Here is a 144,179-nt window from a genome sequence, read left to right on the forward strand (position 1 = left end):
GAAACTGAATTATAGCATAAACACCTTGGACATGTTCACTACCACAACTTGTATAGATTGAACAAAAGAGAGTTAGTAAGAGGCTTACCCAAAATACAGTAAATAGATAAAATATGTGGTCAATGCCAGATCAGCAAACAAACCAAGAGTACTCATAAAAAGGTGAACTTCAATGCCACATCTAAACCGCTCGAACTTCTCCACATGGATCTTATTGGACCAACCAGAACGGAGAGTCGAGGAGGCAAGAAGTACATACTGGTAATTGTTGATAACTTTACCAAATATACTTGGGTTGTCTTCTTAAGGGACAAATCAGAAACTCTCGATGAAGTAAAAAAGGGTACTTAAACGTATCCAAACGGAAAAATGATCTCAAGTCTATAAGATCCGTAGTGATCATGGATCAGAATTTGAGAATAGCAGTTTTGAGAAGTTTTGCAGTGATCATGGAATATCACATAAATTCTATGCGCCCAAAACACCACAACAAAATGGTATAGTAAAAAGAAAAAATAGAGTGCTTCAAGAAATGGCAAATGTAATGTTAAATAGTATGAAGCTCCTTAAAAATCTTTGGGCCGAAGCCATAAATACTGCTTGTTATATAATTAACCGTGTTTATACTAGAAAATTAAATGGTAAAAGGGCTTATGAAATATGGTTTGATAAGAAGCCTATTGTCAAATACTTTCGAGTTTTTAGCAGCAAGTGCTACATTTTACATGACCGAAAAAATCTGGGTAAGTTTGACACCAAAAGTGATGAAGGGATATTTTTAGGGTATGCTCTGAATAGTTGAGCGTATCGAGTTCTTAACAAGAGAACTAGTATAATTCAAGAGTCTATTAATGTGGTTATTGACGATCACTTAAATACACCTATCTCAAGTTCAGAAATTGATGAAGTTCTTTTAATTGATAAACCAGATACTTCATCAAGTCAAAATAACTCTGAACTGAGGACTATTAAAGACCATCCAACTAATTAGATTCTTGAAAACCCTCTCACTAGTGTGCGTACTCATAAACAACTAGAAGATATGTGTAATTATGTGTGCTTTACATCTCAGATAGAACCGGCTAACGTAAAAGAAGCTCTTACTGACAAAAACTGGATAGTTGCGATGCAAGAAGAGTTCAATCAATTTGTTAGAAATGATGTTTGGTACTTGGTTCCTAGACCTAAAGATAAACACATTATCGGAACAAAATGGATTTTCAAAAATAAGTCTGATGAACTTAGTAATATTATTAGAAACAAGGCTAGGCTAGTTGTACAGGGGTACACTCAAATTGAAGGCATCGATTATGATAATATCTTTGTCCCAGTAGCTCGTCTTGAATCAATCAGACTATTTATATCCATTACTTGCTTTAGAAAGTTCAAAATATACCAAATGGATGTAAAGTGTGCATTCTTAAATGGCGATTTGCATGAAGATGTGTATGTTGAACAACCAACGGGTTTTGAAGACCCTAAAAATGCTGATAATGTATACCGCCTAAAAAAGTCCCTTTACGGTTTAAAACAAGCTCCTAGGGCATGGTACGAAAAGTTGACTAAGTTTCTAATAAGTCAACTTTATAATAAGAAGTGTTGATAAGACATTGTTTGTAAAGAAACATAATGATTACATTTTAATAGTGCAAATTTATGTTGATGATATTATTTATGGATCTACTTGTGCTAACATGACTGTTGAGTTTGCAGATCTTATGAAGTCTAAATTTGAAATGAGCATGGTTGGGGAATTGAATTATTTTTTAGGGTTGCAAGTTAAACAGCAACCTGATGGTTTCTTTATCTCTCAAACCAAATATGTTCTGAACTTAATTAAAAAGTTCGAATTTGAGAGTGGAAAAAATTTTGATACTCCTATGAGTACTACTTTAAAACTCTCAAAGGACTCTACAGGTAAGAATGTGGATCCAAGATTGTATCGTAGTATGATAGGTAGTTTTCTTTATTTAACTGCAAGGAGACCTGATATTGCATTTAGCATATGAATTTGTGCTAGATATCAATCTGACCCTAAAGAGTCACATTTAATTGTTGTTAAGCGCATTTTGCGATATGTCGCTAGTTCAGCTAATCTTGGTCTCTGGTATCCACATGATACTAGTGTGCAATTAGCTGGTTACACGGATGTTGATTGGGTTGGTAACATTGATGACCAAAAATCAACCAGTGGTGGTTGTTTCTATGTAGGGAACTATTTAGTTTCTTGGCAAAGTAAGAAACAAAGTTCCATATCGCTCTCAACTGCTGAGGCTGAATACATTGTGGCAGGTAATGCATGTACTCAGCTTGTATGGATGAAAAGAATGTTAAGAGACTACAAAATTGCATAAGATTTTATGGTTTTATATTATGATAATTCCAGTGCAATTAATATATCCAAAAATCCAATCCAACATTCACAAACCAAGCACATTGACATTACATATCACTACATTTATGAATTAGTGGAAGAAAAGACAATTTCTTTGGAATATATTCCTACCGAGAATCAACTAGCTGACATATTCACAAAACTGCTCGACAAAAGCAGGTTTGCTAAATTAAAATTTGATCTTGGTATGTGCAATTTGAATTGATTATTCATACATTTTTGTATCATAATGTACATATTTGTTATTTTAAATATTTCAAATTTCAAATTTTATGAAAATTGCATATTTTGGGTTATGCACAACCAGTCGAGTACATACTCGACCAGCCGTGGCACGACCGGTCGAGCATGTACTCGACCAGCCGTGTAGCGCGGGTTTGATACTTTATTTGGGGGAAAAAATCATTTTTTCCTCATATTAGGTGTCTTCTCCAACGGCTCCTAGGTCGAGCCCATCTCCTATTTCTTCAAGGTTAGTGCATGGTTTTCATTTTCCTTGTAGAATCAAGTTCTTTGTACTCCCTTTTCATCATTGGTGTGGTTTATTTCTTGATTCATAGTTATTTTTAGAGTTTTCTTCTCAAAAATCTGATCTATTAAAAACCCACTCTACCTCTCTTGTAATTTCTTTGTTTCTTAATATCTTTGATGCATATGGATGGTAGAGCCAAGAAGAAAGGATCTCATGGTCCTTCAACTTCTCGATCAACTCCTATAACAGTGCGCCACCTTTGGTCACCCGAAGATGATCCCTCTTATGTACGAGATATTAGGTTGTGTAATGTTATAGTTGAACAACCTGTTAATGTTAATCATCTAGCTTTGTTTGGTATCCTTCCTCTCCTTCAGTCTGTAGGATGGGATAACATACTGCATTGGGGTGGGCCAGCATACCGCTCCATTGCGCAAGCTATGTATGCTTGTATTGCTGATTTTTCTACTAAAAATTTCATATTCACTATTTCGACCAGAGAAGGTCCAATTAATGTGGACCGTCACCTTATCTCTGGCTTAATGGATTTACCTATCAATGATGATGGTATTCCCATTAGCACTCTAGTAGCAAAACCATCTGAAACTGAGAAACGTATGCTTATTAGAGATTTATGTAATATAGATGTGGAATGGAATACTGCTGGAAATGCACTTGCGTCAAAGTATTTGTTACCCAGATACAGAGTCCTTCATAGGATATTCATTTCAAATGTTTATCCTTGTTCTGGTAACAAAACTGAACTCACTACGTTCATGGTCTGTATTCTTCATTCCATTATCTTTGGTACATCTGTATGTCTTCCTTCTTTGATTTGTCATTGCGTCATTCAGTTCCGTCGCCATCCAGGATACAGTGACATTCTCTTCGCGTATCTTATGATTGTGTTGGCCACACATAGTTTAGTGGCTATGCATGTAGGAGAAGCTCCGATTCAATGACTCCAATATTAACAAAATGAATTTGAAGTTGGCCCTTGGTCAAGTCAATGTGGGTGTTGGAGGAGCTAATGCCGTAAATGAAGAAGAAGGTGATTTTCCTCCAAATGACATCAATATGGATGATATTTTTGATGAGATCAAATCCGATTCAGCAGATGATCCTGATTATCAGCCATCTGACTTTGATGCACTGTTGCGCTCACTTAAGGAGAAGGTAGAAAACATGAATGTATCCCATGATTTGCAATTCAAATATATGCGTAAATATCTTAGGCGCCTTAACAAGGGACTTCATCAACTTGATCCTACCATACCTGCTCCTTCTTCGGGTTCTGATTAGTCTTTGAATATCTGGTTTGTAATAACTTTTAAGATACTTGGATTTCTTTTGTTTTCTGGGTTGAACATGTTGGTCATGCTTGAATAATGCTTATTTATGGATTTACTATCTTGTCTATCTTGTTTATTTATTCCTCATTACTCTTCTTATTTATCTACTTCCTCTATCTTATATTGGTTCCTTCCTTTGTCATATTGTGACAAAAAGGGGGAGAATTTTATCATGCTTATTATATGTGGCATGTGGTTGAGGATTGTGGATTATGGATGGATTGTGTGGAAAGGTAGCCATTCGGTTTTTTTTATGGGGGAGTAAGTAAGGGGGAGTATTGTTGGGGGAGTAGATGTGAATTGTTTTGATCTGTTTATAATTGTTGCATGATTCTTTAACCAGGTTGTAACTGGTTTATATTGATAATTGATGCATGATTCTTTATTGTCATATTATGCTTATTTTACATGAAGTGTGTTTTGTCACAAATTTGACAAAGGGGGAGATTGTAAGTGCTATGTTTTCTAGCTCCTATTATTGTCAAATTTTGTAGTGCCAAAACCTCTTGGAATCTGTGTCTTGTGTAGCTCATCTACAAGTTCAAGACATTGCATCTCATGTACAAGATCAAAGGTCTTTACCTCAAGAACTTCAAATGTAAGATCAAGAGATATACAAGTTCAAGTACATAGTTCACTCCTTCAAACTTCAAAGTTTAAGGTTTCAAAGCTTTATCTAAAGGCAAGACAATAGTCTTCACTTTGGTACTCAAAACTCAAGTTGGAATACAAGACAAGTACTTCAATTTCAAGCTTCAAAAGGTCTCAAGATCAAACTTCATCATATGTCAAGATCTCAAGCTTCATGAACTTCAAAGAACGACTATCAACTGAAGCAAATGAAGATTTAATGTCCATATATTGCTTATAAGGTATGAATGACCCTAGATTGACCATAGGATGGGTCATTTTGAATACATAATTTAATTGGGTCATTTTATAAGTGCATAATTTGTTTTTCGACTAGTCTTACACTAAGTTCGACTAGTCCTAACACTGGCTCGACCAGTCCAAGAAATCGTCGACCAGTCCTAAGGTTGTTACTTATTTTCAGGATTTTTTGTTAAAGCCCCGACCAGTCCTAGAGACTACTCGACCGGTTGTGTGAACAATGCTCGACCAGTCCTGTAGGCTTAACTCAAAGTCCAGCAACTAATTTGAGTTCCACATGACCAGTCGTGGGCAAGACTCGACCGGTCGTGGAGGCTACTCGATCGGTTGAGTAGGTCCTTCGACCAGTTGTGGAACAGTCTGATCTTATCACGCCCAAATTTTTAAAAGTTTGTTGGTCCTTCAACGAGTCGAATTGACCTCAGGACCAGTCAAAGATACGATTTCTGCACTTATAAATAGAGCACAAATTTCAGAGTTTGGTATCCAATTCAAGCAAAATCAATACGTCACTCTGATAGATAAGTTAGTGATATATATTCTTAAGCTATTTAGTGTTTATTTCATATTCTCTTTAATTAGCTTTCTTTGTATTTGATTTTGAGTTTCTACATTCCAATCATATTTGAAGAAGGGATTGAATTTTTTTCATTTCTTGAAATCAAAATCAAATCAAGCTAGCCCAACTGATAGATAAGTTAGTGATATATATTCCTAAGCTATTTAGTGTTCATTTCATATTTTCTTTAATTAGCTTTCTTTGTATTTGATTTTGAGTTTCTACATTCCAATCATATTTGAAGAAGGGATTGAAAATTTTCCATTTCTTGGAATCAAAATCATATCGAGCTAGCCCAACTTGATTTAATTTAAAAATCATTTAGAACCTAGAACCATTTCACAAGTGAGTGTGAACATTGAACTTCTACGTTGAACTTCTACTCCGAATTCGTTCTTCAGGACTGCATCAAAAGGAGAATATCTAGATAAGTATTTTACAATTTTGTAAATTCATTATTTTGGTTTTATTGAGATTGTGCCTAAAAAATCTCTTTGTTTTGGTTTGTCTGAGGTGATCTAGAAAACTCAGAGTGTGAGGTTTTTGAATTGTGTAAGCCCACTTGAAAGACACAATTGTGAGGGTTTTAGGTGAACCTTAAAAAACCTATTTCATAGTGAACGCTAATATCTACTGTGTGAGGATATTAGGAGTGGAGTAATTGTGTGGCTATTTTTCTAAACAGTTGGTGCACACACAAGCGAATCACTATATCTTCTGGTCCTGTGGTGATTGATTGAATATTTCATTTTGTGGATGCTATAATTTCCCTTTATGCATTTGTTGAGAATGTTGTAATTTCTTTTATGCAAGTGTGGGAATGTTGTAATAGCTTAGTTATTTCCTTTGTTATTTATTTCTTTATTCCTCTGTATCAGTTTGAGTTTTTGATACATAGACTGTTCTAGGAATCAGGTTGTCCTACCATAAACCTTTGGTTTTTGGTGTATGGTTGTCCTTAGAACAACATTTGTATCAACCTCTCAATACTTGTACACTTGAGGTTGTTTTACATTTTTGCATGTGGGATTGTTTAATTGCTATCTTTATTTAAATTTGTTTAAATCCCCCCCCCCCCTAGGACTTTTAGCTCGGCCTTTTCAAATTTTCATTTCGGGTGTTATATCTGGGGCACTACTGTACATTCGAGATGATTTTCAGGTACTTATGGTCAGCGAATTTCTACAGGTACATGTTCAAGAATGCCATTGTATACTTTCATGGATGGTTAAGTGTTTTTATGTTTGGACACCAACTTCTCATTATGTTAATTAATGCTTAGGAAACAGTTGTTAGCATGGCGTTGCTAGTTGCAATTTTTGGAGCTGCCTCAGGGGGTTGGACTAATGATGTGTATGGGCATAAGAAAGCTACCCTTCTTGCTGATGTAGTTTCTTTTGTTGGATCGATTGTCATGTGTGCTGCACCAAATCCTTATGTTCTTATATTTGGAAGATTCCTGGTGGGCCTAGGTGTTGGTGTTGCATCTATGACTGCTCCCATTATAATGCCGAAGTATCCCCATCTGAGATAAGGGGAGGACTAGTGGCCATCTGATTATGTAGCCATTAAAGCTGGATTTTATGACATAGGTATGCATGCATCCTATTGAGAGGCTTGATGATCATGTTATGTTGTTTATGAACTCTCGATTTATCTTTATTATTATTATTATTTTTTTCTAAATCTTCTCAATACAGGGATTGGGGCTGGATAGGAGTCTATGACAGCATCCAATGGCTTGGGAAGGGTCAATAAAAACCAAGATATGGTCTCGCTGAACTCTACATCTTTTAAGTTTTGCATGTTTTTTGCTTTAAGAAAAGATGTTTCTTGCACTCAACAAAGATCTTTTATAATGTCATAGGTTTAGAGTTTCCAGCAAGCTCAAGACTGTCTTCTACCCATGGATGTTACTTCTGAAAATGTTGCTCATCGTTATGGTGTAACACGCCAGGAGCAAGATCAGGCTGCTGTGAGTTCTGTAGATGTAGAATGCATTCTTTGATGTTAGAATGCAGTTTCTATGTAATATCTAATGCCTTGAAATGCACCACCAGGTCCTCTCCCATAAGAAGGCAGCTACTGCGACTGCTTCTGGTAAATTCAAAGATGAAATCATCCCTGTGGCCACAAAGGTGAAATTCAAGGTACAAATCATCTAAGGGTGTCTTCGAATTTGAATGGCCAATTTACTTTATACATTGTGACCCACGTGAGTGAAACTGCCAATTTTCAAGGTACAAATCATCTAAGGGTGTCTTGGAATTTTTCCAAAATTCTCTTTAGAATTATTTTTCAGTTTTGTTTTGGATGAATTGTTGAAAAGAAAACAGCCCATCATACTCCTCTGAGGGTCCTTACTCATGTCTCGGTGATTGACTCACAAGAGTCTCAACATCAGTGAAAGTTTGTATTCTGTATTGTTTTGGTAGATGTTATCATTCAGAAGAACATAATTTAGTTCTATCAATTGTATTATGAAGTTTTATAACCTCAGGATGACTTTGAATTGTTGCTTTCAATGGCCAAGAGGAATCTTTGGTTGGAGTTTAGTTTCATGTAGTTCAAAAGGAAACTGACATCCGCAGGCCTGTTGAAGCTTGGTACTGATTGAAGCCTCAACTTGAATTTCATGCACTAGACTAGTTCTCCCGAATTTCACGATGTCATGTAGACGAATTAATAAGTTTCCATATAACTGTTGCGCTTGAAGTTTTAGGCAATTCTCCTCCATCTTTATCTTTCATGCTACTCTAGAACAAAACACGTTAAAGTCGACTGTACTTTGCAAGATAAAAAATGTTTTTGAATGGATTAATCATTCTAGTTATGTTCCTTTTGAAGAATGCTTATTGGAAAAGTATTACATTTAGAAAAGCACCTTGTTTGCAGCTTTTGCAGATTGTTTTATTAGAAAGAAAAATAGATTGGAGGGACCCTTTCTGCGCTCTGTGTAGATGGACTACTTTGCATCTCTCAAGTCTGTCGGATGGGATTACTGTTCCAGATCTTCACACTATCAGGTACAGGTTGGGATTTAGGTGGAATTTGCATACAACTAAGAGTGATGCCTCTCTAGGATTTGGTTTTGAGGTGAGGCTCATTGGAGGACATGGGGATAGCCATAATCTTCTGTACTGTCAAAGCTACAAAGTTGTTGGACGTGTGAAGATCGTCAGTTATATAAACTCATACTGGGATTAATATTCTCCAACAAGACAATGAAACCACTGAAGAATATTTTGCAAATCTTAACTGAAAATGGTTAGAGTTGGATAGCTCTCCAACACATCTCTTTGATATGGATGATATGAAAAAACAAACACAATAACTTCAACTCTTCAAATTCCTTTCTAGCCTTCACTCTACTTTGAACCGCAGCATGTACAGATTCTTGGGATGGAATCGTAACCCCTCCCTAGGAACTATCTACAGCTATATCAGAGGAGAGGCTCATCAGCAAACTTCAAGCAGTACTAAATTTTTTCTTTATGCAATCTGCTTTAACAACAGAATGCAAACCTGCTTGGATTCGAGGGAATGGGCATGGAAACGCTGACAAAGATAAACTCTGTTGTCATTGTGGATCCATTTGCAGCAGTGAAAGTTTCTTTATATCAGGTGATGCTGCATGTATCTAATCATTAACATGTCTCATATAGCTGAGTGAATTTTTGAAGCTATGCACCTTTGTGCTAACATCTTTATATATGAATATTAATCTCTCTAATAATTTGCATTTGATTCAAGCTTTGAAGTGTAGTACTTCTTGAAAATTGTTGTTAATAATGCACCTGAAATTTATTAAATATACTTGATTTGGTTTTATAGTCTGTACGGTTTGGCATGGTCCACCGTCCTACTATGGGCATCTAAACTGTCTGCAAGGGTCGTCCTACAGTCAAAGGTGGTTGCCCCAAAAAGCAGGTTAATCTAACTATCATGTGGGCCACCACCTTAATTTAGAGGTTTTTGGGTGGTTGTCAATTATTTTTACTGTGTGGTCCACCTAATAATTGTGATTGATTGTACTCAATCCATGGATTGGTTTGACTACATAACTCAGTGGGCCCCGCACAGGTACAAGATGAATGATGACCTGAATTAATATTCCCAGATATTATGATATTACTCTGTTATCTTACTCCCAAAGTAGGAGGCCACTAAATACTAGGAAATATATATTCAGTGTCAGTTGATGCATTAAAACATCTTGTTTCTCCAGCATGAGATAATTGTGAGCTTCTTGCAGATTGTGGCTTTTGCTTCCGGGATTCTATATTATGGATTTTTTTCATCCCAGGTGGTTCCTGAGAAGACCAACACATGGCACGTCATCAGAAGGTGCAGTTTTATACATATCCATGGTCCATAGTATAATTAAGCAAAATCAGACTTCTATAACTAGGGCATGTTAATTCTTTGAAACTGTCTGGTGTTGATCCATGTCCATATCCACTCCTCCACTCTCAAACATGATTCACATAAAAAAGCAAATATCTTTTTATCTTTTCAATAGCATCCACCAGGTGGGTCTGACCTAGAAGATGTTCTAGCCCATATATCAGGCTGGTCCACAATGTTAAAAGTAGGTAGGTGGGCGAAAACTTCAGCCAAGGTTTCTTCAGCTGTACATTTTTTTCACGAACTACAGCCCACCTGATTAATGAACTGACCTGGTTATTGGGCTAGGGCATCTTCATATGTTCTGATGGATGGATTGGAACTGGTAGCTATGTGCCGTGCTGACACATATGGTGGCATCTGCATGAGCTACCTTGTACATGCATGCAGGCGTAGCAAAGCTATCAGACTTAATTCTTACTTTATTATTTATTTTTCAGGATTTTTTACATATAAATAAGTGCAATACTCTATTCGAGTATAATACTTCATTATTTTAAATATTTTAATGGAAAATTTGGCAAATCCTACTTTTAAAGCCCACTACATCTAACACGTGTATTTATGTCTAAGTGTGGACCTTGTCCAAGTTGCATAGAACCAGAACCATGCAGGGAGTAGAAAACGGAAAAATGGTCAACCACTTATTTTTGAATATTTGAAAGGGGAGTTATTTGATACTCTGGCTGGGTATGACACTTCATACACAATCACATGTAAATGGCATATGTGACATGTATTTACATATAAATGGTATATGTGACATGTATTAACTCGAATAAACTGACTAGATTGTGGAACCCACTGTTTCTGACTTCTAATCCAACAATCAGATTGGTTGAACAAATCTGTCCTCTGATCTGTGGATGTTTGTCTTCTCTCTCTCTAACACCCACCCACACCACATTGGTACTCAATCTCAAAGATATGAGAGTTGAACAGAGTCTGTCTGCCATATGGATTCTTGCTTTTTGAAATAAAACAATGCAAAGTATTTCATTTTAATTGACCAATAAATGTCCACCAATCTCATGGTCAAATAATTAAAAAAGTGCAATTTTTTGTCATTAATACATCAAAATTGAGCCCACATTTTGGACAGCTTAATTTAAATTACTTGTGAGCCAGATATGCAATTTTTAGGTTTTATCTAAATGCCTACTACCATCCATCACACTCATGCCTTGTTTGTTTGTTTGTTTGTTTTTCAGGTGCAAGGAAACAAAGATGCCTTTATTAGTCAAGCTGAAGCTGAAGTCTCAAGACTCTCTGTAACATCTTGGAAAAATCAGTACAAAGACCCGAGTACCACCTCAGGCAGAAATCCCTAAGGACCGTACCTTGTAGAAATTAGACGAAATTTTAGTTAAGTACTAAACTAAATAATCAATGGATTTGGCTCGAACCACTATCTATACAAATGGCAAGACCCAAAATCGTCAGAATCACTAACTCAACACTACTTAAAAACCTAGGAGGAATCCTAAAAGCCGGTTGCTCTCAGGAGCACATTGAAACTCCATATCGGACCTAGACCGCGCGTCGAAAATCCGATGATCGTGATACTATAGGGTTATGACCGTCTTATTGGGCTTGACAGCCATTGCGGGAATCCAGCCTAGATAATACCCAGAACCGTACAACTTGAGCCCTAAGCAAAGTGTGTGAGAAACGCGAATACCCTTAAAAAATGCATTGAAACTTAAGTGAATTGGGCCTTTCACTTGTAGACGAAATTGAAGATTTCAGACCGTCATTTTCTAACCAAACTGCACCCATGGATCAGGGAAATTTCCCTGCACATATCTGTATACTTGTGGCCCTGATTGAGTGATAATGACCGTTAATCTAACCATGGTCCTCCGTAGTCGATCCGCTAATCCGATCAAACTGAAATCATAACCTGGCTTACATCCATGGCCAAGGAACTTTCTTTATGACGTATGTGAGAAATGGACCTTCCTAAGGGCCCTATTTGATAAAAACAGACATACTTTGGTTATACCTAAGTATACCATGGCCCTGGGGCCATTGACATCACTTTTGAACCTATATAAAGCCCTTATTCCACCCCATCTCTCCCTCATGCGAATTTTCTAAAAACCCTAAGGGAGAGAGAGAGAGAGAAGAAGAAGAAGAGAAAAGAGGAAGGAAGAAAGAGGGATTCAGGGAGATTGTTGCAGGAATCTTCCCACACGACTCTACGTGCTAGATCGCCACTTCCTTACACTATCCGACCTGTTTGGCTACGGATTTGGGTAAGAAACCCTAACCCTAATCTCGTTGTAGAGATCCAGGTTGGTAGTTTGTCGAGCTAGCTAACCTATTACATTGTGTAGGTGTTTAACATCTCATTTTTGGAAATGTACAGTTGGACTGAGTCCAAATCGGGGATTCCGGGGAAAGGTGCGGACTATAAACATTTAGGTTATGGTTTCTAAGGCTTTCAATGTCAATAATGATTTATGTCTGACTTGATTGCTGTCATATGATCTTAGTTACGACGTTTTCGATAAATTATACATGTGTAAACTATGTTGAATATAAAATGCATTCCATGTATTTGTTGAAATGTTTGAATGGGTATGAAATTCTGATTTGTGCTTGACTTGACTATAAATCTAGGATTCATGCTTATCGTATGTATCACGGTCTCCTTGTGAAATGAATCGTTCTAGTTCCTGTCGTAACTAATCTCGTCTATGTACTTAGTAATGCGTAGTCTAAGTGTTTGATAAAATGTCTAAATGAGAATTTGTTGATGGAATGTGTTTAATAAGAGTATTGAGTTAGGATTCTCAATTACCTTATCTATATGTCTAGCTTCCTTCATGTAGTCATAATTTCGATTATGCAATTTATGGATGAAATGCAAATATTTGGTAACGTGTTCAATGTGTTGACAAAATGCTCAAATGAGCGTTGTATTTGGATTGTTTGTTAAATGCTGTTATGATTATCACATGTGTTCTGCCTATACTTGAGTAAGATTGGGGCCATACCCTAGCCCAGGCAATCGGTAATAATTCTCGTTTGAGGGCGAAATTAGTCTTGCCACATTTGATACGTTCGGTGAATCCGAGTCGTACGATGATTGTCAACAGTGGTTAGGCCACGTGGAGTGCTTATGTACTCCATGTCGATTAATTCAGCGTGCGCTCGTACCAATCGAACTTATCCAACAAAACCGATTGGCCAATTGTGCGTTTACCATTTATGGACATCCCTGCTTGAATGTAAGGTACCACTTACCAATGTAAATGCCCATTTCAACCATGGTACCTTGATCCGCTAAGACTCATGAGCCGGGCATGGTGGTATGAGACACCGTGGTGGAGTTGTCAGCCTACGCTGGGGTGACGAGCCTCCCCGTAGTGACTAGTGGAGAACTCAAATTCATGAGCCGAGCATGGTGGTATGAGATACTGTGTTCGAGCTATCGGCCTATGCTAAGGTGACGAGCCTCCCCATAGTGACCTCGAGTATAAACTCTTGAATTTGCCTATCCACTATTTTCATTAGGGTGATGCCCTACAACTTGCCTATCATATATGGTTAACTAGGATTAATGACCCTAGATGGATCCTTTATTTGGGTAAATGATTTAAAAGGAGGTACCTTAGCTTCCCAAATCTACTGTATGAATAGCCTAATTAAGAACCCGGCTAACACGACCATGCACCGCATTGCATGTGCCTTTGTAGATGAAGGGCATGATTAGGGAGTTGCACATGTGCGAATGGCTGATGTTTTCACTTATGAGGGAGCTTTATACGAGTGCATGCGTCATTACTGCACTTCATTATTGCGTTAACCAGAAATTTAGGAAGTGATTATTGTATTGCTTTATCATTACTGCTTGATTGAATTAATAACATGTTAACCTTTGCCTTATAGTACCACTGAGTTGATCACTCACTCCCACTCTGGGACGGTGTCTTAAAACACCAACCAGACTCTATTATAGTTGTAGGTGATGAGGATGTATATGCAGCGGAGTTGGACTTCATAGATGAGGAGGAAGAGTTCTCCTATGTTCAGCTCTCTGGCAGGTCTATGTAGACCTCGTGCTGCTTCGATGGGATTACAGAGATATATGAATTAGTCAGACATTTACATTTTGACATTTTGTATATTTTTAAACAACACTTGTATATATTCAGCCTGGTACACATTCATACTCCGGTTTGTGAAACACTTTCATGTGTTAATACATGTACTTAAGTCTTCCACTTGCTTAATTTAATTGTACCTGGAGTATGATATGCTGATTTAGTATAATCCCTCTCATGTTTAATGCACTAATATAAACAACATTTAAACATCATTATTTATGTTGCATAAGTGATGCGTTGGATCTCAGGAGTTGAGCTTTGCGCGACCCTCGAAATCCGGGGCGTTACACTCTCCAATGCTGGTAATATTTTGATCCTCATCTGGCTTTCAGCTTGTTTCTTTTTTAATATTGCATACTGTAGTCTGTTTGGGATAACTGGAGGCTAGAAGTAGCTAGACTAGACCCTTATTTTGGGTAATAGAATTTCTCGAAGTTCAAACATAAAAGTTAAAAAGTGGCTGCTTCATAGTAGATGCACCTTTCGTTGATTGGTTGGAAATCACATTGCATGCTTAATACAATTTCAGTTCAAGAGTTTGATGTAGGTCCACCTCTATCCTATACAAACTGGTCCTCTATTTTTTGATCTCAATGAAAGAATCAAGTGTGAAATATATAAACCAATCATTAAAATTGTTGCAAGACAACTTCGTTAGGGTTTAAAATCATGTTGGATGCACATTTTTCTTTTGGTTCAAGAGTCTTTTTAACTAAAATGGAGCATGAAGTTGATTAGGAGTCAGTCCTTACTGAATCTTTGAAGGATTACAATCCCATCAGTCCGTAATTTTAGGTTGAACTTGCATTTACTAGAAGCAGGAGTTGGTGCAATTGCAGGAGTGGCCACAAAAAGTATAACATATTAACATGAATTCTTTCAACACCCAAAGTTTCTGAGGATCATGATATTTGAGATGGTGGGGGCAGGGCTATTTGGGATTGAATGATTCTGCTTTGCTCAAATTGAATCTTAAAATCCAAAACATAAATGACCTTCATTGTAATTGCAACTTTTATCTCTTTGTGCATTTTACACTGGCATTGAGTTTGTGCATGAAGTCATTTGTGGATTGTTTGCATTTAAAAGTGAATATGTTCTTACTGGTGGCATTTCTTGGAAAGTGTCCACTGGTTCTTGGCTGGCACATGCATCCATATGCTTGTGTTGTGTGCTGTAAGGGTGTAGGCTGTGTTTCCTAGCAACTTTTAGCTCGCAACCAGAACAAGCCTGGCTACCTCATTGACCAGGTTGCTTGTTTGTGATAATAGGTGATTAACTGGAATTCAAGCCATCAAATGGATGTGTTTGCAACATTTACGCTTCCAAAAGATTTTCTCGTGACTATTATGAAAGGTGATCTGTTTATCTTATCTACAATTAGAAACATAATTACTCATTATGTATTTGTCCAATGAAATGCATTTGGAATGGTTAGGATCATCTTTCTGTTGTGCCAAGTTTATATTTTGTTGCTATTAGTTCTATGTTTATGAATGTGCTTGGAATACATTTGGAATGGTTAGGATCATTTAGTTTTGGATATGTGCGTTGATTAGGCAATTAATTATTATTATTATTATTTTTAATTTATGAGAAATGCCAACGGCTATTCGCCGTTGACAATGCCGACGGTTTTTTCCGTCCTCCACAGCCATCGGAAATGCCGACGGCTAAAACTGTTGCCCTCAGCCGTTAGAAATGCTGATGGTTTTAGCTGTCATAGACGCCGACGGATAAAACCGTCGCCCTCGGCCATAAAAAACGCCGATAACTAAAATCCGTCGTCGAGCAACGCTCACTCCACTTTTCCCAACGGACTGTCCAACAGCTAAAAGCCGTCAGGGAAGGTCAATGCCGACGGTTTTTAGCCGTCGACGTTGCCTTGTTTTTTTGGTATTGGCTGTTGCGCAGACCCCCACAAACACTGTTGGTTGTGCGGGCATTAATAAATGGGCCAAAATGCTACCGAAATGTAATCTTTTTTGTAGTTCCAAGGTTTCTCCGAAAGGAAGACATGAGATCATTGTATTACTCTCAATGAAATGAGCGAATCACACGTCAAAATGCTGCCAGATTAAATATTTATATTTGATATTCAAACTCTTTCAATTCTTCTAAATATTCTATCTTAGAATCAAGGGAAATCAAAGGATATAAATGAACTCGGTATGAATAAATATGATGATTGTTCTCTTTCTACTTTCTCTCTATATGATTGAATAAGATAATCTTCCCAAATTGAATGCATTTGTTTCTTGTTGAAACACCCCCATCTATTAGGGAGTCCCATAAACAATCAGCCCAATGGCATATGTTATGCTCAATCACTCCTCATAACAAGCATGCAAATGATGCGTATGGGCATGTATCATGATATTGTACTAAGCATGAGTCTCAGATACAGCAGGTGATGATCGGCCTTAACTGGTATGTCGCCTACAAGAGTAGGGACTGAACGATATGCCCCACAAGACATAAAGGAGTCTGTATGGAATGATCCATGTTAGACTATCATATCATATATCCTAAGGCGAGGTCCACGTAAGGACGGTGGATCTAACCCATGTATTAAGGTAGTTTCCACACAATGGATATACCAGATCTTATACCACATTCTTCCATCTATAGGAAGTGGTGATGATGTACTCTCCTATATATATATATATATATATATATATATATATATATATATATATATAGTGGGCGGTCTAGATGTTATACTACATCAAGGACCTCATGGGGTGAATCATGCAACAATGGGAGTCAAGATGATAACCCTAAGTATATTAAGTGGGCTTCCTCACCCACTCTATCATGTAGAAAGTTGGGCTTTCTTATGGGGGACCGATATAAACAAGGTGAGTTTACAAGTCATGGTGATTCCTACAAGGGTGGTGGAAAGCACTAGCATGAATGGGAGCCCAATGGTTTGGGTTAGCCCACTAGGGTAAGATGGGTAACACTTGTAAGGGCCCAAAGATTTGGGATATCCCAATAAGGGAAGGATAGTAGTGGGCTTAACAACGGGCCCTAGGGAGGTTTACAATGTAGACATTTAACCACTATTGCTCTCAAGGTAATGGGCTTATCAACGGGCCTCTAGGGAGGTTCACAACGTGTGACATTTAACCATCATTGCACCTAAGATGTGGCCCATTAGAATCTATTCTATAATGGGCCCATGGCCCTATACTAGCTAGAAAAATGGATAGGCATCATAAACATTATCACATACATCATGGTGGACTCACAAATCACAATTGGGCCTCACATATATAATGCAATGGGTCATACATCACAATGGGCCTCATATACATCACAATGGCCTCATCACATGGCCTCATATACATCACAATGGGCCTCATCACATGGCCTCGTGTACATCATAATGGGCCTCGCATGAGGGCCTCATATGCATCACAATGGGCTCATCACATGAGGTGCACTACGTGAAAAATGGGAAAAAATGACGGATTTAGAGACGGTTCTGGACCGTCTCTAAAATTGCTTGGTTTAAAGACGCTTTAGAGACGGCTGTAAACCGTCTCTAAATTTTTAGATGGCCCTTGACCGTCCTTATTTTTGTCCTAAAAATTTGAACGTTGAAAAATCATTTAAGAGGGTCAAAAACCGTCGTTATCTGCAAATAAAAGACGGCCATTGACCGTCGGGAATAAGAGACGGTCCCTGACCGTCTTATATGGTGGAATTTGAGACGGTCAAAGACCGTCCCTATTAGAGACGGTTATTAACCGTCTCTTACTGGTAATTTGAGACTGTCAAGGACCGTCTCAATTAGAGACGGTCGTTGGCCGTCTTTTCCTGTAATATGGACTGTCAAAAAGGAGGAGAAAATAGGCTGGATTAGGGACGGTCCTTAGCAGTCTCTATTGGAGACTGTCAATGACCGTCTCTATTATAGTTATTTGAGACTGTTAACGACCGTCTGCATTAGAGACGGTCCTAAACCGTCTCGAAAAAAAAAAGTTTAAAAAACTTATAAAAATAACTAACAATGTTGAAGAAAAAAATTTAGATTTTGAAAAAAAATGTAATTTTATAAAAATCTAGATTTTGAAATAAAAGTTAAGAACTTTTAATAATGTTGATAATTTTGAAAAAAAAAAAATCGATAAGAAAATGATATTTGACAAAGAAAATTTAAAAAATTAAACAAAATTGTAAAAAAATTGTCAAATTGCAAAAAAATATATATTTTAAAAAAGAAAACTAGATTTTGTATTTTGAAAAGAAAAATTAAAAAGTTGTATAACAAAAGTGATATTTAAAAAATGATTTTTTGAAAAAGAAAATTTAAAAAATTAAACAAAATTGTAAAAAAATTGTCAAATTGCAAAAAAAAATATATTTTTTTAAAAAAAACTAGATTTTGTATTTTGAAAAGAAAATTTAAAAAGTTGTATAACAAAAGTGATATTTTGAAAAAGAAAATTTAAAAAATTAAACAAAATTGTGAAAAAATTGACAAATTGTAAAAAAATATATATTTTAAAAAAGAAAACTAGATTTTGTATTTTGAAAAGAATTAAAAAGTTATATAACAAAAATGATATTTAAAAAATGATATTTTGAAAAAGAAAATTTAATAAATTAAACAAAATTGTGAAAATTTGACAAAATGTAAAAAAATATATATATTTTTTAAAAAAGAAAACTAGATTTTGTATTTTGACAAGAAAAATTAAAAAGTTATATAACAAAAGTGATATTTAAAAAATGATATTTTGAAAAAAAAAATTTAAAAATAAACAAAATTGTGAAAAAATTGACAATTTGTAATTTGTAAATTTTATATATATATATATATATATATATATATATATATATATATATATATATATATTTATATAAATATATATATATATATATAAAAAGAAAACTAGATTTGTATTTTGAAAAGAAAAATTAAAAAGTTATATAACAAACATGATATTTTGAAAAAGAAAATTTAATAAATTAAACAAAATTGTGAAAAAATTGACAAATTGTAAAAAAATATATATTTTAAAAAAGAAAACTAGATTTTATATTTTGACAAGAAAAATTAAAAAATTATATAACAAAAGTGATATTTAAAAAACGATATTTTGAAAAAGAAAATTTAAAAAATTAAACAAAATTGTGAAAAAATTGACAAAGTGTAAATTGTAAATTGTAAATATATATATATATATATATATATATATATATATATATATATATATATATATATATGTGTGTGTGTGTGTGTGTATGTATGTATGCACGTATGTATGTATGTATGTATTAGAAAAGAAAACTAGATTTTGTATTTTGAAAAGAAAAATTAAAAAGTTATATAACAAGATTTCAATAAAAAATGATATTTTGAAAAAGAAAATTTTAAAAATTAAATGAAATTGTGAAAAAATTGACAAATTGTAAAAAAAAATATTTTTTTTTTAAAAAGAAAACTAGATTTTGTATTTTGACAACAAAAATTTAGAAGTTATATAACAAAAGTGAGATTAAAAAATGATATTTTGAAAAAAAAAAAAAGAAATTAAACAAAATTGTGAAAAAATTGAAAAAATGTAAAAAAATATATATTTTAAAAAAGAAAACTAGATTTTGTATTTTGACAAGAAAAATTGAAAAAAAAAAGAGATATATAACAAATTGAATGGATGTGGCCTACAATACACAAGGTGGGATTAAAAACATATAAACATGAAAGAAAAAAGAAAAAGAAAAAGAAGAAGTGTTAACTCGAGGTTAAAAAAAAATATACACGTTGAAGAAAGAGGAGTGCAAATCAAAGTTCCTCAATACCTTGGTAAAAAAGAAAATGGTTTAAATTCAACGGTAATATCAGATGGTTGAGATTATCCAATCATTGTGTATTCAAATAAGTGTTCTACCCAACAGAATAGATGTGCCCTTCAACACAAGTACAGACCAAAGGAGAGGGTTAAGATCCAGCGACACAAGTGAAGCATATAGATGTTTAAAAAGAATAGTACAAGTCAATGTTCCTCAGGATAGTTAAAAAGAAAATGGTCCAAATTAATCCAGCGGCAATTTCAGATAGTTAAGATCATCCAATCAGTGTGACCTTTGGAGAGGGTACAGGTATGCCAGGTGTTGCCAACATTAAGAATTGGTACCAAATGCATACACTAGTATAGACCATTCTCATGTTATTATTTTTCGGCTATTAACTCGTCTCCAAAGCAATGAGATGTAAACTTGCATAGCTTAGATATAATTTAAGCTGCTTGTTAATTAAAAAGGAACTGGAATATAGTTAATTAAGCCAAATGGAATCTCAAAAAAAGAAAAAAAAAAGACGACCGACATCCATCTAATCGTACTAAGTCCACCAATCAGGTGGCAGAGATTGTTCCATGAAATGCATTTCCAGCTCTCCACTCATCTACAGTCGGCCCCTACATATTAGCTCTAAGGACTCAAAAACAGTAAAACACAACACATAAGTCTCACTAGAAACCTTAGAACTTGCAGAAACACAAGACATTAACACAGACAGAATTTTTCCCAAATGGAATCAAATTAATATCAGAGGTTAGTTTCCAAACACCACTAGTAGAATCGAACAATCTTTAATAAGAAAACAAAATCAAGCCCTACAACCCCTAAAATTTCAACATACAGCCTCATCAAAACAGCAAAATCCAAAGGTGAAAAAATCACCATAAGAGCGATTTCATGACCCACCTGAGATTATTGAGTTCTTATGATTCGAAATCACATCCTAAATATATGATGGAAAAATATATGGACGATATCGATATACATAAAATATATCAAGGTGGGCCATACACGGTTAGAGTAACACCCATGAAGGAGTTATCTAAATAGTGAAATGGTACTATAAGGTTACCTCTTGGGAACTTCCCATGTGAGGTTAATCTGTGTGCGCCCCTCCATGATGTATGTAGAACATCAACACCATACATTTGATGTATCCCATTTAAGTCCAAAAATCAGTCGTATACAAAAATTAGGTGAGCCATAGCATCTAAAACTATGTGAAGACATCCCTAAAACATATAAAAGCATTCAATTGGTGGGGCCCACATGAGTTTTGGATGTGTGTGAAACTTGGGCTAACTCCTCATCCAAGTAGGACACACGTATATAATGAATGGGCTGGATCTATGAACCACATCTAGGTGGGCCCAATAAATGATTATGAATGTTTTAATGGGAGGGTAACCCTCTCAACTATAGTATGTGGTGTGGCCCACCCAAGTGATGGATTGACTTTATTTTTAAGCTCGTGGCCACCATGGAATGGTGCATCTAACTGACAGGGCAAATCCAAAGTTCAAGTGGACCCACCATAGAAAAGAGTGAGATAGTGACACCCACTATTGAAACCTTCTTAGGGCCCGCCGCGGTGTTTATTTGAGATCCAACCTGTTTATAAATTAATACAGACATGGACGCAGTTGAAAATTGGTCTGACCCCTCATCTAAGTGGGACACACATAATGAGTGGGTTGGATATGTGAATCACATTTAGGCAGGCCCAATATATGATTATGAATGTTATAAGGAAACCCCTCCATTATATTATGTGGTGTGGCCTACATTTAGACTAATGTTTGTGTTTTCCCTTCATTCATATTTTTTTTTAATATTATGAACATGTTGGATGACAAATAAACATTACTGTGGGCCAAGGAAGGTATCAACGGTGGAAGTCATTATTCCACACCGTTTTGTGTGGCATGGTCCACTTGAATTATGGATTTACCAAAAATTTGGGATCAACCCACACCATTCATCTATTTTTCGATATCATTTTATAGAATTATCCAAAATATGAATCATATCCAAAGATTAAATGGACCACACCACAAATAAGGGGAACAAATTGGCTCCTCCCCTACATCATCCAATGGCTTGTGGTTGGTACTGTGTGGGCCCAACCATGATGTATTTTTACAAATACATGGATGAAGGGAAAAACTAAAATATCAACTTGATCCAAAACTTTAGTGGCCTCCCAAAAATTTTCAATGGTAGACATTTAGTTTATATTATTTCCTATAATGTGGTCTACTTCAGATTTTTATAGGCCTCAATTTTGAGCTTATGTAATAAAATTATATGTTAAAATGGATGGATGGAGTGGATAAAATGAATAAATCATGGTGGGCCTTACAGGATTTACTTAGTACGCTTGGGAACAGATTGACTGTTCGCCCAACACCTACCAATGGCTGGTGGTCGGTGCTCTGTGGCCCCACCATGATGTATGTGTTTCATCCATGCCGTCCATATATTTTTTCCGATAATTTTACATTATGAGACCAAAAATGAGATATATCCAAATCTCAAGTGGACCACATTATAGGAAACAATGTTGAATGAGCGTCGACCATTAAAAACATTTTGGTAGCCATAAAAGTTTTGGATCAAGCTGATTTTTGTTTTTTTCTCTTCATCTGATCTTGTATGACCAAATCAACAGATTGGATGTCAAATAAACAGTACAGTGGGCCTTTGGAGGAATTTAATGGTGGATATCCAATCACTATTGTTCTCATGTGGTGTAAACCACCTGAGATTTATATCCCTCTAAATTTTGGCATAAACCTCTAAAATGATCTTTAAAAATGGATGAACGGAATGGATGAAACACATGCATCATGGTAGGGCCCACGGAGCACCAACCAGCGGCCAGCCCAAACTTGGGCGCGCGCTCAAAACAGACCGCGCGCGCCCACTTTCAGTCGGCACCCCACCTTCCCTCTCTCTCTCTCACCGCCGCCCTCCCTCGCCGCCCTCTCTCTCTCTCTCTCTCTCTCTCTCTCTCTCTCTCTCTCTCTCTCGGTCCTCTCTTCACCGCGCCGTCTCTCTGTTTCTCTGTCTCTCTCGGTGCTCTCTCTCACGCATCCACACGAGGTATCTCTCTCTCTCTCTCTCTCACTCTCTCTCTCTCTCTCAATCTCAATACCGATTGAAACGATTTGGGGATTTGGGGATTTGGGGATTTAGGGATTTGGGGATTTAGGGATTTAGGGATTTGGGGATTTAGGGATTTAGGGATTAAGGTGGGCCCTACTGAGTTTACTCAGTACAATAAGAGCGTACTGAGTAACTCAGTATGCCATCCGATTTCCTCTGCAGCATCACATGGTCTATGGCCCCACCATGATGTATATATTTTATCCATGCCATTCATCTATTTTTACAAATCATTTTAGGGCTTTATCTCACTCAGAAAGCCTTTTGGAGGACATGTGTGAGATGGCCATGCATGCTTAGGAGAGTATCAAAGTTTCTCTTTTGCAGGCCTGTTCCACGAAAGGGGTTTGATACTCTGGCAGAGTTTAGTGAATGATACACATGTACACAAACATCTTTCAAGTAGCAGATTTTTTCTGAAATTAAAAATTCTTAGAACTCTGTTGATGTGGCCACTGGCTTTAAGATGGAATGTAAAGATCAGAGATTTGGACATCAGCAGTATTTATGCATTGAATTAGTCGTAATCTTTGATGTAATATTGACGTGTGGATTCTCTGGTATTAGTTCATAATATAGATGCCAGACAGGCAAAGCTTGTTCTACACTGACAGCTGCAAATATTTAAACTTATCTAATGTGTTTTGTGATGTGTTCTTATGCAAAACCAAAAGAAAATGTCATCTAGAAAGTTTCAGATATGTACTGATCAGGTAAAATATTTATCTTCCTTTAGAGAGATTGTGATACTTTAGCTGATTGGAAATGAAATTTCATGAAACATGATGAAGCAATTGCATCATAAGAATTCCAAAGTGCTGTATTTCATTTAAAATAAAATATAATAATTCGTTGGGGTTAGGAACATATAAGGTGTGTTTAGATGCATTATTGAACTGAATTGCAGCTATTAGTCTAATAGAGTGGAAATTAGACAAGTTGTGATTTCCTCAGCAACTGTTTGGGCTCCAAATTGTGGTTATGTTGCTTCCAAGTTGGACTTGAATAAAAAATAACTACCAATTTTGTGGGTTGCTTCCTCATCATGAATTCTAGAAAATGTCGATTACTTTTGCCCATTCCTATAGATTAATAAAGTGAAATTTCACAATTAACTTTGTGCATGATTTTTGTGTTTTAACCCATCATAGAGGTAACCCATTGATTGGACAATTGGAGTCAATGGGGATGTTGATTGGATGGTATACGGGGCTTCATACCAAATCTTAGTATATTGCTAATGAACAGGATCATTTCTATTTCCTACACATTTACACTTTGATTTTCAAATAGCCGATGAGTTAGAAAGGCCCATTGCTTGGTGATCTAGACTGTTGAGATGGGTTTTCATCGTGGATGGACCATGCTTCCAAAATTTTCCCTACCAAAGATCCTACCTCTTAAAAGTTTCTACTCCTTTTCCTATTTGCTTTGAATTGTGTTGGAACTAAGAGATTCTTTAGATACATCTATTTAACCTTATTTTCATATGTTCTATTTGACTGCAGGAGATGATATCCAAGCCTGAAATTGGACAATCACAAAGGTTTTATGCATGAAACAAAGCTAATTTTTCCCTTCCTATGTTGCTTTACTATTGATTCCAAGTAGCTTTTTCTTTCTTCTTTATTTAGTTTTATAATGATTTTTATTTTTTAAAAAGGTTTCTGGGATATCAAGCTGATAAATATGGGTGGACCAGCATGATTTTTTTGAGGTTCTATATTTTTCTTAGCTCCCTATTGATCTAGCATATACGGAAACATGGCCACTTTGATTGCAGTAATTTCAGCCTAAGGAGTATTATGTCGGTTTTTTCTATTATATGTAACAGAATCTCATTTGAGTGCTTTTGCATTTATCAGTGTGGGCTGTTTTCAATTGTTTTGGGATGAAAAACCAATGAAATTTGGGATGTTCCTAAGCAGTTTGATGCATATTGGTTGAAAAATGAAGTGTTGTGCAGATTTATTATAATTTTTTGTGGTTTAGATGATGGAATCTTGTGTGGGTGCTTTTGCATTTATCAATTCTTAAAATTTGTGGGATTACTTGATGTGAATCAATGGGAGTTTTTGATGATTAGTAGTTGCTTTTGGGTGTTCTTGGACTGAAACTAATGGAATTTGGGGCACTTTCAAGTTATTTGGACTTGGCATAATTAATGGAGTGTTGTACACATCATTTATGTTACATGTAAGCGAAGCTCATGTGGGTACTTTTGCATTTGGTAGTTTTTGAAGTTTATGTGATCATGTTATATTAATTGATGGGAATTTAGGATGATGGGTACTTGTTTCCGGGATTTTTTTTTTGGGACCAAAATAAAGGGAACTTGGGATGTTCTCAAGCAATTTGATGCATATGTATTGACCCAGATGTTCTTCATACTTGGATTATCTAAAAAATGGAGTGGTCATGTAGATACTCTTTTGTTTATTAGTTTTTGAAGTTTGTGTTTATTTGATGAAAATCAATGGGAGTTGAGGATGCCGGGTACTTGTTTTCAGGTGTTTTGATTGGAACTAAGGTAATTAGAGGCTTTTTCTAGTTATCTGATGCACATTGATTGATTTTAATATTTTTCAGATTTTAATGATTGTATTTATATGCATGTGGTGTCCTCAGGTCTTACATGAACTAATTTATATGCATGTGGTGTCCGCGAATCTTACATGAACTAATACGACGCCCCAACTAGATTATGTGGAGCAAGAAAGAAGTTAGTTTTCTTCCCTTTACCATTGTTCTTTGATTGTTAATCCATGCAACGATTATTTTTTTATGCCATAGTTCTTGGCACTTGCTATTTTTCTTAGAATTTATTAGTTTAATAACCTAGCTATGTAAACTATTAGACTTTGTTTCATAAGCATAAATATGAATCACCTTCTTTCTTCTTTTTGCTAGGTGGCATCAAATCTAGATGTCGTAACAGATGTGTATGATTTCCTCCATTTGCTAAGCACCATTTCTAATGAAAAAGAAATAAGCAATGAATGTCTAGGTGCAGATGCTGATGAAAAAGAAGTAAGCAATGAAGCAGGCCATTCAATATGATCAATCTACTCCCTGGGGAGGTTGGAAATCAAATGATGTGTACAACAATTCAGGTATGGTTTGCACCAATTCAAGAGACTGCACATTAAAGGGTACAATTAGCCTAGCATACAAGTTGAGACATTTCCATGTATGCTGATAGTTGCTTTGTTTCTTCAGGATACATTCCGTGGAAGGGTGTGTGAGTGTCCGTTGGTTCAGGAAGTGGAGTTTAAGGGAGATGTTTATAGCAGTTGTCAAGGTAAACCTCTCTCTCGCTCTCTAAGGTATATCCTATCTTTGTATCTCACACACACTTTCTTATAAAAGAAAGTGAGTTTTTAGGTTGTAGAAGGGTGTCCTATTTCATGGGATTGCTACTTACTAGTTTTACTTCTTTTCCATTACTCTTACCACTATGTTATATGCAGGTACCTATGGTCTCCTATACATTTGTTGTATATGATTACTTGGAACTGAATGTGCAAGCCTTCATTGCTAGCTATAGTTGCTAGATCCATCTATATGATGGATGAATGGAATGGTTTATTTGAATGTAAAATTGTCATGATATGTTCATGTGATGTCTGGACAGTCTCTGTAGGTATTTCACACCCTTTTATCATACTTATCTGCAAAATGCACTTATCCACAATGCCTTCAAATTGATTTTGATATATTCTTTGGTGACATCAAGATCTTATATATATGGCTTTTATCATTTATGCAAAACACGCTTATATATAGTGTTTTCAAATTGATTTTGAAACCCAGCATTGTTTCAAGAAGAACCTTCATTTTGTTTCATGAACAGAGGATGGACAAGTGATGAGCTTTTTTGTTGTATTAGAAAGAAAATTTGTTAGGAGATGTCTGAGTGAGGCACATGGCATAACTGTGAGTCCATCTCTCTATATGTCACATTGGTTATATATGAAAAGATCATCAACTATCTACCCTGTTTCAATCTAGAAAAAAAGAAGCAGTATTTGGTCTAGCTGGATGTATCTGACTAATAAATTGAACCTTACTGATAAATTGGATTTAATGATGTGTACAGGTAAATTCATTTTTTCTTATTCCTTATATTGTTTCCCAGTTATATTTGTGTTGGTTTCAGAGTACAGGTAGCAATAGAAAGTGTTGGTCGATTGTAGCTTATAGACAAAGGGATGAGTAACCAACAATACGAATATGGGAGGCCTTCTCCAGGTATCCAGATGCTTTTAGATATAATTATATTGTTTTTAAATGTATTAGGTCGAAATTGATGGAGTAGACCCGGATGTGCGTCGGAGCTATCCGGATGTTGAACGGGGGTCCCTAGAAGGTGGGAACCGCTGTTATGACCATGATGAAGCTGTCCATTTCCTATGGACAGCATTGGAGTGGCTTGGCCATTTGGACAGGCCATGTTTATGTATTTAATACAAATTGATCGAGCAGACCCGGATGTGCGTCGGAGCTATCCGGATGTTGAGCGGGGGTCCCTGGAAGGTGGGAACCGCTGTTATGACCATGATGAAGCTGTCCATTTCCTATGGACAGCATTGGAGTGGCCTGACCATTTGGACAGGCCATGTTTATATATTAACTCGAAATTGATGGAGCAGACCCGGATGTGCGTCGGAGCTATCCGGAAGAGCAGGGTTCCCTGGAAAGAGGGAACCGCTATTATGACCATGATGAAGCTGCCCATTTTTTATGGACAGCATTGGAAGGGCCTGACAATTTGTGTCGGATGGCCGTGTTTATATCTGTATTTGCAGGGACCATACCCTTAACCTAAACCAAAACCTATGACCTAAAACCTTAACCTATAACCTAAACCTCAACCTTAACCTAAACCTAAACTTAAACCTAAACCTATAACCTAAACTCAAATCCCTAAACCTTAACCTATAACCTAACCCGATCCCAAACCTGAACCCGATTTCCTAAACCTAAACCTATAACCTAAACTCAAATCCCTAAACCTTAACCTATAACCTAACCCGATCCCAAACCTGAACCCGATTTCCTAAACCTAAACCATGACCCATTCTCAAATCCAAAAACCTATAACTTAAACCTAAACCAAAACCAAAACTTATAACCTAAACCCGAACTCATTCTCAAATCCCAAAACCTATAACCTAAACCAAAACCAAAACCTATAACCTAAACCCGAACCCATTCTCAAATCCCAAAACCTATAACCTAAACATAAACATTAACCTAAACCTATAACCTATAACCTATAACCAAAACCTATAACCTAAACCCGAACCCATTCTTAAATCCCAAAACCTATAACCTAAACCTAAACCTTAACCTAAACCTATAACTTATAACATAAATCAAAACCTAAACCTAAACCTAAAACCTAAACCTATAACCTATAACCTAAATCAAAACCACATTTCCCTAAACCTTAACCTAAACCTATAACTTATAACCTAAATCAAAACCAAACCTAAACCTAAACCTAAAACCTAATGTATTCTCAAATCCCTAAACCTAAACCTACACCTAATCCTAATCTAAACTACCTAACCTAAACCTAAACCTAAACTTGATAACCCAAACCTAAACCCGATCCTGAACCGAAACCCGATTTCCTAAACCTAAACCTTAACTTATTCTCAATTCTCTAAACCTATAGCTTATAACCTAAACCGAAACTAGAACCTATACCTAAACTTAAACCTAAACCTAAACCTATAACCTATAACCTAAACATAAACCTAAAACCTAAATGTATTCTCAAATCCTTAAACCTAAATCTAAACCTTAACCTAAACCTTAACCTAAACCTATAACCTATAGCCTTAACCTAAACCTGTAACCTATAGCCTTAACCTAAACCTAAAACCTAAATGTATTCTCAAATCCCTAAACCTGAACCTACACCTAATCCTAATCTCAACTCCCTAACCTAAACCTAAACTTGAAAACCCAAACCTAAACCTGATCCTGAACCCGAACCCGATTTCTTAAACCTAAACCTCAACCTATTCTCAATTCCCTAAACCTTAACCCATAACCTAACCTAAACCTAAATCTATAACCTAAACCTAAACTTATAACCTAAGTGTATTATCAAATCCTTAAACCTAAACCTACACCTAATCTTAATCTCAACTCCTTAACCTAAACCTAAACCCGATCCCGAACGGGATACCGATTTCCTAAACCTAAACATTAATCTATTCTCAATTCCCTAAACCTATATCTTATAACCTAAACCTAAACCTGAACTTCAAAATCCAAACCTAAACCCGATCCCAAACCCGAACCCGATTTCCTAAACCTAAACCTTAACCTATTCTCAATTCCCTAAATTAATTGCTTATAACCTAAACCAAAACCTAAACCTATACCTTAACCTAAACCTAAACTTATAACCTATAACCTATAACCTAAACCTAAACCTAAAACCTAAATGTATTCTCAAATCCCTAAACCTAAACCTACACCTAATCCTAATCTTAACTTCCTAACCTAAACCTAAACCTAAACTTGAAAACTCAAACCTAAACCCGATCCCAAACCCGAACCCGATTTCCTAAACCTAAACCTTAACCTATTCTGAATTCCCTAAACCTATAGCTTATAACCTAAACTTAAACCTAAACCTTAACCTAAACCTATAACCTATAGCATAAACCTAAACCTAAACCTAAACCTGTAACCTATAACCTAAACCTAAACCCAAAACCTAAATGTATTCTCAAATCCTTAAACCTTAACCTAAACCTATAACCTATAGCCTTAACCTAAACCTGTAACCTATAACCTAAATATAAACCTAAAACCTAAATGTATTCTCAAATCCCTAAACCTAAACCTACACCTAATCCTAATCTCAACTCCCTAACCTAAACCTAAACCTAAACTTTAAAACCAAAACCTAAACCCGATCCCGAACCCGAACCCGATTTCCTAAACCTAAACCTTAACTTATTCTCAATTCCCTAAACCTATAGCTTATAACCTAAACTTAAATCTTAACCTAAACCTTAACCTAAACCTATAACCTATAGCATAAACCTAAACCTAAACCTAAACCTATAACCTATAACCTAAACCTAAACCTAAACCTAAAACCTAAATGTATTCTCAAATCCTTAAACCTAAACGTAAACCTTAACCTAAACCTATAGCCTATAGCCTTAACCTAAACATGTAACCTATAACCTAAACCTAAACCTAAAACCTAAATATATTCTCAAATCCCTAAACCTAAACCTATACCTAATCCTAATCTCAACTCCCTAACCTAAACCTAAACCTAAACTTGAAAATCCAAACCTAAACCCGATCCCGAACCCGAACCCGATTTCCTAAACCTAAACCTTAACCTATTCTCAATTCCCTAAACCTATTGCTTATAACCTAAACCGAAACCTAAACATATACCTAAACCTAAACCTGTAACTTATAACCTAAACATAAACCTAAAACCTAAATGTATTCTCAAATCCCTAAACTTAAACCTACACCTAATCCTAATCTAAACTCCCTAACCTAAACCTAAACCTAAACTTGATAACCCAAACCTAAACCCGATCCCGAACTCGAACCCGATCTCCTAAACCTAAACCTTAACCTATTCTCAATTCCCTAAACCTATTGCTTATAACCTAAACCGAAACCTAAACCTAAACCTAAACCTAAACCTAAACCTATAACCTATAACCTAAATATAAACCTAAAACCTAAATGTATTCTTAAATCCCTAAACCCAAACCTACACCTAATCCTAATCTCAACTCTCTAACCTAAACCTAAACCTAAACTTGAAAACTCAAACCTAAACCCGATCCCGAACCCAAACCCGACTTCCTAAACCTAAACATTAATGTATTCTCAAATCCCTAAACCTAAACCTACACCTAATCCTAATCTCAACTCCCTAACCTAAACCTAAACCTGAACTTCAAAATCCAAACCTAAACCCGATCCCAAACCCGAACCCGATTTCCTAAACCGAAACCTTAACCTATTCTCAATTCCCTAAACTTATTGCTTATAACCTAAACCGAAACCTAAACCTATACCTTAACCTAAACCTAAACTTATAACCTATAACCTATAACCTAAACCTAAACCTAAAACCTAAATGTATTCTCAAATCCCTAAACCTAAACCTACACCTAATCCTAATCTTAACTTCCTAACCTAAACCTAAACCTAAACTTGAAAACTCAAACCTAAACCCGATCCCGAACCCGAACCCGATTTCCTAAACCTAAAACCTTAACCTATTCTCAATTCCCTAAACCTATAGCTTATAACCTAAACTTAAACCTAAACCTTAACCTAAACCTATAACCTATAGCATAAACCTAAACCTAAACCTAAACCTAAACCTGTAACCTATAACCTAAACCTAAACCCAAAACCTAAATGTATTCTCAAATCCTTAAACCTAAATCTAAACCTTAACCTAAAACTTAACCTAAACCTATAACCTATAGCCTTAACCTAAACCTGTAACCTGTAACCTATAACCTAAATATAAACCTAAAACCTAAATGTATTCTCAAATTCCTAAACCTAAACCTACACCTAATCCTAATCTCAACTCCCTAACCTAAACCTAAACTTAAACTTCAAAACCAAAACCTAAACCCGATCCCGAACCCGAACCGGATTTCCTAAACCTAAACCTTAACCTATTCTCAATTCCCTAAACCTATAGCTTATAACCTAAACTTAAACCTAAACCTAAACCTTAACCTAAACCTATAACCTATAGCATAAACCTAAACCTAAACCTAAACCTGTAACCTATAACCTAAACCTAAACCTAAAACCTAAATGTAATCTCAAATCCTTGAACCTAAACCTAAACCTATAACCTATAGCCTTAACCTAAACCTATAACCTATAACCTAAACATAAACTTAAAACCTAAATGTATTCTCAAATCCCTAAACCTAAACCTACACCTAATCCTAATCTAAACTCCCTAACCTAAACCTAAACCTAAACTTGATAACCCAAACCTAAACCCGAACCCGAACCCGATTTCCTAAACCTAAACTTTAACCTATTCTCAATTCCCTAAACCTTTATCTTGTAACCTAAACCTAAGCCTAAAGCTATACCTAAACCTGTAACCTATAACTTAAAACTAAACCTAAAACCTATTGCTTATAGGCTAAACCTAAACCTAAACCTTAACCTAAACCTAAATGTATTCTCAAATCCCTAAACCTAAACCTACACCTAATCCTAATCTCAACTCCCTAATCCAAACCTAAACCCGATCCCGAACCCGAACCCAATTTCCTAAACCTAAGCCTTAACCTATAACCTAACATAAACCTAAACCTATTACTTGCACTTATAACCTAAACCTATAACCTAAACATAAGCCTAAAATCTAAACCTAAACCTATTTTAATGATCAGTTTTATTTTTAAAAAGTGCTCACTTTTTTAGAAGAAGTTTATGCAATTCTTCATGATTCTGAATTATAATGTTTTGTTGGTTAAAAATTTTTTTTTTCAGGTGAAAGACACAAAAAGAAAATTGTTGCTGATTTTTTTTCTTTTTTTATTTATGATGTTAAACTTAGATGTATTTATATGTGGATGAATTTAATGTGGATAAGATTGCTTGTGTTTGGATGGATGTAGTTTATGTTTGGATGAATGTAGTTTATGTTGGATTTACGTAGTTTGGGTTTAGATGGATGTAGTTTATGTTGGATTTACGTAGTTTAGGTTTAATGGATGTGAATGTGAATATGATGAAATATATTATATAACAGGTGTATATCAGGAAGAATATGATGATTTAACAGGTGTATATTGAGCCTCTTATAAGGGACGGTTCATGACAGTCCTTTTTAAGGACGGTCCATGACCGTCCTTTGAAGGCCCATAAGAGACGGTCCATGACAGTCCTTTTTAAGGACGGTCTGTGGCCGTCCTTTAAAGGCTTATAAGAGACGGACCATGACAGTCCTTTTTAAGGACGGTCCATGACCGTCCTTTTAAAGGACGGTCTATGGCCGTCCTTTGAAGGCTCATCAGAGACGGTCTACGACAGTCTTTTTTAAGGACGATCCATAACCGTCCTTTTAAAGGACGGTCGATGGCCGTCCTTTAAAGGCTCATAAGAGACTGTCCAAGACCGTCCTTTTTAAGGACGGTTCACGACCGTCCTTTTTTAAGACGGTCCATGACCGTCCTTTTTTCCGTCAATAAAAATGACGGTTTTCGACCGTCCTTTAAGTAATACGACACGTCAAAATTTGACGGCCCTTGCGACGGTCCATGACCGTCCTTTTTGGTCATTTGAGACGGTTTTGGACCGTCCTTTTTTCACAGTTTTGGCGTAGTGGTGGATAGTATGTGTAACACATACATCATTGTGGGCCTATGGGACAACCCATGATCCAACAAAACGAATGGGCAGCATATGTACAACAAGGTGGCCTTGCACATGCAACAGGTGGGCCTTGCACATGACAAATGGTTCCTGCACATGCTAGATGGGCCCCGCCAGATGGACAACATGGATATACAATGCATACATCTTGGTGGGCTGTCTGCCCTGAACAGCGTGGATAAAATACATCAAGGTGGGCCGCTGCCTTGGACAGTGCATATCAAATACATCATGGTGGATCCCACCATCCCAAACAGCTGGACGGTGTGGATGATACACATACATCACGTGGGCCCTACAGCCACTGGACGGCGTGGGTGCAACACATACATCACATGGGGTCTCACTATCCTGCCTACCTAGACGGTGTGGATAAAACACTTACATCACGTGGGTCCCACATCCAAGGTCTGGATGGAGTGGATGCCACTCATACATCAAGGTGGTCCCATGTCTAGCCTATCTAAATGGTGGGGATAAAACACTTACATCATGTGGGTCCCACGTCCACGTGGCTAGACGGTGTGGATGTAATACATAAATCATGGTGGGGTCCACGTCCTAGACCTGGACGGCGTGGACAGAACACTTGCATCAGGTGGGGTCCAGTCCACGTCCAGGGACTGGATGGTATGGGTAAAACACTTACATCTGGTGGGTCCATGTGGGGGCCCACCAGCATTTGGATCAGGCCGATATTTGTGTTTTCTCTCCCGTCCAGGCCTATCCAAGCAGATAGGCAGGTGGGCCTGCCGCTGGACATCAGCAAGGTGGGCCCCCATAAGCGGACGGCGTGGATATACTACATAAATCATGGTGGGCTATCATACAAGGAAAGGAGAGAGAGAGAGAGAAATAGATAGAGAGAGAGAGAGACGGCGTGATGGAGGGGCTTCGCCACTATAAGTCCCTCAATGCATGCATCAATACATACATCATATGGGTCCCATCCATGTATGGGCCCTCAAATAAGCAATTCAATGTGGGGATGCCATCCTCACCATGAAATCAAGGGTCTAGATGACCTCTCAATGTTATGGATTCAAGCAAAACATCATAATGGGGTCCATGGAGAATGGACACATCATGGCATGTGCATGCAACAAAGGTAAGTCATTGGCCACACCTAGGGGTTAAAATATGATCATCACCATTGATTGGTGGGTCCTACTTGCCCCACGCTAGAAGAGTTAAGAATCTAAGCAAGAAAACAACAAATCTAATCCTAGGAAAGCACTCACCTCTCCTCTTCTTCTTCTTCTTCTTCCCTTAGGTTCTCAAGCTTCAATGGAGGTCTTTCAATGGTGGAGATAGGTTTCAGATGGTTGGATTAGGAGGGTTTGAAGGTGTCACGCCCTAAACTCGGAGATCGGATTCACAGGAATCCTGATCGCTGAACCCGATGCCGATAGCCTCCGTAGTACCCCATTCTCAGTTCCCAGCGTCTAAACGCTAGGTTCCGATCCTGAGATTCTACAAAGAGGATTTTCTAACGTACATTTGTCTCATAAAAAGCATAACCAAAAGTATACCCAAATCATAAAGGCAACATCATCATCACATATTTACTAATATGAACATTTGAATACAATGCTGAAAGAGAAGTACATGTGTTAAAAATCAAAGCTCCAAAAGTCTGCTGTATGCTCCAAGCTCAACATTGCTACAACCTGACGCCACCTGCACGCATCTATCGTGCATAAGCTTATAGAAAGCTTAGAGGGTGGTGAAAGTGTGTGCACAAGGTTAGTGCCAAGTATGCAATACAATGCCATAAATCATACAATGGAATAACTGGAAATATTGACAAGATACGATATCAGAGTAAGCGGAATTATACTAGTAAGTCCACGAGTCATACAATATCAGAGTACGCAATACAAATCAGCTATACAAATGAGGAGTCAAAGAGAGCCAAATAGCAGATGCCGAGAGTACAATGCAATATGTAAATTCTAATAAGTCCGTCTAGGCCATATAAGTGTAGAAGCATAGTAACCCAAAATGTTAAGTACTGCAGATGCAATGTCATATGCGGTGCGAATAAAATGACCATGCTGGAGTGTGAAGTCGGGATGATAGTACGTAGTATCACTAGCTACGGGGTCCACCATAAGAGACTTCTATCCAAACCATTCCCATACCTAAATTTGGATAGTCAGACTCAAGGTGGTAAACTCCCGATCTCAGGTTAGTCACGCGCCCAACCGAAATCCTGTCCATGCGAAGGTATACGTAACAAATAGTTACGCACCACCAGCCTGAGTGGATAGTGAATGAAATGAATGTATGAATATACAACTCTTACTCAATAAGTCTACATATCAGTACGGTTCCTCTCTGGGAAATCCCCGGGGTCTATTACACTTCAAACCAGATTGCCGCCCTATCGCGCACAACAAGGTAAGTGGAAGAGACCTCACTATCCGCCTGCCAATATCGGGCTCGGCTCGTCGATAGCAGACTCATTCCTTGAGCTGGTCAGACTCAGCCTAGCATTGCCCCCTCCTCTCGGGCAGGTAAGGCCGTACCCCCTTCCAACCGACCACGATACAGTGGGAGACATGGCCTAACGATATACAACCCTCATGCGCTCATGTATCCACTCGGTCTAGACGTTGGAGCAACCTCTGGAACCAAAAGGGTTTAGGGACTTTCACCTAGGGATATCTATAATAACCTATATAGAACAGATTTTCGGTGTCCCATCTGGCCATCCACATAATACCTGTGGAGGCTACGACCCTGATGTCGCTAGGGCGTACAATAATCACAACACATAATGCAAGATGCATGAATCATACAATCCAATCATGCATCAATCCTGCGCATACCGTATACTCATGTGAGACAATCTCCGCCTATCAGGGAGTCTCATAACAACATGCTCAATGTCATATGCAATGGTCAACCACATCTCATAACAAACATGCAAATGATGCGTATGGGCATGTATCGTTATGCTATGTTGTCACATACTCATAATCGGTATCAATAACTAGCACCGACAATCGGCATCGACAATCGGCCTCGATAATGTGGACATTTAACTAACATTATCCCCAAGGAGTGACCCACATAGAGCCTAACATATAGTGGACTCATGGCCTCATAAAGGGCCTAATATATAGCACCATGGGCCTTACTCAAGAACTTAATACACATCATGAAGGGCCTTTCACATGGGCCTAACATACATTACAATGGGCTCCATCACCTAGTCCTCAAATGCATCACAATGGGCTTTATCACATAGGCATTGACAATCGACCGTGGCAATCAAAATCGACCTCGATAAATGAAATCGGCCTCAATAACCGGAATCGACACTCGAAATCGGCCTTAACACTCGGTCTTGACAATCGGAATAGGCATATACAATCGACCTCAACAAATCAGAATTAGCCTCGATACTCAACCTCGACAATCGAAATCGGCCTATACAATCGGCCTCGACCAATCAGAATCAGCCTCGACAATCGGAATCGGCATCGACAATCAGAATTGGCCTCGATTATCGGAATCGATTGATAATCAGAATCGGCAAATCGGTCACGTCGATCAGAATCGGCAATCGGTCATGATAATCAAAATCAATCGATAATCAGAATCGGTAAATTGGTCACGTCAATCGGAATCGGCAATCGGTCACGACAATCGGAATCTATCGATATCAGAATCGGCAAATCGGTCATGCCAATCAGAATCGGTAATTGGTCACGACAATCAGAATTAATCCATAATCAGAATCGACAAATCGGTTACGTCAATCGAAATCGACAATCAGTCATGACAATCGGAATCGATTGATAATCAGAATCGATAAATCAGTCACGTCAATTGGAATTGGCAATCGGTCACGACAATCGGAATCAATCGATAATCGGAATCGACAAATCGGTCACATTGATCGGAATTGACAATCGGTCACGACAATCGAAATCAATCGATAATCAGAATCGGTAAATCGGTCACGTCGATCGGAAACGGCAATCGGTCATGATAATCGGAATCGATTGATAATCAAAATCGGTAAATCGGTCACCTCAATCGGAATCGGCAATCGGTCGTGATAATCGGAATCAATCGATAATCAGAATCGGCAAATCAGTCACGTTGATCGGAATCGACAATCGGTCATAACAATCAGAATCAATCGATAATCAGAATTGGCAAATCGGTCACGTCAATCGAAATCGGTAATCGGTCACAACAATCGAAATCAATCGATAATCAGAATCGGCAAATCGGTCACGTCAATCAGAATGGACAATCGTTCATGACAATTAAAATCAATCGATAATCAGAATCGGCAAATTGGTCACGTCAATCGAAATCGACAATCGGTCACGACAATCGGAATCGATCGATAATTATAATCGGTAAATCGGTCACGTCAATCGGAATCGGTAATCGGTCACGGCAATCGAAATCAATTGATAATCAGAATTAGCAAATCGATCACGTCAATCGAAATCGGCAATCGGTCATGACAATCGGAATCAATCGATAATCAAGATCGATAAATCGATTATGTTAATCGGAATCGGAAATCGATCTATAATCAGAATCGGCAAATCGGTCACGTCAATCAGAATCGGTAATTGGTCACGATAATCGAAATCAATTGATAATCAGAATCGACAAAACGATCACGTTGATCGGAATCGGCAATCGGTCATGACAATCAGAATCGGCCTCGATACTCGGCCTCGACAACCGGAATCGGCCTATATAATCGGCCTCGACAAATCGGAATCGGCCTATACAATCAACCTTGATAATCGAAATCAGTAAGAATGTGCTTAATAAGGCCTAAGGGAAGGTCACAATGAGGACATCTAACCATCATTGCCCATCAACGTGGACATCTAACCAACATTGCTCCCAAGGAGTGGCCCACGTAGAGCCAAACGTATAGTGGGCATATGGTCTGATACATAGGCCTAATATACATCGCAATGGGCCTCACTAAGGGCCATATATCCATAACATCGGGCCTCGCCATATGGGCCACAAATACATCATAGCGGGCCACGTACCTGGGCCTAATACACATCACAATGGGCCTCGCCTCATGGGCCAAATACATATCACAATGGGCCACACCAATGGGCCTCATAAACGTCAAGTGGACCGCATCAACAGGTCGCACCAATGGGCCTCATAAATTTTAAGTGGGCCGCACCACATAAGATGGACGGCAGTATAGATAAAACACATACATTAATGCGGGCCCCATGTGCTGGATACAGTACGCGTACACAGGGTGGGCGGCGTAGATAAAACACTTACATTATGGTGGGGTCATGAGCTGCCAGCATGAACGTTAGGTGGATCCCCACTGTCTGAAAATATTGGACGGTTTGGATGAAATCCATATGTCAAGTGGGTCCCACAGATATACTGTGCGGATAAGACCCATACATCACTGGTGGATCCACGTCAGCACTAGACGGCATGGATCAAAATACATCACAACAGCCCCACGTCCAGATGCTGGACTGGACGGGCGCCGTAGACACAGGATATATACATCCAAGGTGGGTCCCACCTGCCCACACGTGTGGGACAGGTCCCATGTCAAAAATAGATGGACGATGTGCTGTAACACATCACGGCGATCCCTCTCCACACCGTCCAGAAATGGACGGTGTGGATATAGAATATTTACATCAAGGTAGGGCCCCACACGTGTGGATGCAAGGCATCCACCAAGGTGGGCCCCATGGTCCAGATGGACGGCGTGGATTACAAAACATGCATCACGGTGGTTTCCACGGAACTTGCTGACATCATAAGCAGCAGGTGGGTCCTACAGTTGCTGAAGTAAGGTGCAACCGCTGATTGCTGCTGGGCTGCTGCCCAACAGCCCAACAGATGGACGGTTAGGATTTAACACATACATCAGATGGCCCCCACACAACTTGCTGTATCAGTCAGTAGGTGGGACCCACCGTCCCTATCAATGGACAGTATGGATCATGCAACACATACATCATAGAGGGCATCCACGTCCCACGTGGAAGGCCACACGTGTGGTTGTCCTCACGTCAGCCCTGGACGGATGGCCAGACACATACATCAATTGGGTCTCACCGTCCAGACCACTGGATGGTGTGGCTGGACGGTGTGGATTCTACACATGCAAGGACGGTCCACACGTGTGGCCCACCAGATATATAATAATAATAATAATACTAGTGCCCAAGCCTACGGCCTTCTCAATCCGGACGGACAGTCATGATGTGCTCCCACAGCACTCGCTGGTGGGGTCCACATATATGGACGGCTTTGATAAAATACATACCACATGTGGGCCCTCGCCCAGGTGGATGGACGGTGTGGATGTACCCCACATCTAGTGGGTCCCACGAATGGTGTGTATAATGCACATACGTCACAGCAGCCCACAGGCATGCTGACACAATCCAGCAGCTATACAGCTGGTTGAGGTATACCAGCCAACCCGCTTCTAAGAAAGTGGGTCCCACGTGTGGGGCCCACCAGCTTGAGATGGAGCTGATATTTGTGTTCTCTGCGTCCAGGGACGCTAGATGTCCAAGGACGGACGACCCTGGGTGGGGCGTGCCTTCAAAGAGGGTCCAGCGTCACTACGTGAAAAATGGAAAAAAAAAGACAGATTTCGAGACGGTTTTGGACCGTCTCTAAAATTGCTTGGTTTAAAGACGCTTTAGAGACGGCCACAAACTGTCTCTAAAATTTTAGACGGCTACTGACCGTCCTTAATATTGTCTTAAAAATTTAAACGTCCACAAATCATTTAGGACGGTCGTTGACCGTCTTATATGCGGTTATTTGAGACGGTCATTGGCCGTCCGTATTAGAGACGGTCTTAGACCGCCTTATATGCGATCATCTGAGATGGTCATTGGCCGTCTGAATTAGAGACAGTCATTGGCTGTCCTGTACTTGTAATTTGAGACTGTCAAAGACCGTCTCTATTAGAAACGATCCTTAGCCATCTCATAGCCCTGCCAAAGACCGTCTTTATTAGAAACTGCCAATGACCGTCTCTATTATAGACCGTCAATGACCGTCTCTATTGGAGACTGTCGAAGACCGTCTGTATTAGAGACGACCCTAAACCGTCTTATATCCCTGCCACGGACATTGCTAATGTCAAAAATTAAGAAACTCTAAAAATTAAAGAATTATGAAAAAAAATAGTTGAGAAACTTAGAAAAAGAATTAACAATGTTTATGAAAATTTTAAATTTGGAAAAAAAAAAAGCCTGTAATTTTATAAAAATCTTGATTTTGAAAAAAAAAAAAATTAGAACTTTGAATAATGTTGATAATTTTGAAAAAAAAAATTCGATAAAAAATGATATTTTGAAAAAGAAAATTTTAAAAATTAAACAAAATTGTGAAAAAATTGACAAATTGTAAAAAAATATATTTTTTAAAAAAGAAAACTAGATTTTGTTTTTTGACAAGAAAAATTAAAAAGTTCTATAACAAAAGTGAGATTTAAAAAATGATATTTTGAAAAAGAAAATTTAAAAAATTAAACAAAATTGTGAAAAAAATTGACAAATTGTAAAAAAATATATTTAAAAAAAAAAAAAGAAAACTAGATTTTGTATTTTGACAAGAAAAATTAAAAAGTTATATAACAAAAGTGAGATTAAAAAATGATATTTTGAAAAAAAAATTTAAAAAATTAAACAAAATTCTGAAAAAATTGACAAATTGTAAAAAAATATATATTTTTTAAAAAAGGGAACTAAATTTTGTATAAAAAATGTTAAATTTATTTATAATAAAAATGATATTTAGTTAAAAGAATAAAAAAAAGTATACATTTTGAAAAAAAATGTTAAATTTATTTGTGAAAAATAAAATTACTAAATTATTAGGCACATCCACTAATTGAACCTTTAATTGTTTTTGAACAATTTAATCAGTTCAAATTGAAGAGTAAATAATTTCAGATGTTTAGATCAAATTTCACTGATCAATCTTGTATGCTCAATATCTTTCTCATTTGTAGCCTGATTGAGGCGAGTAACTAGTCAAATTGAGAGTATTGATCAGTAAAATAGAGTGAATGGACCAGACATGTAAAATGGGTCAAATATTCTGGTCAAAATTGTGATCCAACTTACTGACCTCGTGAGAACCTAAGAATTGATGTTAGTAAGTTTTGTGGGTCCCATCATGATGTGTGTCGAACATTAACACTGTGGATTTGATGTGTCCCGTTTAGGTTATGAGATGTCTCAAAAATCATCTGTATGTGAAAATCAAGTGGGCCAACCATCTAAAACTATGTGAAGACATCCTAAAAATATAAAAGCACTTGGTGGGGCCCACATGAGTTTTAAATGCGGTTGAAACTTGGTCTGACCCCTCATCCAAGCGGGACACACAATGAGTGGGTTGGATATGTGAATCACATTTAGGTAGGCCCAATATATGATTATGAATGTTTTAAGAAAACCCTTCTCTACTACATTTAGGTGAGTTACTTGTTACCCTTACCAGAGTAAACTCTGTGGGGTCCACTGTTACTTATTTATTTTATCCACTCCATTCATCCATGTTAACAGATAATTTGAGGTCTAAAGAACAAAAATGAAGCATATCCAAAGCTCAAGTAGACCACACCACAAGAAATAGTGTGATTGAACCTCTACCATTTCAAATTTCTTGGAGGCCATAGAAGTTTTGGATCAAGCTGATGTTTGTGGTTTCTATTCATTCATATATTTTTGATATTATGAACAACATTTAACTATTTTTGGACAATCTAATCAGTTCAAATTGAAGAGTAAATAACTTCAGATGTTTAAAGTAAATTTCACTGAAATTGTTGATCAATCTTGGTATACCCAATATCTTTTCTCATATGTAGTCTGATTGAGGCGAGTAACTAGTCAAATTCGGGGTATTGACTAGTAAAATAGAGTGAATGGACCAGATATATAAAATGGGCTAAATATTCTGGTCAAAATTGTGACCCAACTTACTGACCTCGTGAGAACCTAAGAATTGATGTTAGTAAGTTTTGTGGGCCCCATCATGATGTGTGTTGAACATCAACACCGTGGATTTGATGTGTCCCCTTTAGGTTATGAGATATGTCAAAAATCATCTGTACACAAAGCTCAAGTGGGCCATACCATTTAAAACTATGTGAAGACATCCAAAAAAAATTTAAAAGTATGAGTTTTGGATGTGGCTGAAAATTGGTCTGACCCCTCATCCAAGTGGGACACACATAATGAGTGGGTTAGATATGTGAATCACATTTAGGCAGACCCAATATATGATTATGAATGTTTTAAGGAAACCCCTCTCCATTATATTATGTGGTGTGGCCCACCCAAGTCATGGATTGACTTTATTTTTAAGCTCTTGGCCCACCTAAGTCATGGATTGACTTTCTCCATACCGTTCAACGCTTTTTTCGGATCATTTTAAGATATTAACCAAAAAATAGGGCAGGTCCAAAGCTTAGGTGGACTACAAAGTAGGGACTAAACGTCCACCATTAAAAATAACATTCATAGAAGTTTTGGATCAAGTTGATGTTTATGTTTTCTCTTCATTTATGTCCTTTTGTTTTGGGATTTGATGGTTTTTTGTCCATCTGGATTTGGATGTTTCAGTATCACATTCCTTCTTCTTCTTTTTTTTTCCCAGCTTTGATGTTAAAATCTCTTTTATAATTCGGATTTCTCCCTTTGTTTGTGAAATTTTAAGGAATCCTATTCCTATAAAAAAATAATAATAAATAGAAATAGAAATATTTACTCATTCTTCATGATTATGAAGTATGTGCCCTTATTGTAGCAGTAGTTGAACTTGTTAAACATTGTCTTTTGAAGAAGAATTATAGTCTCCATGTAAAAAAAAAAAGTACAGTTGGCCTTACGATGATTTTAATGATGGATAACCAATCACTATTGTTTTCATGTGTAGTCCATCTAATATTTGAATATGATTCATTTTTGGGCTCATATCCTATAATGAGTTGGCAAAACAAATGGATCATATGGATATACAATATATAAATCAACGTAAGCCCACATCTACCCCATCAGTCAGATGCACCATTCCATGGTGGGCCTAGGGTTTAAAAATCAAGTCAATCCGTGACTTTTTTGGGCCACACCACATACAAAAGTTGAGAGGGGTTACCCTCCATTAAAATATTCATAATCATTTGTTAGGCCCACCAAGATGTGGTTCACAAATCTAGCCTATCCATTATGTGTGTCCCACTTGGATGAGGAGTCAGACCAAGTTTCAAATGCATAAAAATTTCAGGTGGGGCCCACCAAGTGCTTTTATATGTTTTAGGCATTTCTTCACATGATTTTAGATGGTATGGCCCACCTAAGTTCTGTATACGGCTAATTTTTGGGATATCAAATAATTTAAAGAGGACCCATCAAATGCACGGTGTTGATGTTTGACACATGTCATGGTGGGGCCCACACAGCTTGACATTTGTGTTTAATCCATGTCGTCCCCACGAGGTCAATCTGTGTGGGCCCCACCATGATATGTGTCAAACATCAAAACTGTGCATTTGATGGGTCCCCTTTAAATTATGGGATATCCCAAAAATCAGCTGTATACGGAACTCTGATGGGCCATACCATCTAAAATCATGTGAAGACATGCCTAAAACATATAAAAGCACTTGGTGGGCCCCACATGAAATTTGGATGCGTCTGAAACTTGGTATGACCCCTCATCCAAGTGGCACACACATAATGGATGGGTTGGATTTATGGACCACATCTCGGTGGGCCCAAAAAATAATTATGAATGTTTTAATGGAGGGTAACCCCTCTCAACATTTGTATGTGGTGTGGCTCACAAAAGTCATAAATTGATTTTATTTTTAATCCCTGGGCCCACTATGGGATGGTGCATCTGACTGATGGGTTAGATGTTTGACATGCATCATGGTGGGCCCACAGAGCCGTACTAGACCCAGCCTAAATTTGGGCGTGTGCTCAAAAACAGAGCCGCGCCCAAAAAACCCCAATTCCCAAATCTCTCTCTCTCGCTCTCGCTCTCGCTCTCTCCCTCCGTTCCCTAACCCAGATCTGGTCCGTCTTCTCCTCCTCTCAGCAGCTGTTAGAATCCATGGCAGCTTCAGTAGTTGGTTCTTCGTGCAACGATGAAGGCACTCATTCTCTCTCTCGCGGGGCATTCAAGAGAGAAGCTCAGATCCAAAAAACCGTAAGAAATACTTCCTACTTTCAATTTCTCGACGCAAAAGAGCTTCGAGATTGAATCATTTTGCGGTATTTTCACACAAATCCGTTGAAAATCACGTTAATCCATGTTCTTTCTTTGACTGAGTTGATTTCAGATTGAGAGGTTGATGTTAGGGTTTTGTTTTGTAGTGAGATTGATTGCTTGTTTGTATTGGAGACTGTAAATCTTTGATTTAATCTCTTGCGTTTTGGTTTTATTAAGAGAAAATGAAAATGTTTTGTTTTTGTTTATATTTTTTATTTTTTAATTTTAAAGAAATTGAGGATATTTGTTGGCATATTAGTGAAATTTTCGACGTTCGAAACTGTAGATCCTTGAATAATCCATCTTTCTTTCTTTTTCTTTTTTTTTTTTTTGAAAAAGAGGCTTTGTGAAGGTAATTTTAAAAAACTGGAGGATATTAATGAATTTCAGTGGGTTTTTATGTTTGGAACTGTAAATCTATGGGATTCTAGTGGATTTTGATGCTTGAAACTGTAACCCTTTTTTAAAGTGGATGGTGAAAGAGGACGTTGGAAGGTTTTTTTTTAAAAAAAAAAAATATATTTTTTACTGGCATTTTATCACACACACACACACACACACACATATTTATTTCAAATTAGAGGAATTAAGTGAATTGTAATTTTTGGGATGTTTAATTTACAACAAATTCCTCTTCCTTTTTTTTTGGTTGTCACTGATCAAATAGAAAGATATGGAATTTGTTTTTCCTATTTTTTTTCCCATGTCTTCTTGTCTGTCTGTCTCTGTTTTTTTTTTTTCTTTTTTGTGTGTGTGTGTGTGCGCGCGTGTAACTGAGCAAGTAAGAGGCGCTAATGCAATTTCTGCATGGGCAAATTGAAGAAGCAAGCAATTCCTGGCACATGCCAACTTGGCACTGTTGGAGATCACTGCCATTCAGCAGATGGGGCCTAGCATTGTAATGTTCTGGCCTGAAAATTACGCCAGTATTGCCCACCTACCTGTCCACATATGGTTGAGTAAAAAGGGTGCTTAGAAAAAAAAGATCGACATTTAATGTATATGTGCATGTGTTGCCTTCCTGATTAGTGGATCAACCTAATTTTTATGCTAGGGCATGTTCACAGTGGGACCCACCTGGTAAAAGATCAAGGAATGTTCACGTATTTGCTAGTAGACACGTGGACTGCAAATTGTTTCGACGGTCTTGCCTTGTGTGCATTGCCATAGCATTCCTCTCAGCATGTTATAGGGCTTCAATGAATTTAGCAGATTATCTGAAGTAGCAGTGCCGATATATTGTTGATGCAATTTTTTTTCTTCTTCATGTTTTGTTTTGAAGAAGCTTACTCTTTTTTTTTTTTTGTTTGGTCTCCAATATGTTTCTACACTTGTTTATTGGATGGATGGTCAACTGAAGTGGAATATCCAAATTTGGGTTGGTCACATGTGTTATTGGTTAAGTCACTAATGAATAAAATCTTTGGATCTAGGAGATATGGAGAAAACAATGGGTTTGGAGTGGGGTTAGACTTGAATTTTAGTTGAACCTTCAATGCTTTGGAAAGATAAAAACACCGACAAGCCCAAAAATTGGATTTTAGGTTCTGCTCAAGTTTCAAAGGAAGTTGCTCAAACCCAGGCAAGTGAAACCTTGATTAGATATGGGAAAACGTGCTGAGCTTCTCTAGTAATCAATCAATTTGTTTTTTGAAGCTTTTAAACAGGTGAGTTACACCCGTACTCAACCCAAACCTCGAATAGACCTATTCAATGCAATATCTAAATTATTTCAGATCTCTATTACCTGGTTAATTAAGAACGAGGGTACTGGTATCTTATCATTACAGAAAGACTAAAAGCAGAGCATCAGAATTGAAATGCTTCCTTTTTTACTAAATTGCTAAAAACAGAAGTACATCTTTTTTTCTTTTTTTTTAATAGATAACACAATAAACAGAAAACACAACCTTATTTATTTTAAATTTTTAAATCAACCCTTTTGAGTCAACTACAATGTCATGGAGTGTGTCATATGTTCAGTTGTACATGACAGACACATTATTATAATATTTATCAATTGTATCTGTTAGTGTAGACTCTTTCTTAACAAAATTTCTGAGCCAGTTATGACGATGAGGCAATATGGATGAGAAATTAATCAGTTACCCTCAAAGTTGTTAACAAGTACTTTATATGGTATGTATTTTAGAACCAACATTCTTGCAATTGAAGTAATAGGGATGGGAATTGCACATGCTTCAAGGTGTCTGGATAGGGGTGCGGTTGGGAATTCATGATATTTTATAGGGCTATGTATGATTTAGTGGTGTGACTGAGGATGAGATAACACATGATTGAGTTAATATTAGTATTTTTAATTACATGCCATGATATAGATGAGTTTAAAAAAGTCAGGGTCTGTTTGGTTTCCAGTAATGAATGAGTTGATTTCACTTCAAATCTTTCATATATTTCCATTTTTTTCTCATTTTGGCTATTATTCGCTTCAATTTGTCATAAGCGAGTTAAGTCTTCTTGTTGGTTCATCCATAGTTATATATTTTCCCTAGTATTTCATATTATTTTCTAATAAGAAGTTTCGTTCATGATGTATAATGTTAGGTAAGGGAGGGAATGCCAATAGATTGCCTAGAAGCATGGCGACTTTTTGTGTTGGTAGGCTCAGTAGAACTGCAGCAATGATACAGGATAGAATCTTGATTAAGGTAATATATGAGAATCTTGAGAATGTCTTATGTATTTGCTCAAAATTAATGGAGCATTCTCGGATGTGCGTCAGAGCTATTCGGATGAGCGGCGGTCCCTGGAAGGTGGGAACTACTGTTATGACCATGATGAAGCTGTCCATTTCCTATGGACAGCATTGGAGGGGCCTGGCTATTTGGACAGGCCGTGTTTATGTATTTGCTCGAAATTAATGGAGCAGACCCGGATGTGCGTCGGAGCTATCCGGATGAATGGGGGACCCTGGAAGGTGGGAACCGCTGTTATGACCATGATGAAGCTGTCCATTTCTTATGGACAACATTGGAGGGGCCTGGCCATTTGGACAGGCCGTGTTTATGTATTTGCTCGAAATTAATGGAGCAGACCCAGATGTGCGTCGGAGCTATTTGGAAGAGCGAGGTTCCCTGGAAAGAGGGAACCGCTATTATGACCATGATGAAGCTGTCCATTTTTTATGGACAGCATTGGAAGGGCCTGGCCATTTGTGCCGGATGGCCGTGTTTATATCTGTATTTGCAGGGACCATACCCTTAACCTAAACCAAAACCTATGACCTAAAACCTTAACCTATAACCTAAACCTCAACCTTAACTTAAACTTAAACCTTAACTTAAAACCTAAACCTAAACCTAAAACCGAAATGTATTCTCAAATCCCTAAACCTAAACCTACACTTAATCCTAATCTTAACTCCCTAACCTAAACCTATACCTAAACTTGAAAACCCAAACATAAACCCAATCCCGAACCCGAACCTAAACCTTAACCTTAACCTATTCTCAATTCCCTAAACCTATATCTTATAACCTAAACTTAAACCTAAACCTAAACCTTAACCTATACCTATAACCTTAACCTAAACCTAAACCTAAATCTTAACCTAAACCTATAACCTTAACCTAAAACCTAAACCTATAACCCAAACCTAAATCAAAACATATAACCAAAACCAAAACTAAAACCAAAACTAAAACCTATATCCTAAACCCAAATGCATTCTCAAATCCTATAACCCATAATCTAAACCTAAACCTAAACCTAAACCTATAACCTAAACCAAAGCCAAAACCTATAGCCTAAACCCGAACCCATTCTCAAATCCAAAAACCTATAACCTAAACCGTTAACCTATAACCTAAATCAAAACCTATAACCTAAACCAAACCTAAACCTAAAACCAAAACCTAAAACCTAAACCTATAATCTATAACCTAAATCAAAACATATAATCAAAACCAAATCCCAAAACCCAAACCTAAACCTAAACCTAAACCTAAAACCTAAACCTAAACCTATAACCTAAACTCAAATCCCTAAACCTAAACCTGAACCTAATCCTATAACCTAAACTCAAATCCCTAAACCTTAACTTATAACCTAACCTAAACCTATACTTATAACCTAAAACTATTCTCAAATCCCAAAACCTATAACCTAAACCTAACCTTTCCCTAAACCTATAACCTAAACTCAAATCCCTAAACCTAAACCTAGATCTAAACCTAAACCTATAGCCTAAACTCAAATCCCTAAACCTTAACCTATAACCTAACCTAAACCTATACTTATAACTTAAAACTATTTCCAAATCCCAAAACCTATAACCTAAACCTAAGCTTTTCCTAAACCTATATGCTAAACTCAATTCTCTAAAGCTAAACCTACACCTAATCCTAATCTCAACTCCCTAACCTAAACCTAAACATAAACTTGAAAACTCAAACTTAAACCCAATCCCGAACCTGAACCCGATTTCCTAAACCTAAACCATAACCCATTCTCAAATCCAAAAACCTATAACCTAAACCTAAACCAAAACCAAAACTTATAACCTAAACCCGAACCCATTCTCAAATTCCAAAACCTATAACCTAAACCAAAATCAAAACCTATAACCTAAACCCGAATCCATTCTCAAATCCCAAAACCTATAACCTAAACATAAACCTTAACCTAAACCTATAACCTATAACCAAAACGTATAACCTAAACCCGAACCCATCCTCAAATCCCAAAACCTATAACCTAAACCTAAACCTTAACCTAAACCTATAACCTATAACATAAATCAAAACCTAAACCTAAACTTAGAACCTAAACCTATAACCTATAACCTAAATCAAAACCTATTACCTTTCCCTAAACCTTAACCTAAACCTATAACCTTAACCTAAAAACTAAACCTATAACCTAAACCTAAATCAAAACATATAACCAAAACCAAAACCAAAACCAAAACCTATATCCTAAACCCAAATGCATTCTCAAATCCTATAACCCATAATCTAAACCTAAACCCAAACTTAAACCTATAACCTATAACCAAAACCAAAACCTATAACCTAAACCAAAGCCAACACCTATAGCCTAAACCCGAACCCATTCTCAAATCCAAAAACCTATAACCTAAACCGTTAACCTATAACCTAAATCAAAACCTATAACCTAAACCAAACCTAAACCTAAAATCAAAACCTAAAACCTAAACCTATAATCTATAACCTAAATTAAAACATATAATCAGAACCAAATCCCAAAACCCAAACCTAAACCTAAACCTAAACCTAAAACCTAAACCTAAACCTATAACCTAAACTCAAATTCCTAAACCTAAACCTAATCCTATAACCTAAACTCAAATCCCTAAACCTTAACTTATAACCTAACCTAAACCTAACTTATAACCTAAAACTATTCTCAAATCCCAAAACCTATAACTTAAACCTAACCTTTCCCTAAACCTATAACCTAAACTCAATTCCCTAAACCTAAACCTAGACCTAAACCTAAACCTATAGCCTAAACTCAAATCCCTAAACCTTAACCTATAACCTAACCTAAACCTATACTTATAACTTAAAACTATTCCCAAATCCCAAAACCTATAACCTAAACCTAAGCTTTCCCTAAACCTATAAGCTAAACTCAATTCCCTAAAGCTAAACCTACACCTAATCCTAATCTCAACTCCCTAACCTAAACCTAAACATAAACTTGAAAACTCAAACTTAAATCCAATCCCGAACCTGAACCCGATTTCCTAAACCTAAACCATAACCCATTCTCAAATCCAAAAACCTATAACCTAAACCTAAACCAAAACCAAAACTTATAACCTAAACCCGAACCCATTCTCAAATCCCAAAACCTATAACCTAAACCAAAACTAAAACATATAACCTAAACCCGAATCCATTCTCAAATCCCAAAACCTATAACCTAAACATAAACCTTAATCTAAACCTATAACCTATAACCTAAACCCGAACCCATTCTCAAATCCCAAAACCTATAACCTAAACCTAAACCTTAACCTAAACCTATAACCTATAACATAAATCAAAACCTAAACCTAAACCTATAACCTAAACCTATAACTTATAACCTAAATCAAAACCTAATTCCTTTCCCTAAACCTTAACCTAAACCTATAACCTTAACCTAAAACCTATACCTATAACATAAACCTAAATCAAAACATATAACCAAAACCAAAACCAAAACCAAAACCTATATCCTAAACCCAAATGCATTCTCAAATCCTATAATCCATAATCTAAACCTAAACCTAAACCTAAACCTAAACCTATAACCTATAACCTAAACCTAAACCTATAACCTAAACCAAAGCCAAAACCTATAGCCAAAACCCGAACCCATTCTCAAATCCAAAAACCTATAACCTAAACCGTTAACCTATAACCTAAATCAAAACTTATAACATAAACCAAACCTAAACATAAAACCAAAACCTAAAACCTAAACTTATAATCTATAACCTAAATCAAAACATATAATCAAAACCAAATCCCAAAACCCAAACCTAAACCTATAACCTAAACTCAAATCCCTAAACCTAAACCTAAACCTAATCCTATAACCTAAACTCAAATCCCTAAACCTTAACTTGTAACCTAACCTAAACCTATACTTATAACCCAAAACTATTCTCAAATCCCAAAACTTATAACCTAAACCTAACCTTTCCTTAAACCTATAACCTAAACTCAATTCCCTAACCCTAAACCTAGACCTAAACCTAAACCTATAGCCTAAACTCAAATCCCTAAACCTTAACCTATAACCTAACCTAAACCTATACTTATAACTTAAAGCTATTCCTAAATCCCAAAACCTATAACCTAAACCTAAGCTTTCCCTAAACCTATAAGCTAAACTCAATTCCCTAAAGATAAACCTACACCTAATCCTAATCTCAACTCCCTAACCTAAACCTAAACATAAACTTGAAAACTCAAACTTAAACCCAATCTCGAACCTGAACCCGATTTCCTAAACCTAAACCATAACCCATTCTCAAATCCAAAAACCTATAACCTAAACCTAAACCAAAACCAAAACTTATAACCTAAACCCGAACCCATTCTCAAATCCCAAAACCTATAACCTAAACCAAAACCAAAACCTATAACCTAAACCCCAACCCATTCTCAAATTCCAAAACCTATAACCTTAACCTAAACCTATAACCTATAACCTAAACCCGAACTCCTTCTCAAATCCCAAAACCTATAACCTAAACCTAAACCTTAACCTAAACCTATAACCTATAACATAAATCAAAACCTAAACCTAAACCTAGAACCTAAACCTATAACCTATAACCTAAATCAAAACCTATTACCTTTCCCTAAACCTTAACCTAAACCTATAACCTATAACCTAAACCAAAACCAAAACCAAACCTAAACCTAAACCTAAAACCTAATGTATTATCAAATCTCTAAACCTAAACCTATACCTAATCCTAATCTCAACTCCCTAACCTAAACTTAAACCTAAACTTGAAAACCCAAACCTAAACCCGATCCTCAACCCGAACCCAATTTCCTAAGCCTAAACCTTAACCTATAACCTAACCTAAACCTATACTTATAACCTAAACCTATTCTCAAATCCCAAAACCTATAACTATAACCTAAACCTTAACCAAAAACCTATAACCTAACCTAAACCTAAACATATAACCTTAACCTAAACCTAAACCTATAACCTTAACCTTAACATATAACTTTAACCAAAACCTATAGCCTAAACCTATTCTCAAATTCCGAACCCAATTTCCTAAACCTAAACCTTAGCCTATTCTCAATTCACTAAACCTATAGCTTATAACCTAAATCGAAACCTAAACCTATACCTTAACCTAAACCTATAACATATAACCTAAACATAAACCTCAAACCTAAATGTATTCTCAAATCCCTAAACCTAAACCTACACCTAATCCTAATCTCAACTCCCTAACCTAAACCTAAACCTAATCCTGAACCCGAACCCAATTTCCTAAGCCTAAACCTCAACCTATTCTCAATTCCCTAAACCTTAACCTATAACCTAACCTAAACCTAAGTCTATAACCTAAACCTAAACCTATACCCTAAGTGTATTCTCAAATCCTTAAACTTAAACCTACACCTAATCCTAATCTCAACTCCTTAACCTAAACCTAAACCCGATCGCATACTCGATCCCGATTTCCTAAACCTAAACATTAACCTATTCTCAATTCCCTAAACCTATATCTTATAACCTAAACCATAACCTAAACCTAAACCTAAACCTATAACCTATAACCTTAACCTAAACCTAAACTTAAACCTGTAACCTATAACCTAAACCTAAACCTAAAACCTAAATGTATTCTCAAATCCCTAAACCTAAACCTACACCTAATCCTAATCTCAACTCCCTAACCTAAACCTAAACCTAAACTTGAAAACCAAAACCTAAACCCGATCCCGAACCCGAACCCGATTTCCTAAACCTAAACCTTAACCTATTCTCAATTCCCTAAACCTATAGCTTATAACCTAAACCTATACCTAAACTTAAACCTATAACCTATAACCTAAACATAAACCTAAAACCTAAATGTATTCTCAAATCCCTAAACCTAAACCTACACCTAATCCTAATCTCAACTCCCTAACCTAAACCTAAACCTAAACTTGAAAACCCAAACCTAAACCTGATCCTGAACCCGAACCCGATTTCCTAAACCTAAACCTCAACCTATTCTCAATTCCCTAAACCTTAACCTATAACCTAACCTAAACCTAAATCGATAACCTAAACCTAAACCTATAACCTAAGTGTATTCTTAAATCCTTAAACCTAAACCTACACTTAATCCTAATCTCAACTCCTTAACCTAAACCTAAACCCGATCCCGAACCCGATCCCGATTTCCTAAACCTAAACATTAACCTATTCTCAATTCCCTAAACCTATATCTTATAACCATAACCTAAACCTAAACCTAAACCTATAACCTATAACCTTAACCTAAACCTAAACTTAAACCTGTAACCTATAACCTAAACCTAAACCTAAAACCTAAATGTATTCTCAAATCCCTAAACCTAAACCTACACCTAATCATAATCTCAACTCCCTAACCTAAACCTAAACCTAAACTTGAAAACCAAAACCTAAACCCGATCCCGAACCCGAACCCGATTTCCTAAACCTAAACCTTAACCTATTCTCAATTCCCTAAACCTATAGCTTATAACCTAAACCTATACCTAAACTTAAACCTATAACCTATAACCTAAACATAAACCTAAAACCTAAATGTATCTCAAATCCCTAAACCTAAACCTACACCTAATCCTAATCTCAACTCCCTAACCTAAACCTAAACCTAAACTTGAAAACCCAAACCTAAACCTGATCCTGAACCCGAACCCGATTTCCTAAACCTAAACCTCAACCTATTCTCAATTCCCTAAACCTTAACCAATAACCTAACCTAAACTTAAATCGATAACCTAAACCTAAACCTATAACCTAAGTGTATTCTTAAATCCTTAAACCTAAACCTACACTTAATCCTAATCTCAACTCCTTAACCTAAACCTAAACCCGATCCCGAACCCGATCCCGATTTCCTAAACCTAAACATTAACCTAATCTCAATTCCCTAAACCAATATCTTATAACCTAAACATAAACCTAAACCTAAACCTTAACCTAAACCTATAACCTTAACCTAAAGCTAAACCCGTAACCTATAACCTAAACCTAAACCTAAAACCTAAATCTATTCTCAAATCCCTAAACCTAAACCGACACCTAATCCTAATCTCAACTCCCTAACCTAAACCTAAACCTAAACTTGAAAACCCAAACCTAAACCCGATCCCGAACCCGAACCCGATTTCCTAAACCTAAACCTTAACCTATTCCCAATTCCCTAAACCTATAGCTTATAACCTAAACCAAAACCTAAACCTGTACCTAAACCTAAACCTAAACCTATAACCTATAACCTAAACATAAACCTAAAACCTAAATGTATTCTCAAATCCCTAAAGTTAAACCTACACCTAATCCTAATCTCAACTCCCTAACCTAAACCTAAACCTAAACTTGATAACCCAAACCTAAACCCGATCCTGAACCCGAACCCGATTTCCTAAACCTAAACCTTAACCTATTCTCAATTCTCTAAACCTTAACCTATAACCCAACCTCAACCTAAACCTAAAACCTAAGGGTATTCTTAAATCCTTAAACCTAAACCTACACCTAATCCTAATCTCAACTCCTTAACCTAAACTTAAACCTAAATTTGAAAACCCAAACCTAAACTCGATCCCGAACTCGAACCCGATTTCCTAAACCTAAACATTAACTTATTCTCAATTCCCAAAACCTATATCTTATAAACTATACCTAAACCTTAACCTTAACCTAAACCTATAACCGATAACCTTGACCTAAACCTAAACCTAAACCTGAAACCTATAACTTAAACCTAAACCTAAAACCTAAATGTATTCTCAAATCCCTAAACCTAATCCTACACCTAATCCTAATCTCAACTCCCTAACCTAAACCTAAACCTAAACTTGAAAACCCAAACCTAAACCCGATCCCGAACCCGAACCCGATTTCCTAAACCTAAACCTTAACCTATTCCCAATTCCCTAAACCTATAGCTTATAACCTAAACCAAAACCTAAACCTGTACCTAAACCTAAACCTAAACCTATAACCTATAACCTAAACATAAACCTAAAACCTAAATGTATTCTCAAATCCCTAAACTTAAACCTACACCTAATCCTAATCTCAACTCCCTAACCTAAACCTAAACCTAAACTTGATAACCCAAACCTAAACCCGATCCTGAACCCGAACCCGATTTCCTAAACCTAAACATTAACTTATTCTCAATTCCCAAAACCTATATCTTATAAACTATACCTAAACTTTAACCTTAACCTAAACCTATAACCGATAACCTTGACCTAAACCTAAACCTAAACCTGTAACCTATAACCTAAACCTAAACCTAAAACCTAAATGTATTCTCAAATCCCTAAACCTAAACCTACACCTAATCCTAATCTCAACTCCCTAACCTAAACCTAAACCTAAACTTGAAAACCAAAACCTGAACCCGATCCCGAACCTGAACCCGATTTCCTAAACCTAAACATTAACCTATTCTCAAGTCCCTAAACCTATATCTTATAACCTAAACCTACACCTAAATCATCACCTAAAAACCTAAACCTATAACCTATAACCTTGACCTAAACCTAAACCTAAACCTGTAACCTATAACCTAAACCTAAACCTAAAACCTAAATGTATTCTCAAATCCCTAAACCTAAACCTACACCTAATCCTAATCTCAACACCCTAACCAAAACCTAAACCTAAACTTGAAAACCAAAACCTAAACCCGATCCCAAACTCGAACCCGATTTCCTAAACCTAAACCTTAACCTGTTCTCAATTCCCTAAACCTATAGCTTATAACCTAAACCGAAACCTAAACCTAAACCTATAACCTATAACCTAAACATAAACATAAAACCTAAATGTATTCTCAAATCCCGAAACCTAAACCTACACGTAATCCTAATCTCAACTCCCTAACCTAAACCTAAACCTAAACTTGATAACCCAAACCTAAACCCGATCCTGAACCCGAACCCGATTTCCTAAACCTAAACCTTAACCTATAACCTAACCTATACCTAAATCTATAACCTAAACCTAAACCTAAAACCTAAGTATATTCTCAAATCCTTAAACCTAAACCTACACCTAATCCTAATCTCAACTCCCTAACCTAAACCTAAACCTAAACTTAAAAACCGAAACCTAAACCTTATCCCGAACCCGAACCCGATTTTCTAAACCTAAACATTAACCTATTCTCAATTCCCTAAACCTATATCTTATAACCTAAACCTATAACTTATAACTTTAACCTAAACCTAAACCTAAACCTGTAACCTATTACCTAAACCTAAACCTAAAACCTAAATGTATTCTCAAATCTTTAAACCTAAACTTACACCTAATCCTAATCTCAACTCCCTAAAGTAAACCTAAACTTAAACTTGAAAACCCAAACCTAAACCTGATCCCGAACCCGAACCCGATTTCCTAAACTTAAACCTTAACCTTTTCTCAATTCCCTAACCTTATCTTATAACCTAAACCTAAGCCTAAACCTAAACCTAAACCTGTAACCTATAACCTAAACCTAAACCTAAAACCTAAATGTATTCTGAAATCCCTAAACCTAAACCTATACCTAATCCTAATCTTAACTCCCTAACCTAAACCTAAGCCTAAAGTTGAAAACCAAAACCTAAACCCGATCCCGAACCCCAACCTGATTTCCTAAACCTAAACCTTAACCTATTCTCAATTACCTAAACCTATAGCTTATAACCTAAACCTAAACCTTAACCTAAACCTAAACCTAAACCTAAACCTGTAACCTAAACCTAAAACCTAAATGTATTCTTAAATCCCTAAACCTAAACCTACACCTAATCCTAATCTCAACTCTCTAACCTAAACCTAAACTCGATCCCGAACCCGAACCCGATTTCCTAAACCTAAACCTTAACCTATTCTCAATTCCCTAAACCTATTGCTTATAACCTAAACCTATACCTTAACCTATAACATAAACTTAAAACTTAAATGTGTTCTCAAATCCCTAAACTTAAACCTACACATAATCGTAATCTCAACTCCCTAACCTAAACCTAAACCTAAACTTGAAAATCCAAACCTAAACCCGATCCCGAACCCGAACCCGATTTCTTAAACATAAACCTAAATATATTCTCAAATCCCAGAACCTAAACCAACACCTAATCCTAATCTCAACTCCCTAACCTAAACCTAAACTTAAACTTGAAAACCTAAACCAAAACCCGATCCCGAACCCGAACCTGATTTCCTAATCCTAAACCTTAACCTATTCTCAATTCCCTAAACCTATAGCTTATAACCTAAACCTAAACCTATGACCTATAACCTTAATCTAAACCTAAACCTAAACCTGTAACCTATAACCTAAACCTAATCTTAAAACCTAAATGTATTCTCAAATCCCTAAACCTAAACCTACACCTAATCCTAATCTCAACTCCCTAACCTAAACCTAAACTTGAAAACCCAAACCTAAACCCGATCTCGAACCCGAACCCGATTTCCTAAACCTAAACCTTAACCTATTCTCAATTTCCTAAACCTATAGCTTATAACCTATACCTAAACCTAAACCTAAACCTATAACATATAACCTAAACCTAAACCTAAAACCTAATATATTCTCAAATCCCTAAACCTAAACCTATAACATATAACCTAAACCTAAACCTAAAACCTAATATATTCTCAAATCCCTAAACCTAAACCTACACCTAATCCTAATCTCGACTCCCTAACCTAAACCTAAACCTAAACTTGAAAATCCAAACCTAAACCCGATCCCGAACCCGAACCCGATTTCCTAAACCTAAACCTTAACCTATTCTCAATTCCCTAAACCTATAGCTTATAACCTAAACCTAAACCTAAACTTAAACTTTAACCTAAACCAATAACCTATAACCTAAACCTAAACCTAAACCTAAAACCTAAATGTATTCTCAAATCCCTAAACCTAAACCTACACCTAATCCTAATCTCAACTCCTTAACCTAAATCTAAACCTAAACTTGAAAACCCAAACCTAAACCCGATCTCGAACCCATACCCAATTTCCTAAACCTAAACATTAACATATTCTCAATTCCCTAAACCTATAGCTTATGACCTAAACCTAAAGCTTAACCTGAACCTAAACCTAAACCTATAACCTATAACCTAAACCTAAACCTAAAACCTAAATGTATTCTTAAATCCCTAAACCTAAATTTACACCTAATCCTAATCTCAACTCCCTAACCTAAACCTAAACCTAAACTTGAAAATCCAAACCTAAACCCGATCCCGAACCCAAACCCAATTTCCTAAACCTAAACCTTAACCTATAACCTAACCTAAACCTAAACCTATAACCTAAACCTTTAACCTAAACATAAGCCTAAAACCTAAACCTAAACCTAAAATTGAAATGTATTCTTAAATCCCTAAACCTAAACCTACACCTAATCCTAATCTCAACTCCCTAACCTAAACCTAAACCTAAACTTGAAAACCTAAACCTAAACCCGATCCCGAACCCGAACCCGATTTCCTAAACCTAAACCTTAACCTATAACCTAACATAAACCTAAACCTATCACTTGCACTTATAACCTAAACCTATAACCTAAACATAAGCCTAAAACCTAAACCTAAACCTAAAATCGAAATGTATTCTCAAATCCTTGAACCTAAACCTACAGCTAATCCTAATCTCAACTCCCTAACCTAAACTTAAACCTAAACTTGATAACCCAAACCTAAACCTGATCCCGAACTCGGACCCGATTTCCTAAACCTTAACCTTTACCTATTCTCAATTCTCTAAAGCTATAAACTATATACTATTAACCTATAACTAAAACCTAAACCTTAACTTAAACCTATAACCTAAGCCTAAACCTTAACCTAAACCTAAGCAAAACCTATAACCTATAACCTATAACCTAAACTTATAACCTAAAACCTAAAACCTAATCTAAACCTAAACCTAAACCAAAAACCTAAAACCTAAACGTAAACCTATTTTAATGATCAGTTTTATTTTTAAAAAGTGCCCACTTTTTTGGAAGAAGTTTATGCAATTTTTCATTATTCTGAATTATAATATTTTGTTGGTTTAATATTTTTTTCAGGTGAAAGACACAAAAAGAAAATTGTTGCTGATTTTTTTCTTTTTTTATTTATAATGTTAAACCTATATGTACTTATGTGTGGATGAATGTAATGTGGATAAGATTGCTTGTGTTTGGATGGATGTAGTTTATGTTTGGATGAATGTAGTTTATGTTAGATTTACATAGTTTGGGTTGTTTAGATGGATGTGAATGTGAATATGATGAAATATATTATATAACAGGTGTATATCAGGAAGAATACGATGAAATATATTGTAACAGGTGTAAAGTGAGCCTCTTATAAAGGACGGTCCATGACAGCCCTTTTTAAGGACGGTCCATGGCTGTCCTTTTAAAGGACGGTCTATGGCCGTCCTTTGAAGGCCCATAAGAGACGGTCCATGACAGTCCTTTTTAAGGATGGCCCATAACCGTCCTTTTAAAGGACGGTCTATAGCCGTCCTTTGAAGGCTTATCGGAGACGGTCTACGACAGTCTTTTTTAAGGACGGTCCATGACCGTCCTTTTGAAGGACGGTCGATGGCCGTCCTTTAAAGGCTTATAAGAGACGGTCCGAGACCGTCCTTTTTAAGGACGGTCCATGACCGTCTTTTTTTGTCAATAAAAATGACGGTTTTCGACCGTCCTTTAAGTAATACGACACGTCAAAATTTGACGGCCCTTGCGATGGTCCATGACCATCCTTTTTGGTCATTTGAGACGGTTTTGGACCGTCCTTTTTTCACAGTTTTGGCGTAGTGCGTGATGGCCCACAGAGGGTTGGATCAAACTGATATTTGTGCTATCCCCTTCACCCAGGCTAGCTGGATCGAGTAGGTCACATACCCCACCATCCTTATCACCATACAAACAGGGAAAGAGAAGGAGAGAGAGAGAGAGAGAGAGAGAGAGAGAGATAGACGGCGTAGATGGAGGGACCCCACCACTATGGGCCCCTCACTACAATGCATACATTAAAATGGGTCCCACTACAAGTGGGCCCTCGAGTCATAAAATCACCTACAAATAATGAAGATTCACTTACCTTTTTCACTTTTTCTTAGATCAATGGCAAGCTAAGCTCCTCGGCTTCGACTTTGACGAAGAATGATGAAGATTGGACGGTTGGATTGGGTGGTAGGGAGGTGAGCTACACATGACTTCTTCCTCACCTTAAAAAACCATGGACGGTTGCTCTTGGGAGCTTACTTGAAAAATGGAGAAATGAGAGAGAGAGAGATAGAGGATGGGATGTGAAGAGAGAGAGAGAGAGAGATGGGTGTGAGTGATGGGTGAGGTGTACTTGACATGTAAGGGATGGGTTGCTTCGACTTTGGGGTTGCTTTGAGAAGGGAGTGATGGGATATGTACTTGACATATGAAGTGATTGATGTGTACTTGATTAATGAGACATGTTGTAGAGATTCTCTTGGGATTGCAAATGCACGGTGTTTTCTTGAACTGAACGCGGGCCCACATCTCCTGGCCTGGGTATCGCCTCGGCGCATAATACGCGGCGTTGGAACCGCAAGACGGCACGGTCGCTAGGGTACAAGTCTCGGGTTAAGCCAACTCTGGGATATGGGACATGATTCAAGGTTGTGCACAACTACCGATAGCAGATCGCGAGTCACCGGAATTCGACTGGGAGGACCGTGAAAGTCTATGGAACGGTACTCAAACCAATCTAAAACATAATCATGTATAGTGGTTCGGCTACTTGTCTACTCCACTCTGGGCGGACGCACTCTCTCCAAGAGTGTACCAGATTTCACTATCAAATGGTTTTGAATCAGGTTCACCATTAACCTTTACAACCTACACAAGGTTGACTCTAAGACCTACACAAGGTTCCTATCAATGCCTACACAAGGCAACCCATCCTACACAAGGACTCAACTGGGAGCCTACCAAAGGCAACCTAAGCCTACACAAAGTTAACCATCCTACACAAGGACTCAATACAAGGAGCCTACACAAGGCCAACCATCCTACACAAGGCAACCCTACCCCACACAAGGCTAATCGTCCTACACAAGGACTATGTACTCTCCCATTGGAGGCCTCCTCTAAGGTCTTGGCGAGTTTGTCACTCAAACTCTGAATCCCGATCCTACACAAGGAAAGGGCTTCAGACACATTAGACTCTAAGTACTTACAAGGTAAGTTGGTGAGTCTCGTTCTTGCGCTATTTGAAGAACTTCGATGATGACGAACAGTCTTCAGCTCCCTTGAACCGCAACTTGTTGATGATGCTTTATCGAATGCTCCAAGGTTGTGAGGTTTAGAGTTTTGGTCTTCTTTATCTAAATAGTATAATTAGAATCACTAGAGAAGGTTCCCATAAGCTATATGCATTCAAGAGTTCCAATAATGATGAAATTTGATTGGACACTTAATGAATGTTAGAGTTCATGATTCAATCCAAACATAAAGGATATAGATTTGATGCTTGTACAAGGGATTGAATAATGAACTCTAATGGGAAGGAGAAAAAGTGAAGGGATATGGGTCTTAAAATAACACACTCAAGTTCTCCTAGATTCTAGTTCATCTAAACAAGAAGCAGCTCTAGGTATTTATAGAAGATGAATCCCAATGGTAATAAAACGGGCAAAAAGACTGTCATACTATCGAGCAGTTTTCGATAATATCGAGTTTTGAACTTTGATATTATTGTTTCGACCAGAAACGAAAAGTATTTGATTTGAGGGATTATCTTACTTAATAATAATAAAGAGAATAATCATCAAATTTATTCATTCTGAATTCATCACATCCTTTTTATCCTTTGATTCCAAGATAGAGTTTATAACTAAAGTACAAATGCTGAATAGATTTAAATATAAATTTTGGTAGCATTCCGGCTCATATCATTCATGTCTCCATAAGAGATGAGTTGTGTAGATCTTTTCCACGCACGCATCTTCCTTCATCGATTTAAAAAAAGAATGCCAGGAATCTCTGAAGAATTTTAGAATGACTTGAGATATTCTGGAAAAATGATATGGCATTGCTTCATAGGTCATTTGTGCAACTCCTTGGTGAGTTGCGCGCAACTCATAAGGAGTCGCGTGGTTCAACCTTCTCTTCTCTCTCTCTTTCTCTCCAATACCTGTCGAAGGTACTGGTCTTCTAGAAATCTGATCCCTCAAATGAGGGGGTAGGGGGTATTTATAGGCTTCTACACATGTAAGGCCTCGAATCTTGCGCCATGGGGCCCACTTCGCATTCTTTGCAATCTTTGACATAATCATCTTAATATTGAGTTGTGTGGACCCGTGCGACTAATATGAGTTGCGCAGTCTACGCAAACAGGACTTCCGCTTTACTCAATCTGAGTTACGCGGCTTCGTGCAACTCATCTGGACTGTATCATCTTTGAATTTGGACCGTACAATTCAACTTCTTTCGTCCCATTTCCTCAATCTTCTTTCTTCTTTTTAATCAATTTTTATGCTCCAACAACCCTCCTCTTCTCGTTAATCCTTCTCCACTAGTAAGATTTCAATCTTCTCATTCATTTGTTCTTGATAACTCAAGTTTGATCTGTTTGTTGGGACTTCTTTGATTGATATGTATGTAAAATGTCATCAGATCAATGATGCACACATATTGTTCGATAAAATACCCATGAGAGCTTCTGGAACTTATGATAGATTTATTTGCTGGAATTTTCATCTTTTCCTAATTTACTCTAAATTCACTTTGTGCAGAATGTTAGATTCCTAGCCAACTTTATTACAGAAGCCGGGATTATCATTAAAAGAAGCAAGGTACATGAAGGTTTTCCTCATTCAATCTTAATCTGAACCATAACCTTCATTTATTGTATTGAATTAGTGTTATGATTTTGCATGGAATTAGAGTTGACTTCTATATTACTATGATGGTTATTGTTTGCGTTAATGTTGCATATTCATGGGAGCAAATGTGCTCAATTGTGGACTCAATGAGTGACGACAATCTAATCCACAATTTGATCAAGATCATACTGACTGCTAGTTGTAATTGTCATCCTGCTGTAGAACAAAATATTAAAACTAATCAAAGTCAGTAATTGCAAAAGGTAATCCTGAGAAAAAACCAAACAACCCTACCTCTACAACATGAGAATTGTCAAATGGGCATGGGATTAAGAATGTATGTTTGGTTCATGTTTAGTAACTTCACCTTCTACAAAGCTAATGTTCTTTCACTTATGCTTCTATGTTCTTATCTACAATCTTTGGTTGATGATCACAATTATCTGGGTCTTTCCTGATTATAATTGATATTTTTACTATAAACGTTCATGGAAGTCTCTTTACATGCAGTGCTTTCAAGTGCATTAGAGAAGTTTTCTGAAGATGGTCTCATTTGACCTGCATTTTATCACTATCATTGTCCTTGTCATGTTTGTGTGCTTAGTGGGCTCGTTTGACACTGCATGTTATAGACACTGTATCAATACTTGAGGTGATGGTTGTCCATTTCTCCTTATTATGTAGAGTAAATAGCTTTAGTAATCATTATTATTGTAATGACACTCTTTCGCCCACGATTTGGTGCTCTTCTTTAGTTGAATTATTTTGATCTAAAATTTGTATTCTATTGTTTGTTGAATTTTTTGGATTGGTGATAATCTTAATGTCTACTTGATTCCTTGAATGGTTCTGAAAACTTCATAGCGTCAAACTATTCATATGTTTGCTGATCTCAGTATCATTATTGACCATAAGTATGTGATCTGATCTTTTATTTGCCAAGAAGATTAATGGCATGAATTATCATCACCTCCACCACTCATTACCCTCAAATGTTGGAGTAGTGTTAGGTTCATGTCAGGTTTTATTTTTCTAACATTCTTTTTATCTCAGGGAGGCGAATGATAGATTACATGAATTTGGATGATAGATCAATGGGGATATTTTGGGTTCTTTCGTATATCATGGCACAAGCTGCTTGTGATGCACTAATGAATTGCTTGAGCTTTGCTGGAGTTACAGAACTGCTACAAGGGTATAATTTACAATCCAATGATGGGATTATGATGATGCAGGGTCCATTATCTCTGATGTGGATTATTTGCAATCTAACTTATTGATAATGTAAGGAAGATCTAGATGAAGAGAAATTACAAAGATTAAATTGATCCATAACTTTTGTGGCCTGCAAAATGTTTTTACTGGTTATTTATCACTATTTTGATTGTTATAGCTCACTTGAGATTTGGATCTTCTTATGATTTGGAATCGCATCCTAAAATATGATAGAAAAACATATTGACGGTGTGGATATACAGAAAGTATATTAGGGTGGGCCCTACATAGAAAGTGTAACACTCATGAAGTAGTTACTTAAATAGGGAAATGGTACTATAAGGTCCACCTCATGGGAACTTCCTATGAGGTGAAGTTGTGTGGGCCCCATCAGGATGTGTGTAGAACATTAGCACGTGTGTCACACCCCAAACTCGGAAACCTGGCTCATAGAATTCTCGATCACTGAATCCAGTACCGACGGCCTCCGTAGTACCCCATTCTCAGCTCCGATCGTCCATACGCCAAGTTTCAATCCTGGGATCCTATAATGAGGATTTTTAATTAAAAAAAATTGTAAAGGAGAATAACCACAAGTGTACCCAAATCACAAAGGCAACATCATCATCACATGTCCACTAATATAAACATTAGATTACAGTGCTTAAAAGAGAAATACATGAATAACAAAATCTCTAAACTGATCTGCCACAGGCTCCTGCCTCAATGCTGTTGCGACCTAACGTCACATGCATGCAATAGTGGTGCATAAGCTTACTAAGAAGCTCAGAGGGTGGTGAATGTGTGCACAATGCATGTGCGAAGCATACAATATAAGAGTAAGCAAAAATACTGGCGAGACCATAAATACTATCAGCCTTATCTGGGCTATGGAATGCGAGGACATATTAAGGTAAATGTCATATTGTAATGACCTGGGAAATTTCGTGCCTTGACCCGAGTACTACCTCTATTTTTCCTTAGAAGCTATTTGTGGGTTACTTAGTGCTAAACTCAATTGCTTGTGAAATTTGCATCAATCACTTTAAATTTGATCTGTATGACTCAAAATCTGTAGAATAGTTAGCGCTAGGTTACTCTGAAATCTGGGATTCATTGCTAAATCCAGTTGCTCTTGAAAATTTTTAAAAGTTCTGGATCGGACCTGGACCGCGCGTCAAAAGTCCGATAGCGATGATCTTAGGCTGTATTGGTCACCATGTTGGACTTGGCCATCACCTCAAAAATCAAGTCCAGATGATGTTCTGGGTCGATTTGATTGAGTCTGGAGTGAAGAGTGAGAACGGTGAGAAATTAAATGTGATTTTATGAAATTTGAGTCGTGTCGCTTGCGCGATGATTTTTAAGCAATCTGACCGTTGGATTCTGACCCAATCTTACCCTCTGATCAGGGAAGGTGGCCCAGGCATGTCGTTATGCTTGTGGACCTGATCGAGTTTCAGTGACTGTTGAATTGAGTGTGATCCGCCACGGCTGATCTGAAGAGCCAATCGGTACGAAAACTTAGCCTGACCAAGATCCATGGTCAGTGAGCTTAAGTCCGACCTTTCGTGGAAAAAGGCCCACCGGAAGTGCTCCGTTGGATCGAGAGAGGCCTGTTTTAGTTATAACCTAAGTATACCTTGGCCCTGGGGTTATTTTCATCAATGTTAGGCCTATATATAGACCTTTAAACCCTAGCTCTCTTTTCCATACGAATTTCCTAACCCTAGCTAAGAGAGAGGAAAAGAGAGAGAAAGTGAGATAGAAAGTTGGTAAATCATCTTAGATTCTTTCCTATTCTTCTTCATCCTTAAACCATCACTTTGGAATCATTATTCCGGCGATTCTGAGTTCATCCTTAGGTAAGTTAATCTAACCCTAATCTGTTTTAGAGCTTAGATGAGTCTATGTGTTGTTGTAGCTCATTTCTTTTCTTGCCTTAGGTTGTTCGGTCGCCGTTGACGAAGACATATCGTCTGAAATCAGTTCGGTGTTCTATTTCTGGTTTAAGGTGCGGACTTTAATCGTATATGTTATGGTTTTCAAGGCTTTCAATACCAGTTAATGGTTTATTCTTGTTATGGATGAGATTTCACATGCCAAATGTTATGTTTATTATGCGTTCCTGATATGCATGTGTCATAGTGAGATTTGTGTATTCTTTGTAGATGTATAAAGTACCGTATACGTAAAAAATATGAACATGTGATTGCCATGATTATTTGTCATGTATTTATGCAAGATGTATGTGTGACAACTCCTTGGCAAAAGGAATTGTCCAAATGCATGTATTTCAACATACATCATGTAGGTTGCATTATGTATTCTAAGTGTTTGTAGAAATGTCTGAATGATCTAAAGTGTAATATATCAACCTAGTATGGGCGTTGAGAAGCGATTCTCAACTCTCCTATTAGTGTGTATGATTTCCTTCATGCAAGTTACATTCCTTGTTGTTTAATTTCAAGCATTACTTATGTGTAAAATCCATGTTAAGTTGATGTTCTTTAAATGCTTATATACCACATGATTTGAGTTGTTGTTCCATTACTATTCTCAATTGTTGATATGAATATCTGTTGTAGTGGAATATGTTTGGGACTATGAATTAGTCCAGGAAATCGGTAATCAGCCTTGAGATTGTGGCTGAGGCTGCTTTCGCCACAAAGGACGTGTTTTGACGAACCCGAGTCGTATTAGAGTTGTCGGCAGTGGTTTGGCCACACGGAGTGTTTGCGCACTCTATGTCATTCAACCCAACGTGCGCTCGTGCTAGTCGAGTTCGTCAAGTAACCCGATTGTTCGATGTATGTTCACCATGTATGGACACTATTGTTTGAATCTAGGGTACCAAACTTACCAGTGCAAATCCTATAAACCGCTGTACCTTGATCCGCTAAGACTCATGAGCCGGACATGGTGGTATGGGACACCGTGGTCGTGATGTCGGCCTACGCTGGGGTGACGAGCCTCCCCGTAGTGACCAGTGAGTAACCAAACTCGTGAGCCGATTATGGTGGTATGGGACACTGTATTTGTGCTATCGGCGTACATTGATTGGTGATGAGCCCTTTGTAGTGACCTCGAGCATGTCTGGATACCGCATTGAGGTGACAAGCCTTAGTGTAGTAACGAAGGTATGATAGGTGTACATTGATTGGTGACCTTTGCAATGACCTAAAACCATATGATCGTATGAGATGATCTAGGACTGACGACCCTAGTATGGATCACTATTTGGATGGTGATATGAGGAAGGTACCTTAGCTTCCTAATCCTGCTATATGAAAAGGACTAATAACAACTTGGTAATCGTATTCATGCATCTCATTTGCATGTGCTTTGTAGACGTGGCGCACTTTGAGGCAATGTCATGCGTAACGTAAGATGAAGACGCTGAGGGTGTACGCGTGAGGGCACACATCATTCTACATGCATCCTTGCATTAACAAGAGTACTTAGGACATGTTTGATTATTCTGCTTTATCATTACTGCTTGACTGAATTGATAACATGTTAACCTTTGCTTGACTGAATTGATAACATGTTAACCTTTGCTTTATTGTTCCACTGAGTTGATCACTCACTCCCACGTTCTGGGATGGTGTTTAAACACCCACCAGACTCTGTCTTAGTTGCAGATGTTGATGCGACTCTTGAGGCAGAGCAGGAGTTTGATGATGATGAGGCTGCATTTTCCTTCATGCAGTTTTCAGACGGGTTCTAGTGAGCCTTGTTCTGATGCGCGGGATTCTAGGATTTCTTTTGGGATTAAATGATGTAACTTGATACTTGTAATTTTGATAGTAACACTTGTAACACGACCTCGTATGTATATGTATTTCAGGGATTTGCACATGTACACTTATATTCCTTTAAGTCTTCCGCTTGCGTTCTTCACTTATCCCTGAATTATGTTTGCAGTTTGGCTTAATCTATTCCATGTTTTATGCACTCATACAAACAACATACATCTATCATTCAATATATTGCATAAGTGATGTTTTGAAACTCGGGAGCTGAGTTATGTTCGACCCCTGAATTTCAGGGCGTTACACATATACTGAGGATGCAATGCAGCATGCAAATCCTGATGAGTTCACAAATACCATAGCCTTATCTAGGCCATGCAATGCAAAAACATAGTAAACCAAATGTCATATGCTAATGATGCAATGCTATATGCAATGATAAAGCTGGAGTGTGTAGTCGGGATGATAGTATGTAGTATCGCAAGTTGTGGGGTTCATCATGAAGGACTTCTATCCAAACCAGTCTCATACCTAAATTTGGATAGTTAAACTCAATGTGGTAAAACTCCTGATCTAAGGTTGGTCACGTATCCAACCGAAATCATGGCCATTGTGAAGGTACACACAATGATTTAGTTGCCCACCACCAACCTGAGTGGATAGTGAATTAATGAATGAATGAGTTAAATGTTGAACATGCAACTCCTACTCAGAAGTCCACATTCCAGTACAGTACATCTCTAGGATATTACCAGGGCCTAATACACTCCACACTGGTTGCTGCCTCCCTAGCCATACAATCATGCAAGTGAAAGAGACCTCACTACCCGCTTGGCCAATAGTCCGCTAATATCTACCCAGCTCGTCAATAGTGGACCCATTTGTGAGCTGGTGAAACTCAGCCTAACTTAAAGCCCCCTCACTCGGGTGGATAAGGCCATACCCCCTTCCAACCGACCATGACACAGTGGGAGACACGGCCTACTGGTATTCGGCACTCGGGCTCTCATGTATTCACTCGGTCTAGACGTTGGAGCATCCCCGGTACCAAGGGGTTTAGGGGCTTTCACCCATAGACATACTAAATGCCCATATGCTAGAACCAAACATTTTAGATATCCATCTGGCCATCCATGATATGCTTGTGGAGGCCACAGCCCTGTTGTTGCTAAGGCGCAAAATGATCATGTCACACCAGATACGGGATGCATGATTCATACCATCCAGTCATGCATCAAACCTGCACGTACCGCATGATCATGTGGGGCAACTTTGTCTCACAAGGAGTCCCATAAACATCTCAGCCCAATAACATATGTTATGATCAATCATTCCTCACAACATGCATACATATGATGCGTATGGGCATATGCATGATATCACTATACTAAGCATGTCCTTAGATGTATAGCAGACAACAATAAATGATAATCAGCCTTAACCGGTATAGCACATACAAAGAGTAGTAGCTAAACGACATGCCCCTTCTACATCTATAAGAGTCCATCATTATCCTCCCAAGGCACTATTATATCATAAATCTCCAGACGGGGTCCACTGGAAGGACGACAGACCTAATCCATACATCAAAATAGGCTCTATACAGTGGATATACCAAATCTGATACCACGTATTCTTCCATCTATGGCAAGGGGTGATGATGCACTCTCCTCCAAATAGCGGATGGCCTAAATGATATACTAACATAAAGGATGGGCCTCACACTTGTCCTAAAAAGTAAATGGACGGTGTGGATGATACATACGTGATACCATGGTCCTAGCAACTAGATACAAGGATAGGATAAGCCTCATGGGGTGAGTCAAGTGGGTATACAACAAGGTGAGTTAAGAGGGCGAATCTATGTACAACAAGTGGGTTTCCTCACCCTCTCTATCATATAATAAACTGGGCTTTCTTATGGGAGCCTATACATATACAAGGTGGGCTTTGGTAGGGTCCATACATCTAGGACTATGTGTCCTTCCAAACAGATTGGGTAGCCCACTCAACATTTACACGGGCCTTGGGCATGGTTACTAAACTTAGGCAACACATGTATCTAGGTGGGCCACATTTCCTATGGAAGGCTTGATATGAACATAAGGTGGGCTCCATAGTTTGGGTAATCCTACAAGGTGTGGTGGAAAACACCATCATCAATTAGGGCCCAATGGTTTAGGATAGCCCAACAAGTGAAGATGGGTATCACTAACATCAATGGGGGCCCAACACATGGCTGGGTGAGGGAAGATGGGCTGGAAAATGGGTATAACAGTGGGCCCTACAAGGTGTGGACATTTGACCACCACTATTCCTATGGTACGATCCACTTGGGATTTGGATCTGACTTCAATGGGACCCATGGCCCTATGAGATCTGGAAGAGTAGATGAACAGCATATAAATAACACATACATCATGGTGGGCCTCATAGACAGCCCTCAGCCCTAAAATGGATGAATAGTATGTATATAACACCTACATCATGGTGGGCCTCATAAGACAATGGGGCCCATGGCCTTAAGATGGCTAGAAAAATGGATGGGCACTGTGTATGCAACACACCTAGCATGGTGGGCCTCATAAGGTAGTCCCACAGTGAGACGTCCAGCCCAGCTGTTCCTTGAGTGCGTCCACCTGAAATTTGGATCTGATTCATTAAAAATCCGATCCCCCACCCTTGTGTGGGCTCGGGAGAAATTGGTGGAGAGTGTGGGGGGCCCATACATCATCAATGGGCCCCACAATGGGTGGACAGTAAGAGTACACAACACCTACAACAAGGTGGGCCACCACTGGATGGTCAACCCACCTGCTACTGGCCCAATTAGCTTGTTCAAACAGATGGACTGCCCGGATAAAATACATGTACCTGGTGGACCTCACACGTCACCGATGGGACTTACGAAGATGGCCAGCGTGGATATTAAATGCATACAACAAGGTGGGCTCCAACGGCTGGACGTCCAGCCCATCTACACACTGGGCCTGTTGGACATCCAGCGCCTAGACGGCTTGGATGAAACAAATACAAATGGTGGGCCCCACTTGTAGACGGTCCACCAGAGGGTGGGACCCATCTAGGTGGGCCACATAATGAATGGATGGAGTGAATAAAACAAATACATCATGGCAGACTCAACCCAACAGCTGCTGGACGCCCGTCCAACAGTAGGCGGTTCTGCCTGGGCTGTGGGTTGGCCCCATGGTTTGTGAGGATGAAAACGTACATCATGGTAGGTCCCACTTAAGTATGGGTCACCCAGGAGGTGGGCCAACTCCAAATAGCCACCTAATCCAATGGGCCTGGCCGATAAAACACATACATCTCAATGGGGCCTGCTGTCAATGGATCCATTCATTTTTTTTGGACTCATGAATCTAAAATGATCTCTCCAAATGGATGGTGTGGACACAACACATACATCAAGGTGGGGTCCACGTGAGTGGGCCACCCCACTCAGAAACTAAGCTGATATTTTTTATTTCCCTTCAACTAGGCCTGCATGACTGACCTATCATGCAAGCCCCAAGAATGGTCAGAAGGGTGGGCCGGACTCGCTGGACAACATGGAAACAATACATAAATTAAAGTGGGATCCACATGGGTGTCCACAGAGCTGAGGATCAAGCTGATCTTTATGTTTTCCCTTCCATTTGGGCCTCTGTGGCCGACCGGCCATGCAGGCCCAAACGGACAGTAAGGTTGGGCCACTGGTGGACAGCAAGGTTGTCCCACTAAATGGACAACATGGATAAAACACATCCATCAAGGTGGGCCGCAAGTAGGGAAGAGAGGGGGGGGGGGAGAGAGAGAGAGGGAGGGAGAGAGAGAGAGATAGAGAGAGAGATACGTGCGATGGAGGGCTCCGCCGCTATGAGCCCTCCTAAGATTACAATACATACATCAAATGGGTGTCCCAAAATATGTGGGCTTCAAATCAAAAAATTAGGTGGAAAACCTTATCTCCCACCATAAAGATCATGGTCTAGATGGCCATTACAAGATGGATAACAAATAAGCATCATGGTGAGGTCCATGGAGAATGGACCCTTCATGGAATAAACATCTGAATCATGGTGGGCCATTGGCCACACCTAGGGTCCAAAATGAGATCCCTACCATTAACCAGTAGGCCCCACTTATCCCATGGATCAAAACAAAGATCTACCCTATCAATCACCCACCAATGGATCTTCTTCTTAGTTCTTTGGCTTCCTCAGCTCCTAGGCTTCTTCTTTGATGGAGGATGATGAAGATTGAAGGGTTGGGATGAGAGATTTGGGGTAGGGAAAGATGGGTTTAGCACTTGGGTGTTTTCTCTCCTTAGAGCTTCTTTTGCTTGGACGGTCACTCTCTCCATAGTTACTTGGGATGGGTAGAAAAAATGAGAGAGAAAGGGGATGTGATGGCTAAGAGGGTGATGGGTGTCACGCCCCAAACTCAGAAACCAGGATCACAGAATTTCCGATCGCTGAATCCGGCGCCAACAGCTCCGCAGTGTTCCATTCTCGGTTCCTATCACACATATGACAAATTTCGATCCTGGGATCCTACAAGGAGGATTTTCAATATGAATTTTTTTTTAATGGAGCATAACGACAAGCATAACCAAGTCAAAAAACAACATCACCACATATCCACTATATCAAAATTTTGAGTACCATGCGAAAAAGGAAATGCAAATATAGATATCGGAACTCCAAAAGCTCAGCTACACGCCCCTGCCTCAGCGCTGCTACCATCTAACGTCACCTACACGCAACGGTCGTACATAAGCTTAAGAAAAGCTTAAAGGGTGGTTTAAGTGTGTGTGCAAGGCAAGTGCTAAGTATGCAATATCAGAGTAATGCGGAAATATGCTGATAAGTCCATGAATACCAGCAGTCGTACCAAGGCTATGCGATGCAAGGCATAAATGCTATCGGCCATACCAAGGTCATGCGATGCGAGGCCTACGTAGCTAAATATCATATGCGAGATGCAACACAAGCATGCCAGTCCTCATTAAGTAGATATATCAATACAGTTCCTATCTGGGATATCACCAGGGTCTAATACACTCCACACTAACTGCCACCTCCCTAGCCACACAGCCCAGCAAGTGGAAGAGACCACACTATCTTCCTAACTAATAGTCTGCCAATACCTACCCGGCTCATCGATAGCGAACCCATTTGCGAGCTAGTCAAACTCAGCCTAGCTTACAATCCCCTCACTCGAGTGGATAAGGCCACACCCCCTTCAACCCACCACGACACAGTGGGAGACGCGGCCTACTAGTATTCGGCACTCGTGTGCTCATGTATCCATTCGGCCTAGACGTTGGAGCATCTCCTGGTACCAAAAAGGTTCTGAGACTTTCACTCAAGGACATCCTATGTGGCCACAGTGCTAAAGCCAACATTGCTGGTATCCAATCCAACCATCCACAATGTGCCTGTAGAGGCTACGGCACTGATGTCGCAAGGGCATACAGTGATCATGTCACACAAATGTGAGATGCATGAATCACACTATCCAGTCATGCAGCAATCTTGCGCATACCATGCGCTCATGTTGGCAACTCCTATTAGTGAGTCCCATAAAGAATCAGCCCAATGGCATATGCTATAATCAGTCACTCCTTATATCAAGCATACATATGATGCGTATGAGCATGAATCATTGAGTTATACTAAGCATGTTATATGGTAATGAAATATCTTCATAACAAAGATGGGCCAAAATGGCTTACACATAACAAGTATGGGTCTAACAATGGGCCTTAGGGGGAGTTACAATGTGGACATTTAACCATCATTGGTCTTACAATGTGGACGTCAAACCATCATTGCTCCCAAGGCATGGCCTGCCATAAACATCACTACATACATCATGGTGGAATCACACATCGCAATGGACCTCATATACATCACATTCGGCCCCATATAAAGGCCTCACATAAGTCTCATTGGGCCTCACTGATGGTCCTTATATACATCGCATTGGGCCTCAACCCATGGGCCTCAAATACATCACAATGGGCCTCATATAGATCAAGTGAGCCACTTCACATGGGCCGCACCAATGGGCCTCATATACATCAAGTGGGCTGCATCACATGGGCCTCATATACATCAAGTGGGCTGCATTAGATGGGCCTCATATACATCAAGTGGGCTGCATCACATGGGCCTTATATACATTAAGTCGGGCCACATCACATGGGCCTCATATACATCAAGTCGAGCTGCATCACATGGGCCTCATATACATCAAGTGGGCCGCATCACATGGGCCTCATATACATCAAGTCAGGCCACATCGCATGGGCGTCATATACATCCAGTGAGCCATATCACATAGGCCGCACCAATGGGCCTCATATACATTAAGTGTGCCGCGTCAATGGCCGCACCAATGGGCCTCATATACATTAAATGGGTCGCATCAATGGGCCGCACCAATGGGCCCCATATACATCAAGTCGGGCCCACCATTCTATGCGAACTATCTACACCATACATCTATTTTTTTAGAGATAATTTTATAACATTACCCTAAAAAATGAATCATATCGGAAGATCATCTAGACCATTCTGCAAATAGCAGTGGAGATAATGATTTTCACCGTTAACAATTCACAGTCCCACCACAAACATTTATTTTCCAATTTGTTCATAAGGTCACAAATACCTGAATTAAGAGGAAAACAAATTCCATATTGATCCATAACTTCTGACCCCAAACGAGTTCAATGGTAGACATTCAATCCCACTGGTTTTTGCAGTGTGGTCCATCTGATAGATGGATCTGTAGTATTTTTTTATCAAACTCGCAGAACTTGTTGCCGTTAATACAACAAGTATTGTTGTTCATAAGGTCACACACCAGATGAACAGTTGAGATGAAGCACATACATCATGCGGGACCCACAGAACTTACAGACATCATACAGCAGTATATAGCTGGTGTGCGGTAGACCAGCCAACCTACTTCCCACCGTCCATGGATTGGACGGTGTGGATACAACACATCATCTAGTGGGTGCCTTATGCTGGATGCAGCACGTCGTCCAAGTGGACCCCACTTCCAATGACCACAATGTCACCAAGGTGGGCCCTGCATGGATGGACGAAGTGGATTAAAACCCATACATACCGGTGGGTCCCAGTTGCTAACATCAGTACATCAGCTAATAGCTAGTGTAGGTACTCCAGCCAATCCGTTCCACATGGGTGGGTCACACGTAGGGCCCACCATCATATGTTACGTAATATATATTATACTATTATAATATTTTTATTTATTTATTTATTTTAAAGCAGCGTCCAACGTCCAGACCTTAGACGCTGGATGGATAGTTGGATATAATACATACATCAGAAGTGGGGATCCACCGTCCCTAGCCACCTGGACGGATGGATGGGATATGTACATCAAGGTGGGTCCACGCACATGTGGCCCTCCCTTCATTAAGGTGGACCACACATCAAAGAGAGCGATAGAGAGAGAGAGAGAAGTGTGGTAGAGGGACCCTGAAACTATGGGCCCTCCCTTCCATACATTACAACATACATCAAGTGGGTCCTATTACATGTGGGTCCACCAATCAAAATCAACGGTGGAGATCCCTTGTCCACCAAAATGCAAGGTCTAGTTGATCCTTTTCATACAAGGAAAATAAACATCATGATGGGGTTCATAGAGAATTGCCCCATCATGGGATGATCATATGAATCATGGTGGGCCATCGGCCACATCTAGGGTCCAAAGTGAGATCCATACCTTCAAGCGGTAGGACCCACTTGGCCCATCATTAAAAACACATTCTAAACCTACAAAACACCCCACCGTTGGATCTTCTTGGTTCGATGGAATGCCAAACTCCTTGTCTCTTTCTATGATGGCGGTTGTTAAAGGTTGAAGGGCTAGGATGAGAGATCTTGAGGTAGAAAGTGGGCCACACACAAAGTTCTCCCTCCTTAGGATTCTTCTCTTATGGTTGCTTGAAAAATGGTAGAGAATGGAGTGAAATGAGAGAGTGGAGTTGTGTAAGATGGATGGGATGAGAGGAACGGGCAGTGTAAGAGAGGAATGGGTGTGTGTAAGAGAGAGTTGACTTATGGGGGGTGAGGTGGCATGGGGTATGGGTTACTTGTCTTTGTTGGTAAGAAAGGGATGGGAGAGGCATGGGTTGTGTACTTGATTAGTACTTAATTGATTGATGTGATCGGTTGTAGAGATTCTATCAAAATTTGTAACTCGCGGTGTTTCTTCAAAAAATACGCGGGCCCACAACTCCTGGCCTGGGTATCGTATTAGTGCGCAAGACGCAGCGTTAGAACCGTGGCGACGGTGCAGTCGCGATGGTATAAGTTTCGAGTTGAGCTGACTTAGATCTACGGGATGCAACTCAAGGTCACGTGCAAATAACGATTTCATGTCGTAGGTTGCCAGAATTCGACAGGGAGGATCGCGGGAGTTTATGGAATGGTACGGACTAAGATACGAGCCTTACAGCTCTCCCCTCCTAATAAAAATTTTATCCTCAAAATTTACACTATCATCGCAACTAAACATAACTCATAAAAGGAGAGAAATCATGGCATCATATATAATCAGAGATAATATAAAATACAATCAATCATCAAAAAGATGGGGATAACACTCACGAATCTCAAATTCGCGATTCCAAGATGCCTCGTCTACGCTATGATGACCCCACTGAACCTTCACCAAGAGAATGACCTTAGTTCGAAGGACCTGCTCCTTCCAATCAAGGATATAAACTGGCTGCTCAATGTAAAAAGCATCCTCACGAACCTCCAATGGCTGTCAATCAATAACAGGAATGATGTCTGACCCACACTTCCACAACATAGAGACATGAAAAATATTGTGGACACCAAACAACTGAGATGGCAAGGCAAGCCGATAGGTCACAGCGGCAACACGCCCAGTGATCTCGATAGGTCCTATGAATCTAGAGGCAAGCTTGCCCTTCGCTCCAAAATGAACCATACCCTTTATGAGTGAGACCTTGAGATACACATGGTCCCCAATGGGAAACTCCAAGGGACGACGCCGATGATTAGCAAAACTCTTATGCCGGCTTTGAGCTATGCGCATCCTTTGCCTGATGATGTCGATGACCTCTGATGTCTACTACACAAGCTCGGGACCTAGGATATGCCGCGCTTCAACCTCAGTCCAACAACTCAAAGATCTGTATGGTCTGTCATATAATGCCTCAAAAGGAGCCATGTTAATGGTCGCTTAATAGCTATTATTGTACATGAACTTAGCCAATCGCAAGTGCTCATCTCAGCTACCCGCGAAGTTAATCCCGCAAGCTCTGAGCATATCCTCAAGGATCTGATTGACCCTTTTGATCTGCCCATCGGTCTATGAATAATAAATGGTGTCGAGCTGCAAAACAGACCCCATTGCTGTCTAGAAGCTCCTCCAAAACTATGACGTGAACCTTGGGTCTCGGTCAGAAATGATCGAAACTGGAACATTGTGCAGTCTCACAATCTCATCGATGAATAATCTCGCAAGCCGGTCCAAAGTCCAGGTCGCACGAATCACAAGGAAATGTGTCGACTTCATCAGACGATCGACAACAACCCAGATGGCGTCGTGACCACGCTGAGTCCTTAGTAAACCTATAATGAAGTCTGTGGATATGTGCTCCCACTTCCACAATGGGACGCTCAACGGCTATAAGGGACCAAGGAGTCACTGATGATCGGCCTTGACACACTGGCACGTGTCACACTCGACCACAAAACTAGCTATCTGGTGCTTCATTGCCGTCTAAAAATACTGACGCCTCATATCGGGATACATCTTCATCGAGCCAGGGTGGATAGAAAACCGCTATTGATGTGCCTGGGTCATAAGATCTTTGCGCAACTCAGGAATATCCAGGATACATAATCGGCCTCTGAAGCGAAGTCCACCATCATAACCAATCTGCCAATCTGACTGACTCTCAGAAGCTGCCTCTGCCCGATAACTCTGCACCAACTCATCTGCCTGCTGAGCCTCAATCACCCTTATGACAAGAGAGGGTTGAATCGACAAACTCAATAACTGCACAATAGTAGACTACAAGTCGATCTCAAAGTCGAATGCTGACAAAACCTCAAGCATCTTCCACTCCTAAATCATCATGTGTGCCACCAGGCCTCATGGCTAACGACTGAGGGCATCCGCCACCATGTTCACCTTGCCTAGGTTGTACTAAAGATCAAAATCATAGTCCTTCAGGAGCTTCATCCAACGCCTCTGCCTCATGTTCAACTCGGACTGAGAGAATAGATACTTCAAGCTCTTGTAGTCAGAGAAGAGCTCGAACCTAACCCCATAGAGATAGTGCCTTCACACCTTTAGTGTAAAGACAACTGCTGTCAGCTCCAAATTATGCATGGGGTAGTTTAGCTCATGGACCTTGAACTAGCGAGACCCATAAGCCACTAGCTTCCCGTGTTACATCAAGACAACACCCAAACCAATATGTGAGGCATCAGTAAAAACCATGAATCCTTCACTCCCAGAGGGAAGAGTGAGGACAGGTGCAGACACGAGGTGATCATCAGCTCCACAAATGCCTGCTCACATGGGTCGCTCCAAATGAACTTGGTACCCTTCTGAGACAACCTGGTCAACGGGGCTGCAATACGGGAAAATCCATCAATGAAACGTCGGTAGTAGCCCGCCAAACCAAGGAAACTGTGAATCTCAGATGCGTTCGTGGCTGGCCCACTGACGCATGTATCAATCTTTGAGGGGTCCACTGTGATGCCCTTCCTCGTCATCACATGATCGAGGAACTTCACCTCCTCTTGCTAGAACTCGCACTTCTCCAGCTTCGCATAAAGCTGGTATGCATGGAGGGTCTGCTAGGTAATCTCTAAGTGCTGCTCATGCTCCTCACGGGTCCTTGAATATATTAGGATGTTGGTGATGAACGCCACAACAAACTGATCGAGATATAGATGGAAAACCTCGTTATCAACTACATGAATACAACGGGTGCATTGTTCAGTCTAAAGGACATGACCTGGAACTTAAAATGACCGTAGTGCGTCCTAAATACTATCTTCGGGATATCCTCCTCATGGACCAGAATCTGATGATAACCGGAAAGCAGATCAATCTTTGAAAAGAACTGTCCACCCTGCAGCTGATCAAACAAATTATTGATCCTCGGGAGCGAGTACTTGTTCTTAATCGTGACTTTATTGAGCTCACGGTAGTTTACGTAAAGCCTCAACGAGCCATCCTTCTTCTTCACAAAGAGTACCAGTGCTCTCCACGATGAACTGCTTGGACGGATAAAGCCTAACTCGCGCAACTCGTCCAATTGCTTCTGCAGTTCCGGTGACTCCAACGATGTCATACGATACAAGGCCTTCGAAGTAAGTGCGGTACTAGGCACGAGATCAATCTGAAACTCCGTGTGCCTATGAGGTGGTAAACCCGGAATCTCCTGAAACACATCGGGAAAACCACAAATGACCGGAAGCTGGTCGATACTCAAAGTTACTGACTCCTCAAAGGCACATGACAATAAGCAGGAAAGTTGCTCTCATTTGGGCTCAATAAAAAACTGGTGTGGCATGCCGGGTATACAGAATGTGACTGTCTTCATGGAGCAGTCCAATATGGCGTGGTACTCGGTGAGCCAATCCATGTCCAAGATGACATCAAACTCAGACATCGGCAACATGAACAGATCAGCAAGAAAAAAGATATCCCCAACTAGAACGGGGCAAGACGAGCAAAATCGGCCCAACACTGCAATCTTCCCTAAGGGCGTCGATACTAACAAACCCTCATGAGCAAACTCCAACGGTAAACCAGTCGATCGGTAGAAATCCTCAACCATAAAGAAATGCGATGCACTAGAGTCAAACAACACACGTGCAATGTATGGAGAAATAGGGAGAGTACCTTCGATGACCCCTCCTAATGACCGAGGGTCCTACTGGGCAGTATAAAATATGCCCTGAGCCTACTAGGGAGGTGCATGTCCCCTTTGAGGTCTCTGATGCTGTTGCTGCTGCTATGGCGACTTGATTCGTTGCCTCTGATGCTGTGAGGAAGGTCTTGGAGGCTGGTGTTGTAGTTACTGTTGCTGCTGTGGATGTTACTGCTGCTGTTGCTGCGGATGGGGACACTTGTGTCAACGGTGTCCTGTCCTACCACATCCAAAGCAAGCACTTAGGAATGGTCCCAGAGGTGGTGCTAGGGGTGCCACTGGTGCTCAGAATGCTGGGTGGGTCGTGCGTCGCTACTGTGGATGATGTTGCTGCTGATGGGAGCTATGGGAGGGCGTCTTCCTCTTCTAATCTCCTCTGCGGTCACGAATCCTCTGCAAATCGGCCTAATCTACCTTATAAACCTGTGCTCTCTACATAATCTACTCAAATGTTGAAAGCATGTGTCCGACCACATGGCTCCTGAGGGCATGACGTAAGTCCTTCTCAAAATGGCGGGCGTTTTGCCCCTTATCATCGACAAGATACATCGCGAACCTCGATAGCTCGATGAAATGTGCCTCATACTATGACACTGACATGTGCCCCTGGACCAGAGTCTCAAACTTTAATGCACGCTACTATCGAACATACTTGAAAAAGAACTTTCGATCAAACCGGTCAACGAAATCCTCCCAAGTCCACTCGAAATCGGCCACTACCACTCAGGTAACTGATGCCCACCAGTGCTGAGCCCCGCTCTGGAGAAGAAATACAACTAACGAGACCCGCTGCTGGGTCGTACATCTCATAGTGTCGAATATCTTCTCCACCTCAGAGTATCATATCTCTATTGCAGTAGGGTCTGGCTCGCCCTGGAAGCGTGGAGGATTGTGCTGTCGGAACTCTCGAAGAAGGCGATCACGGGCTCCTACTATGCCTGGGCTAGTGTAATAGTGGGCCACCTGCCCTGCCCTGCCCTTGAAGGATAATAGTTATCGCCTGCAGCATTTGCTAAAGCTGATCTGTAGCCATGGGTGCTGTCGGGGCTGCGCTGGTCTCGGACGGGGGAGTGGGAGTCACTCGAATCACTCTCCTAGGCGGCATGTCCTAAAGGAAGGAACAAAGGCTATCAACCATGAGAATCCTCGAAGGCACACACGTTAAGGGTCTATATCAGAAAATCACTAAGTTATTCGGACTCAGTACCTATTTATTCTAAGTTCATAGTAGATATGTGATGTGATCCTCAGGTATTCCCAAGTTATGCTCTGATACCAACTTTTGTCACGCCCCAAACTCAGAAACCGGGTTCACAGAATTCCTGATCACCGAATCCTGTGCCTACAGCCTCTATAGTGCCCCATTCTCGGCTCCTAGTACCCATATGCTAGATTTCGATCCTGGGATCATACAAGGAGGATTTTCAATATGAATTTTTTATAATAGAACATAACCAAGTCACAAAACAACATCACCACATATCCACTATATCAAAATTTTGAGTACAATGCGGAAAGAGAAATATAAATATAGATATCGAAACTCTAAAAGCTCAACTATTGCCTTAGCGCTACTGCATCCAACATCACCTATACGCAACGGTTGTGCATATGCTTACGAAAATCTTAGAGGGTGGTGTAAGTGTGTGCGTAAGGCAAGTACCAAGTATGCAATATCATAGTAATGTGGAAATATGCTGATAAGTCCCTGAATACTATCAGGCGTACCAAGGCTATACGATGCAAGGCATAAATGCTATCAACCATACCAAGACCATGCGATGCGAGGCCTATGTAGCCAAATGTCATATGCAAGATGCAACACAAGCATGTCAGTCCTCATCAAGTACATATATTAGTATGTTCCTCTTTGGGATATCACCGGGGTCTAGTACACTCCACATTGACTATTATCCCCTAGCCGCATAGCTCAGCGAGTGAAAGGGACCACAATATTTACCTGACTAGTAGTCTGACAATACCTACCTGGCTCATTGATAGCGGACCCATTTGTGAGCTGGTTAAACTCAACCTAGCTTACAACTGCCTTACTCGGGCGGATAACGCTACACTCCCTTCTAACAGACCACGACACAGTGGGAGATGTGGCCTACTAATATTCGGCACTCGTGCGCTCATGTATCCACTATGTCTAGATGTTGGAGCATCTACTGGTACCAAAAAGGTTATGGGACTTTCACACAAGGACATCCTATGTGCCCAAGTGCTAGAGCCAATATTTTCGGTATCTAATCTGGCCATCCACGATGTGCCTGTGGAGGCCACGGCCCTAATGTCGCTGGGGCGTACAATAATCATGTCACACAAATACGAGATGCATGAATTCCACTATCCAGTCATGCAACAATCATGTGCGTACTGCACGCTTATGTAGGCAACTTCTATCAGTGAGTCCCATAAACAATCTGCCCAATAGCATATACTATAATCAGTCACTCCTCATATCAAGCATTCATATGTGTATGGGCATGAACCATAGAGTTATACTAAGCATGTTATATGGTAATGAACTATCTTCATAACGAAGATGGGCCTAGACGGCCTATACACAACAAGTATGGGTCTAACAATGGGCCCAAAGGGGAGTTACAATGCGAAGATTTAACCATCATTGTTCTTGTAATGTGGACGTCAAACCATCATTGCTCCCAAGGCATGGCCCGCCATAAACATCATTACATACATCATGGTTGAATCACACATCGCAATGGACCTCATATACATCATATTCAGCCCCACACAAAGGCCTCACATACGTCTCATTGGGCCTCACTCATGGTCCTTATATACATCACATTGGACCTCAACCCATGGGCCTCAAATACATCACAATGGGCCTCATATACATCAAGTGGGCCACATCACATGGGCCTCATATACATCAAGTGGGCTGCATCACATAGGCCTTATATTCATCAAGTCGGGCTGCATCACATGGGCCTCATATACATCAAGTCTGGCCGAATCACATGGGCCTCATATACATCAAGTCGGGCCACAGCACATGGGCCTCATATACATCAAGTCGGGCCACATCACATGGGCTGCACCAATGAGCCTCATATACATCAAGTGTGCCGCATCAATGGGCCGTACCAATGGGCCTCGTATACATCAAGTGGGCCACATCAATGGGCAGCACCAACGGGCCTCATATACATCAAGTCGGGCCCACTGTTCTAGGTGAACTATCTACACCATACATCTATTTTTTGTAGAGATCATTTTAGAACATTACCCAAAAAATGAATCATATTGGAAGATCATCTGGACCATACCGCAAATAGCAGTGGAGATAATGATTTTCACCGTTAACAATTCACAGGCCCACCAAAAATGTTTATTTTCCAATCTGTTCATAAGGTCACAAATACTTGAATTAAGAGGAAAACAAATTCCATATCGATCCATAACTTCTAACCCCAAACGGGTTCAATGGTAGACGTTCAATCCCACTGGTTTTTGTAGTGTGGTCCATCTGATAGATGGATCTATCTTATTTTTTTTTATTAAACCCGTAGAACTTGCTTCCGTTAATATAATAGCTATTGTTGTTGGCGTGGCCCGCTGTCCTACCGTCTAGATGGACGGTTAAGATGAAGCACATACATCGTGGGGGACCCATAGAACTTGTAGACGTCATACAGCAGCTATACAACTGGTGTGTGGTAGTCCAACCAACCTACTTCGCACCGTCCATGGATTGGACGGTGTGGATACAACACATCATCTAGTAGGCCCCACGTGCTAGAGGCAGCACGTCATCCAGGTGGGCCCCACATCCAGTGATCACATGTATCACCAAGGTGGGCCCTGCACGGATGGACGGAGTGGATTGAAACCCATACATATCAGTGGGTCCTAGTTGCTGACATCGGTACATCAGCTAATAGCTGGTGTAAGTACTCCAGCCAATCCGTTCCACATGGATGGGTCCCACGTAGGGCCCACCATCATATGTTATGTAATATATATTATACTATTATACTATTTTTATTTATTTTTTAAAAGCAGCGTCCAGCGTCCAGACCCTGGACGCTGGACGGACGGTTGGATATAATACATACATCAGAAGTGGGGGTCCACCGTCCCTGGCCACCTGGACGGATGGATAGGATATGTACATCAAGGTGGGTCCACGCACATGTGGCCCACTAAAGTTTGGATCAGTTGATATTTGTATTTTTCCCTTCATTCAGGCCTGCCTAAAACCTTCCAGCAAGTGGACAACAAGGTGGCTGCCACTGATGGATGGTGTGGATCTACTCAATTCATCAACGTGGGCCACACATCAAGAGAGAGAGAGAGATGCGAGTGGTGGAGGGACCCCGACACTATGGGGCCCCCCTTCCGTGCATTACAACATACATCAAGTGGGTCCCATTACATGTGGGCTCACCAATCAAAATCAACGATGGAGATCCCTTGTCCACCAAAATGCAAGGTCTAGAAGACCCTTTTCATATAAGGAAAATAAACATCATGATGGGGTACATGGAGAATGGCCCCATCATGGGATGATCATATGAATCATGGTGGGCCATCGGCCACACCTAGGGTCCAAAGTGATATCCATACCATCAATCAGTAGGACCCACTTGGCCCATCATTAAAAACACATTCTAAACCTACAAAACACCTACCGTTGGATCTTCTTGGTATGATGGAATGCCAAACTCCTTGGCTCTCTCTATGATGGTGGTTGATGAAGGTTGAAGGGCTAGGATGAGGGATCTTGGTGTAGGAAGTGAGCCACACACAAAGTTTTCTCTCCTTAGGATTCTTCTCTCATGGTTGTTTGGGAAATGGTAGAGAATGGAGTGAAATGAGAGAGGAGTGGGGTTGTGTAAGAAGGACGGGATGAGAGGAATGGGTAGTGTAAGAGAGGGATGGGTGTGTGTAAGAGAGAGTTGACTTATGGGGGGTGAGGTGGCATGGGGTATGGGTTGCTTGTCTTTGTTGGTAAGAAAGGGATGAGAGAGGTATGGGTTGTGTACTTGACTAGTACTTGATTGATTGATGTGATGGGTTGTAGAAATTTTCTTCAAATTAGCAACACGTGGCATTTCTTCAAAAAATATACGAGCCCACAACTCCTAGCCTGGGTATCATATCAGTGCGCAAGACGCGCCGTTGGAACCGCAGCAACGGTACGGTCGCGATGGTACAAGTTTCAAGTTGTGCCAACTCAGATCTATAGGATGCGACTCAGGGTTGCATACAAATGTCGATTACAGGTCGCGGGTTGCCGAAATTCAACAGAGAGGATCGCAGGAGTCTAAGGAATGATACGGACTAGGATACAGGCCTTACAATGGGTGTGTAAGAGAGGAGACATGAGAGTTGACTTTGGGGAGGGTTGCTTGCCTTGGGGGAAAAGAAAGGAATGGGTTTGTGATGGGATGTGTACTTGACTATTTGATGGGAAAGGTGGGTAGAGATTCTCTGAAATCTCTCGAAATTCACAACGCATGGTGCTTCCTCGATATATATGCGGGCCCACAACTTTTAGCCCGGGTATCACATTGGTGCATAAGACGCAGCGTTGGAACCACGACGACGGTGCGGTCACTAAGGTACAAGTATCAGGTCAAATCACTCAAATTTACAGCATGCGACTTAGGGTCGTGCGCAAATATTGTTTATAGGTCGCAAGTTACAAGGATTCGACGGGGAAGATCGTGGGAGTCCAAGGAATGGTACAGACTAGGATACAGGCCTTACACCATGCATTTGATGTGTTCCCTTTAGGTTATAGGATATCTCAAAATTCATCCATATACGAAACTCAGGTGGACCATAGCATCTAAAACTATGTGAAGACATCCTAAAAGATATAAAAGCACTTGGTGGGGCCCACATGAGTTTTGGATGCGGCTGAAACTTGGTGTGACCCCTCATCCAAGTGGGACACACATAATAAATGGTCTGGATCCATGAATACATCTAAGTGGGCCCAATATATGATTATGAATGTTTTAATGGGAGAGTAACCCCTCTCAACTATAGTATGTGGTGTGACCCACCCAAGTCATGGATTGACTTTATTTTTAAGTCCATGGCCCACCATGGAATGGTGTATCTGACGGATGGGGCAGATCCAAAGTTCAAGTGGATCCCATTTTGGATAATAGAGCCAAGGAAATGAAACAAATCTTTTTTTCTCTTTTGGCAATAAAATTTTAAGTAAAGCCTTGCCTCTATTACTATTCCTTTTACAATTGCATTCCAAATCTTGTCTTTATTTTGCTAATTTTTAGGCCTCTAGACTCTAGATCTACCTCTAGACCTCCAAATTTTTACATATATAAAATCTCTTTCTAGTTGTGTGATGTTGTTATAGAAGCTAATGTGGCACATATATTGTGTACTAGCAGCTTGCAATTGACTTCCCAAGCTTCACGGGACATGGCTATTTTCCAAATCTATTCATCCAAAAGCAGATTCTAGAGTAGTTGTAGCTGTAGGCGAGGGTGCCAATGCTCCACTACCTGAGCTCCAGTCTGTTATAAGTAAAGTTGCTATTAAGATTCATCCTTTACATTAAACCGTGATGGCAGAACCCGATTAGTTGGAAAAAAGGCTAATTTAATGATGATGATTACATTTAACTGTGATATGTCAATGTGGGTGATAATGGACAGATCTTTGATAAATGCATGATCGTATGTTGTGTTATTAGTATATGGCTATCTATGGATGCTCATATTTTCTGCATCTCATTTTATAATATTTGCAAGTGAAGAAGACACTTCCATCAAGTTGTTCATGCATTTGAATCTCCTTGTAAGCATTCTTCTTATGATCTCTTAACCTACCAATGCATCGTCACTTTTTTAATTTCTTTCTCTGCTTTTCTTTTTCTTTCCAAAGGTCTATAAGTGTATGTCTGGACCTTTGTTCATGTGGAGATGCATACAAAAAGTTGTAAACTACATCTCTCTTGCATCTTATTTTTTGCCTATTGATCGGTAAGTGAGATTTTCATGGAGAACATTATATTGAACATCCATCCTAAGTATCTTTCTACTTTCATTACAACCAGACATTAATTTCATATATTATAATTAAATATTTGAATATCATTTAATGCAAATTTTTACAATTTATTTTTGGACTGCATCTACATTTCAGGTAAGAACACCAAAAAGCTTGGCATCTAGGGTTAATGAAGATCTTATTCCAACTTAACAAAAAAGTTACTAGACACGGATTTCTATCAAAGACTAGTCCTCAAATTGGAAGATATGTAACTAATTTTAAAATAGTTCCATGACATGCATACCTCAGTAGGAATTCACTAGTTGGGCTCCATATGCAACTATCTCATATTTAGAGAACATCGAAATATGTGCAAGTTAAAACATCATACTCAAATGATTGCAATATGATTACTTGCAGTTTTGCCATTAGTTGCCGTTGGAAGTCTTTCTGCTGGAGAAGCTGAAGCAAGAACGAATGTGTCTGCTGGTGAGAAGGTATAGGTCTCATCTTTTTAAATTTCTTGTGCTTTCAGTCATGTGGTTGGCACACTATTCTCTTTCTAGACCGAATTGAATAAATTGGAAATACCTTTTTTTTTTCTAATCTTCTTTACTTGGGCTCTTGGTGTGAGACTATAAGAATATATTAGCTGTTGTCATGGACTCAGCCATTTCAAAAATATGGTATGATTCAGAGAGTAATTCCTGACTTGTGAGTACAAGTAGGCTGTTTCAATGTAGCTCGCTCTGTATTAGATCCTTAATCTCCTATCTTTTGTATTTTTCTAGCTTGTTAGTCATCAAGCCATCATCTAATAAAAATGATTCATAGCTCTTCAAACCAAAAAAAAAAAAAAAAAGGCCTAGTGATCTTCCCCTGCCATCCAACTAAAAAATGTCCAGCTATGTGTGCACATGTAATTTTGGTACTAGATGGGGGCAAAGATTGGGCCGGAATATGGATAGCACTACAACAAATGGGAATTTCAGCGGCGCTCACAAGCGCCGCTATAATTCCCTAAAAGCGCCGGCGATTCTATTAGTGGCGCTAGTCGAGCGTTGATAAATGGGTATGTCGCTAAAAGTATTGGCGGCGCTAGGTAACTTCTATCGGCGCTTTTTTGAGCACCGCTAATTATATGTTTTGCCGATGCGAAAAAGCGCCGGTAGAAATCACTTAGAGCGCCAGTCAAAGTGGTTTGTGGACACTTTTTCTTGCGAAAAAGCGCCGTAAGATTTCTACACAAGCGCCGGGAGAAGCTTTTGTATGGATTTGAAAGGCCCTAGCATGCCAGTAATTTTTTTTATTATTATATATAATTCAATCAAAACCTGTATTTTTTAAATATTTGAAACATAAAAATGATGCAATACAAATAAAACTGAATATTAAACAAAATTTATATTACCACACAATAAAAAAAAATATTACAATGAATGGTCTTGAATGTAAATAAATAAATAAAAACAAATCCTCTATATGGTCTACTCCTAGCACGAGTGGTGTCAAAAGGCTGAAGTGATTTGAACTCTGGATTGCCCCACTTGTATGCAACGAGAAGAGTGGATCACCCACCATTAGCCCTTTGAAAATTGCTCCTATAATAGCCAGAACCAGGCTAGTCCTTAGCTGCTCCATGGAAGTTGGTTTTTCAGCGCTTTACGTGCTGATCTATTGGGTGGAAAGAATGGTATGTGGCAATATTCCCTCATGACTTGAAGAGAGCTCTTTCCGCAGCTCATCAAGCTTCATCTCTAAACCTGATGACATACTACGCTTGGTAGCTTTTATATTTCCAGTGTTACCATTCTGTCCAATGCATATTTCAAGTTCAATTGTCTTCTTCCCTATCAGATGACAACAAGACATGTATCAACTGCTTCTCACACAACCAATGAATTTGGATTTTCCATTGAATAACCCAACTCGAATCCAAGGACACCAAACTCTGACAGAGAACTGTAGTTCAAAACAACCATTTTGCATATCATGTTAGAGTTGTAATAAACCATGGTGTTCACTTTATGAAGAGAAGGAAAATGTCCCACAGCACAATTACAAGTTTAACCATCTCTCAAAAAACTAAAAAGAAAAAACAAACAAATAAATAAAAGATGGGGCTTAACAAAGCATTCCCTTGTGCAAAAATTTTCTGTCGTGACACTTTTTGAGGTTTAATGAAATCGTCAATTTACAAAAATAAATAAATAGATAATGTTGTCATGACATATATCCACAGTACCTTGCCAGTCACATTAAAAGAAAGATACTAAAAAGACACTAATCCTAGAAATCCATAGCTGGTATACCAAAAGCTTTCATGAACAGAACTTTTTTTAAAAAAAATTAATAAATAAATTATGTTTTTGAGGGCCAGATTTCTTACCCAAGAACATGGCAGCCTCCATCATAAACAGCTTGGGAGATCAAACCCATCAATCCCACACTCCCTCCCCCATAAACCAAATCTATCCTTCTCTTCACCTGAAACGCCACACTAAAAGAAACAATTAAAAAAAAATGCAAACATAAGCTTGTTTGGTACTTGTCCAAGATATGCTATTTTGTTGTAAATTTTAAAGATTCCATTTCGGAATCCTCATTTTCATCTTCCCTCTAAATGCTTTCAAAATTGGAACTACCTTTAGTCCTGCATCGGATATGGATGAGAAAGGGAACATCCCTATAAATGCCCCCATGTAATAGAGCCATTGTTCTAGATCATCAAAGGGACATTTGCAAAGGGTGTTAATCACCTTGCTCACGTGAATACAGACACGTGCAAGGGCTTGGGTGTGGGGCACTTTGCATACATGCTTCATTGCTAAAAGCTTTAAGCGGCCTTATACTTTTTGCATTGTTTTCAGGCTATTATTATGTCACTACAAAAATAGAAAACAGACACTACTTTCTAACCTATTCATTGCTAAGAGATGTCTAGGGTCAATCAACCAAAATTGCTAATTGAAGATTGATGATAGAGATCTAAGCTTCATTGTATCCTATGGATGGATTGCCTAACCTAACTTGTATACTCAAATTCATCCTTAGTGTGGGCAAAGACCCTCTTAAGGAAAACAACTTTGTAAGGCCACCCATCAAGATGATAGATGCTAGGGAAACAAAGAATTTGTTACTCGCATTTTCTGTTATTGCATCATTACAATGTGAACTACTTTCAAGCCAGCTTCACATACTCGAGCATTTTTTTTAATAGTACCAATTCAGAATAGTTCCTGAGTAAGAACATAAATAAAAGAATTCAATCCGGTTACAACAAGTGAGGAAGGCCTGAAAATATCCAAGTTCTGAAACAACCAAAAAAGTGACCTCCTGCGACTCCAACAATTTAAATCTCAACCATCAGTCTGTAATTCTAGAATAGACCATCCTAATAATTTTAATTATCGATCCTACTATCTCTACACATGGATACCACACATGTAAGACATCAAAACAAGAGACATGAGTAAATGCAACCACACCTAATGGCATTTTGAACAAATAAAAGATGGCGATGATAGTAGTCAATCCTCACTTCGTCTTGCAGTGCTTCCTTCAGTGACAAGCTGAAATTTGGGTTTTCCATCATTCAGTTTTATGTGACCTTATGAATAGATTGGATGAAATTTGTGTTTTCCCTTCGTACTTTTTTGTGGGACCTTATGAATATGTTGTGGAGAGAGAGAGAGAGAGAGAGAGAGCCTCAGTTTGGTGTAGGTTTTATGCTGCCCTGTTTTTAGATATTGAGTCATCAGATTTTTATTTTATTTTTTCCTTCACCAGAATTTCAAGTTTTATGCGGAGTTAGATGCTTACTTGCTATTGATTGAGCTTTCTGTCTTGAGATTGCTTTTGATAGCATTCTCCATGTCTTTATTCTTTGTTTCCTTTGTTATGTAGGGGCTATGTTGGAATTCACAGCTCAGGATTCAGAGATTTCCTTCTAAAGCCAGAGCTTCTTCGAGCCATTGTAGATTCAGGATTTGAGCATCCTTCGGAAGGCGAATTCTTGTCAAGTTCTTCTCATTTTCTGTTTGACTTCATGAAAAACACAAATTTTGTTATAATGAGAAGTTAATTGTGATGAATTAACTAATATTAAAATTTTGATGTGTTAAACAACTTTGAGCAAATATTCTTCAAAAAGAAAAAAGAAAAAGGAAAACTCTAAGCACAAAAATTGGTGTGTCTGTAGATGTTATTGTAAATTGTTAACACAATGCATACATTTATATATGTGCTGAATTTAGAAGGCTTGCTTGTTCTATACTTCTTTTGCATTTCCTTATGTTAGTAGGAAGAATCCCAAATCGATGGTGTTTTCATTCGAATCAGTACTATGTACAGGTGTGCCTTACCTTTCATTGATCCAGACCATGCATCTAGTAAGCATAACCATGGATGCACAGTTCTACACGAATTTCCCTTTGGATAATACTATTTATTCGATAAATGGTTTGCAAATGGATGGTTAAAGAGAAAATATGTACAACCATCTCCATGTGACAGAAAGAAGTCCACAGATCTCATTGTTCAGATGAGGATATCTACTTTAAATTGGCTGTTTTCCATCCAATGTGGGTGCCACCTGATGAACTATCTAAATTGTTGAAAAGGGGAAATACCTGTGAAGAATGCTTGGTCCTCAATGCCCCAACCAAAACACCAGCGATTTGGGCTGTGTATTATATAATAACCATGTTAACATGCACATTTCTCTGAGCAATTTAATCTGACCATTTCAGGTAATGCACTACTTCCACACACCTGAATTTGGAGGAGTCAATTGGTTTGCTAAACCTTTTCTTTTAAAAGGATCTGGAAGGTCAAATTGTGCTTACTAAGGGTTCCTTCACTCAAATTTTATTTGGTTCTACATCAGTGCAACATGAGTGCATACCTCAAGCCATCTTGGGGATGGATGTCATCTGTCAAGCAAAGTCTGGAATGGGAAAAACTGTAGTTTTTGTTCTCTCTACCCACAGAGAATGAGTGCTAGCAAGAGATAAGGATCTCTCATTGAAGAAATGAGGCATTTTATCCTTGATGAATGTGACAAAATGCTCGAAGCGCTTGGTATGCTTTTAGCTTTTGCACTTGTTTTCGAACTTTGACATGCATTTCTGAATTCTGCATTTCTGCATTATATTTGATCTTAAATGTGTATTACTTAATCCCGGTTGTTTAGTACATAAAGCCGTGATTTGGAGTCGAGTATCAGTTGTTTAATAATGGGATCTATTTTGGGTAGGATATGGATTGATAAGTTGTGAATTAAACAAGTTTCTGTTAGGAGGCATAATACTAGTATTTCAAGTCAGATATGGAAGCATAAAAACTCAGTTCTTTCTCAAATAGTTCTTAAAAATCACACCATACATGCAGTATATGTATGTATGTATAGAGTGTTGCTAATAGCTTTCCAAACTCTAATTCCCAATACAAGCTTCTTATTGAATAAGTGTCAGTAAAAAAATCGAGAACTAACTACTCACTTGGATAAAAATAAGAAACTATCTTTGCCCATATGCATGAAGGAGTCTATAAATGGGGAAAAATTCATGGTCAAGGTTAGAGCACCATACGTTCAATTTTCTGTTGAAGGCTTCCATGAGAACTAAAGGCTGACAGGAAGGCCACAAAGTCTTTGAAGTTCAAGCCATGAACCATTCTAAGCAGCCCCTGCAAAGAAATTTACTGGCCATTAAATAAGAGTACATATGAGATGAAGCCAGAAACTAGAAAAGAGCGCAGTGAACACATGGAATCTGTCCTTCAGAGGAGTGAAGAATCAGCTGTTGAAAAAAAAAGTTCAGAAAAAGGAGAAAAGAGAAGAGAGAAGTTGCAAAAAGAGAAAAAGGGTGTACTTCTCCTCTTTCTTGAGAAGTAAGACGCAAATCAACAAATGAAGCAAAACATGGGATGAAGTTCTTAGCAAAAACAATGCTCTTTTGATAATCATCAATTAGTCCTTGTAATGTCTATGATTGATGTAAGGTTTGAGTAAGGCTAGAGGAGTACTTCAATTGAGAGTGATCTCCCATAAGGCTTGATGATGCGCCTCTAGTAATTAAACCAAGACATCCATGGAACGATGAACATGGGATGCGTGTGAGATCCAAGCCATTCATTAGGTATGGGCCCTACTGTTCATATTTTTTTCTGTAACTCAGATGGAACGAAATTTTGTAGCATGAAAATAAACTTGATGATGAATGACTAGAAAAAATATAAAATTCATTCATTAACTAGAAGTACCAAAAATGTTACAAGCAATAGACCTGCCAAAGCTGAAAATTTATGCAATCACCAAGTTAGTGCCGATGAACCAGGAATCACTTGGCCGGTATGGGTTGGACTCACTCATGACCAACGCGGAATCATCCAACTCTTTCTTCTACTAAAAATTGTAAGAAATGATGTGTGTGTGTGTGTGTGTGTCAATGTGTGTGTATGTGTGTAGATATATTAGAACTCAAAAATGCATTTTCTTCACATTGCAAATAGGTCCTTATATAGACCAATTACACAAACCTCTCTTAACTACATTTAAGAACAACCATGTGTCTACATACTACAAATTTCTAAAAACAAAATACAACTTAAAAAACCATAAAAAAGGACCTTCCCAAGCTATACATGAATATCAAAATTTCCTTCATTTCCTATGCTTGCCACATGGCCCCAAAGGCGCCATACATTATAAAGATATGTAAATGCAGTGGGCTGCAAATTATGGGCTGAATACCGAGGCTTGGGCCTGATTCATGAGCTGGGCTCTACTCTTAAATTGGTTCCTATTCATGGGAAGAAAATGCATAAAAGTAGAGAGTATTTATATTTGTACATATACATGCAATCTCTTAACGTTTCCACTTTTGTTATGCAGGTATTGAAGGAGAGTTTTAAAATATATTGTTCCATGAATGATGGAATCATCAATCTTATTCTAGATGCTATACTCACCTCTAAGAATGGATCGCATTGGGCCTTCTATTTAAATGATACTTTTTATACCTTAATGCAGTTTTTTGATATGTCAAGACATGATGCTATCAAAGCCCTCAACATTTATAAAAGAGCAGGCCACCAGGTCGCATTGCCCTTTATTTTTATTTGAAGTGCTTAATGCTAAGAACAACTGATGCTCAGCTGCAGATTTCTAGGATTTTTTTGGAAGCCAGGAATCGGTTGTTGAGTTTGCTCATTCTTTCAACAATCACAAAATCTTGCTGATTTTTATGAATTTTGCAAAGGCTTGGAGCTCAATAGAAATTTCCAATTTCCAACTTTGAATAGGTTTTTATTTTTTTCTTCCAATTTATTTGTTTAAATTTGGGTAAAGTGGGTAAGTTTTTCTATTTGATTACTTTGGTCGTTCATACTTTGGGACGTCTTTTTTATGGTTCTTTATGCATCTCATTTTCGACAACCACCTTCTTCATTTCTTACAACAATGGAGGAATATATAAGAGAGGCACCTTGTACGGGTTCTGTTGCAAATCAGAGACTGGTGAGTAAACATGAATTCATCCCTGGTATGCGTCTGCTAATTTATTGAACATGGGGGAGCCAGTATTCATACCTAGACTGAGGCATAGATTTTTTTGTTAGCAGCATTGAGATGGGATATTACACTCTAAGACTACAAAGATGTCTACTGTTACAGTCTTTTAAATTGCAGAACTTCTTGTGATAAGATAGGCCAGTCCCAAACTGCGAAATGTGTCTTAAGAGTGCTGGTAATTCTTAGTTCCTAAGTCAAACATGATAATCTATCACCATATTTCTGGTGAGATATATTCTGGACTGCCCCTTCCATATCTTGCAATTTGGGGTGGGGAAAAAAAAAAACTAGAAAAATGGAAGTTCACAAAGCGCCATTTCTGTCTTCTGCACCACTCCCACTACCGAGCCTACCTTGTTACTAGAAAATACAACCTTTTTCTCTACACAATTCAACATTCTCAGATGAAAACAAAAAATGAAAATGGAGAAAAGAGAAACCTCAGAAACTGACTTGCTTCCGGATCACTGCCACCTTCCATGGCAAAATCCAAAGCACAAAGTCCCAAATGAAAAAACCAGTAGAATTCAAGCTGATAACTCTTCCCTGAAATCCTCGAAGCATCAGATAAGAACCTATTCAGATCGGAATCAAACACAGCAGAAATAACGGAAATCTAAATCGAGTATTTATAAAATAAAATAAATAAATAAACACCTGAAAATTCCAACTACATAATCGAGTGCAGAAAACACTCCACCCGTCATGAAATCCAACAGAATTTAGATCAAACAACTACAATCGAAGTATCGAACAAATCAGAACTGTATCACACAACAAATCGTTTCTATGTATTCGCATCTAACAACATAGAAAAATCCCTAATTAGGGTTTCAACATTGAATTAGGGTTTCCACATAGAAAATCCCTAATTAGGGTTTCAACATAGTAAATCCCTAATTAGGGTTTCAACATTGTAAATCCCTAATTAGGAAATCACCAAGGTTGAAATTGATGAAATCCAAACTCTTACCTATTTCAGATCTTCATCTAAGCCCTGAAATTAATGGCAGCTCGTGCGAGAGAGAGAGAGAGTCGGGGGTAGGCAGAAGCTGTGAGTCGCGCGCGAGAGAGAGAGAGTCGGGGGTAAGAAGAAGCTGAGTCAGGAGAGAGAGAGAGTGAGAAAGAGAGAGAGAGAGAGAGAGAGAGAGAGAGAGAGAGAGAGTCGGGAGAGGGAGAGAGAGAGAGTCGTCGGGAGAGAGAGAGAGAGAGTCGGGAGCAAAATGGAAATCGCTTTTTGTTTTTATTTTTATATAGAAACATCCGTGGGCCCACTTTTAAATAGCGCCGCTGCATGGTGCACCCAAAGTGCTGGTTTTACCCATTTTTGTTGAGTGCAGATTTGGGAAGTTTGGTCGCTTGTTTTTAGGTTGTAAATTCAAAAAGTGATGGTAATCGGACTGCAGGTTATAGGTTGGATGCTCATTAATTAAGGGATGATTGAGGGTGTGATTTGGGACAGATTTTGAGGTTAGGTGTGTAATTGTTGAAGTTGGGGAAGTAATGGGGCCGCAGTTTGTACTGTGGACAGAGATGGGCGTTGAAGGTTGTTTTGGAGTACGTAGATTCCAAAGGCTGTTTATCACAGGTAGTTGAATCAGATGGTTGGCGGGTCTGATTAGATGGGACTCTTGAGTGGACCAGCCTTGTTTTTTGGACCAGGAGATCTTCATGATGCGTCTCATCTCTTGCACGGCTAGGACGGCCTACATAGGAACAGGTTGGCATGTGAAATGGCTTGTATGTTAAGCTAACCTACAAACGAACTTGTAAGTGATTGTTAGTCTGTTAACGGTTCTCAAATTCCCAAAGAGAAAATTGTAGCATTCATCGAAAGTTCGCACCTCACATGCATGGCCTTCATGTGGCCTTAGCAAACCTCTATTTTGAAAACATGATACAATTTCTATTTATCATTTTCACGCACTCTTTTGTTTTTGTTTTTTTGAAGATGCCTTGGATGACATGAAGAATTCTCATTCTTTATTTTCTTTAAGTCTTCTTTGTTTCATTAGTTTTTGCGAATTGTACCTGCCTTTTTTTTAGTTAAACAAAGATTATATTAAATCGGATAATGCATCCAAATGCACACAAAAGAACGTACACATGCATTGTGGTGGAATCTTTTGTTGCTTTCACATCTATAGATTGCATGACATGGGATGGTTCTTTTATGAAGCTCCATTTAATTATATGTTTGGTCCATAAGGTTCATGCCAAATTGTGGTTATTTTAGTTATAGAGGATAAATTTATGTGGGCCGTTAGGCTTTAAGATTTTTTTTATTTTTTTTTTTCGTGTTTTGCAGTAGACTCCTGCAATCGATATTTGGAGCATAGGATGCATATTTACAGAAATGCTTATAGGGAAACCATTGTTCCCTGGAAAGAATGTGGTGCATCAATTAGATCTCATGATTGATTTGCTTGGAACTCCACCACCGGAATCCATTGCTAGGGTCAGTCTTCCCTTTCTTCCGATTGCAAATTGCAGTTGGCAAACATCAACTGCAAATTTTGTTGGGAATTTTGGGCAGTAGTTCTAGCAATCCTAGTTAATAACATGTTAGAGAGCTTTGGGCGGTTGGTTGAACTGGATTGCAAGTCTACTACTATATTGTAATGAAATATGAAGAAATTTGACCATAGTGGAGGTGGGACATAGTGACAACTAAACTCTTTGCAGTTCCATGTTTCACATCCAACTTGAAACTATGGGAATTGAGGTTTGGGTTAGCAGCACTTAGGCCATTTCCTCTTTACTGAATTAAGTTGTTAGCAATTTTGTGAATAGGATTCTTATAAAACAATCATGTGAATTAATTTTTAAATGACTATTAGGTGTAAGATTCAAAAAATAAAAAAAAATAAAAAAATTGACAATTTTTTTTTGTTTTAATTCACAGATATTTTAGCGATGGACCAAATCCGTCACTAATTTCTGAACAAGTTGAAAATCAACAACGGATTTGAGGTCGGTCACTCTCCTCATATTAGCAATGCAGTCACGGACCAAGCAACGGACGAAATCCATCCTTTATTTGGTTTTGCGATGGATTTGGTCCGTCGCAAATTTGTGATTTTGGCGTAGTGTTACAAAGTGTAGAAATCCTGAAGTTCTGAAATAAGATTATCGATTCCACGAGCACTCTTCGATCACATCGAAGTAAGTGTTTGATGCCATCAAAAGGAGATCGATTATATCGAGATTAAATGGAAAATCAAGTTTCTTGCTGGACAATAGGGTGAAATTTTTTTCCCATTGACAACCCTTGGGTTTGGTTCGATTGCATCGACAAAGGTTCAATACCATGTAGAATTTCTGGATTTCAAACTCAACTCGCTGGACAGTTTTTGGTCATTTTCGATTGTATCGAAAGTCCATCAATTCCATCGAAGATTTACGCAGTGCGAAAGGGCACGACTTCTAAATTCAATTCAAACTGGGATTTCATGTTTGATAGCATCGAAGGTTGTTTGATGACATCGAAGGCATTACGCAGAGCACGTAAATTTGAGACGCTTTTCAAAGTCTGCCGAACAAAGCCTATATATTCGATTTTTTTAACGAGTTTTAAACACGAATTAGATTTCAAGGAGTAGAGTAAATGGGTGGAGTAGCCTCCTAAGAGTTTTTCTTCTTCCTTAGTTTATTTTTAATATTTTGTTTAAGATTTTTAGTTTTAATTATGTCTATGGTTAACTAAACCTCTTAGCTAGAGCTAAGAGGTGAAGCTTGGAGTTTGTTTGGATGCTTATCTTACTTTGATTCAAGTTTATGTTGAACTTCATTGATTTTTAGTTTGATTAAAGGAATATTTTCAGTTTTCTATGATTTATTGTGACTCCAATTATAGTAGATGATATAAGAGCTTTGAATATCTTCTTACTTGTTTTGAGTTGTAAGATCTGTAAAATTCGTGATTCACCATTATCTCCTGGGCATGGTTGATGGTTGAATTCCCTTCCGATCATCACAATGGTTCTTTATGTGGGAACTAATTCAATGAAAAGTACAAGATTGTTTTAACTATTCCATAGGATAGGACTTGAATTCTAGTTGTGTTTATTAAATCAAGTAAGGTAGTATCTTAACAACTACAAGTGGATCCTTGGTGCTCTAGTTTTTATTATTGATAATTCTTTCACAGTTATTCTCAATTATTCCTGATTTTAATTTAGATCTCATCCTTGTTCTAGTTCTAGTTATTTTCAGAATACATATAAGTCCCTATGAATTCGACCTCGGTCTCACCAAGTTATTACTACATCGCGACCCTACACTTAGAGTTGTGAACATGAAGTACTGCTTGCAGCATGTCACATTTTAAATAGAATTCTTTCTAAGAAAAGTAAAACTTCATCATATGAAATATGAAAATATAGAAAACTTAATATATGGTATTTTAAAGTGTGGGGGTGTCTTACTTATTGCAGGACTCCTGATCTTAAAAGAACCAAGTTAGAAGTTAGAGCTATCAAGTACAACTTCGTAGGGTATGCACAAAATAGAAAAGCATATACACTTCTAGACCTAGAGTCTAACACTATTATAGAATCCAAAGACATTGAGTTCTTTGATAACTCACTATCCTTTGAGTCAAAGGATAATGAAGTTTAAACTCCTGGTAGAGAATCAGTAAAGTTCCACAAGAGGTGGAAGCTCCAAACAAACCTCGTAGGAGCCAGAGGGTAAGAATAGAAAAGAGTCTTGACTTTAAATAGATAGACTCTCAGCGTATCTTTTTCCATCTCGAAGAATGTGATAGAGAAAATGTTATCAGGAAAATACCTATAGTAATGAATATAGAGATGACCCTAAAACGTTCAGTGAAGTTATGTCTTCAAAAGACTCAACTTTTTGGAATGAAGCTATCAACGATGAGATGGAATCTATAGTGTCAAATTAAACATGTGAACTAGTGAACTTACCTCCGGGTTCTAAACCCATAGGATGTAAGTGGGTATTTAAGAAGAAATACTGCACCTATAGGATTATCCAAACTTTTAAAACTAGACTAGTAGTTAAGGGGTTTAGATAAAAAGAATGGATATATTATTTTGACAAATATTCTTCAGTGACTAGAATAACATCCATTAGGATTTTATTTGCACTATCATCCATACATCATCTTCATATCCACCAAATGGATGTAGAGATTGCTTTCCTGAATAGTGACCTTAATGAGGAGGTATATATGAAACAACCCAAAGCGTTTGTTCTACCAAGAAATTAAAAAAAAAAAAGTTTGTAAACTGAATAAATCTTTGTATGGACTAAAATAAGAACCTAAATAGTGGCATGAGAAGTTTGATTTAAAAATATTACTCATGGTTTCATTTATAATGTAGCTGACAAATGCATATATTCTAAAGTTAATGGTAACTGTGTGATTATTATTTGTTTATATGTTGATGACATGTTAATAATAAGTGATAAAATGGAAGGTGTAACTGAAACATAGAAGTTTATATCTTCCGTATTCAAAATGAAGGATCTTGGACGTGTGGATACCATCCTAGGTATCAAAGTTAAAAAATATAATGGGGGTTATGCACTATGTCAATCTCATTACGTTGAGAAGATACTAAATAAGTTTAACCATCTAAAAATAAAAGAAGCAAAAACCTCAATTGATTCAAGTATCAAACTGAATGAGAATAATGAAAGAGCAGTTGCACAACTTGAGTACGCAAGTGTTATAAGCAGTCTAATGTATGTTATGCAATGCATTAGACCTAACATTGCATATGATGTGAGTAAACTCAATAGGTTTACTAGCAACTCCAGTGTAGAACGCTAGAATGTTATTAACATAGTTCTTAGTTACTTAAAAGCAACTAAAGACTTATGGTTATTTTACTTAGAGTTTCTTGCCGTATTAGAATGATATACCGATACGAGTTAGATATCGAGCGCATGGGACAACAAATCTACTACAGGATGGGTATTCACCCTAAGAGGTGCAGTTGTGTCTTGGAAATCCAAGAAACAAATATGTATAAGTCACTCTTGACTATGAAGTCTAAGATTATAACCTTGGTTGCAATAGGCAAAGAGGATGAGTGTGTAACACCCCGAACTTTTCAATACTTGAGTGTTGAAAGTTCTCGAGTGTTAACATGAAATTGAATCTAGTATATACATGTGTATGTCACCAATTTAGCCTATCTTAACCTTACATCTATTCTCTAACCTAAATCTGACCGTTGGGAATAATCTTCATCTATAGATCAAGTCATCCGACCATTGATTTTTAAGATAGAATCATCGTATATCTAAGTATTCTCACTTGTTCATCATAACCAACCGTTTAATCAACTATTCACTGCTAAGTAAAGATATCCGACCGTCCACTTTGAGTTTGGACCACTCGATCATAGCAAACTAATTACTTGATCTCGGCATTTGCTTGTACACATATCGAATTGAAGTTTTGATCCATTCATCTTATTCACCACTTATGAATATGCTTAACCCACCATTAGAACTACAATCTAAGAAATTTATACATGTGAATAAGTTACTTGAATCTAATGGTATCCATGTCCTACCCCTTGATTACTCTAAAAACCTACTTGTGTTCATACGTTTACAAAACTGACCGTACACCAATCTATATACATGATTAGAGTACTAACTATCAAGTTTTTTTAAAAAAAAAATTAACATATTATCTGACCGTCCATCATATTTGGATCCACCAAACGGTCCAACCAAATATCGGAATAAACTGCTCAGTTTGAAGATCATAAGGTATATGTCACAACTATCGACTAACTTCTCTATTAGATTTATAAAAGCATTAATTTAGACCTTGGGGCAGTATAACTCATTAAAAAGGCATCTTGGTCATTTGTAAGCAATCAATGCCCAAACTATGCGATGGAAAGAGCATGAAAAATAAAGAATGTCTGTCAAATTTCAATACATTTCGATGTTGTAGTCTGACATTACGGACAGTGGAAGTTAGAGAAATAAAAGATGGTAAAATCATTAATATTCAATGTTATTAACCTATACCCGTGAATTCTAGATCACATAGTTTTCATGATCTGTTTGATGTGAAATTTTATACCATGCCTATGTAACAAAAATTAACCTTACCCATCAAATTTTAGCTATTAGATCAATGTAAAAGTGGCCCAATTGACAAATTAACCCCTTAATTGTTGATTTTACTGTCCATCGAATGAGGAAAGATCGTGGGTAGTCATAGCAAGATATTTCTCTTCGTATGAATGACTTGGATTGCCCATCATATGGACCTAATATGAAATGTGACAGCCCTACCTTGGTAAGCTTTTTCTGTAGTTTTAGGCTTACTAACTCTTTCTAAATCCGTAGCTTCTGATTGACCCACTTTACGCTATCCATCAGAACTCAAATTTGGATCATACTTTAGCCTCATGTGACTACGAGATCATACAAAAATTATACCCCAATCTATGATCCTACACCGTTGAATGTTGACTACTTTAAAGTTAATTCCTTCATTTTGGCACAAAAGATGAAATTTCATATTTAGGCCTTTCCCACCATCAATCAACTACCAAATTTTGTCCAATCATTTGCCTATCTTGACTACACATTTCTTCCAAACTTAGGCCCTGATCATTAAGCATGGACCGCTAATTGAGATTAGGTCCGTTTCAGCACCCGTTAAGAGAACTTTCAAGATAGACCTCCGATCAACTCCATATTCGCAATCACGGCCTAACACGACATGTTGAAGCTGATGAAGGGAGGAGATTTTCTGAAAACTCATCATAGTGGACCCACTTATTACGTACAATTGAGCTAAAGTCGAACACATCCCACATGCTGTAACAGTGTCCGAGTAACTTACATTCTCAAGAAAATCTTCCACCAAAACTTCCTATATTTACTTGCCTAGCAGATCTAAACCATCCAAACCCCATCAGGGGGGATTTTGACTCCAACTGGAAGTTCTAGGAAAGCTAGGAAAAACCCACATCAATGAGATCACCGAGTTTTGTGGACTCAGATTTGCAACAACGTGTAAAATTTGCCCGACACCAAGATTCATGGAACCCATCAAAATAATCAATCTGATCCTTCAATTTGATAGCCCAATAAGCATCAATAGGTCAATCTAGATTTCTCAGAAGAATTAGTTCAAAGAATGAAGGGAAGGGAAGAAATCTGCCATTAACGGAGGACGTCTTCCTCGCCAAAGAAGCATCAACTGAAGAGGATTGTTCGGCCATCATTCGCAAGTCCTACCCGATCATCATGGGGCCCACATAAACAACAACTGATTGGTGAAAGGTAGGAAGAAAGGTCTAGTGTAATGAACCGATTGGATGGCAAAATGTTGAAAATGGTTGTTCGAAAAGAGAGGGAGAGAAGCCGACTACCAGGGAGTGCTGCGAAGGATCACGCAGAGGTTCGAGACCTGCAATTGGTAAGTACGATCATCTAAATCCCTAGTTGCTCATGAAGATCAAAGCATTAATCTTAAATTTTGTATTAATAGGTTTAAAGTCTCAGCCAATTCGAGTTGACTCAACGAAGAACTGTTAAACATGAGCTTGGTCGGACTAAGGATAGTTGCGGATCAAAAGGTGTCACACCCTAAACTCGAAAACTGCGCTCGCAAAATTTTCGATCACTGAATCTGGTGCCAACAACCTTTGTAGTACCCCATTCTCATTTCTCAGCGCACATACGCCATATTCCAATCCTGGGATCCTACAAGGAGGATTTTCCAACGTACATTTATCTCGTAAGAAGCATAACCACAAGTTTACCCAAATTACAAAGGCAACATCATCATCACATATCCATTAATATAAACATTTGAATACAGTACTGAAAGGGAAATACATATATCAATAATTAAAGCTTTAGAAGATGGTTACATGCTCCAAGCTCAACGCTGCTGTGATCTAACGCCACCTGCACGCATCTATCGTGCACAAGCTTATAGAAAGCTTAGAAGGTGGTGTAAGTGTGTGCACAAGGTAAGTGTCAAGTATACAATACAGGTCCATAAATCATACAATGTCAGAAATATTGGCAAATCTATAAATCATACAATATCAGAGTATGCAATGCAGATCGATTATGCAATGCAGAGACATAGGGAGCCGAATAAAAGATGCCGAGGATGCAATGCAATATGCGATGCGAATGACCAGGCAGGAGTGTGAAGTTAGGATGATAGTACGTAGTATCACAGGCTATGGGGTCCATCACAAGGGACTTTTATCCAAACCAGTTTATACTTAATTTGGATAGTCAGACTCAATGTGGTAAACTCCTAATCTTAGGTTGGTCGCGCACCCCAATTGAAATCCTGGCCATTAAGAAGGTACACTAAAAAGGCCTAGCTATATGTCCTAGAGGGGGGGTGAACAAGACCATGCCAAATTAAAATAATAACAATGGAATAAAGCAATTAAAAGAAAGATAGCACTATAAACAATCCACAATACGGAAATTGAAAGCAACCTCAAAATTCTAGTATTGAGAGGTTGATACAAATGTTGTTCTAAGGACAACCTTACACCATAAAAACCAAGGGTTTATGGCAGGACAACCTTACTAGAACAATTTGTGTATCAATAACTCAAACTAAAAAGAAATAAAAAGGAAATGGCAAGAAAGGAAATTTAAACTATTACAACATTCCCCACACTGCTAAAATGTAAATATTACAACATTCACATCCACAAATACATCCCACAATCTTGAATGATAAAAGATATAGAAAATAAACTACACATCTACAAAACATAAAGAATTATAGCGGTTCACCTGTGTGTAGACTAACTATTAAACAATAGCCACACAGTTACTCCACTCCTAATATCCTCACACAGTGGATATTAGCGTTCACTATGAAAATAGGTTTTTCCAGGTTCACCTAAAACCCTCACAATTGTGTCTTTCAAATAGGCTTACACAATTCAAAAAACCCCACACTCTGAGTTTTCTGTATCTCCTCAGATAACCAAAAGAATGAGATTTTTCTGGCTCAATCTCAAAAGAAACAAAAACAAAGGAAATTACAATAATGTAAAATACCTAGATATTCTCCTTATGTTGCAGCCTGGAAGAACCAAATCGGAGTAGAAGTTTGAATATAGAAGTTCAATGTCCACGCTTACTATGAAATGGTTCTAGGTTTTAAATTGATTTAAAATTAAATCAAGTTAGGCTAGCTCTATTTGATTTTGATTCCAAGAAGTGGGAATACTTCAATCCCTCTTACAAATCAGATTGAAATGCAGAATACAAAATCAAATATAAAAAACCTAATAAAAGAGAATATTAAATATGCACAATATAGCTTAAGAAGTTTACAAACTTATCTCTCAGAGTGATATCTTGATTATACTTGAATTGAATACTAAACTCTGAGAATCATGCCCTATTTATAGATGAAGAAATCACATTCACGACTGGTCTTGTGGACACCACGACTGATCGTAGGACCAACGAATTTTTAAAATTCTGAGCGCGATAAGATAAAGTCGTTCCACGACTGGTCGTAGGCCCTTCACGACTGGCCATGAGACCTCCACGACTGGTCGTGACCTCTCCATGACTGGTCGTGTGGAACTAGAAACAGTTGCTGGAGTTTGAGTCATGGTCACAGGATTGGTTGTGCACTGTTCACACAACCGGTCGAGCAGTCTCTAGGACTGGTCATGGCTTAACAAAAAATTCTGAAAATTTACAACAAACTTAGGACTGGTCTTGGAATTTCTTAGACAAGTCGAGCCAGTGCTAGGACTAGTTGAACAGAGTCCATGACTAGTCGAAGAACAGTCTAAACACTTATAAAATGATTCAATTTGAATTATGTATATAAAATGACCTACCCTAAGGTCAATCTAAGGTCTTTCATACCTTAACCATGACATATGAACATTGAACCTTCTTTTCTTTAGATGATAGATGACATTTGAAGTTCATCAAGCTTAAGATCTTGACACATGATGAAGCTTGTGAAGGTGCCCTGGTTTGTCAATTAGCGTGAGTGTTGAGTCGGATAGACTACAGAGCCTCATAAGAAGATCAATTCAAGCATCTGCTTCAACCAGGATGTGTGCAACCTCGCCTCAGGTAAATCAAAGCCTCACATCGCATGTCCCAAAACACCAGGTATATAAAACCCATAAAATAAACTAGAATATCATAGGGTTTTTAAGTTAAGAAAACTTCTTCAAAATTATAAAATTCTCTAAGTTTTCTTACTTTGTCGATCTTATCGATACACTTCTTGATAAAATCGACTTGGTCTGTCGATGTCCTCAATGCTTAAATGATATCATCGAAATGAGGACAAAAGTGTCCAGCAACCACATATATCTTTGGACTGATTTATCGGTATATCGATCTACCCATCAATATTTAAATCTCGAGTCTATTGAAAGTGACTCGATAATATCGACAGACAGCCCCTATTTTTATTTAAGAAAATCACATGTGCATCGATATATCGAAGTTGTTCTCGATACCATCAAAGTTCAAATCTCGATGATATCGGAGGGCTCTTGATATTATCGGTCATAGGCACCTTATCTTCTAGCAATTATTTCAAGATGGTTTATCTGTGATCTAGGGGCACTCGATAGAATCGATATTCAAATGTTGATGATATTGGTAAGGTTTTGATGGCATCGAACAGGGACAGAAACTGTCCAGCAAGCTTAAACTAAAATCCTTTTGATTTATCGATGCCTCGACACTCTATCGATATCTTCAACATTCAAATTCCAATGATCTCAAAGGTCCCTCGATCATTCTTATAAACCTAAAATATTTCATGACAAGCCTCTCTCATTTTCAAGTGACGATGAATTGATCCTCTCATCGATGATATCGGAGTTTTAAATCCGATGACATCGATATGAGTCTCGATTCCCTCGACCAGCTGGCAATTGGTTTCAAAAGCATATGACATTTGAGTTTGGGTCATCGAGTGGACAGTCGATGCTATCGAGAGTATGCACTCGATGATATCGACCCTGCTCGATGATATCAAACTCTGTCATAAATGTGATCGTTTTATATCCGTTGGAACCTTTTTGCGTATATAAAGAGAGCTTGTCTATTGTTGCTATGAGAGAAAGAAGAGAGCGCTTTTGAGTGTTTTACCTTAGATCATATACCTAAAGCCCTTTCTCTCAAGGGAGTTCATCCTCCAACCCACCCTCATTATTGATATTCAATAGAGTGGATTGGGGAATGAACTTCCGCATTCAAGGATCCTCCGGTTACTACCTTAATGGCAAATCATTAAGCTAGGATGCCTTGAATGCATAGATGATTGGAATCGCTGTCTTCCTAATAGGAAAATATTTAGAGAGTAGGATTCCATCATAACCTTGACCCAACCCGTCGCCATATATTGGTACATCATTTGAGTTGTGGATCAAGGAAGCAGAAGACCCTTCATCAACAAAGGAGGAGATCTTCATCAACGATCTGTAAGTAATTAGAGTCCAAAGGACCCTTTGATCATTCCTTTGTAGGATTGGGTCTAAGGTGTTTCTCACCCTTGCAAGTCCTCTAGGAGGCCTCCGGCGGGAGTGTACGTAGTGGGTGCGTTGTGTGGACCCTTGCTCTGTGAAGAGCATAAACATCTGGTTAGGGGTGAACTAGTTAAAACCTTGGGTTTGAGGTAAACCGTATAAAACCTCTAATAGGGTTTTCTGAAAGATCCTTGGACTGTGCCTAAAAGTAGGTGCATCGTGTTGACCCTTACTCGTGAGAGCATAAACAGTTAACCTCAGTGTAGTTTGTAAAGGTTGAAGGTGAACCTGATTTAAACCCTTAGGTTTGAGGTGAATCGCTGTGAAACCTCCTTAGTGAAATCCAGTACACTCAAGGGTTGAGTGCGGTTACCAGGAGTGAAGTAGACAAGTAGTCGAACCACTATAAAAATGACTGTGTTTGAGATTGTTATTCTTTTGTTTGTGTGATTTTCTTTAATATTTTCATATCTTAATATCTGTGATCACACCTCACACACTTACACAGTTATATCCATCATAAACTAGTTAAATATTGTTTACTTCTTAAATAGTTTGTGATTGGATCCTCTACCAAGCTTGGAAGCCAATAGAGTTACTTTTGAGTAATCTTAACATGTGTCTGTTGTTAGGATTAGTGTAATAGGATTTTAAATAAACCATAAAACCTTAAAAATTCCTATTCACCCCCCCCCCCCCCCCTTAGGATATATTGACATATTCCTACTTCGACTAAAGCGGTCTTCACCGCAATTTCAATTGGTATCAGAGCAGGTCTCTCTTTAAGGGCTTCACTGCCTAGAGAGTGATCTTGATTGAAGTTGGGAATATGGCCAAAGGAGAGGGCTCATCGGTCACTAGACCTCCAATGTATGATAGATCAAATTATGCATACTGGAAGGCTAGTATGCACTACTTTTTGAGATCTTTGGATCATGATGTTTGGGATATAGTTGAAAGTGGATATGTATCACCATCTGAACAAGTTGTACTTGACAGTGGCACAACCATTACAAAACCCAAACCCAAAGAGAAGTGGATGACGTTCGATAAAGAAAGATGAACTGCTGAAGCTAAAGCTATGAACGCCATCTACTGTGCCGTGTCTCAAGATATTTTCAATCAAATAAGCATGTGTGGGACATCTAAAGAAGCATGGGATCTATTGAAAACAACCCATGAAGGCACAAGTACTGTGAAGAGATCCAAACTACAACTCCTGACTTCATAGTTCGAAAATCTCATAATGGAAGAGCATGAGACCTTTATAGAGTTTTTCACAAAGTTGAATATTATTTATAACTCCATGGGTGGATTGGGAGAAAAGGTTCCGATGCCTAAAATCTGTAGGAAAATACCGAGATCATTGCCGGAACGGATCCCAAAGTAACAACTATTGAAGAGTGTAGGAATATTGATGAAATAAAAGTAGAAGAACTGGTAGGTTCCCTACAAACTTTTGAACTACACTTCAAACAAACCCAAAAATCCAAAACAACTGTCCTAAAAACTTCAAAGAAAATAACAAATGAGGATAGTGGAAGTGAAAAGGAAGATAAAGATGAGGAAGTGGCGTTGCTAGGACAAAAATTCAGGAAATTCTTTCAAAAGAATCGTGGTCATCCTTCCAGAGGAAGAAATATGGATAACAAACCTTCTGCAGGTAAATTTGGTAAAAAGGCTAAAGAACCACAATGTTATGCCTGTCAGAAGTATGGACACCTATCTACTAAATGCCCAAACAGAAAAACTAAGGGCAAGGCAATGGCCGCCACATGGGAAGATACAGAAGAGTCAAATTCAGAATCTAGTAACATAGAGAGCAATGGAGATCAGAAATCATTGAAAATTCTCATGGTCTCCACTGCTCCAATCATCCCCACGGAATCTGAAAACAAGGAAGAACAGCAAGCCACTGAATCATTTCCATCTAATAATGAAGAAACTAGAGAAGAAGAAGAGATAGAAAAGGATAAACCGCAAGATGCTTATAATCAACTCTATATTCATAGCATCCACATACTTAAAAGACTTGGAATGTCTGAAAATAAAAAGGAATTGCTGCAAAAAGACTTGGACAAAACCTTGGAAATTAATACACATTTAATCAATGATTTACAACAATATCACTCAGACAATGATAAGTTAGAAAGAGCCAATCTATCCCTAAAAAAGGAATCATCAAAGCTTATAAAACAAGTTGAATTATTAAAAGATGAAAATGAGCAACTCAAGAATGAGAATCACACACTCCATTGTGACTTAGAGAAATCCAGAAAATTTACTAAAATAAATTACAAATTTTCCCAGAGTGGTGAAAAGCTAGAAAAGTTGTTAGGGATGGGAAGACGAGGAAAAGACAAGAGTGGCCTAGGGTATGAGAAAACTAAAAAGAAAACTAGAAATAAAGCCCCAACAACTGAAAAACTTGCTGCTTCAGGTAGCAATATGAGAACTTCTCCAGTTTGTCAGTTATGTGGTGATATAGGTCATTATAAGTTTGAATGCTTAACTCCTAGAAGGACTTCATATAACTCCAGTCAAAATCATTTTGGTAAATTCAACCCAGCCAGAGAAATACAGAATGTCAAAAGTCCATCTAGGAGAAACACTCATCCATCACCACCTAAAAAGAAAGACAGAATGAAGGAATCACTGGATCAAGTGGGTGAGATAAATATAAAAACTAAATCTACCATAGTAAAGAATTCTGTCTCAAAATGGATAGTGAAAGAAAAACTAAACTCTATACCCTGAAATGTCATGCATAGAAAGACAAGTCCAGGTCATGCATCAAGATCTGGATATTTGCTGAAATGATGCAAATTTTGCTGAGCTTCAAATGATATATTTGAGGTTCCTTACCTCAATCTTTTATATATAAACATTCAAATGTTTATAATTTTGTTGCATACAGTGATTGTACATAATTTTGCTGAGTATACTATTGATTCATAGAAATACTAAAAGTATACTTGAAGGGTCGTCTAAATGCTGAAAATAAAAAATCATTCACCTTTAATACGACTATCGATATGTCATTCTTGATTAATCGATAAAGGGTCGATGTCATTGACGCCTCCTTGGAATAAGAAAAGTCATGTGATCGAGAATGATATCGAAGACAGGATCGATAAAATCGATCAGGGTTCATCAATATCATCGAGATGAGGATCGATGATATCGACAGATGCCACCCGATATAAGCCGGTGGAGCGCGAAAAAGGGGTTTTTATCTCAAGGGTTTCTTTTCTTCTTCCCTGCTCGATTCTCTCGACCGGACCAGTTAGATCCTCGATGAACTACCCAAATCATTCAACAAATTCGGTAATACCCTTCTAATCATCAAGATTCCATTTTTTTTGGTATTTCCTTTTCAGTTAGGTTGTGTTCCTTTTTCCCAAATACCTTTAAATCCTTTTTGTCCACATGGGAAAGGACAAGGGAAAAGTGTCGAGTCCAGGTGAATCTTCGAGATCCGCTCGACAAAAGGTACTTGCTCCAAAAGAAAGAGCAAGGGCCCCAGAACGTGGGACCCCCACTAGGCAACGTACAAGACAGCGTGGGCCCCAGTCTGAGGCGTAGGCACCCCCACCGGTATAGGTTAATCAGGGTTTGGAAAAGTTCACTGGGAGAAAGGTTATTCCTGAGAGAAGAGTCGACAGAAGTTTTCTAATTCCACAAATCTGGAATCAATATTCGCCACCATAGATTGGTTACCAGTTCTCGACTTTGGGGGACCGTATCAACTTGAACGGACTTGGAATTTCTTTATCACCTGTCACTCACCCGTGTCTGATCCTCCTTCTATCATGGTGTCTATTGATGGTGATGATATACTGATCACTCCTGCTACAATTGCAAACATCCTAGGGCTGGAAATGTCACCCGATGGTCTCCCCGAAATGGACCTCGAACATCCTGAAATTCGGTCCAAGGTCACTAAATATCTCTGTCATGATAGGGACATTCCTTGGTATCAAGGGAATGTATTAAAATCCAGGTACATGGAACCAAGGTTTCGAGTTTTGCATGGTATCTTCACCACAAATATATATCCCAGAAGTAACAACCGGTTCGATCTCACAGGTTTTATGACCATGCTAGTGTACTCAATTGCCAAAGGGACAAAGATCTGTCTTCCGACTCTACTTGTCTATCAGTTGGTAAACGCCATTCATACATCCAGGGACCTTCATCTACCATATCCTTATATCATAAACATGATATGCAATGCCATTGGCTTCCCAACAACCACTGATCCGGTACCCCCTCTCCAAGTCTTCAACAAAAGCAACATTCAAAGAATGGATTTGAAGTTTCACAAGTACCCTGAGGACCCAGAAGAAGTTATTCAAGAAGAAGGGGTGGAGGTGAAGGGGACGCTCCCATGGAAGGGACTGAAATGGCAGGAGATAAACCTCATGGACCCGATCCAGCACCATCAACGTCAACACCCGGGTATGCCAAATGGTTCAAGCTAGACAGGATTGGAGCAATTAGAGGGATGCCCACTTAGTGCATGAGAGGCTTACCATCTTGGAACGGCTAGTCCAAGGAGTGCAGCAGACATTGTAACAATTGGTCGAGATAATCACCCGTCATCGAGACGATCCGGTGCCATCTACCTCTGCTCCTTCACCGTAGTATAGGACTCTGAATGCTGTCACATTCACCAACATTTATCTCAGCGTATGAGCATAGGTATCTTTTGGGTGCTCTACGCTCTCATGAGTGAATGTGACAGCCTCCTAACAGTTTGACAAATTTTTTTGTAGATGTTGTATATGCCCCGTGTGGGCTTGTTGCTACTGGTTACTTCTGGTTGCCCATGGATGGCTAAAAACTGATGTTTGATTGTGGTTGCCCATGAATGGACTTGATAGTTTTTTGTTGGGATGAATGCTAAACAAATGCCAACCCTAGGCAGTATATGTTTTTTTTGGATATTGATTGAATATGGTTGAATATCATTCTCATCCTTACTGCCATAATTATGTTCAGATCCCCTGGTTTATCTAGTCTTTGATATGGAGTGCATGAGGTTTTCATGAATATTTTATATGCTCTAATCACTGCTCTAATTGATCTAATGTGCATCCATACTTTCTGAGAATGATGTATGCTTAAACTGATTTTATCTTTATACATCTATATCTGTATGTTCTTCTACTTGTATATAAAACTTCAGTTAATATCTGCTATAATGCCATCTTTGTCAATGACTGACAAAAAGGGGGAGAATAGTTTAAACACCCCGTCAAAATATGTATATCTGCTTGAGTACGGTGTTGCAGCTGTCAGGGGGAGCAGCTGCATCAAAAAAAGGGGAGTCTGCAGTAAGGGGGAGTAGATACTGGTTGTGTACATGGGTTCTTTAGAAATTGTAAAATTGTGTAAAATGCTTGTACACACAATTTAGGATGTGTTTGTCTAGAAACTATTCTAGGGTGTTTTGGTATTTTGTCACGTAATTGATAAAGGGGGAGATTGAAAGTACCCTAGTTTGTCAATTAGCGTGAGTGTTGAGTCGGACAGACTGCAAAACCTCACAGGAAGATCAAATCAGGCGTCCGCTTCAACCAGGATGTGTGCAACCTCACCTCAGGTAAATCAAAGCCTCACATCCATGTCCAAAAACACCAGGTATATAAAACCCGTAAAATAAACTAGAATATCATAGGATTTTTAAGTTAAGAAAACTTCTTCAAAATTAGAAAATTCTCTCAGTTTTCTTGCTTTGTCGATTTTATCGATAGAATCAACCTACTCTGTCGATGTCCTCGATGCTTAAATGATATCATCGAAATGAGGACAAAAGTGTCCAGCAACCACATATATCTCTGGACTGATTTATCGATATATCGATCTACCCATCGATATCATCGATATTTAAACTCGAGTCTATCGAAAGTGACTCGATAATATCGACAGACAGATCTCTGGCGCCCCTGTTATTACTTAAGAAAATCACATGTGCATCAATATATCGAAGCCGTTCTCGATACCATCAAAGTTCAAATCTCGATGATATTGAAGGGCTCTCGATATTATCGGTCATGAGCGCCGAGTCTTCTAGCAATTATTTCAGGATGGTTTATCTGTGATCGAGTGGCACTCGATAGAATCGATGTTCAAATATCGATGATATTAATAAGGTTTCAATGGCATCAAACAGGGACAAAAATTGTCCAGTAAGCTTAAACGAAATTCCTTTTGATTTATCGATGCCTCGACACTCTATCGATATCATCAACATTCAAATTCTGATGATCTCGAAGGTCCCTCGATCATTCTTGTAAACCTGAAATATTTCATGACAAGCCTCTCTCATTTTCAAGTGTCGATGAATTGATCCTCTCATCGATGATATCGAAGTTTGAAATCTGATGACATCGATACGAGTCTCGATTTCCTCGACCAGCTGGCAATTGGTTTCAAAAGCATATGACATTTGAGTTTGTGTCATCGAGCGGCTAGTCGATGCTATCGAGAGTATACTCGATGATATTGAACTCTATCATAAATGTGACCATTTTATATCCATTGAAACCTTTTTACCTGTATAAAGAGAGCTTGTCTATTGTTGCTGTGAGAGAAAGAAGAGAGTGCTTTTGAATGTTTTACCTTAGATCATATACCCAAAGTCCTTTCTCTCAAGGGAGTTCATCCTCCAATCCACCCTCATCATTGATACTCAATAGAGTGGATTGGGGAATGAACTTCCACATTCAAGGATCCTCCAGCTACTGCCTTAATGGCAAATCATTAAGCTGGGATGCCTTAAATGCATAAATGATTGGAATCGTTCTATCTTCCTAATAGGAAAACATTTAGAGAGTAGGATTCCATCATAACCATAACCCAACCCGTCGCCATATATTGGTACATCATTTGAGTTGCGGATCAAGGAAGCAGAAGACCCTTCATCAACAAAGGAGGAGATCTTCATCAACGAGCTGAATGGGACTCATCCACTTATCTATAAGTAACTAGAGTCCAGAGGATCCTTTGATCCTTCCTCTGTAGGATTGGGTCTAAGGTGTTTCTCACCCTTGCAAGTCCTTTAGGAGGCCTCCGGCGGGAGTGTACGTAGTGGGTGTGTTGTGTGGACCCTTGCTCTGTGGAGGGCATAAACATCTGGTTAGGGGTGAACTAGTTAAAACCTTGGGTTTGAGGTAAACCATGTAAAACCTCTGATAGGGTCTTATGGAAGATCTTTGGCCAGTATGCCTAAAAGTGGGTGCGTTGTGTTAACCCTTGCTCGTGAGAGCATAAACAGTCAACCTCAGTATAGGTTGTAAAGGTTGAAGGTGAACCTGATTTAAAACCTTAGGTTTGAGGTGAACTGCTATGCAACCTCCTTAGTGAAATCCGGTACACTCAAGGGTTGAGTGCGGTTACTGGGAGTGGAGTAGACAAGTAGTCGAACCACTATAAAAATGACTATGTTTAAGATTGCTATTCTTTTATTTGTGCGATTTGCTTTAATATTTTCATATCTTAATATCTGTGATCACACCTCACACACTTACACAGTCATATCCATCATAAACTAGTTGAATATTGTTTACTTTTTAAATGGTTTGTGATTAGATCCTCTACTGGGCTTAAAAGCCAGTAGAGTTACTTTTGAGTAATCTTAATATGTTTCTGTTGTTAGGATTAGTGTAATAAGATTTTAAATAAACCATAAAACCTTAAAAAGTCCTATTCACCCCCCTCTAGGACATATTGACATATTCCTACTTCAACTAAAGCGGTCTTCACCGCAATTTCAGCTTGTACCTGAGATCTTTTGAAGCTTGAATTTGTAATATATGAGTTGTACTTCACCTTGAGTCTTGAATATGAACAGTTGACTTGTCTTTCGATGTCGCTTTAAAACATTGAACTTTGAAGCTTAAAGTAGTGAACAATGTACTTGATCTTACATTTCTTGAAGTAGATCTTTGTTCTTAACTTTAAGTATTGTCCTTGTACATGTGATGCATTGTCTTGAACAGAAATATCAATGTGCTACACAAGACACAAATTGTGGGTTTGGCACTACAAACTTTGGTAATCAAAGGAGCAAGCAACCATAGCACTTACAATCTCCCCCTTTGTCAAATTTGTGACAAAACACACTCCATTAAAAATAAGAGAAACATTACATGCTCAATAAAGCACCATATATACGGAAGAAAGTATAATGCACCAGTTACAGTAACCATAACACACTTATCATGAAATATTCAAAACACCTTCTTACTTACTCCCCCTGAGTAGCACACACATCAAAAATAAATGCTACTTGCTACTACCCACAATCCATATCCATTTCCATAAGCAATCATAACAAAATATTCTCTCCTTTTTTGTCACAATATGACAAAGGAAGCAACTAAGATATGGAAGAGGAAAATAAACAAAAGAGGAATAAGGGAGCAAACTAGGCAAGATATAAGTAAATAATGTTCACATAAAAGTAACCAACATGAACCAAGTTCATCCAAAGTCAGTCTCAAAAACTGAAAGAAAGCAACGTATCATAAGAGTTATTACAGGCCATATGAGAAAACACTTAATTAGATCCAGAAGAGGGAGCAGGAATAGATGGATCAATTTGGTGTAAACCCTTATTAATTCACCTCATATATTTACGCATATAAGCAAATTAAGAATCCTAGGTTACACGAATCTGAGCCACCTATTCCTCAAGAGTATGTAACCTCTTAGCAAAATCAGAAGGTTGATAGTCAGGATCAGCTTCAAAATCCAATTCAATCTCATTAAAGATATCATCCATGTTTATATCATCTGGAGGTAAATCGCCTTCTTCTTCATTCACTGCTTTAGCTCCACCACCCACATCCACTTGGCCATTAGCCAACCTCAAATTCATCTTGTTAATATTGGAGTTGTTGAAAATAAGGTGATGAATAGGAGCCTCTCCAACAGGCATAGCTACTAACATATGAGTGGCTAACACAGTCATAAGATATGCAAAGGGGATATCACTGTGTCTAGGATGGATACAGAATTGTATGATGGAATGACGGATTAAAGAAGGAAGACAGACATTTGTACTAGAGATGATGGAATGCAAAATTTGAACTATAAAAGAGGTGAGTTCGATTTTGTTCCCAGAACGAGGATACAGATTTGAACCCTGTATCCTGTGAAGAACCCTGTATCTGGGTAACAAGTACTTTAAAGTATGTCCATTAAGCCAGAAATCAAATGTTGATCAACTTCAAATGGACCTTCTCTAGTTGCTATTATAAACATTAAATTTTTAGCTGAAAAATCAGAAATGCAAGCAAACATAGCCTGCGCAATAGACCGGTATGCCGGCCCACCCCAATGTAGAATGTTAGCCCATCCTAAAAATTGGAGAAGAGGGAGGACATCAAAAGGAGTAATATATTCAACATGCACAGATCGCTTAACTATTACATTGTGTAACCTCAAATTCTGCACATAGGGAGGATCATTTTTGGGTGACCGAAGGTGGCGCCTTGTGATAGGTGATGATCTGGATGTTAATGGACCACGAGTATTTTTCTTTCTACCTCTAGCATCCATTTGTAACTACGAATACAATAAATCAAGAAGTTGCAAACAAAGTGGGGTTTCTCTAGAATAGATTTTGGAGAAGAAGACCCTAAAAATTTTAAGGAAACAAGAAATAAACCACTCCAAGTAAGAAAATGGAGCGATATGCACTTGAATCTACAAGAAAAATGGAAATAACGAACTAACTTTGAAGAATCAAGAAGTTGCGTATGACCGGTCGAGCTTAGACTCGTTAGAGAGGAAGAGCAAATGAGGAAGAAAATGGATTTTTCCCAAATTAAAAGCACCAAATGCGCTACACGACTGGTCGAGTACATCCTCGACTGGTCGTGCACAGCCAAAAATATGCATTTTTCACATAAATTTGAAATTTAAATAAATAAATTAACAAATATATATACTATAATACAGAAATACATGAATAATCAATTTAAATTGCACATACCAAGATCAAATTTCAATTTGTTAAACCTACTTTTGTCGAGCAGTTTAGTGAAAATGTCAGCAAGTTGAGTCTCGGTCAGAATATATTCCAAAGAAATTAGCTTTCCTTCCACTAATTCACGAATGTAGTGATATCTAATGTCAATGTGTTTGGTTCATGAATGCTGGATTGGATTTTTAGATATATTAATTATACTGGAATTATCACAATATAAAACTATAGAATCCTGTGCAATTCCGTAATCGCTTAACATTCTTTTCATCCATACAAGCTGAGTGCATGCATTACCTGCTGCAATGTATTCAGCCTCAGCAGTTGAGAGCGATACGGAACTTTGCTTCTTGCTAAACCAAGGAACTAAATAGTTTCCAATATAGAAACAACCACCACTGGTTGATTTTCTATCATCAATGTTACCAGCCCAATCGGCATCTGTGTAACCAACCAACTGAACACTAGAATATGTGGATATTAAAGACCCAGATTAGCTGAGCTTGCAACATATCGCATAATCTGCTTAACAATAGTTAAATGTGACTCTTTAGGGTCATATTGATATCTAGCGCAAATCCCTACGCTAAATGCAATATCAGGTTGACTTGCAGTTAAATAAAGTAAACTGTCAATCATACTATGATATAATTTAGGATCCACACTTTTACCTGTAGAGTCCTTTGAGAGTCTTAATGTTGTACTCATAGGAGTATCAAAATCTTTCCCATTCTCAGATCTAAACTTTTTAATTAAGTTCAGAGCATATTTGATTTGAGAAATAAAGATACCATCAAGTTGTTGTTTCACTTGCAACCCTAGGAAATAGTTCAATTCCCCAACCTTGCTCATTTCGAATTTAGATTTCATAAGATTTGCAAACTCAACAGTCATATTAGTACAGGTAGATCCATAAATAATATCATTAACATAGATCTGCACTAATAAGATATGATCGTTATGTTTCTTAACAAAAAGGAATCTTATCAACACTTCCCATTAGAAAATTATGACTTAGTAGAAACTTAGTCAATTTTTCGTACCATGCCCTGGGAGCTTGTTTCAACCCATAGAGAGCCTTTTTTAGGCGATAGACATGATCAACATTCTTAGGGTCTTTAAAACCCGTTGGTTGTTTAACATACACTTCTTTATGCAGATTGCCATTTAAGATAGCATTCTTTACATCCATTTGATATATTTTGATCCTTCTAAAACATGCAATAGATATAGATAGTCTGATTAATTCAAGATGAGCTACTGGGGCAAAGGTTTCATCATAATCGATTCCTTCAATTTGAGTGTACCCTTGTACAACCAGTCTAGCCTTATTTCTAATTATATTACCAAGTTCATCAGACTTATTTTTGAAAATCTACTTAGTTCCGATAATAAGTTTATCTTTAGATATAGGAACAAGATACCAAATATCATTTTTAATAAATTGATTAAGCTCTTCTTGCATCTACTATCCAATCTTCATCATTAAGAGCTTCTTTTACGTTAGCCCATTTGATCTGGGATGTAAAGCACACGTAATTACATATATCTTCTAATTGACTATGAGTGTGCACACCAGTGAGAGGGTTTCCAAGAATCTGAGTGGTTGGATGATCTTTAACAATCCTCAGTTTAGAGTTATTTTGTCTTGATGAAGTATCTGATTTGTCAATTAGAAGAACTTCATCATTATCTGAACTCGAGGCAGGTGTATTCAAGTGATTGTCAATGACCACATTGATGGACTCTTGAATTACACTGGTCCTCTTATTCAGTACTCGATATGCTCGACTGTTCAAAGCATATCTTAAAAAGATCCCTTCATCACTTTTGGTGTCAAACTTACCCAGATTTTCACGGTCATGTAAAATATAACACTTGCTGCCAAAAACTTGAAAGTATTTGACAGTAGGCTTCTTATCAAACCACATATCATAAGCTGTTTTATTATTTGACTTACTTGTATAAACTCGGTTGATTATATAGCAGGCTGTATTTACGGCTTCAGCCCAAAGATTTTTAAGGAGCTTCATACTATTCAACATTACATTTACTATTTCTTGAAGTATTATATTTTTTCTTTCAACAATTATATTTTGTTATGGTGTTTTGGGCACAAAGAATTCATGTGATATTCACTGATCGCTACAGAATTTCTCAAAATTGCTATTCTCAAATTCTGATCCATGATTACTATGGATCTTACTGACTTGAGAACCTTTTACCGTTTGGATCCGTTTGAGAATCCTTTTTACTTCATCAAGGGTTTCTAATTTATCCCTTAAGAAGGCTACCCAAGTGAATTTGGTAAAATCATCCATAATTACCAGTATGTATTTTTTACCACCTCAACTCTCCATCCTAGTTGGTCATATAAGATCCATGTGGAGAAGTTCGAGCGGTTTGGATGTGGCATTGGAGTCCACTTTTTTGTGAGTACTCCTAGTTTTCTTATCAATTTGGCATTTGCCATATATTTTGTCTACTTTCTGTAATTTAGGTAGACCTCTTATCAGTTCTCTTTTGCACAATTTATACAAATTGTAGTAGTATACATGTCCAAGGCATTTATGCCATAACATAGTTTCATCGGTATGGACCATGTAACACGATTGATTAGATGAGATAGAATCACTTACAATGTAGCAGTTTTCATAAGTTCTACGACCAGTTAATATTACGGAACCCTTCTTGTTTAAAATTTCACAACCTTGGTTAGTAAATTTTATGCTATGATTGTTATTGCATATTTGAGATATGCTTAACAAGTTGTGTTTTAACCCTTCAACGTATAAAACATTCTCAAATAAGGGGAGGTTAAAGATTTGAACCGTACCTTGGCCAATAATCTTGCAATTACTACCAACTCCAAATGTGACTGATTCATCAGCCATGTCTTTAAGATTGGTGAATAGACCTTTGTTACCAGTCATATGCCTGGAGCAACCACTGTCTAGGTACCACTTTAAATGGCTTGTAGCGTTGAAATTCATGTGGGCAACCAAGCAAGTAACCTTAGGAACCCATTTCATAACTGTTTTGGGTTTAGGAGTATAGTTGGTCTTCTTATGTTTGTAGTTGTTGTAAGAATGACCTACTGAGTTAGATTTTAGGAGCTCGTTAAGTAAATCAACTATTTTCTCAGCTAAAGGATTTCAGTTTTGATTTTTATAGTTGATATGATTGTATTTAGGTTTTAAAGATTGAAAAGTTTTAGCATTTTTAGAAAAATTTTAATTTGAACTATTCCCTTTTGAGTTTAAAGACTCTCCTTTCACAAACTTAGTAGGAGTATTCTTCTGTTTAGGAGGAATATTTCTGTCGTAGCCCAAACCGGATCGGTCGCCACATTTTCTTAATCCAAACAAAAGCTTTTCTAACTTTGGATCACCTTAGTCGTACCTCTATGTATCCTTTAAACTCAAAAGTAAAGAGAATTTAAGTTTAAGTTTTTCATTTTCAGATTTAAGATTTTCAATAAGGGAAGTTTTGAAATCTAAATCGCATTTAGATTTTTCAAAACAATCTGAAATGTGAAATTTTTCTAAAACAAGAGCATCAAAATTTTCTTTAAGTTTCAAAAACTTTTCTTTCTGAAGTTTTAATTTAACAGCAATTTTATAACTTTCCTTGTAAAGGGCATTATAAGCATCCTGAAGATCATCTTCATTTTCATGATCACTATTCAGATTTTCTTCACTAGTTGAATCATCATTATCTAAAAAAGTGAACTTGGCTAGATTCATAAGGGCTTTAACTTCACTGCCCGAGTCGATTTCAGAATCTTTTAATTCAAAAGAGGCTTCAGAGTCAGAGGTTTCATCCCAAGTAGCCAACATTCCTTTCTTTAGGTTTGTCCTTTTCAGGACACTTGTTTGCTAAATGCCCATATTCATGGCAGTTGTAACATTGACTATCTTTTAAAGTTTTCTGAGTTTTAGATTTAGATCTTTTCTTATCATTAGTTTTTTTTAAAATCAACTCACTTTTTACTTTTAGAAATTTTGTAAAACTTTTTCGCTAAAAGGGTCATATCATCTTCAGAATTTTCTAAATCAGAATTATTATTTCCTTGAGAATTACATTTAAATGATTTAAGAGTAATAGATTTACTTTTAGGTGCTTTAAATGTTAACTTATAAGTCTGTAAAGAACCAACTAATTCTTCTACCCTCATATTATCCGTATCACGAAGTTCTTGAATCGCAGTTACCTTAGAATTGAACCGTTCAAGAAGTGAGCGTAGTATCTTTGCACAAACTTTACTTTCTGGGATTTTATCACCAAGACCCCACATGGTGTTCACAATGTCATTTAATCTTGTATAGAAGTCCACAAACATTTCATTTTCTTCCATAAGTATTTCCTCAAATTTGGTTATGAGGATTTGGACTTTAGATTTCTTGACAATTGATGTTCCCTCGTGTGTCATTTCTAAAATATCTCAGGCTTGCTTTGCAGAATCACAGGATATATTTCTTTTGAATTCATCCGGCGATAGTTCGCAAGTGATTGCATTTAGTGCTTTTGCATTGGCACTACTCTCACTTTTCTGAAGAGTGGTCCAAGAAAAATAAAGTGTTACTCTTATAGATTTGGAATCATCGATACCAGTAACTTTAGTGGTAGGAGGGGTCCATTCAGTCATTGTGGCTAACCACACACTCTCATCCATGGATTTTAAGAAAATCCTCATTCTGGCTTTCCAATAGGCATAATTGGTGCCATCAAATGGTGGAGGCCTAGTGACTGAAAGGCCATCAAAATTTGACATCTTATAAATAGCTCAGATCAATTAGCTTAAGAAATAAATTCAAAAATAAAAAACAACAACAAGCTATTAGGCTCTGATACCACTTGAAAAGGCCCAGCTATATGTCCTAGAGGGGGGTGAATAGGACTATGTCAAATTAAAATAATAACGGAATAAAATAATTAAAGGAAAGATAGCACTATAAACAATCCACAATACGGAAATGTAAAGCAACCTCAAAATTCTAGTATTGAGAGGTTGATACAAATGTTGTTCTAAGGACAATCTTACACCATAAAAACCAAGGGTTTATGACAGGACAACCTTACTAGAACAATTTGTGTATCAAAAAATCAAACTGAAAAGGAATAAAAAGGAAATAGTAAGAAAGAAAATCTAAGCTATTACAACATTCCCCACAATGCTAAAATGTAAAGATTACAACATTCACATCCACAAATGCATCCTACAATCTTGAATGATAAAAGATATAGAAAATAAACCACACATCCACAAAACACAAAGAATTATAGTGGTTCACCTGTGTGTACACCAACTGTTAAACAACAGCCACACAGCCACTCCACTCCTAATATCCTCACACAATGGATATTAGCGTTCACTATGAAAATATGTTTTTCCAAGTTCTCACAATTATGTCTTTCAAATGGGCTTACACAATTCAAAAAACCCCACACTCTGAGTTTTTTGGATCTCCTCAGATAACCAAAAGAATGAGATTTTTTGGCTCAATCTCAAAGGAAACCAAAACAATGGAAATCATAATAATGTAAAATACCTAAATATTCTCCTTATATTGCAGCCCGGAAGAACCAAATCAGAGTAGAAGTTTGAATATAGAAGTTCAATGTCGTAGGCCCTTCACGACTGGTCGTGGGACCTCCACGACTAGTCGTGACTTATCCATGACTGGTCGTGTGGAACTAGAAACAGTTGCTGGAGTTTGAGTTGTGGCTGCAGGACTAGTCGTGAACGAGTCATGCACTGTTCACATGACCGGTCGTGCAGTCTCTAGGACTGGTCGTGGCTTAACAAAAAATTCTGAAAATTTACAACAAACTTAGGGCTGGTCTTGGAATTTCTTGGACTGGTTGAGCCAGTGCTAGGACTAGTTGAATAGAGTCCAGGACTAGTCTAAAAATAGTCTAAACACTTATAAAATAATTCAATTTGAATTATGTATACAAAATGACCTACCCTAAGGTCAATCTAAGGTATTTCATACCTTAACCATGACATATGAACATTAAACCTTCTTTTCTTTAGATGATAGATAATCTTTAAAGTTCATGAAGCTTGAGATCTTGAGACATAATGAAGCTTGTACTTGAGATATTTTGAAGCTTGAATTTGTAGTATATGAGTTGTACTTCACCTTGAGTCTTGAGTATGAACAATTGACTTGTCTTTCGATGGCGCTTTAAAACATTGAACTTTGAAGCTTAAAGTAGTGAACAATGTACTTGATCTTGCATTTCTTGAAATAGATCTTTGTTCTTGACTTGAAACATTGTCCTTGTACATGTGATGCATTGTCTTAAACAGATATATCAATGTGCTACACAAGACACAAATTGTGGTTTTAACACTACAAAATTCGACAATCAAAGGAGTAAGAAACCATAACACTTATAAACACATATCAAATTAGTTACGCACCACCAGCCTGAGTGGATAGTGAATGAATGAATGAATGAGTAAGATATTGAGTATACAACTCCTGCTCAATAAGTCCACATATCAACACCGTACATCTATGGGATCATCATCGGGGTCTAGTACACTCTACATGCAATCGTCGCCACTGGATGGTCAACCATGCAAGTGGAAGAGACCTCACTATCCACCTGGCAAGTAATCAGTCAATATCTACTCGACACGTTGATAGCGGACTCATTTATGAGCTAGTCAAACTCAGCCTAGCTTTGCCCCCTACCCTCAGCAGGTAAGGCTACACCCCTTCCCAACCGACCACGACACAGTGGGAGATGCAGCTTACTAGTATTCAGTACTCGGTTGCTCATATATCCACTCAGTCTAGACATTGGGGACTCCTTTAGTACCAAGAGGGTTTAAGGACTTTCACCCAGGGATATCTATAGCACCCCATATAGAAAAAGATTTTCGATGTCCCATCTGACCATCCAAGATATGCCTGTGGAGGCCACGACCCTAATGTCGCTAGGGCGTATAGTAGTCATATCCCAAAATGCAAGCTGCATGAGTCACACAGTCCAATCATACATCAATCCTGCATATACCGTGCGCTCATGTGGGACGACTCCGCCTATCAGGGAGTCCCATAAACAACCTGCCCTGTGGCATATGTAATAGTCATCCACATCTCATAACAAATATGCAGATGATGCGTATGGGCATATATCATGATGCTATGCTGTCACATACTCATAATCGGTATCGATAACCGGCATGAATACTCGACATCAACAATTAGCCTTAATAAACGGCCTCAATAATCGGCCTAACAAAGGGCCTAAGGGGAAGGTCACAATGTGGATATTTAACCATCATTACCCATTAATGTGGACATTTAACCAACATTGCTCCCAAGGAGTGGCCCACATAAAGCCAAACGTATCGTGGGCCCATGGCCTCACACAAGGGCTTAATACACATCACTATGGGCCTCACTCATGGGCCGCATATACATCACAATGGGCCTAGGTACATGGGCCATAAATACATCACATCAGGCCTCACTCATGGGCTGCATATACATGACAATGGGCCTCGACACATGGGCTATAAATACATCACATCGGGCCTCACTCATGGGCCGCATATACATCACAATGGGCCTCGGCACATGGGCCATAAATACATCACATTGGGCCTCACTCATGGGCCGCATATACATCACAATGGGTCTTGGCACATGGGCCATAAATACATCACATCGGGCCTCACTCCCGGGCTGCATATACATCACAATGGGTCTCGGTACATGGACTATAAATACATCACATCGGGCCTCACTCATGGACCCACATCACAATGGGCCTCAGTACATGGGCCATAAATACATCACATCGAGCCTCACTCATGGGCCGCATATACGTCACAATGGGCCTCAGCACATGGGCCATAAATACATCACATCGGGCCTCACTCAAGGGTCACATATACATCACAATGGACCACATCTCAGGGCCTAATATACATCACCATGGGCCATCACCCATGGGCCTCAATATACATCATAATGGGCCATAACCCATGGGCCTCAATATACATTAAGTGGGCGGCATCAATGGATGCACCAATGGGCCTCATATACAACGAGTGGGCCGCATTAATGGGCAGCACCAAAGGGCCTCATGTACAACGAGTGGGCCACATTAATAGGCCACACCAACGGGCCTCATATACAACGAGTGGGCCACACCAATGGACCTCATACACAACAAGTGGGCCGCATTAATGGGCCACACCAATAGGCCTTATATACAACGAGTGGGCAGCAATAATGGGCCGCACCAATGGACCATAAATACAACAAGTGGGCTACATTAATGGGCCGCACCAATGGGCCTCATATACAAAAAGTGGGCCACATTAATGGGCTGCACCAATGGGCCTCATATACAACGAGTGGGCCACATTAATGGGCCGCACCAATGAGCCTCATATACGACAAGTGGGCCGCATCAATGGGTCGTACCAATGAGCCATAAACATCAACTAGGTCGTATCAATGGGCTGCACCAATGGGCCTCATATACATCAAATGGGCCATAATATATGGGCCTAATACACATCACATAGGCCGCATCACATGTTCCTAATACACATCACATGGGCTGCATCATAGTGGGCCACATACATCATAATGCACTGCATCACAGTGGGCCATATACAATCTCAATGGGCCACATCCCATAGGCCTCAAATAATCATAATGGGCTGCATTACATGGGTCATATATACATTACATCAGGCCTCACTGAAGGGCTACATATATAATGGACAGCGTGGATGTAGAACACACATCAAGTGGGTCATACATCTCACAGATGGTGTGAATAAAACATGCCTCATGGTGGGTCACACATCCCACGGATGGTGTGAATAAAGCATACATCATGGTGGGTCACACATCCCATGGACTGTGTGAATAAAACATACATCATGGTGGGTCACACGTCCCACGGAAGGTGTGAATAAAAATGTGAACACTGAAAATTGGTGCACACGCTGATTTGTATGTTTGGTTTTGTGGTGGAGGTGATTTGGCTAATTTGTGGATGTTAGAGTGTTGAGGGTCAAATATTACATATTAAACCCCAGTTATTACCTGTATTTAAGAACATGATACTATGTAATGGCTGAATTTAATCGTGTTTGTGATGCAAGGTGTATTTATGAGCCTGGATCGAAAAAGATGTTAAAAGCATGGATTTAACGCTCAGGAATCACCAAGGCAATGGACGAGACTCCAGGGGACCAAGATCAATGCCAGAAATCTAAGAAAACTAAGAAACTGAAGCTCAAACGGGCCTGAAAGTCAGCCAGAATGCAGGATCACAGGGTTTTCACCATCTGCTCGGCTTGAAACTTCATATATGGCCTGAGGACCATAAATTAACCATACACGTCAAATTTGAGCCCTTAGATCTTTTGTGAAGTAGCTTAATAGACACATCAGCCCTCAAAATTTGAATTCTGAGCCCACCTGCAATCTGGATATGCCTCAATTTTAGTCCTAATTGTTAAAATGATACGAGAAAAGATATACACAGAACAGATTTCTCATGACCATCATGATGTTGGCCCATGAACATCACATGTGTAGAGAGTGTATGTGCACTCAACGTGCACCGGATAGAGAACACGGTCAAAGTCGGTGTTGACCAACTTCTTACGTAAAACGGCAACTGCCGTTACAGCGTGAAAAAGCATCGATCGTCGGTTGCTGTTGTGGGCCCCACCCATTGTCCATATGGACAATCCAAACCATTAATCAGATTCGTAAAGGCCCACTCACCTTCCCTTAGGTGACGAAATTGCGAAAGACAGTGAGGATCAGATCTTAAACGTCCAAACGGAGGTCGGGAGGTCGTATGATCAATCACGTGGGCCACACCGAATACAATCAGAAACTAGTCATTTCCTACTGGTTTTTCGAGTATAATTTAATGGACAGAGTAGATTTTATCAAAAAAATCACTGTGGGGTCCACCAAACATCACAGCGCGAACGCGGAACCTCTATTTTTGCAATAGAGGCTGCGGGTGATGGCTGTGGGCCCCACTCATCATCCATATAGTTAATTAAAACCATTCATCGGGCAGAGGGTCTCGATCTAGTCAAACTCATCTTGAAGTTGTGCATTCATGCACGTACACATGCTGGTTTCAACGATCACAAACGGACAGCCCTGCACCGATTGCAGCGTGATTACTACCTTTGGTCGTGTTAATAACATTCCAAAACCAGCCATCTCTGGTCTAAATTTTGAGGGGAAGTGGGTGAACGGAGTGGATCTCCTGTCTAAGCTCAAGAATTGGCCCCACCGGGAAATCAGCGTAAGGAATCTATTTCTGCTGCGAAAGAAAGGTGCGAAAGCAGAGTCTGTTCGTCCGACTCTAACCGACCTAAGGAAGACCTATATAATTGAGAGAGAGAGGAAGACCTATATAATTGAGAGAGCATTCAATTTTCCCGGGGAGGTGGGCAGAGGCAGAGAAAGAGTAGAGTAATATTTATTTTATTATTTTTCTGTTTACTGTTTCTTCTTAGTATTTCTTTTAAGATGTTTAGCCTAATCATGTTACTAGGCTAAGAGGTGAAGCTTGTAGCATGATGGGGAGACTTTGCTTATGCCTTTTTATTTATACTGAACTGATGTTGATTTTAGTTAATTAAGGGAATGTTTTTAGTTTTTAATGGTCTGTTGTGACTAAAATTACAATGGGTCTGCAATAGCTTTGAGCATGTTCCTTTCCTTTTTATGTTTATGACGTCAGGAAGCCCTGTTGTTCACCATCGTCTCCTGGGCAAGGTCGGATGACGGTACCCTTCCTAACCTTCATACATTGTTGATTGGTTGGTAATTAGTTTAATTCTGTTATTTACTTTGTCTCCTGGGCATGGTTTGGTGATGGAATCTATTCTAATTCATATACCTTTCATCTCTTGAAAACTATATCAAAGGAAGTTCAGTCTTGATTTCCATGGTTACACTTTTCAACTGGATGAAGATGGACTCCAAGTCCAGTTGAGTTTTTGATGCAGGCATAAGATCTCCCTGATCTCTACAAGTGGATCCTCTAAATCCCTAGTTTCCTGTCCATGAATTCCTTAAGTTTTAGATAATTATTTCACAACTATTCCTTAAATTCTATTTGATTTAGATTACATCTTAGTCTACTTCTAGTTCCACTTAGTTTCAGATAACGTACATAGGTATCAGTCCCTTGGGATTCGACCTCGGTCTTATCGAGTTTATTACTACATCACAACCCTACACTTGGGGAGTGAACAAGTTTTTAGCGCCGTTGCCGGGGACTGACGGCTACGATTCTCTGAAATTAATTGGTTTTAAAATTAGATTAAGATTAGGATTGTGCTAACTTTAGTTTTAGATTTTTCTTTCTATTTGGTTTTTAAAACTAACCTTCCTGTTTTGTAGGGTCGTTGATAGATCATCTAAATTGGTAACTTTGTCCTAATTTCTTTACTTTCTCTATATATATATATATATTTAGATTAGGTCTTATCTCTTAGATACTAACTTGGTTTGTTTTATTTTGTACGTTTTAACTTGGGAATCTCTAACCTGGTAAATTCTTTCTAACTTCTCCCCCTCTTACTTTCCATACTGCTGTAGGATCCTTTCTTTTATTTTTATTAGGATTAGATTCAGAGTTAGGGTCTCACCATGTATATGAATGAGTGGGCACGTCAGTATGTTGAGATAGCTTATGGAAAACAACCTATGGCTCAAAATTTTTCTGAAAATATCTTCGAGAACCAATCGGAATATGATGCTCCACCGATTAAGAAGTCTTTCGGTGATTATCTGCGGGAGAATAATTGTGTTCCACGAGTTAAGAAAATAGTACGTGATTATTGGAATGATGACTCATATCAACTCCCGACCTATGACCCGTATGATTATGATCAGTGGAAACGAAAATATTTCAAAGTTGAGTCAGTAAAACATCATGGTAAGAACCCTCGTAGATCAGCCACTTTTGAATATCCACCAGAAACGATCCAAGAGAAGTCATCTCCGAGTTACACAGACTATGTTACTGACATGCGGAAATTATTAGAAACACTTGAATCACGCCTTGATAGGCTAATGGAGACTAATTCATCCCAACCGTAACCTGTTGATCCTGTTGATTATTCCTTTGGATTCCCTACTTATGATGAGATAATGGAGACTAGTTCATCTCAGCCACAACCCAATCTAGAAATACAATGTGAGGAAAGTGATCCTCACTCGCTTTTGAAAAACTCTGAAATTTGGAATGAAGAGTTGAATTACGTTAATAAGCATGTGGTTCAATTTCCCGAAGAGTCAATCTCGATGACGATCCAAAGGAATGGTCAAGAGACGTGGGTGTCTTTCAAATATAATGATGATGACACACTCCACTCACATGACACACTCAAGTTCAATAATGAGGAAGAGGTTAGTTTATATGAACCTCAACCCAATCTGAAAATAGAATGTGAGGAAAGTGATCTCATCCTCAGTGTGCACTGCACTGAACTAGAATATGATGAAGATTGGAATGACAATCATGAATGTGTAGTCACAATTCCCCTAGAATTAATCTCGAGTTTGGTCCAGGTCAATGATCGAGAAGTATACGAAGTGAACGGTCATAATGAGCTACTCCACTCACCTAACATGTCTGATCTAAAAGTGGATGAGCTCCTTACAACCGACCCTTCTATCTCTTGTGAGATATGTTTGGACCACTCCCCTGAATTGAATGATGATATGATTCGGGAGATGGATGAGTTACTCGATATGACTCTAGAATTTGAAACCACCCAGTTGAGGCCACCATCTGAACTGTTGAATGTTGACGATTCAATGCCTCTTCTAAGTAGTATCAATGAACAAAATCTGCACATCGATGTTTCGTCTACTGATCCTTAATCTGTCTGTGCAGGGCTGGAGCAAGAGAGTGTACCTCCATTTACTTTTAAGGACGATGGATTCCTTGGGCAACACAACATGAACTTCAATGTGAAGAATGAGTCACTCTCAGCTGAATTCTTCAACTCTTTGGATGATTGCTTGGCACACTTTACAAATTCAAATGATCCCATGATAAGAGACATAGTGAATGCCTTGCAAGACAACATCTCGGTAGTCATCACTAACCGAGAAAACCCTTACTCTGAAGCCCCTTCTTCCATAGATCCTAACTATTTACCATTAAGGGAGGAAGAGTTGAAAATTGAACCGAAGTCTGAAACTTCGGAATGTATCGAGACTACATCACTTTCTAAGAAGTTTTCTGAGTTTTATTTACTTGTAGTCTCTAATTCACCATGTGATACTAACATTCAAACTTTTTCCGTCACAGGTGAATCATATATACTTTGGATACCTCAAACGAATCAATGACAAATTTTTGCTGAGGTACATAAGTTTCTCTAGACATTCATGCTCCACGGCATCCAAGCCCATTATAAAAAGGGATTTTGGATTATCCTGTTGAGAAACCTATTGAGAAATTTATCAAGATACTGGCCAGAAGAAGAACCTTGTGGCATGACTGAGTAGTTTTTCCCATGCTTTCATAAGACTAGGTAGTTTACTTTATGATGTCCTAGGATAGACGGCTTTATGCCGTTAGGTTAGTTTGCTTGATATGTTGTTTTAGTATAGTTGATTTTTGTGTTTCACTCTCGTACTCACTTGCTTTTAAGCTGAGATCTCTTGGAAAGTCTCTCTCTTGATTTCTTCATCTAGGTACTATCTTTCCATCACTTTTCCTTTACTTTCGTTGTCCCATGTGCATTGCATGCTTACATTTTTTTTTTACATTGAGGACAATGTAGATTTTAGGTTGGGGGTGGGAGATTAGGTCATAATCAGTGTTTTCTTGGTCTTGAGCAAAAATTGTGAAAATTTTTAAATTTTTCTGGAATTTCTTGTGAATTCGAAACGATTTTGAGGGATAGTCATGATTTTAGAATTACAAGATAGGTGATGTTGGTGAATTATGACTCTTGGATTCAGTTATCTTTTAGCTTTCACGGTAAGTTTGAATTATTAATCCATGATTAGAAGTTTCAAACATTGATTGAACCATGATTTCACCCGTCGCATCTCGCTCACACATTAAGGTTTCAGTTTGATATTGAAGGGTTAACTTGGTAATCACTAAGCATGTAAGGAACCAACTTGGAAATTTTCCTGTCATGATCAATTGAAAAAAAAAAACTTAAAAAAATATACCTTTGTAAAGGGTTGGGCAAATAATCTTCACCATAGGTTTGCTCCCTATAGGTGTAGATTTAATTCCCTATGGATGATATGTGAAAAAGGTTTAGGTGTACGGTCTTCACCATAGGTTTGCTCCCTATAGGTGAGGATTTGATTCCCCTTCTTGGTATTACTTTTAATGAAAAAATCAAAAGCTAGAAGAATGAAAAGATGATCTGTGAGGCAAGTTTTGGTTATCATGAATTCTCTTATTGATTACCAATGATATCCTAAAATAGAGAAGTGAATTTTAATGATGATAAGTCGAGATTAGACTATACACCCGTGGAACTCAATTTTTAGAATTGTTTTAATTGATGAATTAATACTTTGACTTGATTTTGAAGTTTACCATGTACTTGATTCTAGAAGAGAATAATGCCCAACATTCATGAATCGTAGATTTCTCGTATCTGAATCGGTTTTAAAAAATATCACTCGGTTTCATAGAAATTGCACTGTAATTCTCAACTTATTTTTCACATACTTTGCTCGGGAGTAGTAAAATGCTGGTTGGGGGTTATGTTGAGGGTCAAATATTACATATTAGATCCCAATTATTACTTGTATTTACGAACATGATACTGTGTAATGGCCCAATTTAATCGTGTTTGTGATGCAAGGTGTATTTACGAGCCTGGACCAAAAAAGATGTTAAAAGCATGGATTTAACGCTTAGGAATCACCAAGGCAATGGATGGGACTCCAGGGGACCAAGATTGATGCCAGAAATCTAAGAAAACCAAGAAACTGAAGCTCAAACGGGCCTGAAAGTCAGCCAGAATGCAAGATCACAGGGTTTTCACCATCCGTTCGGCTCGAAACTTCATATATGGCCTGAGGACCATAAATTAACCGTACACGTCAAATTTGAGCCCTTGGATCTTTTATGAAGTAGCTTAATAGACACATCAGCCCCTCAAAATTCAGATTCTGGGCCCACCTGCAATCTGGATATGCCTCGATTTTAGTTCTAACTGCTAAAATGATACGAGAAAAGATATGGACGGAACAGATTTCTCATGACCATCACGATGGTGGCCCATGAACATCGCGTGTATAGAGAGTGTATGTGCACTCAACGTGCACCGGATGGAGAACATGGTCAAAGTCAGTGTTGACCGACTTCTTACGCAAAACGGCAACTGCCGTTACAGCGTTAAAAAACATCAATCGTCAGTTGCTATTGTGGGCCCCACCCATTGTCCATATGGACAATCCAAACCATTAATTAGATTTGTAAAGGCCTACTCACCTTCGCTTAGGTGGCGAAATTGTGAAAGACAGTGAGGATCAGATCTTAACCATCCAAACGGAGGTCGGGCAGTCGTATGATCAATCACGTGGGCCACACCGAATACAATCAGAAACTAGTCATTTCCTACTGGTTTTTTGAGTATAATTTAATGGACAAGGTGGATTTTATCAAAAAATCATTGTGGGGTCCACCAAACATCACAGCGCGAACGCAGAACCTCTGTTTTCACAACAGAGGCTACGGGTGATCGCTGTGGGCCCCACTCATCATCCGTATAGTTAATCAGAACCATCCATCGGGCAAAGGGTCTCGATCTAGTCAAACCCATATTAACCTTGTGCATTCATGCACACACATGTGCTGGTTTCAACGGTCACAAACGGACAGCCCTGCACCGATTGCAGCATGATTACTACCTTTGGCCGCGTCAATAACATTCCAAAACCAGCCATCTCCGGTCTAAATTTTGAGGAGAAGTGGGTGAACAGAGTGGATCTCCTGTTTGAGCTCAAGAATCGGCCCCATTGGGAAATCAGCGTAAGGAATCTATTTCTGCTGCGAAAGAAAGGTGCGAAAGTAAAGTCGGTTCGTCCGACTCTAGCCGACCTAAGGAAGACCTATATAATTGAGAGAGAGAGAGAGAGGAAGAAAAGAGGCATTCAATTTTCCCGGGGACATGGGCAGAGGCAGAGACAGAGTAGAGTAATATTTATTTTATTATTTTTCTGTTTACTGTTTCTTCTTACTAGTTCTTTTAAGATGTTTAGCCTAATCATGTTGCTAGGCTAAACCTCTTAGATAGGGCTAAGAGGTGAAGCTTGTAGCGTAATGGGGAGACTTTGCTTATGCCTTTTTGTTTATATTGAACTGATGTTGATTTTAGTTAATTAAGGGAATGTTTTTAGTTTTTAATGGTCTGTTGTGACTAAAGTTACAATGGGTCTATGATAGCTTTGAGCATGTTCCTTTCCTTTTTATGTTTACGACGTCAGGAAGCCCTGTTGTTCACCATTGTCTCCTGGGCATGGTCGGATGACGGTACCCTTCCTAACCTTCATACATTGTTGATTGGTTGGTAATTAATTTAATTCTGTTGTTTACTTTGTCTCCTGGGCATGGTTTGATGATGGAATCCATTCTAATTCATATGCCTTTCATCTCTTGAAAACTTTATCAAAGGAAGTTCAGTCTTGATTTCCATTGTTACACTTTTCAACTAGATGAAGATGGACTCTAAGTCCAATTGAGTTTTTGATGCAGGCATAAGATCTCCCTGATCTCTACAAGTGGATCCTCTGAATCCCTAGTTTCCTATCCCTGAATTCCTTAAGTTTTAGATAATTATTTCATAATTATTCCTTAAATTCTATTTGATTTAGATTACATCTTAGTCTACTTCTAGTTCTACTTAGTTTCAGATAACGTACACAGGTATCAGTCCCTTGGGATTCTACGTCGGTCTTACCGAGTTTATTACTACATCACAACCCTGCACTTAGGGAGTGAATACATATATAATGGACAGTGTGGATGTAGAACAGATACATCAAGTGGGTCGTACATCCCACGGATGGTGTGAATAGAACATGCCTCATGGTGGGTCACACGTCCCATGGACGGTGTGAATAAAGCATACATCACGGTGGGTCACACGTCCCACGGACGGTGTGAATAAAACATACATCATGGTGGGTCACATGTCCCACCGACGGTGTGAATAAAACTGTGGACACTGAAAATCGGCGCCCACGCTGATTTGTATTTTTGGTTTTATTGTGGAGGTGATTAAGCTGATTTTTGGATGTTGGAGTCGCCACTAGCCAATTAATCTCAGAATCCCACAGTTGGCTAGAACCCTCGGAATACGTAAGGTTAGAGAAATCCAAAGACTCTCCTACCTTAAATTGACTCCTGGTTTGCGATCTGCAATTTCGGGTAAGGGACCTCAGTTACAAAGAGGGAAGGGGTTATGCACCCTCTCTGCTCGTACAAATGTATGGTCTCTACTTAGTATGATAAGACAATCTCAAGGGTTGGATGATGTGGTCGAGATGAGACTAGGCACATGTGGATTTCGAATGCAGAAAGATCTAAGTTTTTGGTAAGTTACAGAGCATACGTCCACAACGTGTCTAGAGAGCAGATGTGATGATGTTTATGCAAAGAGATAAAGAAAATCAGACTAGACTACTAGGAATTTCTAATGTGACAAGATCCGTAGTATGGCAAGTCATAGAGCATACGTAAGCTAGAAGTCTAGAGGAGCAGGGGGTTAAGAAGGGAGTAAATGTCATGATGGTGTATGGGATGAGTGGATCTTTAGCTTTAGACTTGAATAGGCTAGAACATGGATTGAGTTATGACCAACATGGGCTAGGCTAGAAGAGTCAAGAAGAAAGGCTAGGGGGTGGCTTCTTGAGGGCTTGGGAGCTCCTTCCCTCTCCTTCCCTCTCTTCCTCTCCCTCTTCCTCTCACTCTCTTGGATGTGGGGATGGCTAATGTGTTGTTGTTGTTCTCCTCCCCCTTCTTTTTGAGGGGAGGAGAGGGCTATTCATAGCCTTCTCTAATGACATTATGGTAATTGCGAGGTTTAGGAGGGGTAAAAGTTGAGGTGGCAAGTAGTGGTTGGTTGAGGAGAGAGAAACGCCACATGGTGCACTCTCATTAGCCCTTGGGCTTGGTAAAATGGTAAATAGGGTCGAATAGGGGGGTAATTCCTAGAGAAAGTTGACTTTCAGACACTATGCGAGCTGTTGCTCGGAGGACACGCGTTCGGTGAGCGGACAGAATCAGAGAACCACTGGCGGTAGTTAAACTACCACCCGGGCCGGGCCCAAATGTGTAGTCCTCGTGTGACACGTTAGTTCATCTGGTGGTCCTTTTTTCAGGTTCTCAGCTCGACTGGGTGTATTTCTAGGCTGACTTGGCTGGAATAGGTCCTAGATTTGGGACTTCGGGCTAGGTTTGGGAGGCTCTAAGGGTTTGGATTAGGGTTTAGAGTTCGAGTATGGTTAGGATTAGGGTTTCGGGTTTGGGTATAGTTTGGATTAGGGTTTCGGGTTCGGGTAGGGTTTGGATTAGGGTTTCGAGTTCTGGTAGTTGGTCATGGCCCAGATTGTCCTTGCCTCTTCAAGATATTAGCTTGGGTGGGGTGTTTAAAGATGCCTCTCTTTGGCCAAGGTTGCGAGCATCCGAAGGCCAAAGCGAGTGGACACCCCACCCTTCTGGTCAGAAAAAATAGTGATTTAAATCTGTTGCCTGCCATTGTATCATTGTCAGCTGATTGTTTGGAAAAGAGATGACTTGCACATATCATGAGGGCAGAGGAAAATGTTCTGATTATCCCTATGCATTGGTGCGGCACTACCGGTCACCAATCACAACCCTTTCATGTCAAGTTGTTAATAGCGTTAGAGGGAAAGTCTGAAAAGTAGGGCCTCTGCACATTGGTGTGGCTTTACGAGGATTCTCGTATTGTTTGTTCTATCATTCCTTTACTACGCAATCACCCTGGGAGTATTCGTTCTGTTTGATCGTCAAAGTGGTTAGCTGCCCTGCGCATTGGTGAAGCCTTACAAGAAACTTACTACGCCAACTTGGACTCGATCAAATTTTGCGAACCTCCTAGACTAGGTATGTGCAGGTAATCTTTTGCCATGCAATCTTCTAATTCTGATACTTTAGTTACAATGGATTGTTGTCACTTTGAGTTTGATTATTCATCCCAGAGATGGATCTAATCATTTCTACTTTCTAGATATAGAGATCGGGATAATCGTACATGTATCATGTATGGATTCAATCATCCTCTAGAGAAACTGGAAGAGATCGAATCTTATTTAGCTATTTGCACTCACCGCAACTGGAGAATATGAAAAATTCCTCAGTGTATTGCGCGCCACATGCGATTTTTGAAAATTTTTGTTTTGAACACTAATCTCTTTGGAACTAGACTCCTTGGAGATTTTATTTGAATATATATATATATATATATAATATTATTTTTTGAAAAATATCCATTCGATCTCATGGGTATGTTTTGTCATTCGGTTTTTCTTTGCAATAAATTGACAGATGGCCTCCACTAATAAATTAATGGGGCTAACAGATTGAAATATTTTGGGTTTTTGAAAGATTCATTCGATCTCACGGGTGGTCATGATCATGCATTTTTATTGTATGGTGCAAAATAACAATTAGATGGCCTCCACTAACAATGCAGCATTGAGTACAATTTATTTGCATTTTTTCTTTTTCTCTCTTTTTTTATTTTCCAGCAGTATCCTAGTGCACTTTATCAAGATTCTCATTTTCTCGTGAGATATTGAATTTCTCGCGAGATTTTGAGATGGAATCTTTACTTTTTTTCTTTTTTGTCTTTTCTTAAGGTATTACCCAATGGATCAAAGGAAGATTTGAGCATCCCATCATTACATGAGGGACAGGTTCACTGACCCATGCAAAATTCGATTGGGGCGTTAGTCGGACTGCCACCGGCAGTAGTCCAATTACCGCAGATCCGAGCCTTTGTCCGGTGGTCCGGGATGTGCACTGGTCCAAACGGTGTGGCTCTCTTTCCTATTTCTTCTCCTTCCAGGGATGCCATTGTAGCTCCTTGGAGTGTTTTCTTACCTTTAATCTTTGTGATTTTCCATTGTCCTTCTTTTTCTTTCAATTCCAGGTGGATAATCTTAAATCTTTACTTATGTTTCGCTTGGAGTTTGGATAGATTTTCCTTGTGAAACACTTGATGGAGCCATTTGTAGCCTTGGATCCCCTTTTGGGCTTAGGGAGGCCATGATCGAGACCATTGGACATTTTGGCCAGATCTCAACCATTTGTTCTTGCTGGATTTTTATTTTTTCTGTTTTGAGCCAAAGAGTTGGCTGGATTTTTCTATTTTTGTTTGTTTATTATTTTTATATTTTTTGTTAGAGTGAGGTGTGATAAGAAAGGGAGGCCCACTCTTTCATTTAGTTTTTGTCCTTTTTTTATCTAAACCATAGGATGGATGATTTAGGGCCCAATTGAGCACTTTGATGGTGTGGATCTTGATGGCTGGCCGCCATTTGTGGTACATCCTATGTAATTTATTTGATTTGATGTATGGATGACTTTCCTTGAGTGGGCCCCAAATCATGATCCTGATTTGGCCAAGTTAAGATGGACCTTGATTTCGAGATGTGGTCCCTGGATGTAATTTCATGGACTCTACGGGCATTGGGCCTTGAGAAATGGCTTGGCTTTTGAAAGACGGGCCTTGAAATAGGGCTTTGAAGATGGGCTTTGGAAAATGGACCTTTAGGGATGGGCTTTGGAAAATGGGCCTTTGGAATGGGCTTTGGAACATGGGCCTTTGGAATGGGCTTTGAGAATCTTGACCATTGACTTGGACCCTTAACTATTGACTATTTGACTTGGGCTTTGAGTAAGGCTTTGACTTTAAGCTTTGAATTTTGACTTAAACCTTAAGTTGGGCTTTTTTCAATTCTTGGGGCTTTTGTCTTTTAAGCTTGATAGTAAGGAGGTGCTTACCTCTGAGTTTCACTTGTGCAACCTACCTCGTTGTGGTAGGAGTGACTCTGGCTCTTCCTGTCAGTCAGTCGATCCTTGTTTCGTGCCTCATGAGGATCGCCATTTATCTGACGTGGCTCGTGAGGGTGGTGTTCCTGCGATCTTGAGGGGTTGGGGAGTCAGGACCCACTGGCCAGACTGGTTCCATGACCCTCAGCCTCTATTTTTCGATGTGTTAGAGTGCACTCCATTTGCCAGTCTATTCTAAGTTCGTCTGAGCAAGATGAACATGTCCCTCCTGTCAGCTTTGAAGGAGCGATGGCACGCTGAGACTCATACCTTTCATTTGCCCTTCGAAGAGTGGAGGATCACACCATATGATATCTATATGCAGTTGGGCCTTAGGTATGACGGGGGATCTGTCCCTTTTGAGGATGACCTCCCAATACCTTCTGAGGATGATTCGATGAGTCTGTTGGGGATGATGCTAGATGTTTCAAATTTTTCCTACCATCAGTTCAGGTTGCTCTGGCTATCGTCGAATTTTGCCTGGCATATCGCTGATACCAAGGCCGCAGCCATCGTGAAGGCCCATGCCCTGATATTGTACACTATGGGGGTAATGATCTTCTGTCACGGGAATGAGTAGGTGAGTTCCCGCCTGTTGACACTAGTGGCAGATATCACCTTCCCCACACTATACAATTGAAATGCGGCTCTCCTTGCCCATCTGTATGAAGGACTGGATAAGGCTAGCTATCGCATCAGCATGTCTCTGACTGGATTTTATCTGGTCATTAAGTTATCCTTTGAATCTACTCCTTCACATTTTTTTCTGCTTGGGGATGATTAGGATCAACTTTTGACTGTGATCGCATACAAGTGTGCTTCTTTGACTATTTCCCTCACTTGGCGCCCACTCTGATCGATCATTCGCCTCTTTTTCCTCGCATGATGTTGTGGTACAAGGATAACCGCAGCCTCACACATATGTTTTCTGATCTTGCTTAGAGGTCAAACATAGATGCCCTGGTCCTTAATGATGTAAGGAACTACCCTGTTCTGTGTCACCCTGTGTTGATTTTCCCTATACTGTTTGATTTATGTGCGCCCTCTGCTTTTGCAGTTTTGCACTCAGTCATACCTTCAATCGAACGTGACCCCTGTTCCTGCTGCCCAGGAGGCTTTGCAAGCTTCGAGGCAGTGTCATATCCTGGAAGACCCTTGAGTGACGAAGTGGTACCTTGGTGAGAGGCTCTTTTGACAGTTGGATGGGAGCCCACTCATTTCGTTTAGTCCACCATCTGGTCCATCTGACTAGAGAGCGGTGCCTGAGCGAGAGCTAGCTGCTGCTTTAGAGGGTTTTGATGTTAGCGCCTTCGTCGACCCAGCGAGGCAGTACAGCTCCTGGTGCGAACAGTATGGTATCAGTCCCATACTATAGCCTCCTTATGTTCCTAGTGATAGTGGGCATTTCACCGGTGGAGGTCTTCTGGGTCCGCATGTCCATCCAAAGGGTAGAGATGAATATATACCCGACTGGGATGACTAGTTTTTGTTGTATCATGTGATCTGTATGCTTCTTTTGTACAATCCTTTCTCAGATATATATATATAAAAAACTTTCTCGCATGTCTTCTCTGCCCTTGGACTTTGAAGCATTGTTGTTGATGGCCCAAACAATTTTTCCAGAGTGAATTGGGCTCCAGAGTTTTGGGATTGGACCCCACATTTGATTTTGGGCGATTGTGGGCCAGGGTGATAGTTGGACTACCACCGGCGGTAGTCTCACTACCAACCGCTGACTTTTTGCCCGTTCCCCCATTTTGTTAGGTGCAGCAGTGATACAGGGGTGTCAGTACCTGCAACGGTACTCCAAGTACCACCAGCGGTAATTTAATCACAGCCTCCATCCATCTTTTCTTGCAGCAAGTCTTCTTCTTTGTACATTCTCCAACACCTTTCTGGACATTCTCTCTCTGCCCTGACCTCCGAAGCCATCTCTTTTGTCCCCTTCTTCTTTCCTGTCTTTTCTCCTTTTGTCTCCTTCTCCTCTGTCTTTTCCTCCTTCTTGCCCTTTATGGCTAGTCATGATGTTGGTGGGTCCATGAATGAGGGGGAGATGGGTGGGGGTTTTGGAATTTATGGAAATGGAGGCTCTTTTATGGATGATTTGATGGAGGTTGGTGATGGAGAGGTTAATGCCATTTATGGCATGATTCCTACCACCATTAATGGAGGGTATGAGGTTAGATTAGATGGGATGGATGGGCTTAATGGGTTTGATGGGTTTGTTAGTGTGGATGGATTTAATGCTTCCATGCCTAGTGGGCCATCGGGTGTTGGGATTATAGGACCATCGGAGGGTGCGGATGGTATTGGAGGGGTAGTGGATGGTCCAGACCTTAATGGGTCACTTTTGGGTGTCGGAGATGCCATGTTGATGGGACTGGATGGTGTGGATGGGATAGATCGAGTCCAGATGGGTGGCAGGCCCCACCTTGGTGGTTCGAGCAGTTTGGATCTGGTAGGTGATAGACTCCTTGTAGATGACCTGGGTCAGATATTCGGTGTAGACTTCGAGGTAGTGATGGGATAGGCAACTGTAGTCGGGGATCATGGTACTGGTCCAGTCAGCTACTGGGATACTTTAGGCGTTACCGCTCCTGGGGCATGTGCTTTCCAGACTACTCCTAATGTAGCGATCATTGGTGGCTCAGGCCCACCTGTTGTAGCTTTTCAGGACACTCTGCGAGACATGATAGGTGAGTCTAGTTTCTTCCGTCACCATGAGATGATCTATTGGATGAGGGGATGCCCATCTTCGATGATTCTCCTGTTGACCCGGGGTTCCAGAGTATAGAGGGTGTGCCTGTTCGGACTTACCGATTGCAGCCACGCGGCACCTGTTCTGAGCGGTTGCATATCTGGATTGAGAGCTTGACCGAGTCTTAGATCTTTGAGCTGGGCTCCTTGGGTTTCCGAGAGGTTCTTCACTTCCACCAAGTTCGCTTAGATTGGCAATTGTTGAGTGCAGCTTCGTATGATTGGGTTCCAACGTTGAACCTATTTTCCTTCAATGATTTGGAGTTGGGCCCATCTTTGGAAGAGTTTGCGCACCTGTCCGGTCTTCCTCTTGTTTGGGAGCCTTATGTTCCTTGATCTGAGTCGGTTCGTCTAGCTGATCTAATTCCTTGGTTTGGGTTTCCAGCTGCTTTTCCCACTGTAGAGGGTAGGGCCGGTGAGCTTTCGCTTGAGCTCCTGTACGATCATTATTTTACCGCCCGAGGAAGCCCTGGATCGGACCACCAGCTTCAGTGCCTGAATGCATTAATATTCTATGTCTTGGCTGAGCTACTTTTCTTAGGCTGGCGACAGTCATCGCTGGTGGTTTTACTGGATGTATTCCGCCACGTTCTATTCCGTAGGGGCATCATTTCTGTGGTGCTGGCGGAGCTCTTTCTGGGCTTAACCTATTGGTCTCTTCATCACACTCGTATCCTCCAGGGCTATTGTTCTTTCCTCCATGTATCTTTCATTTTTTACATTGCTTTTACTCTAACGCCTGTTTGTGCCTTTGAACTTGACTCATACCTCCACCCAGGTATGGCTGTGGAGCACCTCCATATGACTCCTCCGCTTGTGTGGCCTGAGTCCCGCTGTAACGATGTGTTGTCTCTGTTGCTTGACGGCCTTCCTTCCGGTACTGATGCCACTGAGTCTCTATACCCTCATATGCTTTCTCAGCTCCGGGGATGGGAGGTTAGCTGGGAAGCTCCATGACTCTGTCGTACACCTTTGAACTGTAGCGCGGCTTACACTCTTCTGTTGTTGCTGGGCCTTCGAGGGTACTGTTCCTATCACCCTACTCATTTTCTCCAGCAGTTTGGCTTCTAGCAGGATGTTCCTGACTTCGTCTTTTCTAGATTTGGACATGCTCCTCTTCCTTCCGACTTGATCGCTCTGTATCGATGAGTCTGGATTTCTTGGCAGGGTTTTTTGGATGTAGCAGCTTTGGAATTCGAGTCTTGGGCTCCACACATGGCGACAGTACCATACCAGCAATGGGTGGCAAAGCAGTCGCTTTATCATCAGGTCCCTGGTTGGCACTTGATGGATGAGGCTAATGATCGAGACATGTTTGGCGAAACTACTTCATCCTCCTCATGTGTCGATGATTCATTGGAGGCATTCAAGGAGCAGGCGTTCATTGATCTGTCATTTCTGCTTGCAACACATGGCCATCTCATATCTGAGATTGTCGTCCTTCATCATTCCTTTGAGGATATGGCCCACTAATTGGCGGTGCGGAGACGATATGATGAGGGTATGCTTGCCGCACATTGCTTGGAGAGGGATGAGGTCTTTTACCTGTGCATGGAGGTAGAGCGACTCAGACAGAGATTATCGATGTATGAGAGATAGGAGCTTACCTAAAATCCCTGATTTTGACCAGCTGCTTGTCCTGTATGGATGGATATATATATATATATATATATATATATATATATATATATATATATATATTATTTTCTTATTATTTTGCAAGTAGGAAGATAAATGATGTAAAAGACTTTTTGAAAAGAAAAAGATTTTTTATGTGTGCCCAAACTTGTGAGTGCTAGCTAATGCTTGAATATGTGCTTTGGATGATTAGGATCAGAATATTAGGCTCAGCCCATGTTGTGTGCAGTAGTCTGGATTGTGTACTTGGGATCTTAGTTCTCTGAGAGAGTGTCTAGGATCGTGTCCTTTAGATTTGAGCAGAGTTTGATAGAACACTGATCTGAGGTTGGTCCTTTCCTTGTATCCCTTCGTTATACTTGTCGCCTTGGCCTCTTCTGTACCTGCTATTTCGACAAGAAAACAAATGTATTTGATTGGGGAGATCATCTTAATTAAACATAACGAGGAAGAATAGACATGGAATCATCATCATATTATCATTGCTGAGTTTATTTACATCCCTTTAATATCCCTTGATTCTAAGATAGATTATTAATAATGAACAACTTGTAATTAATTAAAGCTTATATGTCAAATCTTGATTTTGGCAACCTTTCGGCAACTGTTTTGATCATCTCCCAATACTTAGGAGGAATATCGAATTTAATCATCTAATCTCTCTTTTGAGCTTGTCCTTCGGGCAAAGGAGAAAGCCTTCAGCAATTCCAACAGCACTTCGACTTGATTTGCCTTGATCACCTGAGTGACCAAGTTACGCGACCCACGCAACTGATTTGTTCATTGCACGGTTCGCGCAACGAATGTGAGGGTTGCACGGTCTGCGCAACAGTTGCGATGGTTGCATGGTTCCCCGCAACAGACCCATCCTTCTGTTCCTCACGTTCAGCCTTCCTTCAAAAATTCTATCTCCCCCAAATGAGAGGGGAAGCGGGGTATTTATAGACCTCCCCCACATGTCAACCCTCGGTCTTCATGCCATGAGGTACCGATTGCGCGATCTGCGTAATACTTCGACTACACACGATCTGTTGCGCGATCCGCGTAACACTTCGACTGGTTGCGCAACCCGCGCAACTGCTTCTTTTGTTACATGATCCGCATAAGTGATCAAACCGGTTGCGCGATCTGCACAACAACTTCTTTCGGTTGTGCAGTCCGCGTAAGTGATATTCTTATTGCGC

The 144,179-nt window shown here is 38.9% G+C and overlaps 1 protein-coding gene and 1 long non-coding RNA gene across 2 annotated transcripts; one reads left to right on the forward strand and one right to left on the reverse strand.

Moving 5' to 3' along the window:
- The first annotated feature begins 7,417 nt into the window (after positions 1-7,417).
- LOC131234594 (uncharacterized) lies at positions 7,418-87,931 on the forward strand. Its single transcript, XM_058231526.1, has 8 exons — positions 7,418-7,644; positions 7,730-7,819; positions 8,630-8,695; positions 9,186-9,293; positions 9,925-10,016; positions 11,288-11,347; positions 80,548-80,807; positions 87,849-87,931. Exons 1-8 carry the CDS (start codon positions 7,576-7,578, stop codon positions 87,929-87,931), a joined length of 828 nt encoding a protein of 275 aa, XP_058087509.1. The 5' UTR covers positions 7,418-7,575.
- Positions 87,932-88,813: 882 nt separating this feature from the next.
- On the reverse strand, positions 88,814-89,952 carry LOC131234757 (uncharacterized). Its single transcript, XR_009165769.1, has 2 exons — positions 89,818-89,952; positions 88,814-89,390 (listed from the first exon to the last, which is right to left on the reverse strand). It is a non-coding gene; the product is annotated as an uncharacterized LOC131234757 (long non-coding RNA).
- Between the last annotated feature and the right edge of the window lie 54,227 nt (positions 89,953-144,179).

This window comes from Magnolia sinica, chromosome 19, assembly GCF_029962835.1.
Source record: "Magnolia sinica isolate HGM2019 chromosome 19, MsV1, whole genome shotgun sequence".
NCBI lineage: Eukaryota > Viridiplantae > Streptophyta > Magnoliopsida > Magnoliales > Magnoliaceae > Magnolia > Magnolia sinica.

Bases quoted from the DNA above. Each gene is read 5' to 3' on its own strand.
- LOC131234594 (XM_058231526.1), top strand. From the start codon at position 7,576: ATGGATGTTACTTCTGAAAATGTTGCTCATCGTTATGGTGTAACACGC. The intron at 10,017-11,287 runs GTGCAGTTTTAT...TTTGTTTTTCAG, and splicing joins ACATGGCACGTCATCAGAAG to GTGCAAGGAAACAAAGATGC. The intron at 80,808-87,848 runs GTCACGAATCCT...GATTACTTGCAG, and splicing joins CTCTTCTAATCTCCTCTGCG to TTTTGCCATTAGTTGCCGTT.